Source organism: Mirounga angustirostris, unplaced genomic scaffold, assembly GCF_029215605.1.
Source record: "Mirounga angustirostris isolate CCGP_5_RB_7025 unplaced genomic scaffold, mMirAng1.0.hap1 SCAF_7, whole genome shotgun sequence".
Lineage (NCBI taxonomy): Eukaryota > Metazoa > Chordata > Mammalia > Carnivora > Phocidae > Mirounga > Mirounga angustirostris.
The window spans coordinates 3,989,670-4,133,848 of NW_026991715.1; the positions used below are offsets into that span (position 1 = coordinate 3,989,670).

General features: G+C 37.4%; 1 protein-coding gene and 1 pseudogene across 1 annotated transcript; both read left to right on the forward strand.

The window, feature by feature from the left end:
• The first annotated feature begins 32,986 nt into the window (after nucleotides 1-32,986).
• Nucleotides 32,987-99,791, forward strand: LOC135365290 (butyrophilin subfamily 1 member A1-like). Its single transcript, XM_064595632.1, has 10 exons — nucleotides 32,987-33,386; nucleotides 39,499-39,780; nucleotides 80,325-80,345; nucleotides 87,932-87,952; nucleotides 89,099-89,119; nucleotides 92,002-92,022; nucleotides 95,577-95,642; nucleotides 97,220-97,240; nucleotides 97,486-97,512; nucleotides 99,223-99,791. The coding sequence occupies exons 1-10, from the start codon at nucleotides 32,987-32,989 to the stop codon at nucleotides 99,789-99,791; spliced, it is 1,449 nt and encodes a 482-aa protein (XP_064451702.1).
• A 43,160-nt stretch (nucleotides 99,792-142,951) lies between these two features.
• Nucleotides 142,952-144,179, forward strand: part of LOC135365291 (olfactory receptor 2T8-like) — a 13,755-nt pseudogene continuing 12,527 nt past the window's right edge.

A 144,179-nucleotide genomic window follows, 5' to 3' on the forward strand; every position in this document is an offset into this window, starting at 1 on the left:
GCTCTCTGCTGTTTGCTGATATGGGGGGGGGGGGAGTCATCTACTTCTTTTTCCACAACAAGAAAAGAGAGTGATTAAAAAAAAAAAAATGATATGCTTTCAAAAGCCACAACTGCAAACTATCCTGATGGCCTATGAACCAAGGGAATACTTTTCAAAGAAGATGCAGTGAAAATGCAGAATCCCAAGAATGTGGCATATTGAAGAACCCACTTCTGTAAAGAAGTTGTAGATTTCCTTGAATATCAAGTTGAATATTGCTGTGACTGGTAAATGGTGTGGATATGTCCACATTTTTTTTTAAAGATTTTATTTATTTGACAGAGAGGCACAGTGAGAGAGGGAACACAAGCAGGGGGAGTGGGAGAGGGAGAAGCAGGCTTCCCATGGAGCAGGGAGCCTGATGTGGGGCTCGATCCCAGGACCCTGGGATCATGACCTGAGCCAAAGGCAGACGCTTAACGACTGAGCCACCCAGGCGCCCCTAAATAGAATCTCTTAAAAAAAAAAGATTATATTGTTTATTTTTCTACTCAATATGGTGAACTAAAAAATCACTTTTTTAGATAAAAACATTTAGTTAAAGTCTTAGCTTTCAGTTCAAAAGGTGATTAGAAGGGTATCTGGAGAATTTGGTGGAGTAGGAGCACCCTAAGTTCACCTCATCAAATGACTACAAATAGATAACACTCACATCAGTACAAATAACCCAGAAAGTGACGCAAAGACTGACAAAACAAACTCCACAAGTAAATGTAGGCAAGGTGTCTCATTGAAGAAGGTAGGAAGTATGCAGATGTGGTTGAGACCTAAACAACTGGACCCATGGGACTTTCAGTGGAGGGAGGGATGGCATGGGCAAATAAAGGGGGGTAGACAGATCCTCACATAGCAATGTATGTGGGGGGGGTGAATTCCCATAACATTTGGATTTGAAAACTAGAGTGTGTGCATTTCATGAATTCTTACAATGAATGAGACTTAAATCATTAAGGCTTAAACATCAGTGGGCTTGGCTTTGGGAGAGTGGTGAGGGTGAGAGGAAACTGAGTCCCCAACCTTCAAACAGACCAAAGAGATACAAATTGGAAATAGCAGTTTGGAAAACGCCTGGGGAAAATGGGAGGCAGAATAGTTTACTGATCTCAGAGGTGTCCTGAAGGTGCAAAGATCCTTAGGAGACTTCTCCAGAAACAAAGGGGTGGCAAGCACAATTTCCCTCTCCTGCTCTCAAGCAAAACACACAACCACCTGTAGGAACCAGTGAAGCACTGGCCTTCACTACCTAACTTTTAAGTCTACCACCCCCACCCACCACACCCATTGCAGATCCACCCCTCCAATATGCTCTTGTCCAGACCCCATCCAGCATGATGCCACAGGCTAGGCAGTGTGCAAGTAGCCCCAACAGGGACAAGACAACTCTAACGTGACTCCTGCAACAAGAAGAGGAGAGGATAATCACACACACACAAGTCTGATTACAGATGCAGCAATGGGCTGGGACCAATGGTGGATCTGATTCCAAGGCCCAGCCACAAGAGGAAGCTTCTCAGGTGAAAACACAGGAAAAGTGCCCTGCAGTTTGTTGCTACTGCCTCTCCAGAAAATGCTTCAACTGACTCAGCTCCAGCCCAATGTGACCCCAGATTGGCACACAAACATCACAGGGAGCAAACACTGTACACAAAGGCAAAAAGAGTCACTTCGGATGATGGGACTAAAGGAAAAAGTGTCTCAGCCACAACAGCAGCATGCAAGCAACATGCACAGGGGACACTCCTGAAGCATGGGATTTTGGTGAGATGGGGACACTGCGTTGCAGAGCCCCATAGGACTTCTCCTTAAGGCATGACCGTCAATAGCAGGAAATGTTGCTGAATTTCCTAGCACACAGAAACACACAGGGAGGTTAGACAAGATGAGGAGACAGAAGCATATGTCCCAATTGAACTAAAAGGACAAAATCACAGCAAAAAACCTAAACAGAATGGACATAATTAATATGCCTGATAAAGAAATTAAAGAAATGGTCATAAAGATATTCACTGGACTTGAGAAAATAGTGGAGTACATCAGTGAGACCCTCAACAAAGAGATAAAAAAGAACCAACCAGAGAAGAAATATAAAATGAATAAAATTAAAAGTATGTCAAATGGAATAATGGGCTAAGTAGTAGGATACAGGAACAGAAGAATGTATCAATGACCTGGAGGACAGAATAACATAAAATAATCAAGTTCAGCAGGTGAGAGAAAAAAGAAATGGGAAAAATGACAGTAGATATAGGGAATTCAGTGACACCATCAGGCACCATCAAGCATGATAACATTTACATTTTAGGGATCCTAGAAGCAAAGAGAGAGAAAAGGGGAAGAATTTTTATTAGGAGAAATTATAGTTGAAAACATGTTGAATCTGAGGAAGGAACCAGAAATTCATATCAGGAGGCATGGAGAGTCTTCAACCTAAGGAGATCCACACCAAGACACATAATTCAAATGGCAAAAACCGGTAATAGAGAATTTTAAAAGCAATAAGCGAAAACAGTTACATGAAAGGGAAATCCCATAAGACTACCAGTGAATTTTTGAGCAGAAACTTTGCAGGGAAGAAGGGAGTGTCACGATATATTCAAAATGTTGAAAGGAAAACATCTACAGCCAAGTAGCTACAGAAACATCTGTAGGACCAAGTTAGGTGACTTTTCTACCAGTCTATAAAAAAACATCTCAAATGGCTTACCTTGGTTTGGACTGCATTGGGCGTTTGCAATCCTATCTGTATGCCAATGCTTTTTTGGCACTTTTATCCATGCATGGATGTCAAATTATTGTTACTATGGAGGAATATGGGTGATGGACTTATGTTATCTTGCAGCTATCTCTCTATCATGTTTTCTTTTTTAATTTTGTTAATGTGTTGTAGCACATAAATTGATTTGAATATGTTAAAACTTTTTTAAAAGAATTTATTTATTTATTTGACACAGAGAGAGCACAAGCAGGGAGAGTGGCAGGCAGAGGGAGAAGAGGCTCCTCGCCAAGCAGGGAGCCCGACGTGGGGTTCGATCCCAGGACCCCAGGACCATGACCTGAACCAAAGGCAGATGTTTAATCAACTGAGCCAACCAGGTGCCCCAAATATGTTAAAATTTTCTTGTGTCCTATGAACAGATTCTACTTGGTGATAGTACATGATATTTTCAATGTGTTGTTAAGTCCAGACTGATAGTATTTTGTTAAGGATTTTAAAATCTGTGTTCCTAGGGAAATTGACCTGTATGTTTTTATTTTATTTTTTTCTTGAAATGTCTTTGTCTGGCTTTGGCAGAAGGGTGGTGCTGTCCTTATAAAATTAGTTACTTGATGTTTTCTATTTTTTTTTTTGAAATTAAAAAAAAATAAATCTTTAAATTTTATTACATTATGTTAGTCACCATACACTACATCATTGGTTTTTGATGTAGTGATCCATGATCCATTCTTTTCATATAACACCCAGTGCTCCATGCAATACGTGCCCTCCTTAATACCTATCACTGGGAAAACCAATCCCCCCTCCTCACTCTCCTCTAAAACCCTGTTTGTTTCTCAGTGTCCATAGTCTCTCATGGTTCATCTCTCCCTATGATTTCACCCCCTTCATTTCCCTTCCTTCTCCTAATGTCCTCCATGTTATACCTTATGTTCCACAAATAAGTGAAACCATAGGTAATTGACTTTCTCTGCTTGACTTATTTCACTTAGCATAATCTCCTCCAGTCCCATCCATGGTTGATGTAAAAGTTGGGTATTCATCCTTTCTGATGGCTGAGTAATATTCCATTGTATATATGGACCACATCTACTTTATCCATTCATCTGTTGAAGGGCATCTCAGTTCTTTCCAGAGTTTGGCTATTGCAGACATTGCTGCTATGAACATTGGGGTGCACATGGCCCTTCTTTTACTACATCTGTGTCTTTGGGGTAAATACCCAGGAGTGCAATTGCTGGGTCAATGGGTAGCTCTATTTTTAATTTTTTGAGGAAACTCCACAGTGTTTTCCAAAGTGGCTGTACCACCTTGCATTCCCACCAACAGTGTAAGACCGTTCCCCTTTCTCCACAACCTCTCCAACATTTGTTGTTTCTTTCCCTGTCCATTTTTGCCATTCTGACTAGTGTAAGGTGGTATCTCAATGTGGTTTTGATTGGAATTTCCCTGATGGCTAATGATGATGAACATTTTTCCATGTGTCCGTTAGCCATTTGTATGTCTTCTTCAGAGAAGTGTCTTTTCATGTCTTCCGACCATTTTTTGACTTGATTATTTGTTTTTTGGGTGTTGAGTTTGAGAAGTACTTTATAGATCTTGGATACCAGCCCTTTATCTGTAGTGTCATTTGCAAATATCTTCTCCCATTCTGTGGGTTGCCTCTTTGTTTTGTTGACTGTTTCCTTTGCTATGCAGAAGCTTTTTATCTTGATGAAGTCCCAAAAGTTCATTTTTGCTTTTGTTTCACTAGCTTTTGGAGATGAATCTTGAAAGAAGTTGCTGTGGGCGATGTCAAAGAGGTTACTGCCTATGTTCTCTAGGATTTTGATGGATTCCTGTCTCACATTGAGGTCTTTCATCCACTTTGAGTTTATCTTTGTGTATGGTGTTAGAGAATGGTCGAATTTCATTCTTCTGCATGTGGCTGTCCAATTTTCCCAGCACCATTTATTGAAGAGACTGTCTTTTTTCCATTGCATGATTTTTCCTGCTTTGTCAAAGATTATTTGACCATAGAGTTGAGGGTCCATAGTTGGGCTCTCTATTCTGTTCCATTGGTCTATATGTGTGTTTTTGTGCCAGTATCATGCTGTCTTGGTGATCACAGCTTTGTAATATAGCTTGAAATCAGGCAACGTGATGCCCCCAGCTTTGTTTTTCTTTTTCAACATCTCCTTGTTGATTCAGGTTCTTTTCTAATTCCATACAAATTTTAGGATTGTTTGTTCCAGCACTTTGAAAAATGTCATTGGAATTTTGATCAGGATGGCATTGAAGGCATAGATTGCTCTGGGTAGCACAGACATTTTAACATTGTTTATTCTTCCAATCCATGAGCATGGAATATTTTTCCATCTTTTTGTGTCTTCTTCAATTTCTTTCATGAGTGTTCTGTAGTTCCTAGAGTATAGATCCTTTACCTCTTTGGTTAGGTTTATTCTGAGGTATCTTATGGTTTTTGGTGCTATCGTAAATGGAATCATTTCTCTAATTTCTCTTTCTACAGTTGCATTGTTAGTATATAAGAAAGCAACTGATTTCTGTGCATTGATTTTGTATCCTGCCACATTACTGAATTGCTGTATGAGTTCTAGTAATTTGGGGATGGAGTCTTTTGGATTTTTCACTTAAAGTATCATGTCATCTGCAAAAAGAGAGAGTTTGACTTTTTCTTTGCCAATTTGAATAGATTTTATTTCTTTTTGTTGTCTGATTGCTGGTGCTAGGACTTCTACTACTATGTTGAACCATAGTGGTTAGAGTGGGCATCCTTGACATGTTCCTGATCTTAAGGGAAAGGCTCTCAGCTTTTCCCCATTGAGGATGATATTTGCTGTGGGTTTTTCATAGGTGGATTTTATGACCTTGAGGAATGTTCCCTCTATCCTTATACTCTGAGGAGGTTTAATCAGGAAAGGATGTTGTATTTTGTCAAATGCTTTTTCTGCATCAATTGAGAGGACCATATGGTTCTTCTCCCTTCTCTAATTAATGTGTTCTGATCAATCACTCTGATTGATTTTCGAATGTTGAACCACCCTTGCATCCTGGGGATAAATCCCACTTGGTTGTGGTGGATGATCCTTTTAATGTATTGTTGGATCCTATTAGCTAGGATTTTGTTGAGGATTTTGGAATCCATATTCAGGAGGGATATTTGTCTGAAATTTTCCTTTTTGATGGGGTCTTGCCTGGTTTGGGGATTAAGGTAATGCTGTCCTCATAGAATGAGTTTGGACGTTTTCCTTCTGTGTCTATTTTTTGAAACAGCTTAGGTAGAATATGTATTATTTCTTCTTTGTATATTTGTTAGAATTCCCCAGGGAATCCATCAGGCCCTGGACTCTTGTTTTTTGGGAGGTTTTTGATTACTGTTTCAATCTCGTTACTAGTTATTGGCCTATTCAGGTTGTCAAATTCCTCCTGGTTCAGTCTTGGCAGCTTATAGGTTTCAGGAAGGCATCCATGTCATCCAGATTGCTCAGTATATTGGCATATAGTTGTTGATAATAATTTTTAATAATTGTTTCTATTTCCTTGGTGTTAGTCGTGATCTCTCCCCTTTCATTCATAATTTTCATAATTTGGGTCCTTTCTCTTTTCCTTGGATAAGTCTGGCCAGAGGTTTATCGATCTTATTAATTCTTTCAAAGAACCAACCTCTAGTTTCATTGATCTGATCTACTGTGTTTCTGGTTTCTAATTCATTGATCTCTGTTCTAATCTTAATTATTTCTCTTCTAATGTGTGGCTTAGGCATCGTTTGTTGCTTTTTCTCTAGTTCTTTAAGGTGTAGCATTAGTTGGTGAATTCGAGATATTTCTTTTTTTTTTTTTTTTTTTTTTTTTTTGAGTGAGGCTTGGATGGCTATGTATTTCTTCCTTAGGACCGCCTTTGCAGTATCCCATAGGTTTGGGACGAATGTGTTTTTATTTTCATTGATTTCCATGAATTGCTTAAGTTCTTCTTTGATTTTCTGGTTGACCCAAACATTCCTGAGCAGAGTGGTCTTTAGCTTCCAAGTGTTCGAATTTCTGCCAAAGTTTTTCTTGTGATTGAGTTCCAGTTTGAAAACATTGTGGTCTGAGAATATGCAGGGAATAATCTCAATCTTTAGGTATCAGTTGAGACCTGATTTGTGACTCAGTATGTGGTCTATTCTAGAGAAAGTTCCATGTGTGCTTGAGAAGAATGAGTATTCTGTTGTTTTAGGGTGGAATGTTCTGTATATATCTATGAGGTCCCTCTGGTGCAGTGTATCATTCAAAGGTCTTGTTTCTTTGTGATTTTCTGCTTAGATGATCTGTCCATTGCTGAGAGTGGAATATTGAGGTCTCCTATATTTGACGTATTGTTATCAATATGACTCTTTATTTTGGTTAACAGTTGGCTTATGTAGATGGCTGCTCCCGTGTTCAGGGCATAGATATTTACAATTAGATCTTCTTGTTGGATAGACCCTTTAAGAATGATATAGTGTCCTTCTGTGTCTCTAACTATAGACTTAAGTTTAAAATCTAATTTGTCTGATATAAGAATTGCTACCCCAGCTTTCTTTTGAGGTCCGCTGGCATGGAAGATGGATCTCCATCCCTTCACATTCAGTCTGGATATATCTTTAGGTTCAAAATGAGTCTCTTGTAGACAGCTTATGGATGGGTCCTGTCTTTTTATCCAATCTTCAGCCCTGTGCTGTTTAATGGTAGCATTTAGGCCATTCACATTGAGAGTGATTATTGAAAGATATGAATTGTCATCATGTTGCCTGTGAAAACATTGTTTTATAGGTTGTCCCTGCAAATTTCTGTTGTATATCACTCTTGGGGTCCTTCTCCTTTTATAGAACGCCCCTTAATATTTCTTGCAGGGCCGGCTTACTGGTCACATATTCTTTCAGTTTCTGCCAGTCTTGGAAGCTCTGCATCTCTCCATCCATTCTAAATGACAGCCTTGCTGGATAAAGTAATCTTGGCTGCATGTTCTTCTCATTCAGTATCCTGAATATGTCCTGCCAGGCCTTTCTGGCTTGCCAGGTCTCTGTGGATAGGTCTGACGTTATTCTGATGTTCCTCCCTCTGTCCGTAAGACATCTCGTCCCCCTAACTGCTCTTAAGATGGTTTCCTTGGTTCTAAGATTTGCGAGTTTTACTATTACATGCCAGGGTGTTGGTCTGTTTTCCTTGATCTTGGGAGGGGTCCTCTCTTCCTCTAGTACAAGAATGTTGGTTTCAGGGCGCCTGGGTGGCTCAGTTGGTTAAGCAACTGCCTTCAGCTCAGGTCATGATCCTGGAGTCCCTGGATCGAGTCCCGCATCGGGCTCCCTGCTCGGCAGGGAGCCTGCTTCTCCCTCTGACCCTCCCCCCTCTCATGTGCTCTCTCTCTCTCATTCTCTCTGTCTCAAATACATAAAAAAAAAATCTTAAAAAAAAAAAAGAATGTTGGTTTCATTCCCCAGATTAGGGAAGTTCTCAGCTATGATTTGCTCCAATATATCTTCTAGTCCTCTCTCTCTCTCCACTCCCTCTGGGTTTCCAATAATTCTGATATTGGAACCCTTCATGGTGTCACTTATTTCTCTGATTCTATTTTCATGGATTCTGAGTAGTTTTTCCCTGGCCTCCTCTTTCCCTTTTTATCTATTGAATTGTCTTCCAGGTCATTGATTTGTTCTTCTGCCTCACTTACCTTAGCTGTTAGATAATCTAGATTAGATTGGATCTCACTGATAGCATTTTTAAATTCTGCCAATTCAGCTTTCATTTCTGCCCTTAAAGGTTGCCATTAATAGATTTCTCCATTCTAGCTATTGTCTTTACAATTGCTAGCTTTAATTCCACCTCTGACATCTTGGTTATATCTGCATCCAATTTTAAATCTGAGGCATAAGTCATAATCTCTGAGTCTTTCCTATTTTGCGGGTTCATCCTCCTAGTCATTTTGTTGATGGGTGTTTGAGGGAATGTATAGAGTCGAAATTATTGACCAGAACCCAAGCAAGATACACCTGCTTTCTAGGGACCTTAGGGTTGCTGGCCTCTTGTTCTCCCAGCCTGTCTTCTGGGGGAGGGGCCTGCTGCACTTTTACTCTGGCAACCCTGATTGGGCAGAGTTGCCCTGCCCCCCTGTGGTGGGGGATGGGCTCAGTGGGAACCAGTTTTTTGGGGCTTTTGTTTTCTGGCGGCTTTCCCTGGTGGCTTTCTGCGTCTCTTCCAAGAATCAGAGCAGAGGAGTCCATTTCCAACCCTCTGCCTCAGAGAAGAGAGAGCGCAGTCTGTTCTTCAGTGAGCTCTCCAGGCCACACTTTCTCCATTTCTGTCTATGCTGCTATAAAGTGCAGCATCCTGGGTTGTGCACCCCTCTGCATTGCTCCCAGTCCTGCCTCCAGGTCAGGGCATGTCTCTGCCCTTTGTGCTTCTAAAACCGCCAGCCTCTCCCAGCTGGCACCTGTGACCCCGCTTCTCTGGGTTTCTATCTGGGGGGCTGCCCTAAAGTCCTCTCCCCACCGCTACTGGTCTGGGAGTCTGTGCCCCATCCCCAGCATGGAAAGCTGTCACTCACTGGTGGTGTAGGATCCCCATGGCCAGGGTCCCTCCCGATGCTGTTTATCCTCCAATATCTGCCTGTAGAATCACGGCTCCCCGCTTCATACCTCAAAACCAGCTGCCTGCGATATTCTGTTTGTAGAGATCTATTTTCTTATATCTCAGGCTGATTTCATGGGAGCTCAGAGTGGTCTGGTAGATATCCAGCTGAATTCCAGGGACCAGTTGGAATAGGGTCACTTACTCCTCCACCATCTTTTCTCCCAGCTTTTTTGGGAAAATTTTAAGAATTGGAATTAATTCTTCTTTAAGTGTTGGTAGAATTATTCCATGAAGCCATTTGATCCTGTACTACCTTTTATTATGAGGGTTGTTTGTTTGTTTGTTTGTTTTAATTACTATTTCAATCTCTTTATTTGTTTTTGGCTTTCTATTTCATGATGACTCAGTTTGGGTAAGGTGTATTTTCTAGTGATTTATACATTTCTTCTAGGTTGTCAGTGTTATTAATGCATTAGAAAGTTCCAACGATCAGCTCCAATCTGAGCATGTTCTAGGCTGACACAGAACAACACTAAGAGGGCACTCCTGAGCATATCTTTTTTTCTGGAACCCAAGGTTGAGATCTAAATCTCACAGCATTATAAGTCACTTCCTGGGAGATCCAACACATTCTAGTTTCATGAGGATTAGAGGGTTATGTGGAGCTTGACCACTGAAAATGAAATTGTGCTGGAGATAGGGGATGAATTTACAGCAATCAGCACTTAGATTTTGGTATACTGAGTTCCTAAATCACAACAAACAAGTCTTTCATCTCTAGAGCCAAGATGGTGTTGTAGTCTGACAGGACATCATGTAAAGACACAGGTCTATGTGATGTAGAATCATAACAATAAAACTTACTGGCCTTGGAACCTGTTCTACTATTCTGCCTGGGTAGGCAAGTTAATTTATAGTCTTACTACAAATTGGGGGCATAAATATTTACAATTCTTTTATATTTTGTGGGATAGTCCCCTATATTATGATATAGAACCCTTCTTTACCTGTTGTTACAGGCTTTGGTTTAAAATCTAGTCTATCCATTATAAATTTTGCTAATCTGGCTTTCTTTTGACATTCATTTGCATGATAAATGTTTCTCCATCCCCTCACTTTCAACCTGCAGGTATCTTTAGGTCTAAAATGAGTCCCTTAAATGCAGCATATAGGTGGGTCTTTTTTTTTTTTTTTTTATCCATTCTGACACACTATGTCTTTTGATTGGAGCATTTAATCCATTTATATTCAGAGTCATGGATAGACACATATTTGTTACCATTTTATTACTTGTTTTGTTGATGTTTCTGGAGATTTTCTCTGTTCCTTTCTAGTTTTTGTCACTTTCGGTCTTTCCTTCCCACTGCAAGAGTCCCCTCTAATATTTCTTGCAGAGCTTGTTTAGTGGTCACAAACTCCTTTCATTTTTGTCTGTCTAGGAAACTTTTTATCTCTCCTATTCTGAATGGTAGTCTTGCTGGATAGAGTATTCTTGGCTGCAGATTTCTCCCATTCATCACATGGATTATATCATGCCACTCCTTTTTGGTTTGCCAAGTTTCTATGTAGAGATCTGCAGGCAGCCTTATGGGTCTTCCTTGTAAGTTAAAGACCTCTTTTGTCTTCTGCTTTTAGGATTTTTTCTTCATCTCTATATTTTGCAAATTTATCTAAAATATGTTTTGGTGTTAACCTATTTTTGTTGATTTCAGATGGGAGTTCTCTGTGCCTCCTGGATTTGAAATCTGTTTCCTTCCCTAGAATGTGGAAGTTTTCATCTATTATTTCCTCAAAGAAACATTCTCACCCTTTTATCTCTCTTCTTCTTCTGGTACAACTATGATACAAATGTGTTTAGATTTGATAGAGTCACTGACTTCCCTAAGTCTATTCTTATGATCCAAAATTCTTTCTCTGTTTTATTCAGCTTCCTTATTTTCCATTATTCTATCTTCTATATCACTTATTCATTCCTTTGCTTCTTCCATCCTTGTGATCATTACACCAGTTGGTTTCAAATCTCAATTACTGCATTTTTCATTTCTGTCTGATTTTTTAAAACATTTTAAAATTTTTATTGTTATGTTAATCACCATACATTACATCATTAGTTTTTGATGTAGTGTTCCATGATTCATTGTTTGTGCACAACACCCAGTGCTCCATGCAGAACATACCCTCTTCAATACCCATCACCAGGCTAACCCATCCTCCCACCCCCCTCCCCTCTAGAACCCTGTTTGTTTTTCAGAGTCCATCGTCTCTCATGGTTCGTGTCCCCCTCCAATTCCCCCCTTCATTCTTCCTCTCCTGCTATCTTCTTAAAACATTTTTTGTCTCTGTGGTAAATGTCTCCCTGATGTCTTCCATGCTTTCTCATGCCCAGCGATTATCCTGATGATTGTTGCTTTAAATTCTCCATGACACAAATACTTATATCTGTTTCAATTAGATCTCTCCATGGCATTTTGTTGTTCTTTCTTTTGGGATGAATTGCTTTGTCTTGGCATTTTGTATAGGTCCCTGTTTTCTTCTGTGTTAGAAAAGACTGACATGTTTCTTGCTCTTGAGAGTAATGGCTGTATGATGTTGAGATTATGTAATGTCCAGGTCCTGGTGCTTCAGTGAGTGTCTCTGGTTTGTGCTGTATGCACTCTACTGCTGTGTTTTGGCCTCCCTATCCCCAGATCAGTCATCTGCAGTGGTTCTCTTCACCTGCAGTATGCAGTATTTGGACTTTGGAGAGAGTTTGGTGAGTGAGGTCTTTTTGTTTCTTTGATTGTTTGTTTTTATTTGTTTGTTTTTAGATTTTATTTGAGAGAGAACAAGAGCACAAGCAAGAAGGGAGAGACAAAGCAAGAAGCAGACTCCCCACTGAGCAGGGAGCCCAATGAGGGACTTGATCCCAGGGCCCTGGGATCATGACATGAGCTGAAGGCAGATATTTAACCCACTGAGCCACCCAGACACCCTGAGTGTGGTGAGTTTTAACTAGTTGTGTTCTGGCCTGCTTGTTAAAAGAGACCTGATGTTACTTCTACTAGAAGTGAAGCCCTGCAGAACTCTATGGTCCATAGACATGGTGCATGTGGGGATTTGTGCTGGTCTTTTTGGGATGGTGCCCCCTGTGCTGGTCCTTAGGCACTGTTGCCTGAAAAAAGCAATACCAGCAGAGCACAGTGGGGCTGGACTTGGTGTAAGCTGCTTAGGTAGTCAGCGTTTACTGAATTTGGATTATGCTGATGGGTGGGAGAGGGAAATGGTGCCAGCCAAATCCTTTGTCAATGGAGAGGTTTCTCTGTGCTTGCTGCTCTCAGGGAAGCACCACAAAAGAGGGAGTAATTTCCCCTTGTGTTTCCCAGGTATTTTTCTGATCACTGTCTGTCTTGGTCACTTGCCTGCCTGGAGTAGCACAGTGTACTTCTAAGGATCCAAACTTCAGGGACCTGGTATAGGGGGACCTGTGCTGGTCTTCTGGGGGAGTGCCTCACTGTGAAGGGACTGATGCAGGTTTGACTAAGGACAGTTGTGTCAGTGCACAGGAGCATGGGTTTTGTAGCAAAGTAGGCTAAACAGCAAGTTTCTGGGTTAGGCATCCTCAGCAGGTGTCTCTTGCTTATGCTGGGGATGGGGGAGGGAAAAGTGCCCTCTAGCTCTTTTGTCCCCAGACAGGTGATTCTGAGAATGCCTCTTCTCATAGGTCCACTCCAAGAAAAGTGAAAAGTCTCACTCCATGTGCCTTAGATGGTCCTCAGATCATGCCATCTGCCCTGGGTTTGCTTCCATGCCTTCTCTCCAGGATTAGGGCAGTTTTCTCAGGTCTTTCCATTAGTCAAGTCTGCCTAACTCTAAAATTCTAGTCTTTGAGCCCTGCTAATTGCAAAAACTCACAAAAATCAGCCCTTCTTGTTTTCCTATCCAATGGCTTTGGAAATGTGTTGTTCTTGTGCATCCCCTGTGTACTTCTTTCTCTGTGTCCTCTCTCTGTGACTAGGGCCCCCTCTCATCTTCAGTACACGTGATCTGATTAATTTCTCCCCCAAACCACATCTCCACACTTAGCTTCTTCTCTCCCTCTAGTGGTGCAGTTTGTTCTGTCAGTCTGCCAGTTGATTTCTTGAGTTTAGAATGCTGTGATAGTTTTCTAGCTATGTGTGAGGGATAAGGCAAGTATAGGGCCCTAGTATGCCACCATCTTAGCTCCCCCCTAATAATGGAATATTTTGAAAAACTTTAGGCCCACCAATTTGAAACTGCAAAGAAAAGGACAAAATCTTTGAATGACACTATTAAAAGTTACTCATGGAGAAATAGACAAACATAAAAAAAATCATACATATTTTATTTATTCCCATAACATTATATGTGCTGTATTTTATAAACTAATATAATACATGACATTAATTTAGTATATATTACAAATAATTGAATCACTTAAGGAAGAGATTGTATCAAATCACTAAAATGTCTCCACAAGGGTGCCTGTGTGGCTCAGTCATTAAGCGTCTGCCTTCGGCTCAGGTCATGATCCCAGGGTCCTGGGATCGAGCCCCGCATCGGGCTCCCTGCTCCGTGGGAAGCCTGCTTCTCCCTCTCCCACTCCCTCTGCTTGTGTTCCCTCTCTCACTGTGTCTTTCTCTGTCAAATAAATAAATAAAAATCTTTATAAAATTAAAAAAAAACTGTCTGTACAAAATAGAATCAGAGGGAATCAAAGAACACAGTAAGTATTGAGGTATTCTTTGTACATGGAAAGATCCAGTAGCATAGGTTAATCTATAGATTCAATGCAATCCCAAGAAAAGTACTAGCAAGCTTTTTAAAAACATTTTTATTTATTTTTTGAGAGAGAAACAGAGAACACAAGTGGGAGGATGGGCAGAGGTAGAGGGAGAAGCAGACTCCGCACAGAGCAGGGAGCCTGCCATGGGGCTCAATCCCAGGACCCGAGGTCATGACCCACACCAAAGTCAGACACTTAATCAACTGAGTCCCCTGGGTGTCCCTTAGCATGTTATTTGGTAGCTACTGATATACTGACTCTAAAGTCTATATAAAGAGGCAAAAGATCCAGAATAGGCCATACAATGATGCAGATGAAAAAAGTCAAAGGACTGACACTATGTGACTTCAAGGCTTAGTATAAGACTACTGTAATTAAGATAGTGTGATATTGGAAAAACAAATATACAAATAAATAAGGGAATAGATTGGAGACCCCAGGTAAGAGTCACACAAATAAATGATTGATTAATAATAGACAAAGAAACATGGGCAATATAATGTGGAAAAGATAGTCTTTTCAACAAATGACACCATAAAAATTGTGTTGGATATCCACATGAAAAAAAAAAAGTATTTGAATACAGACTTTGCATTCTTCACAAAAATTGACTCAAAATGAATCTTAGATCTAAATGTAAAGTGCAAAACTATAAAATTCCTGGAAGAAAACGTAGAAAATAAGCTAGATGATATTGGATTTGGTGATAACTTTTAAGATTTAACACCAAGGATATGCAATGAAGGAAACAGTTGGTAAAATCAACTTCATTAAAAGTAAAAGGTTCTGGGGAGCCTTGGTGGCTCAGTTGGTTAAGTGTCTGACTCATGCTCTCATCTTAGGGCTTGAACTCATGACATTCAAGCCCCATGTTAGGGTCCATGCTCACTGTGGAGCCTACTTAAAAAAATAAAGGCTTCTGCTCTGTTCAAGATATTGCCAAATGCATGAGAAGACAAGACACAAACAGAGAGAAAATATTTGGAAAATACATACCTGATAAGGGACTGGCATCCAAAATTTACAGAAAAGTATTAAAATTGAACAATAAGGAAATGAAATATACAATTGAAAAATGAGCAAAGATCTGAACATATAACTCACTAAAAAGATATAAAGATATTAAGTAATTATATGCAAAGATATTGAACATAATATGGCATTAGACAATTCCAAATAAATAACATAATAACACTAACACTTCTTAGAATGGTGAAAATTTAAAACACTGACAACACAAAATACTTCCATAGGTATAGAGGAACAGGAATTCTCATTCATTGCTTGAAGGTATAAAAAACAGTATAGCTACTTTGGAAGATATTTTGGGAGTTTATACAAATTAAACTTCCTCTTATCATACAATCCAACATCACATACTTTGGTATTTACACATATGAATTGAAAACCCTGATTACATAGATATTTAACCTGCACATAGATATTTAAAGAAGCTTTATCCATAATTGCCCAAAGTTGGAAACAACCAAGATGTATTTCAGCAGGCAAATAGGAAAATAAACTCTAATAAACTTATTTAGTATACACTAAATGAAAACTATTTAGTACCAAAAAAAGAAAAAAAAATGAGTTATCAAGCAATGAAAAGATATGGTAAAATCTATAATGGATATTACTAAGTGAAAGTAGTCAATTTGAAAAAGCTACATTCTAAATAAGTCTAACTATAAGACATTCTGGAAAGAAGAAAAAAATATACAGAGTAAAAAGATAAGTTTTTGCCTTGGAATGGGGGTGGGTGGGAGGGATGAGTAGGAAGAACATAGTGGATTTTTAGAGCAATGAGCCTATTCTGTATGATGCTATAATGGTAGATACACGTCATTATACATTTCCCAGTCCCAAAGATGAAACTATGAACTTGGTGACCATGGTGTGTCAAGGTAGGTTTATAGATTATAACAAATGTACCACTCTGGGGTAAGACGCAGACCATGGAGAATTGTGGTGTTTTTTTTTTTTTTTTTAAGATTTTATTTATTTATTTGACAGAGCGAGAGACAGTGAGAGAGGGAACACAAGCAGGGGGAGTGGGAGAGGGAGAAGCAGGTTTCCCGCGGAGCAGGGAGCCCAATGTGGGGCTCGATCCCAGGACCCTGAGATCATGACCTGAGCCGAAGGCAGATGCTTAACGACTGAGCCACCTAGGCACCCCTGGAGAATTGTTATGTATGTGTAGGGGCAGAGTTATATCAGAACTCTGTATTTTCTGTTAGATATTGCTTAAATCAAAGACAACTCTAAAAATTAAAGTCTATTTTTTAAAGTGTATGGTTAAAACATGGCCATGTTATATCACTTGGGGGAAGGGGTTGTGATCAGGATAAGCAAAGGATTGTTTCTAGTTTTTTATGGGGGTCTTACAAGGGTACTTCATTTTGACATTCACTGAACTATGAACTCTGTGTGTCTGTGTGCACGTGTGTTGTCTGTGTGTATTACTTCAGTGAAATATTATTTAACAAAATATTCCAGCAAAGTAAAAATGTGGTTGGATTTGATCTACTTGAAGTTGTCCATAAAGGGAACACATTCAGGAAGTACAAATATGGCTGCTTTGGACTTCTCTGAAGAGTGTTTTTGAGAGGGTATGGCCAGAGAACACCTCCAGAAATATGACTGCTCTGAGCCATGTATCGGAGCCTCTGGGCTCCCTGAAGAGCAACCTATTCTTATCCCCAAATTGATTTCAATTTGATAGAAAGGATTGAACAGGGATCAACCATTCTTGTTGCCCTCCTGCTCTCTTCTCTTTCATCTTCTCTTAGTTTTATTTAGTTGAGAGGACAGGATTCTTTCTGCAGGTGCTAAGATCATGAGTAACTTAATTCCCATGGTGGAGCAGGTTTAATGACAAATAAAGAAATGTGTGTAGCCACTGTATAAAATAAAGAAAAATAAACTATCTGAACATGGAATTAGTTTATCATAGATAATTCAAAGCACAGAAACCTCTCATTTTTAAACAATGGGTAATAGGAAATGACTTAATTCAGACTTACTCCTTTACTATAGACTCTGACCCCTTCGTGGTACCAGACTTCTCCTCCTTCCCTGTATAGACCCACCAGGAAATTTCACGTGTAAACATGGGGGTTGTGAGGAGAGTGTGAGGACAGACAGAACTTTCTTACCACAAGGGGAATCTGTTTCTCACATTGTCTGATGCTCCAGTTATATCACTTGACTGGAAGTTTCCATGACATTGCCTGGGTCACCCATCTTCTGCAGTTAGCATCCACCACATAGAAACTGATGAGTATTATACTAGAAAAGAATTTGAATATAATCTTTTCTATCCAGACAGTGAAAAAAAAAAAAACAGTAAACTAAAAGTCCATATGCTTGTCACAGAATTGTTGAGGAGGAAGAAAAGCCCCTCAACGGGAGAAATCGTATCAATTTTTTACACCAGTAAAAGTTATAGATCATAGAAGGCACTGAATTAATGTTTCACTGAATTACTTATCTGGACCAAATCCTTCACTTTACAGATGAGGAATCTAAGATCTATCCATATTTATAGATCAATGAGCATTATGCTGGCAGAGCAGAGATGGAGACCCTGAACACCTGAGTCCCCTTCTTGCACTCTATTGCTCTGCTAAAGTATCAGACCCAGACAAGCCATTCCTTATTTAAAATACTTTGTTGATAATATTCATGTTGAACAATGACCCACTGAGGAAAATTTCCTTCCATGATCTACATGAATATTTCCTCAAATGCTTTGATATTATCCTAATCTCCCATCCTAGTCATCCAAATACACCTTCTGTGGACTCATGTACTTCAAAGTCCTAATTAGGTTGCCCAGGATGATGTGTAGGAAATGGGTAAATTCATACATGAAACTCAAGCTGGGAGGGTATGGTATATCCTTGGTGATCATTGCCCATCATGAAATATTGAATTTATTTCAATTTACCAGTATGGCTACATAATTCATTAGTAACCAATTTTTTAAATATTATTTTATTATATTATGTTAATCACCATACATTACATCATGGACTACTAACGGGAATAAGGAATGATGATAATTTAATTTAAATTCAATTAGCCAACACGTTGTACATCATTAGTTTCAGATGCAGTGTTCAACAATTCATCAGTTGCTTATAAAACCCAGTGCTCATCACATCAACCTGCCCTCCTTAATGCCCATCACCCAACTACCCCATCCCCCCTACTGACCTCCCCCTTCATTTTGTTTCCAATAGTTAAGAGTCTCTCATGGTTTGTCTCTCTCTCTCTGATTTCTTCCCATTCAGTTTTCCCTCCTTTACCTTGTAGTCCTCTGCACTGTTTCTTATATTCCACATATGAGTGAAACCATATGATAATTGACTTTCTCTGATTGACTTATTTCACTTTAGCATAATCCCCTCCAGTTCCATCCATGTCAATGCTGAGTAATATTCTGTTGTATATATGAAGCACATCTTCTTTATCCATTCAATTGTTGAAGGACATCTCAACTCCTTCCACAGTTAGACTATTGTGGACATTGCTGCTATGAACATTGGAGTGCAGGTGCCCCTTCTTTTCACTACATCTGTATGTTGGGGTAAAGACCCAGTAATGCAATTGCTGGGTCATAAGGTAGCTCTATATTTAACATCCTGAGGAACCTCCATACTGTTTTCCAGAGTGGCTATACCAACTTTCATTCCCACCAACAGTGTAAGAGGGTTCCATTGTCTCCACATCTTGCAACATTTGTTTCCTGTCTTGTTAATTATAGCCATTGTTTTTATTTTATTTTCTTGGCTATTGTAACTTTATTTTTTAAAGATATAAGTGATTTAATTTTAATATTTTTTTATTATGTTATGTTAGTCACCATACAGTACATCTTTAGTTTTTGAGGTAGTGTTCCATGGTTCACTGTTTGTGTATAACACCCAGTGCTCCATGAAATATGTGCTCTCCTTAATACCCATCACTGGGTTGACCCATCTCGCCACCTCCTTCCCTCTACAGCCCTCAGTTTGTTTCTCGGGGTCCATAGTCTCTCATGGTTCATCTGCCCCTCTGATTCCCCCCCCTTCATTTTTCCCTTCCTTCTAATGTCTTCCATGCTATTCCTTATGTTGAACAAATAAGTAAAACCATACAATTGTCTTTCTCTGCTTGACTTATTTCACTTAGCATATTCTCCTCCAGTTCCACCCATGTTAATGAAAATGTTGGGTATTCATCCTTTCTGATGGCTGAGTAATATTCCTTGCATATATGGACTACATCTTCTTTATCCATTGGTTCTTTCCACAGTTTGGCTATTGCGGACATTGCTGCTATGAACATTGAGGTGCATGTGGCCCTTCTTTTCACTATACCTGTATCTTTGGGGTAAATACCCAGTAGTACAATTGCCAGATTACAGGGTAGCTCTATTTTTACCATCTTAAGGAACCTCCATACTGTTTTCCAGAGTGGCTGTGCCAACTTGCATTCCCACCAACAGTGTAAGAGGGTTCCCTTTTCTCCATATCCCAGCCAACATTTGTTGTTTCCTATCTTGTTAATTATAGCCATTCTGATTGGTGCAAGGTAATGTCTCATTTTGGTTTAGAATTGTATCTCTGGGATAACAAATGATGTGGAGCATTTTTTCATGTGTCTGTTTGCCATTTGTATGTTTTCTTATTTTATTGATAACTTCTATTTTGTTCTTACTATTTTAAATCAATTTTAAAAAATAATCCATTATTTCACGCCATACATTACACTCTATCTAATACTGTAACAATTCTTTTCTACATATAAAATCAACCTATGATCAGTTAGTCTCACTGATTTTTCTGACTTCAACTTTCTTAATTTTACACTTTTTTAAGATTTGATTTATTTATTTGAGAGAGAGAGAATAAGTGAGGAAGAGCATGAGTAGGGGGAGAAGGGCAGAGGGAGAAGAAGAAGCAGACTCCCCAATAAGCAGGGAGCATGACCCAGGTCTCAATCCCAGGACCCCAAGATCATGACCTGAGCTGAAGGCAGACACTTAACTGAGCCACCCAAGTGTCCCTATTTTACATTTTCATTTTCATTTTTTGTTTTAGTTTGAAATGATTATAGACTTGTGAAAAGTAGCGAATTTGGTACAGAAAAGTTCCTTTCCCAGTTTTTTTCAGTGGTAATATTTTGTATAGCCCCAGCATAATGTCACAACCGGGAAATTGAATTGAATACAATCAACAGAAATTGTTCAGATGTTACTACTATTAAATGTGCTCATTGAGTGTGTGTTTTTGTGTGTGTGGGTAGTTTATGCAATTGCATTCCATACATAAATGTGGGTAATAACCTCAACCAAGAAATAGGAATGTAAAACCACCACAAAGATCTCTTTCATTACCCCTTTTTAGTCACATTTTCTTTCACCCCTCATCTTGACCCAATTCCCAGTCCCTAACCACTGTGGACCACTTATCTATTGTAATTTTGAACTTTAAAGAACATTTTATTAATAGATTCGTGCAGTATGTAATCTTTGTCATTGCTTTTTTCATGGTGTAATTCCACTGAGATCCATACAAGTTGATTTGTGTACCAACAGTTTCTTTTTTATTGATGAGCAGTATACCATATTACAGATGTGCCAAAGTTTAACTTCTCACCCACTGGAGGACACATGGTTTAACTTCTCACCCACTGGAGGACATCTGGATTACTTCAAAATTTTGACTATTACAACTTAAGGTTTTATGGAGACTTGCGTATATTGTGAATATACACTTTTAATATTGCCAACAATTGTGATTTTACTGTCATGTGCATTTGGATATTTACTTTCATTAGAAAATACAAAACTTTTTTTTTTTTTCAGAGTGTCTGTGCCATTTTCCATTCTCATTAGCAATGTATAATTGATCCAGTTTACCTGTGTCTTTCCCAGTATTGGCATTGTTGCTTAGGAAAAAAAAAATTATACAACAGATGTTTAGTGATATTTCATCATGTTTTTATTTCATATTTTCTTTATGGCTAAGGATGTTGTACATATTTTCATATAAGTATTTATATACCTATGTATACTCTATGACTAACAGAGTAACCATAAATCATGACTGTTTATCCGTTTGGTCCATTTTTATAACTAGTTTATTTTTTTTTTCATTTTTACTATTGATTTGTGATGTTTGTTTATATACTATAGCTAAAATATGAAGCACAGATGTTTACATGTTTGCTCCCTAAATGTAGGATCAAAGAAGGAAAAGACTCCCTCTACTAAAACACATCACTGAAACACTCTCCCTTGGGATTGGAGGTCTAGGCAATCTTTCCAACCTCTACTTCTGCACAGGAGTTTCTGTCTGCATTATGTGACACTATTCATGTTTGCTTTTTACCAAATAAGAAATTTTGATAGTCGCTAATTTCATTTGCCTTGCAAGAGTAAAAGTGTGGTTTTCAATTCTAATTCAGAAAACTAATCTTGATACTAAACTTGATAGGATCAAAGTTTTCTTCATTCTGTAAGGTGCTTGTTTCATCCTGTGATTGATAACCCTGCTTTAACATACTTCCTTATTGGGCCCTTTAATGTATAAAAGCATGGGTCAGTTTGTTCAGAGTCCACTTCCTGCTTTCACTTTCCCATATGTGAGTGGCCTAACAAGCCAGTTTTCTGTTTGGGAATCATGTTCACAGTGTTTTAGAAATTGTGTGAATATAAGTGAACCAGACCTCAGGACTGGGACCCATGATAGCTCATGGGAGGACAGAGGTCTGTCCTTCCAGCCCTGGGACTACCAGCTGGGATGCAGTCTTTATGTGTGAACCTCAGGACCCTTCTCTTGGTTCTGCTTCCCTGGCCAGGTGCAGGTGAGTAAGATGGAGGGACAGCTGGGTCTTTTCTTTACCCTGGAACTTAGCTCAGAAGTCATTTTGTTCCTTAGCGCATTGACAGGGCTCTGCTCTTTACCTATTACCTGGACCTGCGGACCTCAGAATTGTTCTCCTTTCAGTCTTTCTTTTTTTTCCCCCTGTGTCTTCCTGTGTACCTTTCTTTTTCTATGCCATTTAGGATAAAATCATATAATTAACCAAAGGTGATTTGTAAACTGTAAGTAATATAAGAGGAGCATCTCAAAACACTCTGTTATTTATTCAGTCCAGTTGATGGAAACACATTTTCTAACCTGAGCCTAAAAAAGTAAAGTCAATTTGCTTCTCTGGGGAATGCTCTCTGCCCACTGCTGTCAGAACCTAGAGTCAGAAACTTTGAGATCCCATGGCCATATTGCACCCATCCATCTGCATGGCCCTTGGCAGGGTATTTAATAATTTTGGCTTTAATAAATGCCCTTGTGTTCACATGAGTGCATTTGAACTGAGATTGAATATCACTTCAACAAATATAACATGGAAATGTTATATTTCCAAAACAATGTAAAGAAATTGGTCCAACTAAGAAGACATGCACTTGCCAAACAACAGGTTAGTTGAAAGAAGTATGAAATATTCTATTTAATTGCAAAAGTAACGACTGAAATATCAACACATTTTGATACTGAATATTCATATTGATTTTAATGAAAGATTCTATTGAACAGTGAGATAAATATACATAATTTGCCAAGAAAGAAAGGAGATAATATTAAAATCTAAAATTGTATCTCAGTTCCACTTCCTCAGAAACATCATCTATTAAGATACAGGAAAGCAATTAGTACATTAGAAAGTAAATTTTACTAAATAAATAAATAATTTGTGACAAAGTTAAAAAGACATATTATATCTTGAAAGTTTTCTTTTTAAAATTAGGTTTATTGAGGGATATTTGATATACAAAAATGCACATATTTAATATTTACAGTTTTGATTTTGGACACTTGGTGTTTTGTTTTCTTGCATAATATGATCAATGAGGTGCATCCACAACAAGGGGGATACAAGTGTCACTCAGGAAAACAGTTTATTTTTCTCACATGTTCTAGAGAAACTGTCATACAGGTGGTTACAAGGATAAAGGAAGAGGAAGTGCCAAGAGAGGGGGGTCAGCTAAGCAGTTTGGGAGCATAAAGAGGGGGAAGGCTTATGGGCAAGTATGTTTATTGGGTGAAGGTGGGACTCATAAATAAAGGCACAGATAAATTTCTGCATTTAAATATCGCTAGGTCTTCATCTGAGGAGGGCAAGAAGGGAAACTGTGACAAAGTCCAGCCTTATCACTGTGGTGCATGTAGTCACATGGGCAAAGGGCTCCCAAGCCTTTTGTGGACATGTTGAGTTAGCAGGAAAAATTGAAGTATAAAAATATACAATACAAATGAAAGTACCTGTTTAACAATCAACAATCAGCACAATCCAGTTAATCAACATGTCTGTGCCCTCAATAGCTTTCTTCCTGTTATGCTGTTTTAATTTTTTATTGTTTTTTTAATTCTTTATTTAAAATCAGTTTAGCTAACATAGAGTGTATTATTAGTTTCAGGGGTAGAATTTATTGATTCATCAGTTGAATATAACACCCAATGCTCAGGGCGCCTGGATGGCTCAGTCGTTAAGCGGCTGCCTTTGACTCAGGTCATGACCTCAGGGTCCTGGGATCGAGCCCCGCATCAGGCTCCCTGCTCAGTGGGAAGCCTGCTTCTCCCTCTCCCACTACCCCTGCTTGTGTTCCCTCTGTCGCTGTGTCTCTCTGTCAAATAAATAAATAAAATCTTAAAAAAAAAAAAACCCAATGCTCATTATATCAAGTGCCCTCCTTAATGCCCATCATCCATTCACCCCATCCCCCCACCTGCCTCCCCTCTAGCAACGCTCAGTTTGTTCCCTACAGTTAAGAGTCTCTTATGGTTTGCCTCTCTGTTTTTATCTTATTTTATTTTTCCTTCCTTTCCCCTATGTTCATCTGTTTTGTTCCTTAAATTCCACATATGAGAGAAAGCATATGGTATTTGTCTTTTTCTGACTGACTTATTTTGCTTAGTGTACTACCCTCTAGTTCCATCCACACCATTGCAAATGGCAATTTTCATTCTTTTGATGGTTAAGTAATATTCCATTTTGTATATATAACATAACCTTTATCCATTCATCTGTCAATGGACAGCTGGGCTCTTTACATAGTTCGGCTATCATTGACATTGCTGCTATAAACATTGGAGAGCATGTGTCCCTTCAAATCATGGTATTGTATCCTTTTATACATACCTAATAATGCAGTTGCTGGGTTGTAGGGTGACTCTATTTTTAACTTCTTGGGGAAGTTCAATACTATTTTTCCACAGTGGCTGCAACAGTTTGCTTTCCCACCAATAGGGTAAGAGGGTTCTCCTTTCTCCACATCCTCACCAACACTTGTTGTTTCCTGTCTGTTAATTTTTGCCATTCTGACTGGTGTGAGGCAGTATCTCATATTGGTTTTAATTTGTATTTCCCTGATGTGAGCATTTTTCCATGTTTTTGCCCATTTGTCTGTCTTCTTTGGAGAAATGCCAGAAATGTCAGTTCATGTCTTCTGCCCATTTCTTGACTCAAATTTTTGTTTTTGTGTGTGTGTGTTTGTAGTTTATAGTTTGATAAGTTATTTATAGATTTTGGATACTAGCCCTTTATCTGATATGTTATTTGTGAATATCTTCTCCATTTCATAGGTTGCAGTTTAGTTTGTTGACTGTTTCCTTCGCTATGCAGATGCTTTTTATCTTGATGGAGTCCTAAAACTTCATTTTTGCTTGTTTCTCTTGCCTGTATATATCTTGAAAGAATTTGCTCTGGCCGATGTCGAAGAGGTTACTGCCTATGTTCTCCTCTAGGATTTTGATGGATTCCTGTCTCATATTGAGGTCTTTCATCCATTTTGAGTTTATCTTTGTGTATGGTGTTAGGGAATGGTCCAGTTTCATTCTTCTCTATATAGCTGTCCAATTTTCCCAGCACCATTTTTTTTTTCCATTGCATATTTTTTCCTGCTTTGTCAAAGATTATTTGACCATAGAGTTGAGGGTCCATATCTGTGCGCTCTATTCTGTTTCATTGGTCTATATGTCTGTTTTTGTGACAGTACCATGCTGTCTTGGTGATCACAGCTTTGTAATATAGCTTCAAATCAGGCAACATGATGTCCCCAGCTTTGTTTTTCTTTTTCAACATTTCCTTGGCAATTCGGGGTCTTTTCCATACAAATTTTAGGATTGTTTGTTCCAGCACTTTGAAAAATGCTGTTGGTATTTTGATTGGGTTGGTGTTGAAAGTATAGATTGGTCTGAGCTGCATAGACATTTTAACAGCATTTATTCTTCTGAACCGTGAGCATGGAATGTTTTTCCCATCTTTTTGTGTCTTCTTCAATTTCTTTCATGAGTGTTCTATAGTTCCTAGAGTATACATCCTTTACCTTTTTGGTTAGTTTAATTCCAAGGTGTCTTATGATTTTTGGTGCTATTGTAAATGGAATCAATTCCCTAATTTCTCTTCTACAGTTACAGCGTTTGTGTATAGGAAAGCAACTTATTTCTGTGCATTGATTTTGTATCCTGCCACATTACTGAATTGGTGTTTGAGTTCTGGTAATTTGGGGGTGGAGTCTTTTGGATTTTCCACATAAAAAATCATGTCATCTGTGAAGAGAGAGTTTGACATTTTCTTGGCCAATTTGAAAACCTTTTTATTTTTGTTGTTTGTTGTTGTTGTTGTCTAATTTCTGTTGCTAGGACTTCTAGTACTATGTTGAAAAATAGTGGTGAGAATGGGCATCCTTGACATGTTCCTGATCTTAAGGGAAAGGCTCTCAGCTTTTCCCCATTGAAAATGATATTCACTGTGGGCTTTTCATAGATGGGTTTTATGAAATTGAGGAATGTTCCCTCTATTCCTACACTCTGAAGAGTTTTAATCAGGAAAGGATGCTCTATTTTGTCAAATGCCTTTTCTGCATTAATTGAGAGGACAATATGGTTCTTCTCTCTCCTCTTATTAATGTGTTCTATCACATTGATTGATTTGCAAATGTTGAACCACACTTGCATCCCAGAGATAAATCCCACTTGGTTGTGATGGACAATCCTTTAATGTACTGTGGGATCCTATTAGTTAGGATCTTGTTGAGCATTTTGGCATCCATGTTCATTAGGGGTATTGGCCTGAAATTCTCCTTTTTGATGGGGTCTTTGCCTGGTTTGGGGATCAAGATAATGCTGACCTCATGGAATGAGTCTGGAAGGTTTCCTTCTGTTTCTGTTTTTTGAAACAGCTTCAGGAGAATACATATTATTTCTTCTTTGACTATTTGATCGAATTCCCCAGGGAATCAATCAGGTCCTGGACTCTTCTTTTTTGGGGGAGGTTTTTGATCATTGCTTCAATCTCGTTACTGGTTATTTGTCTATTCAGATTGTTAATTTCTTCCTGTTTCTGTCTTGGTAGTTTATAGGTTTCCAGGAATGCATCCGTTTATTCCAGTTTGCTTAATTTATTGGCATACAGTTGTTGATAATAATTTCTGGTAATTGTTTCTATTTCTTTTGTGTTATTAGTAGTGATCTCTCCCATTTCCTTCATAATTTTATTAATTTGGGTCCTTTCTCTTTTGTTATGGATAAGTCTGGCCAGTGGTTTAGTGATCTTACTAATTCTTTCAAAGAACCAGCTTCTAGTTTTGTTAATTTGTTCTACTGTATTTCTGGATTCTAATTCATTGATCTCTGTTCTAATCTTATTTTCCTTGTCATGTGTGGCTTAGGTTTTATTTGTTGTTCTTACTCCATTTCTTTAAGGTATAAAGATAGTTTGTGTATCCGGGATTTTTCTATTTTTTTGAGTGAGGCTTGGATGGCTATGTATTTCCCCCTTAGGACTGCCTTTGCAGTATCCCATAGGTTTTTGACCAATGTTTTCATTTGCATTGGCTTCCATGAATTGTTTAAGTTCTTCTTTGATTTCCCAGTTGACCCAAACATTCTTGAACAGGATGGTCTTTAGCGTCCAAGTCTTTGAAATTTTTCAAACTTTTTCTTGTGATTGAGTTCCAGTTTCAAAGCATTACAGTCTTAGAATATGCAGGGAATCATCTCAGTCTTTTGGTATCAGTTGAGACCTCATTTGTGATCCAGTATGTGGCCTATTCTGTAGAAAGTTCCATGTGTGCTCGAGAGTTATGAGTATCCTTTTGTTTTAGGGTGGAATGTTCTGAATATATCTATGAGATCCGTCTGGTCTAGTGTGTCATTCAAAGCTCTTGTTTCTTTGTTGATTTTCTGCTTAGATGATCTGCCTATTGCTGAGAGTGGAGTGTTGAGTTTTCCTACTATTAGCGTATTACTATCAGTATATCTCTTTATTTTGGTTAACAGTTGGCTTATGTAGTTGGCTGCACCCATGTTGGGGGCATAGATATTTAAAATTTTTTGATCCTCTTGCTGGATACACCCTTTAAGAATGATATAGTGCCCTTCTCTATCTCTAACTACAGTCTTTAGCTTAAAATCTAATTTATCTGATATAAAAATTTCTACCCAGCTTTCTTTTGAGGCCCGCCGGCATGGAAGTTGGATCTCCATCCCTTCACTTTCAGAATGAGTCTCTTGTAGACAGCATATGGATAGGTCCTTTCTTTTTATCTAATCTGCAACCCTGTGACATTTCATGGGAGTATTTAGGCATTCACATTGAGAGTGATTATTGAATGATATGATTTTATTGTCATTATGTTACCTGTGAAGTCCTTGTTTCTATAGATTGTCTCTGTAAATTTCTGTTCTATAGCACTCTTGGGGTCTTTCTCCTTTTATAGAACCCCCCTTAAGATTTCTTGCAGGGCCAGCTTAGGGGTCACATATTCTTTTAGTTTCTGCTGGTCCTGGAAGCTCTTTATCTTTCCATCCATTTTGAATTACAGCCTTGCTGGATAAAGGATTCTTGGCTGCATGTTCTTCTCATTTATTACCCTGAATATATCATGCCAACACTTTCTGGCTGGCCAGGTTTCTGTGGATAGGTCTGATGTTATTCTGATATTCCTCCCTCCATATGTAAGGAACCTCCTCTCCCTAGCTACTCTCAGGATAGTTTTTTTTGTCTCTAAGATTTGCAAGCTTCACTATTATATGTCAGGGTGTGATCTATTTTTTTGTTTGTTTGTTTTGCGAGTGGTCCTCTCTGCCTCTTGGACATGAATGCTTGTTTCCTTCCCCAGATCAGGGAAGTTTTAAGGGGTGATTTGCTCAAATATATCTTCTAGCCCTCTCTCTTTCCACCCTGTCTGGGATCCTGATAATTCAGACATTGGTTCATTTCAAGGCCTCATTAAATTCTCGAAGCCTTTCTTCACAGGCTAGTAGTTGAATTTCTCTCTTTTCCTCAACTTCCTTTCCATCAGCCTGTCTTCTAGGTCACTTATTCTCTCTTCTGCCTCATTGGCCCTAGCTGTTAGAGCATCCAATTTAGATTACATTTCATTCATAACATTTTTAAGATTGGCTTGATTAGATCTCATTTCTGCCCTTAGCAATTCTGTTTTGTCATCTATGCTTTTTTCAAGCCTAGCTATTAACTTTATAATTGCTATCCTGAATTCTATCTCTGACATCTTGCTTATATCCATATCAATTAGCTCTGTGGCTGGGAACATTGTCTCTGGTTCCTTTCTTTGTTGTGAGTTCCTCCTTCCAGTTATTCTGCCCATGGAAGGATGGGTAAGCCAATGAACCCAATCCAAAATATTAACCACGACTCAAGCAAAATACACCCTAGAAAAAATCCAAAGCGTTGGAAGCCATAAAAAATCACACAAAGCCCAAATGCAACAAAACTATACATGAAAAAGAAAAAGTCAGGGGAAGAGAGACTATAAGCTCACAGGGTGGACAAAGCAGGGTGGCCTGCTTGTTCTTGATTGAGTTTTGGTCTTTTTGTTAGAAGACACTACATCCCAAAATTGCAAAGAAAGTAACATTTATATTTATATATAAATAAAATTGAATAGAGAGAAAAAAGGATTAGACTGAATCACACATCTTTAAAATGTAGATGTGAAAAAAATAAAAGTTAAAAAGTGACCTAAAAACATAAGCTGGTAAAATAAAAATCTAATTGAAATGGGAAAAAGATAAAGAAAATAATGGAAAATTTTAAACTGAAGGATAAATGAGTCATGAGGGAACACCTGTAGCTCAATATATTATTTTCTCCTGGTGCTGGAGTGTTATAATCTCCTGGGATCCATAAGCTTGTCATTCACCTGTTCTTCCAGTCTGTCTTCTGGGGTGGGGGTAGGGGGGCTGCTGTGCTGTTTTTCAGGTATCTTTGCCTGGGAGGATTATCTCACCCCTTGTCAGGGAGATAAGCTTAATGTATGCTGGCCCTTTGTGTGGCTTTTGTTCCCTGGTGCCTTTCTGTGCCTCTTCAGAGAGTTAGAACCAAAATGGTCATGACTGGATCTCCAGCCCAGGGCTGCAAGATTGGGGTCTCCCCTCTTCAATAAACTCTATGGGTCAAACTGTCTCCACTTCTGGGTGCACCAAGCTCCCCAGAAACTCATGGGTCAGGCTAACTGCAATTCTCCTGGGGGGATTCCCAGGGACCTACGAATGTCTCTGTGCTTTGTGTCTTCGGGACTGTGAAGGTTTGTGGGCTCACATGCACAACCCACTCTGCAGCTCCCAGGTCATGGCTGGGTGTCACCTTTACTGTCCTTTCCAGGGCCACTGACACCCTGAGAACTTTTGCCCAGTCTTGGGCATAGCCATTTTGTCCCTACGAGGGGATGCTACCTGGCCTGCACATTCTAGTCATTTGCCAGGTTCTCAGGCAAAGAGCAATCTCCCTACCAGCCTCGCTCATGGTTTATGGCAACCCAAGCTGAGAATCCTTCCTGGGATCCCTGACCATAACCAGTTTCCCTGATCCACTGTTTGGGCACTCTATCAGTTCAGGCACCACAGTACTTTCTGTGTCTCCCGGGATCCTGAGACCACAGTGACCCATCTAGAATTCTGCCTTTTCCATCCCCTGTGCCCCTTTCAGAAAGGGATATCTCTCACTGGAGCATATTTCTAAGGGTTCCGATTTTGCTCTCCAGTTGTTATATCACTTTCCAGTAGCCAGCTTATGGAGGCTCCCTCCACTCTCCATTTATCTTCCAATATCTTCCTGCAGATTCATGACTCCCCACCTCCTACATTGCAAAAAGCAGTCATTTTTTTCTGCTTGTAGAGTTCCACATATATTTGTTTACATCTCAGGCTAAACTTGTAGTGTTCAGAATGGTTTGATAGATATCCAGCTAAATTCGAAGGACCAGATGAAGGGTGGTCCCCTAGTCTTCCACCATCCTGCCTCCCTCCCCCCTTGATAGCATTCTTAATCACATTTTTGGATACCTCTACTCAACCTAGAATAACAAAACAAAAATAAATAAATAAATAGCACTGGGTGTTATATGCAACTAATGAATCATTGAACACTACATCAAAAACTAATGCTGTACTATATGTTGACTAAATGAACATAATATAAATCAGTCAATCAATCAATAAATCAATAAGACCACACTATATTAAAAAGGTTTTGCACAGAAAAGGAAACAACCAACACAACAAAGAGGCAGCCTACTGAATTGAAGAAGATATTATTAAATGATATATCCAATAACGGATCCAAATACATACAAATATAAGAAAAACTCATGCTAGTCAAATTCATAGGAAAAAATAAGAATCAAAAATGTGCAGAGGACCTGGATAGACATTTTTCCAAAGAAGACATACAGATGGTCTACAGCATATGAAAAGATTCTAAGTTTCACTATCAAGGAAATGCAAATCAAAACCATCATGACATACTCCCTCACACCTGTCAGAATAGCTAGTATTAAAAAGACAAAGAATAACCAGTGTTGGTGAGGAAGTGGAGTAAAGGAAATCCTTATGCACTGTAGGTAGAAATGCAAATTGCTTCATATACTAAAGAAAATAGTATGGATGTTTCTGAAAAAAAAAAATGAAGTACCATATGATTCAGTGGTCTATTTCTAAGTATTAGAAAAACAAAAACACTAATTTGAAAAGACATATGCTTTCCAAATTAATTGCAGCATTTTTTTTTTACATTTGCCAGGATATGGAAAAAACCTAATTTTTGAATAGGTAAATAGATAAAGAAAGAAGTTACACACACACACACACACACAGGAATAATAGTCATAAGAAAGACTAAAATCTTGTTGTGTGTGAAAACATGAATGGACTTATTGTGTTAAAAGATATAAGTGAGACAGAAAAACACCAATACCATATAATTTCACTTTTATGTGGAATCTAAAAACAAAACAAACGAACAAATGCCCCAGAAACAGAATCATAGATACAGAGAACAAACTGTTTGCCATCAGTCGGAGAATGAGTGTATGGATGAGAAATTAAGGGGATTAAGAGATACCATCTTCCAGTTATAAAATAAAACATGGGGATGTAATATACAACATAGGAAATATAGTCAACAATATTTTAACAACATTGTATGGTGATGGTAACTAGACATTTTGGTGAAAATTTCTTAGTGTATCACTATGGTGTACATCTGAAATTAATACAATATGATATGCCGGTTATTCTTCAATAAAAAAGAAATGAATTGTTTATGAATAATAAGCACCAAACAAGACTGTGATACCCACTGTAAGCAATCTGCTAATGAAACTGATCATGTAACACTCAGTCAGTGAGACTGCAAGAGAGAAAGAAATCTCACCTACTGTTCCAGCCAAACTGGTTCAATCCATTACATGCATGTCTCAAAATATACAGTGGAAAACTTGTCCTTAAGTAAAAGAATTTGACAGTACTTCTTGCTGTATATCATTTTAAATTAATCTAGTACCTGGGGACCTGTTTTAGCTCATTGCTTCTATCCAAAAGAAAAAAATAGAAATTTCCTGAGATGTATGACAAAAGCAGTTAGAACTTGGACCATGTGTGTCTAGGTTAAACATACACAGTGACAGAGACAGGAGTGCTATCATTTTTGATGTTTCCATTTCAAACTGAAAGCCCTAGATCTTTAAGAAAGAAAAATCTGAATGTCAATACTAGAACAAAAGATTATGTAGCCCTTTAAAGGATTTAAACCAGGCAAAATTTGGCTTTTTAAAGATTTGTATTTATACAAATAAATATATGATCATTATGCCTATATTATTGTGATACTCTAGGAAATTTATGTTGTATACAGGATCTTACACGTATTTTCTAAAATGGGAAAATATGTAAATAGTGCTGTATTTTTAACACAAAAACTTCATTTTTGAAAGTTTCAGATTATATTTCATTATAAGTTATATAATATTAGGTAATATATGTTCTAAAGCAAGGAAATACTTGGTTGTTGCCATTAGAATTCTCAGTTCATGCCTTCATCATTAAGTATTTAGAAGGAATTTACCACTCAATTCATTAATCACTGACCCAATAATTAATCATTGACTGACTCAATATCCCCATCTGTTAAATGATAATATTTTATAACAATATATATTATATAAATATTTAATTATATTATAACTAATTATAAAATACTATAACTATATATTATATATCAAATATTTACATAATATATATTGTTATAAAATAATATATGATATATATGCATATAAGGCAAAAAGAATGAGATTTATATAATTTGAATTCCAATCGTAGACAAAGGGAAAACCCAATTAAATTTTTGTTGGGATCATGTGACTGTTGCTCATTGGCATCATGTCCTCTACTATCTCTTACACTAACAGTGTATTTGTGTGTCCTTATTTTAGTTCTGTTCGTTAAATGGCCACAGCTCACTAAGTTAGTTAGCGTGGTCTACTTGTTTACTGATCAGATGGTCACAATCATGCCTGTCACAGTCTCAGTGATGACTCCATTGTTTTCAAAATTACTTCCAGGGCAATTCCATGTGACAGGACCAAGAGCACCAGTCATTGCCTTGGTTGGGGAAGAGGCTGTGTTGTCCTGCCAGCTCAGCCCATCAATGGATGCTCAGAACATGGAAGTGAGATGGTACCGGAATGATCCTTTTGGCCTGGTGCACCGTTATAGTACTTCCCAGAATGATATGGAAGAGCAGAGGCCAGAGTACCAAGGGAGGACAGAGTTCCTGAAGGAGAATATTACCAGAGGGCATGTTGCCCTAAGGATCCATCCCATCCAACCTTCAGATGGAGGGGAGTATGCATGTTTCTTTGAAAGCTCCACATACTACAATGAGGCAACATTCCAAGTGCTGGTCACAGGTGAGTCTCTGCAATGAAAACTCTTACACAAATTTTATTATGTTTACATCAACAGTCTGAAGTATCTGTGTATATGGGTAGAGGTGGCTAAATCTATACAAATACTATGATGTAATGCCTAGAAAGTTAAATATGTAAAACCGATCAATCAATCCATCCCAATATTCTTTGGCTGCAGTAAAAATATATTTTCATGTTTTCTATTGCAACATCATTACTTTGAAGGAAAGAAAGAACAGGGGTTATAGTAGGTACTATCTCAGCAGAGTCCCAGAAATGTATCTTAGTCTCTATTCAGAAACACAGAAGGAACTAAACAGAGGCAGCAAGAATCTCACCAGCCTGCTACCAGGCTACGTTTTCTGCACCTTGCTGCTCCCCACTCTGGCAACGGTCCAGTCAGATGCGATGTTGCTGACTCTCAGTATAACATCCTTGTTTGTTCAGATCCCTGCATAATCTGTCCCCTTAAATCTCACTCCCTCTCAGATATTTTCCACAAACAAAACAAAACAACAAAAACAAACAAAAAAAAAAACTATACTGCCAGAATGAAAGGTTAGGATTCTAATTCAACCATACACTGAGACTTAATCAGCATTTTCTCTATAAACATTGTAAGGCCTTAGACTGAGTTCAGATGATGAGTTTCTGTATCACCTCCTTATAATGTATATTAAGAGAAACTAACCTAATCCATCAGATGGAGCCAATAATATTGACCTTCCTCCCAAAGGCAGGAAAATCTTCTCCTCCAGGACTCCCTAACCTGTTTGCAAATGTTCCTGCCTCCTGTTTAGTGACAATTCTGCATATGCTCTAAGTAATCCTTTATCCACATTTATATAATAAATGGTGGGTACTATATAATTCTTCATAAAATAAAGGGGGCTACTGCGAAGAGACTTGCTTGCAAGATTTAAACACTTTTTTGAGTCAAAGTTTTTGTTGCCAGACACTTTGATCCATACATCACCTAATAGTATTTCTGCTGAGTCAAGGAGAGAATAGTTACCTCTTTCTGAGATTCCTTCCTGGGTTTAGAGAAATCTGCATCTTTCTTTAAATTTTATTTATTTATTTGAGAGAGAGAGACAGAGCTAGTGACAGCACAAATGGGGAGGAGAGGGAGAAGCAGGTTTCTCCCTGAACAGGGAGCCCAAGGCAGGGTTGGATCGTAGGACCCTGGGATCATGACCTGAGCTGAAGGCAGATGCTTATCCAAGTGAACCACCCAGATGTCCCAGAAAATCTGCATCTTTAGGAAAGTATACTGGAGTTCCTCACACAAGCGAATGTCACTCCCACTGGAGGCATTTAACCAGGCACTAACAGGGATGAATGAGAAATTATGTTCATCCATTCACTGAGATTTACCTTTAGAGCAAGGATCATTCACTCTACTGTGGTAACTTCTGAAGCAATCCAAGTGTTGGACATCCACTTCTAGAAGTTCTACAGACATTTCCTAAACCTTGAGTAAGCTCTTATCAAGGGCTTTGAATTTGAGAGTCAGTTGCTACTGTTGCTTCTTCAGTGAACAGCATGTCATTTTTTCAGGGTCATCTCAATTTTATCTCAGACTTACTTGTTCTTTGTACAGTTATCCTATCACTAAATAGAAAACAACTTTCCACTATCCTTCTATTTTACCCCATTCTCCTTAGAAGAATGCATTTCCAATCTTGAAGCTATTGCCACTAAACTCTGACATTGATTTTCTGCATGAGTTTATCAGCTTCAAAAATGGTTCATTGATACACTTCTAGAATCTACTTTATAATCCCTTTATCTTGTAGATAAGGTTATCTGATACATCCTTGATTTTTCCAAATCATAAATTCAAGGGAAGTTGTATTGGTTACCCAAGGACAATTTTTTTAAAAATAAAATGAAGATAAAGCCTATGGTGATCTTCTTAATTTGCACTGTGGACATATATTACATCAATAGCCATGAATTCCACCCACCTCTTTACTACACCCATAAGTTCCCACAATATCCAAAGAAATTTGGTTCATGCTTTCATGTTCCCTGTGGGCAAAAGAAACATCTGGACTTTATATTCCAAGTACAATACTTGCAGATGCAACCATTCACAGTGCACTCATGGGATGCATTCCAAATTAATGAGAAGAGATGTATTTTCAAATTCTTAGGAAATTGTATCTCCCTCTGGCTTAAAAAACATAAACTTGTATATAAATATTGACATAATAAGTGATCACAAATATGTTCTGAATAATCCAGATGGTTTTAAAAAAAAGACTTCTGTGCCCCCTAAATATAGGGGGTTGTACTTTAAATGTTTTCCAAGTGGGCTACTTTTTGCTACAATTTTTTGATTATGTGGGAGCTATCTCATTTTGTACCTACTAATCTTAGTCATTATAAATCAGGAATATAAAGTGCTATGCTGATTTAATGCTCTCACCTCCTCCAGGTGAATTATTTATGACCTTGTGTTGTTCTTCCTGGGTTGGATTCACTTGTGTCCAACACCTATACCCAATGAAAAGTAGTGTCAATGTGTGGCATTACAAGTTTTCATCTCTTCCAGACTCTTCCAGAGTCCTTGATGTTCTCTAGCTGGAAACCTTAGGTTTTCTTCTGATTCCCTTACTGTAATTTCTGGGGTGCCTGGGTGGCTCAGTCAGTTAAGTGTCTGCCTTAGGCTCAGGTTATGATCCCAGGGTCCTGGGATGGAGTCCTGCATCAGAGTCCTTGCTCAGTGGGGAGCCTGCTTCTTCCACTCCTCCCCAGTTGTGCTCTCTGTTGCTATCTCTTCTCTCTTTCTCCAATAAATAAATAAAATCTTAAAAAATTACTGTTATTTCTGGCATGAATTTCTTTAATCCATTTCTCCATTCTGGAAGAGTGATATTTGCCCCAGGATGAGTAACCAGTTTCTGATAAAGATGCAGTCTCTGCAGACAGCTCCACAGTTGCACACTGTCTCCTAAAGAAAAGATTCTTCAATACCTTTAGTCAAAACAAAACCAAGTCTTTCCCTGTGCTATTTAAATATCCAGGAGAGTGTGGGTAATATAATTTCTGTGAAACCCGGAACCTCAGTAAACACCAACATTAAATTCTACTTAAAATCAATTGCCCTCTACTATCTAAGTAATTTGACACTCACAAGATGCAGGTAAGCAAATCCATCAATTAATAGCTATTAGGGCAACCACAAGTATAGCCTGCAAACACACCAAAATATTTTCTAAGAGATAAGACATAAAATTGAAGGCCTGATACTAGGTGGCATAATCAGATAGTCTCATAAGGATGGACACTATAGATTTTCTCTCCCTGCCCTGGCCATAGGACAATGAAAATCCAAGACACTTAAATGGATAAAGAATGTATTCAGGTCAGCCTGTGCTCTGTCAGAAACCAACCAGGCCTCAAGTATGCCAGTTTGAAACCCACAGTAATAGGACAACCATCATGACCTGGTTTCTTCTCCTGCTGGCAATCTTTTCTACACTTTGACCCCTCAGTTTTGACTTGATAATGCAAATTAGGTCATTAATAGCTAACACCACACTTGGAATACATGTTTTAAATCTCTGAAATTATCCATACACCCCACTCCTAATTCCCACTCCTATTATTAATTGATGGTGTATCCAGAGGTTGTGTTTTCCCTTAGCCCACACATTTAATAAGGTAAATAGGATGGCATAATTTGAAGTACAACATCACTCCTCTTCCTCCAGAAAATCAGATACTAATGAAATATTTATCGTGTTTCTACAAAAAGCTGATAAATATAATTTTGTTTTTAGAAAATACCCACCCATAATACCATTTCCCTTCAACTCTTAGAAGGTAGCCTGAATACATAAAATGCAATGGGATAGCCTTTCATATTGAAAGATCCTAGCCAAAAAAACACAAAAACAAAAACATCTTTTCTTTGTATTCTTTATTGATTAACTCTTTAAGATGAATAAAATTTATTTATTTATTTATTTATTTATTTATTTATTTATTTATTTATTATTCATTTATTTCAGCCCAGTAAGCAGTTTATATGAAGCAATCGTTATACCAATCATATGACTTGAGACACTTTTTATCCTTGTTTTACGAAAGAGGGATGAGGCACAGAGTGATTGGGTCATTGGTTACACTGGGTCACTGATGCCAGCTAGTACAAATATAACCTTTGACTCTAGAGCTTATCCTCATAACCATGATGCTCTACTGATTCTCAAAGCTATTGTATTTTGAAAATACCATTTATCAGTACCAGCACTGGGGGGCACCACTGTGCCAACGAGGTCATCACTGGTGCGGCATGCTATTTACTACCTCCTCTCGTGTTTGTCAGGGTCTGGCCATCCATGCAACATCAGATGACATTAGATAATTTTCCTTCGCCAACCTAATAGAAGGACTGCCTTAACAAATTACTACAAATGGGCTGGCCTAAAAACAACAGAAATGTATCTTCTCACAGTTCTGGAGGCCAGAGTCCACAATCAATTTGTCATCAAGATTATGGTCCCAGGGAAACATCTGAGGGGAGTGCTTCCTTGCTTCTTCCAGCTTCTGGTAGCCCCGGCATGCCTTGGCTTGTGCTGAGATCTTTCCATTCTCTGCCTCCATCTTCACAGGGTCACTTTCCTGTGTCTCTGTGTCCAAATTTCTTTCTGTTCATATAGGCCACATTCCCTTTGGATTAGGACCCACCCTAATCCAGTATATTTTCCACTTTACTAATTACATGTACAAAATGGTATCCAAATAAGGGCACAGATATTGAAGGTTAGGACTTGAACATATCTTTTCAGAAGATATAATTCAAACCAAAACAAGGATAATTTGATCCCTGTAATTTGATCTTTTTGTTGTTGTTGTTATAGATTGTATTAGTTACTGTACATAACACTGTGTGGAATGTTGCATACTATTCACTGAACTGCCAAAGACAGTTGCTTAAACCAGAGCTTCTTTTCTCTGAGTTAAAGGCAGAAGGGAGCACAGAACTGAAAGAATGGCTAGACACTGTCAGGTTCACACATTTCTTATCTTGATGTTTTGCTATATCCACATAATCCACTTTTGAAGATGACTCACAGACACTCTGTGTGCTCCAGCCCTTGAGAAGAGAGAAAGAGTGAAGGAAAAGGTGTACCTCCTTCCTTTGAAGGAAATATTCTAGAAGGCATGCACATCATTTTCATTTCAAACACTTCCACCAGCATATCAAAGTCACTCCTAATTGTAAGGGGGATTGGAACGAGCACTCTTAGCCTGGGCTGACATATCCACAGTTAAAACTTATATTGTTCCCCAAAGTTCCCCATTGTACCATCCAAAATGGTAGCTACTAGCCACATGTTACATTGAAATTTAAACTTAGTTGAAATAAATTTAATTGATTAAAATATGAATTTCAGTTCCTAACAATATTCAGGTGCTCAGAAGTCACCCATACCTAGTTCTTTGGAGCACATTGATGTTGGTATCATTCCCCAAATTATAAACGTTCTTACTTAAAATAACATTTTGGGGCACCTGGATGGCTCAGGTGTTTAAGTGTCTGGCTCAAGTCATGATCTCAGTGTCCTGGGAAGGAGCCCTACATCAAGTTCCCAGCTCAGTGGGAAATCTGCTGGTACCACTCCCTCTGCCCCTCCTCCTGCTTGTGTTCTTTGTCTCTCTCTGTCTCAAATAAATAAATAAAATCTTTAAAAAAAAGGACTTCTTTAGAATTAGGGATTAAAGATATTTGGAGAATGACTAACAATTTGTCACAGATAACCACTAACTGATGTGTGCCTTTTACTTTAGAGGCTGCAAATAAATTGATAGAGTGTTCTTCTACCCAAATTTATGAATTATCAGATAAAATAATCAGTTATGTTTCAAAGGCGAGAGAGGAAAAAGAAACCAATACAGACATGCTGGCATATGGATACTTCTTAAATGTTGATACAGCTGATTTGTTTTCTACAAAATTCTTTGTGACTAGTTGTTTTTCTAACCTCCACTTTTATAAATAAGAAAACTGAGTTTCCTAAGAAACTAATTAAAATGTAAAATGGCAACAAAACTCTTGGAGAAGTGTAATTTCTCTGTCTCTCTTTGGCTATTCTAGGCTCAGGTATGGCTCCTCATGTTCACATTGAGCATGGAAATAGGCAGGAAATTAAGTTGACCTGCACATCCACCAGGTGGTATCCAGAGCCTGAGCTGCGATGGAGGGACCATCAAGGACTGCACTTGATGCCAGCCTCTGAGACAAAGACAATAGAAGAAAATGGACTGTTTCGTGTGGAATCATCTCTCACAGTGGACAAAAGTTCAACAGCAAATGTGTCCTGTGTTGTAAGGAACCTAATACTCAATGTGGAGAAGGAAGTGCATGTTTCCGTGGCAGGTCAGTTCCCTCCAAAATCTGTATCTTGAGATATCACTGCTATTTGAGAAGATCTTACTGACAAAGACCTATGACTGACAGACCTAGAAGAATGTTCTAGTTTATCCATTTGTAACTCTTAATGTGGAGAACTTGTAAAAATTCATATTTGGTCTTGTTTTGTATTTCTTTTTGTGATAGAAATGTCATTGTCCTACTTTATAAAAATGAGGAACTGAGGAATTTGAGGAATCTTTCAAAGTTCCTCCTAAACTTCTCCTGATCCACTGCCTGGGGAAAGCCACTTTTCACAACTTGGTGTTTTCTCCCATCTGTCCAATTGAATTTGAATCCTGGTAGGGCCATTTCCCAGCTTCCTGATCTTGGTTAAGTACTGAGCTCCCTGTGCTCAGTTCCCATCTGTTACACATAGGTAATATTAGGGTCTACCTCATGAAATTGTTTATTAGTATTAATGAAAACAATTAATATCACAGGCAGAGAACAGCTCAGACATTCCAGTCTACTCTTTATGCCTACCCAAAGTGATCTTTCAAATAAATAGTTTGCCCAAATGATATCCTCCAGCTTCCCGTCTATGCAACTGTCTTTATTTGAAGTATTACAGCCTTTCAACAACACTCTTTATCCCTTGACCTTTTGTATCTCTCCAGCTTCATCTTTCATCCCTCTCTTCCTTGTTTCCAATGGCTCCTACCCCACATTAATTTTCTGAACATATTTAACCATGCAATACCCCTTGTAGACTGTTACTGACACATTTGTTTCATTTTCCTGTCACTAAGAGTTTCTTACTGGCCCCTCAATACTAACCTAATCCTCCCAGGATGTGGTCTTCAGCCCATTCTGTGTTAAGTGCCCTCTTTATGCATACATTGCTGTGATTATATGTTTCACTATTTCCTCAGATAGAATAATAAACACTGGAGGACACTATATCTTATTTATTTTATGTCCCCATTACTTAGAAAAATGCTGAGCTCTATTTTTCTACAATGGATAAAAATTTGTATGACCTTTTATCAACAAGAAAAGTGTCATCTGTGTAATATTTTAATTTGGGAAGTCACAATGGTTTAAGATAATTAGAAAGAGGAATTGAGGTTGGAAATGTGAATGAAACAAACATGGAAACCAGAATAGAGGATCTTTGTTTGTTTTTTCCAATTATCTTAGTAAAACAAAGTTAGAAAAGGTGAAATGAACAGTCTCTTACTTAGGCTTTTATTGTGAAAAAATAAGTTGAATTATATAAGAGGAAATCATGAGTTGGGGCAATATTACAAGACTCTTGAAAATCTGAATGTATGAGATAAAATATATTAAAGTTTTTTTATACTTATATATTTGAATTCATCAATTAAAAACTACACAGACATCTTGTTGAGATCTTAAATGATGGTAGTCCTTGAATAAGAGTGTCCTTGGTGCCTCTTTTGGAACAACATTAAAATAGAAAAATATCAAAATGATAGTCAATTTTGCTGCTTTAAATTGCTAGCTGACAGATATCTCATAAGAAATTTTGAATTGAAATAAATCTCTGTCTCTAGAATCTAGAACATGAATCCCATTTGGCTTATTATCCAAGATGTCACAATTTCTCCTTTAATCTTTAGAGAAGCCCCACAGGCCTCTCACTCATTGGCATATTGTCAAGCTCATATATATGTTTATGTAGAAAATCACCAGATAGAAAGGATGCATGGAAAAGTCAGTTTGGGGAACTGTAGGAGAAAGAAGAGAAAGGATGAAAATAAATAGTTAATTGTATTTGTAGATTTTTTATTATGAGATAATTATCTGTCACAAATATAGTAGTATTAATGTTTGTTAAATCTTAATTGTGGATACATGGATGTCTGATGCATTATTTGTATGTTTCTTGCATATTAAAACATGTGATGATTTATAAAATAAACCTTCTGAATCTTGATACATTAGGAACAAGAAAGGAAACAGAGCATCTTTAGCATTCCTGAATTCTGTAGAATTGCAAGGAGAGATAGGTGAGAGAATTTGTGCCATTCCTAGCAATGTTTCCTAAAAGAAAACATTTTGGATTTGTTCCCAGCAGCCAAATCATTGATGCCAACCTGGATATTAAGTGAGACAATCTCTATTTTTCAGATGACTTGTTCCCTAAGGACTGTCCTTGGACAGTGGGGTTGGTCATTATCCTGTTTCTCCTGGCCGTTGCTACAATCATCATTGTTCTACTTGTGTGTGCTAGAAAAGCCAAAGGTAAAAAAAAAAAGAATGGGGCATTGGTTTCATTTGTGGAAGAATTAGAGAATAATAGTAACAAAAAATTATAAATGGTGCATAAGAGGTCTTTAGCCTTTTAAGTTGGGGACAAGAAAACCTGAACAGAAAAAATAATTTCATCTACATACTCATGGCTCTGCATGTTTGTCAGATAATTGAGGTTGTCTGGTCAAGGTCAATTATTTCATCAAGAAGAAAAAAAAAATACACTTGTTTCGTTTGTGACCTGACACTTAAATTTGAGGGTTTAGAAACTAGATTACTTGTTTGTTTTGTTATGTTCTTCTTTATTCATCCAGAGATAATCAAATTCTCTGTGACATAATTTATTACCTGAAATCTTAGTTTAGCATTAGGATGGGATTTTTGGTATCAGAATGCAGGTATTCTCTAATTTTTTTTGGGGGGGGGTATGCAATCAAGAGCAGTATCCAGAACATTTCTTCATGGGCCATGACTGCCTATGACTACCTTTCTCCAGTCCCTGGCAGGGGATGGGGGGGACGTCTCTAAGAGAGCCTGTTTCTCTGTGATCTAACTTGATAACTTTCTCTAAGTAGGACTGGCTACCCACAGCCTGTAGCACTTCTGTACTTCATTTTTCAATGTGTCCAATGATAACTTTAAACAAATGTTTTCTTCAGAACTAATGTTGGTGCTATAGATAGCCCTATGTAGCTATTCCGGTAGAACCAAGATGTGTTTCTATTTAGTTTTTCTCCATTGATTGAATTTCCAGTATCTTGAGGGCTACTTTCCTGCCAACATGATTTACCTCAACTAGTGTTGAAAAGAATCAGGAGAGTAATCAAAGGTAATGCTAAAAATACCAAACAACAACAAAAAACATATGGTGAAGAATTGTATTAAAGTTCTACTCTCATCACCTCCCAGTTCATGCAATCAATATACTTCATACCTCTAAATTTATGTACAACATAGAACCCTCAAAATGTCCAATAGTGTCTATTTGGTCAAAATGAAAAAAGATCATTTTTAATTCTCTTTAAGATTTTATTATTTATTTATTTACTTACTTACTTATTTAGAGTGTCTTGAGGGGGGAGGGGCAGAGGGAGAGAGAGACTCTCCAGCAGACTCCATACTGAGTGTGGAGCCGAACTCAGGGCTCAATCTCAGGACCTTGAGATCATGACCTGAGCCAAAATCAAGAGTTGGACACTTAACTGACTAAGCCACTCCTGAAAAAGATAGTTTTTCAAAAATGTAGGAAATATATTTTTCAAGGAAGAAAAGGAGTATTTATCAGCTAAAGCATAGTGTATCAAAACATTAGGACATTATTGGGAATTGTTTGAAAAAATTGACCAAATTGCTAATTATTTGGAAAATTTACCTAAGTTTGCAATTCTAGTGCCATGGCTCATTATCAATCAACCAATTGAATCATTGACTACACTGGAATTAAAATGGAAAACAATAAAAAATGTATAGTTAATAACCAAGATTATGTTAGTTTCAGGTGTACAACATCATGATTCCACAACTCTGCATATTATGCTTTCTTTGTTCACCACAAGTGTAGCTACCATCTCTCACTACACAACTGTTACAATACCAGAGACTATATTCCCTGTGTTGTACCTTTCATCCACAAGATTAATTCATTTCATAACTGGAAGCCTGTACCTCCCACTCCCTTTCATCCCCTTGCCCCCCACTCCTGCAACCACCAGTGTGTTCTCTGTATTTATGGGTCTGGTTCTGCTTTTTTGTTTGTTTGTTTGTTTGTTTTGTTTTGTTTTTAACATTCCACATATAAGTGCAACCATATGGTTTTGTTTTTGCCTGAAATCTCACTTCCCATAATACCCTCTAGGTTCATCCATGTTGCTGCAAATGGCAAGGTCTTTCTTTGGCTGCATTATATTATTCACACATATTATTTATTCATTCATCTGTGCAAGGACACTTAGTTTGCTTTCATATCTTGGATATTATAAATAATACTGAAATAAAAATAGTGGAGCATATATGTTTTTGAATTAGTGATTCCAGTTTTGGGGGAGTAAATATCAGTGGTGGAATTGTTGGATTGTACAGTATTTCTATTTTTAGTTTCCTAAAGAAACTCCATGCTGTTTTCCACAGTGGCTGCACTAATTTAGATTCCCACCAACAGTATGTGAGGGTTCTCTTTCTTCCACATCCTTGCCAACACTTAGTATTTATTATCTTTTTAATTTTTTTAAAGATTTATTTTTATGCATTTCAGAGAGAGAGAGGGGGATGGGGCAGAGGGAGGGGGGAAGGAGAAAAACTCACGCAGACTCCCTGCTGAGCCTGGAGTCCCACTTGGGGCTCAATCGCAGGACACTGAGATCATGACCTGAGCCAAAATGAAGAGTGGGGCACTTAACCAACTAAACTACCCAGGTGCCCCATATTTATTATCTTTTGGATACTAGCCATTGTGACCAGTGTTAGATGACATCTCATGGTTTTGATTTGAATTTCACTGATGATTAGTGATGTTGACCTTTTTTACATGTGTCTATTGGCTATCTATATAACTTTTTTGAAAAATGTCTAATCAGGTCCTCTGCTCATTTTTAAATGAATTACTTCATTTTTTTCTTTATTTTCCTTTTATTTTTGGCATTGAGTTTTATGTATTTTATATATTTTGGGTATTAAGCTCTTATCAGTTGTATCACTTACAAATACCTTCTCACATTCAGTAGGCTGCTGATTACTTTGTTGATAGTTTCCTTCACTGTGCAAAAGCTTTTTATTTTGGTGTAGTTCCAGTAGTTTGGTTTTGCTTTTGTTTCCCTTGCCTCAGCTAACATATACATAAATGTGTTGCTAAGATCAGTGTCAAAGAGATTGTTGCCTATGTTTTCTTCGAGAAGCTTTATGGTTACAGGTCTCAGATTTAGGTCTTTAATCCATTTTTATTTCTGTGTATGGTATAAGAAAATGAGTCAGTTTCATTCTTTTGCACATAGTTATCCAGTTAAACCAGGACCATTTACTGAAGAGGATTTTTTTCTCCCATTCTATATGCTTGCCTCCTTTGTCATAGATTGACCATATAAACAGGACTTTATTTCTGGGCTCTCTATTTAGTTCCATTGAGCTGGTGTCTATTTTTATGCCAGTAACATACTGCTTTAATTATTATACCATTGTGGTATATTATGTAATCTGGGATTTGATATATCCAGCGTTGTTCTTCCTTCTGAACATTACTTTGGATATTCAGGGTCTTTTGTGGTTCCATACATATTTTACAGTTATTTGTCTTAGTTATGGGAAAGCTTTGTTGGTATTTAGATAGGGATTGCATTGAATTTGTAGCATGATTTGGTAGTATGGCTATTTTAACAATATTAATTCTTCCAATCCAGGAGCATGGAATATCTTTCTATTTGTTTTGGTCATCTAAATTCCTTTAATCAATATTTTATAGTTTTCAGAGTATTGGTCGTCTCCCTCCTTGGTGAAGTTTAGTCCTGGTAATTTTTTTTTTCATGCAATTTTAAATGGGATTTTTTAAAGCTTATTTTTCCTGCTGCTCTATTATTAGTGTATAGAGAAGCAAATGATTTCTGTAAAATAATATTGTATCATGCAACTTTACTGAATTGATTTATTCTAATAGTTTCTGGGTGGAGTCCTTAGGGTTTTCTATGCATATAGTATATGTGTAATTTCTTTGCATTGTCTGATAGGTGTGGTTAGGATTTCCAGTACTATTTTCAATGAAAGTGGCAGAGTGGACATCCTTCTCTTGTTCTTGTTACTAGAGGAAAAGCTCTCAATTTTTCACCATTAAATATAATGTTAATTGTGGGTTTGTTGATATGACTTTTATTACATTGAGGTGTGTTCCCTCTAAATCCACTTTGTTAAGAGTTTTAATCATGAAAAAATATCATATTATGTCAACTTTTTTCTGCATCTATGGAGATGATTAAATAATTTTTATCCTTTATTAATGTGGTGTATCGTGTTGATTGATTTGTGAATACTGAACCATCCTTGCATCCACAGAAGAAACCCACATTGACAGAGAAGAATTTTGAATTTTTTAAAGTATTGTTGAATGTGTTGTGCCCATATTTTTTGAGGAAGACCTAGTAGTGCAATTGTTGGGTCATAGAATAGTTCTATTTTAACTTTTTGAGGAACCTCCATACTGTTTTCCACAGTGGATGCATCAGTTTGCATTCCCACATTTTAAGATGGTTCCCCTACTCCACATCCTTATCAACATCTGTTGTTTCCTGAGTTATTAATTTTAGCCAATCTGAATGGTATGAGGTGGCATCTCCTTGTGGCTTTGATTTGTATTTTTTTTTAATTTTTTTATTCTTATATTATCCCCATACATTACATCATTAGTTTTAGATGTAGTGTTCCATGATTCATTGTTTGTGCATAACGCCCAGTGCTCCATGCAGAATGTGCCCTCCTCAATACCCATCACCAGGCTAACCCATCCTCCCACCCCCCTCCCCTCTAGAACCCTCAGTTTGTTCTTCAGAGTCCATCGTCTCTCATGGTTCGTCTACCCCTCCGATTTCCCCCCCTTCATTCTTCCCCTCCTGCTACCTTCTTCTCCTTCTTCTTCTTCTTCTTCTTCTTCTTCTTCTTCTTCTTTTTCTTTTTCTTACATATATTGCATTGTTTCAGAGGTAGAGATCTGAGATTCAACAGTCTTACACAATTCACAGCGCTTACCAGAGCACATACCCTCCCCAGTGTCTATCACCCAGTCACCCCATCCCTCCCACCCCACCCCCCACTCCAGCAACCCTCAGTTTGTTTCCTGTGATTAAGAATTCCTGATATCAGTGAGGTCATATGATATATGTCTTTCTCTGTTTGACTTATTTCGCTCAGCATAACACCCTCCAGTTCCATCCATGTCATTGCAAATGGCAAGATCTCATTCCTTTTGATGGCTGCATAATATTCCATAAGGTATATATACCAGATCTTCTTTATCCATTCATCTGTCAATGGACATCTTGGCTCTTTCCACAGTTTGGCTATTGTGGACATTGCTGCTATAAACATCGGGGTGCATGTACCCCTTCGGATCCCTACTTTTGTATCTTTGGGGTAAATACCCAGTAGTGCAATTGCTGGATCATAGGGTAGCTCTATCTTCAACTTTTTGAGGAACCTCCATACTGTTTTCCAGAGTGGCTGCACCAGCTTGTATTCCCACCAACAGTGTAGGAGGGTTCCCCTTTCTCTGCATCCCCTCAAAAATCTGTGGTTTCCTGACTTGTTAATTTTAGCCATTCTAATTGGTGTGCGCTGGTATCTCATTGAGGTTTTGATTTCCCTGATGCCGAGCAATATTGAGCACTTTTTCATGTGTCTGTTGGCCATTTGGATGTCTTCTTTGGGAAAATGTCTGTTCATGTCTTCTGCCCATTTCTTGATTGGATTCTTTGTTCTTTGGGTGTTGAGTTTGATGAGTTCTATATAGATTTTGGATACCAGTCCATTATCTGATATGTCATTTGCAAATATCTTCTCCCATTCTGTCGGTTGTCTTTTGGTTTTGTGGACTGTTTCCTTTGCTTTGCAAAAGGTTTTTATCTTGATGTAGTCCCAATAGTTCGTTTTTGCCCTTGCTTCCCTTGCCTTTGGTGATGTTTCTAGGAAGAAGTTGCTGTGGCTGAGGTCGAAGAGGTTGCTGCCTGTGTTCTCCTTTAGGATTTTGATGGACTCCTGTCTCACATATAGGTCTTTCAACCATTTGGAGTCTATTTTTCTGTGTGGTGTAAAGAAATGGTCCAGTTTCATTCTTCTGCATGTGGCTATCCAATTTTCCCAACACCATTTGTTGAAGAGACTGTCTTTGTTCCATTGGACATTCTTTTCTCCTTTCTCGAAGATGAGTTGACCATAGATTTGAGGGTCCATTTCTGGGCTCTCTATTCTGTTCCATTGATCTATGTGCCTGTTTTTGTGCCAGTACCATACTGTCTTGATGATGACAGCTTTGTGATAGAGCTGATAGTCTGGAATTGTGATACCACCAGCTTTGCTTTTCTTTTTCAACATTCCTCTGGCTATGCGGGGTCTTTTCTGGTTCCAAACAAATTTTAGGATTATTTGTTCCATTTCTTTGAAAAAAGTGGATGGTATTTTGATGGGGATTGCACTGAATGTGTAGATTGCTCTAGGTAGCATGGACATCTTCACAATATTTGTTCTTCCAATCCATGAGCATGGAACATTTTTCCATTTCTTTGTGTCTTCCTCCATTTCTTTCATGAGTATTTTATAGTTTTCTGAGTACAGATCCTTTGTCTCTTTGGTTAGATTTATTCCTAGGTATCTTACGGTTTTGGGTGCAATTGTAAATGGGATCGACTCCTTAATTTCTCTTTCTTCTCTTTTCTTGCTGGTGTATAGGAATGTCACTGACTTCTGTGCATTGATTTTATATCCTACCACTTGACTGAATTCCTGTATGAATTCTAGCAGCTTTGGGGTGGAGTCTTTGGGGTTTTCCACATAAAGTATCATATCATCTGCAAAGAGTGAGAGTTTGACTTCTTCTTTGCCAGTTTGGATGCCATTTATTTCTTTCTGTTGTCTGATTGCTGTGGCTAGGACTTCCAATACTATGTTGAATAGCAGTGGTGATAGTGGACATCCCTGTCATATTCCCGACTTAGAGGGAAAGCATTCAGTTTTTCCCCATTGAGAATGATATTTGCTATAGTTTTTTAATAAATGGCTTTTATGATATTGAGGTATGTACCCTCTATCCCTATACTCTGAAGAGTTTTGATCAAGGAAGGATGCTGTACTTTGTCAAATCATTTTTCTGCATCTACTGAGAGGATCATATGATTCTTGTTCTTTCTTTTGTTAATGTATTGTATCACGTTGATTGATTTGCAGATGTTGAACCAACTTTGCAGCCCAGGGATAAATCCCACTTGGTCATGGTGAATAATCCTTTTAATGTACTGTTGGATCCTATTGGCTAGTATTTTGGTGACAATTTTTGCATCCATGTTCATCAGGGATATTGGTCTGTCATTTTACTATTTGATGGGGTCTTTGTCTGGTTTTGGGATCAAGGTAATGCTGGCCTCATAAAATGAGTTTGGAAGTTTTCCTTGCATTTCTACTTTTTGGAACAGTTTCAGAAGAATAGATATTAATTCTTCTTGAAATGTTTGGTAGAATTCCCCTGGGAACCCATCTGGCCCTGGGCTTTTATTTTTTGGGAGATTTTTGATGACTGCTTCAATTTCCTTAGTGGTTATAGATCTGTTCTGGTTTTCTATTTCTTCCTGGTTCAGTTTTGGTAGTTGATACATCTCTAGGAATGCATCCACATATTCCAGGTTATCTAATTTGCTGGCATAGAGTTGCTCATAATGTGTTCTTAGAATTGTTTGTATTTCTTTGGTGTTGGTTGTGATCTCTCTCTTTCATTCATGATTTTGTTGATTTGGGTCATTTCTCTTCTCTTTTTGATAAGTCTGGCCAGGGGTTTATCGATCTTGTTAATTCTTTCAAAGAACCAGCTCCTAGTTTCCTTGATCTGTTCTACTGTTCTTTTAGTTTCTATTTCATAGATTTCTGCTCTGATCTTTATTATTTCTCTTCTCCTGCGAGGTTTAGGTTTTATTTGCTGTTCTTTCTCCAGCTCCTTTAGGTGTAGGGTTAGGTTGTGTACTTGAGACCTTTCTTGTTTCTTGAGAAAGGCTTGTATTGCTATATACTTTCCTCTTAGGATATCCTTTGCTGCATCCCAAAGATTTTGAACAGTTGTGTTTTCATTTTCATTGGTTTCCATGTATTTTTTTAATTCTTCTTTAATTTCCTGGTTGACCCATTCATTCTTTAGTTGGATGCTCTTTAGCCTCCATGTATTTGAGTTCTTTCCGACTTTCCTCTTGTGACTGAGTTCTAGTTTCAAAGCATTGTGGTCTGAAAATAGGCAGGGAATGATCCCAATCTTTTGGTACCAGTTGAGACCTGATTTATGACCTAGGATGTGATCTATTCTGGAGAATGTTCCATGGGCACTAGAGAAGAATGTGTATTCCGTTGCTTTGGGATGGAATGTTCTGAATATGTCTGTGAAGTCCATTTGGTCCAGTGTGTCATTTAAAGTCTTTATTTCCTTGTTGATCTTTTGCTTAGACGATCTGTCCATTTCAGTGAGGGGTGTGTTAAAGTCCCCCACTATTATTGTATTGTTATCGATGTGTTTCTTTGCTTTTTTCTTAATTGCCTTATATAATTGGCTGCTCCCATATTAGGGGCATAGATATTTACAATTGTTAGATCTTCTTGTTGGATAGACCCTTTAAGTAGGATATAGTGTCCTTCCTCATCTCTTATTGCAGTCTTTGGTTTTCAGTCTAATTTGTCTGATATAAGGATTGCCACCCCAACTTTCTTTTGGTGTCCATTAGCATGGTAAATGGTTTTCCACCCCCTCACTTTCAATCTGGGGGTGTCTTTGGGTCTAAAATGAGTCTCTTGCAGACAACATATCCATGGGTCTTGTTTTTTAATCCAATCTGATAGCCTGTGTCTTTTGATTGGGGCATTTAGCCTATTTACATTCAGGGTAACTATTGAAAGATAGGAATTTAGTGCCATTGTATTGCCTATAAGATGACTGTTACTGTATATTGTCTGTGTTCCTTTCTGGTCTATGTTGCTTTTAGGCTGTCTTTTAGCTTAGAGGACCCCTTTCAAGATTTCTTGTAGGGCTGGTTTTATATTTGCAAATTCCTTTAGTTTTTGTTTTTCTTGGAAACTTTTAATCTCTCCTTCTATTTTCAGTGACAGCCTAGCTGGATATAGTATTCTTGGCTGCATAGTTTTCTCATTTAGTGCTCTGAATATATCATGTCAGTCCTTTCTGGCCTGCCACGACTCTGTGGATAGGTCTGTTGCCAATCTAATGTTTCTACCCTTGTAGGTTACAGATCTCTTCTCCCGAGCTACTTTCAGGATTTTCTCTTTGTCTCTGAGATTCGTAAGTTTTACTATTAGATGTCAGGGTGTTGACATATTTTTATTGACTTTGAGAGGGGTTCTCTGTGCTTCCTGGATTTTCATGCCTGTTTCCTTCCCCAAATTAGGGAAGTTCTCTGCTATAATTTGCTCCATTATACCTTCTGCCCCTCTCTCTCTTTCTTCTTCTTCTTCTGGGATCCCAATTATCCTAATGTTGTTTCATCTTATGGTATCGTTTATCTCTCAAATTCTGCCCTCATGATCCAACAGTTGTTTATCTCTCTTTTTCTCAGCTTCTTTATTTTCCATCATTTGGTCTTCTATATCACTGATTCTCTCTTCTGCCTCATTTATCCTAGCAGTTAGTGCCCCCATATTTGATTGCACCTCATTAATAGCCTTTTTGATTTCAACTTGGTTAGATTTTAGTTCTTTTACTTCTCCAGAAAGGGTTTCTCTAATAACTTCCATGCTTTTCTCAAGCCCAGCTAGTATCTTTAAAGTGATGATTCTGAACTCTAGATCTGACATCGTACTAATGTCCGTATTGAGTAGGTCCCTGGCAGTCGGTACTACCTTTTGTTCTGTTTGTTGAGGTGATTTTTTTCCATCTTGTCATTTTGTGCAGAGGAGAATAGATTAATGAGAGAACAAAATGCTAGCAGAGTAACAACGTCCCCAGAAAATATACTCTAAACAAATCAGAAAAGATCTGAAGCAGTGGGAAAAGAAAGGGAAAGAGAGAAAAAAGAAAAAGAAAAAAAAAGAGAAAGAAAAAGATAAAGATAAAGATAAAAACAAACAAAACAAAGCAACAGCAAGAAAAAAACCAGAATGTGATCAAATATGATCAGGCTGGTATATAGATCAGTGTCACACACTAGATTTGGGGTGTATTGTGGTCTGTTAGCAGAAAGTGCCTCCCAAAATTTTAAAGAAAGATAAACTTATATATGTACAAAAATAAGGGTTGATATGATGAAGGGATGGAATATGAGTGTAAAGATGCATATTATAAAAATTTTATAAAAAGAATTGATAAGAAGTTGTTTGAAAAAAGAAAGAAGAGGATTTAAAAAAAGAAAAAAAGAAAAAAAAAGTGAGAGAATGTGATCAGGCAGGGGAGTAGAAAAAAACCATATACTAGAGATTTAGGGTATATTTTGATCTGTTAGAAGAAACTATCTCAAAATCTTAAAGAGAGAACAACTTACATACATACGCCAAAAATACGGGTAACTACTATGAAGTGAGAGAATATGACTCTAAAAATGAACAATAAAAATGTTTTTTTAAAAAAGGGATTGATAAGATTTTGGTTGAAAAAGGGAAAATTAAAAATTAAAAAAAAAAAATGACAGTTAAAAAAAAATTAACTTTGAAAGACTAAAGAATCATGGTAAAAAAGCCATGAATTCTATGTGTAGTATTCCCCTAGCGCTGGAGTTCTGCCGTTCTCATTGATTGGTAAACTTGGTCTTGGCTGGCTGTTCTCACTGATCTTCTGGGGAGGCACCTGTTGCCGTGGTTTCCAAATGTCTTTGCTGGAGGCATAATTACCCTGCCCTTGCCCGGTCCGGGCTAAGTAATCTGCTCGGGTTTGCTCTCGGGAGCTTTTGTTCCCTGCAAGCTTTCCCTACAGCTTTGGAGGCGGAGAGTGAAAATGGCAGCCTCCCAATCTCTGCCCTAGAGGAGCTGAGAACTCGGGGCCCTGCTCCTCAGTGAGCCCCCAGAGAAAAGCAGTCAGTCACTCCCGTCTCCCCGGTCTCTAGCCGGACTCCGTCCTCACCAGGCCAGTGACCGCTCATTTCTATCTCTGGCACTTGACCCCTTATGGAGTCTCCAAACCCAGCAGATCCCTGCGGTGTGCTCCTGCGCCACTCCTCCCGGGGAAGGAAGGTGAGTCTCCCCAGATCTGCCGCTTCTTGGGTCCCTGCTGGAGGAGCAGTGGCCCGACTGTGCCGCGGACCACGGTTTATGGCAACCCCGAGCTGAGAGCCCGCGCCTGGGCTCTGACTCTGCATCCGGCTTCCCTGTTCTGATACCTGGGGGCTCTGCCACACTCAGGCACCTCTGGTCTTTCTGTGACTCCGAGGGTCCTGAGACCACACTGTCCCACGAGGGTTCCACCCCCAGCTTAGCCACCGGAGTGACGTCCCTCAGCGGAGCAGACTTTTAAAAGTTCCGATTTTGTGCTCTGTGGCTCTATCACTTGCCAGAAGTGGCCAACGGAGGCCCCTCCCCCGCCACCTATCCTCCCGAATATCGCCTTGGATTCACTTCTCCGTACGTCCTACCTTCCAGAAAGTGGTCGCTTTTCTGTTCAGAGAGTTGTTGCTATTCTTTTCTTCAATCTCCTGTTGAGTTTGTAGGTGTTCAGAATGGTTTGATCCCTATCCAGCTGAATTCCTGAGAGGAGACAAAATCCAGGTCTCCTACTCCTCCGCCATCTTGCTCCGCCCCCTGATTTGTATTTTCCTAATGCTGAGTGATGTTGAACATTTTTTCATGTGTCTGTTAGCCTATGTATGTCTTCTTTGGAGAAATATCTTTTGTCCATTTCTTGACTGGATTTTTTTTTTTTGGTTTTTGGCTGTTGAATTTGATAAGTTCTTTATGGATTTTAGATACTAGCCCTTTATCTGATATGTTGTTTGTGAATATCTGCTCCCAGTCTGTTGGTTGTTTTTTAGTTTTGTCGATTATTACCTGTGATGTGCTTTTTTTTTTTTTATCCAGAAGAAGTCCCAGTAGTTCATCTTTTCTTTTGTTTCCCTTGTCTATGGTGACGTGTCTAACAAGAAGTTGCTGCAGCTGAGATCAAAGAGGTTGCTGCATTTGTTCTCCTGTAGTATTTTGATGGAGTCCTGTCTCACATTTAGGCTTTTCATCCATTTTGAATTTATTTATGTGTATGATGTAAGAATGTAGTCCAGTTTTATTCTTCTCTATGTTGCTGTCCAATTTTCCCAACACCAATTGGATATTCTTTCCTGCTCTGTCAGATATTAGGTGACCATAGAGTTCAGAGTCTGTTTCTATGTTCTCTATTCTGTACAATGATGTATGTGTCTGTCTTTATTCTAGTGCCATAGTGTCTTGATGACTGCAAACTTGTAATAGAACTTGAAGTCCGGAATTCTGGTACTTCCAACTTTGGTTTTCTTTTTCAACATCACTTTGGCTGTTTGGTGTCTTTTGTATTTCCCAAAAATATGGCTGTGTCTCTCTTTGTCAAATCTTTTTAAAGATTGTATTTATTTGTCAGAGAGAGAGCACAGGCAGGGGAAAGAGCAGAGGCAGAAGCAGGCTCCCAACTGAGCAAGGAGCCCGATGTGAGACTCAATCCCAGGACCCCGGGACCATGACCTGAGTCAAAGTCATGTGCTTAACCAACAGAGCCACCCAAGTGTCCCTGGATGTCTTTTATTTATTTTTGTTTTCTGATTGCTGAGGCTAGGACTTCTGATAATATGTTGAACAAAAATGGTGAGAGTGGACATTCCTGCCCTATTCCTGACTATTGAGGATGATATTCATTGTGGGTCTTTTGCAAATGGCCTTTATGATGTTGAGGTATGTTTCATCAATCCCTAAATTGTGGAAGGCTTTTTATCAAGAAGGAAGGATTCTATATTTTGTCAAAATCTTTTTCTGCATCTTTTGAGAGGATCATATGGTTCTTATCCTTTCTTTATTAATGTGGTGTATCAAGTTGATTGATTTGTGCATGTTGAACCACCCCTGTAGCCCAGGAATAAATCCTACTTAGCATGGATAATCCTTTTAATGTACTGTTGGATCTGATTATCTAGTATCTTAGTGAGAATTTTTGCATCCATGTTCATTAGGGATGTTGGTCTGTAATTTTCTTTTTTTTTTTTTTTTTTTTTAAAGATTTTATTTATTTATTTGAGACAGAGAGAATGAGAGAGAGAGAGCACATGAGAGGGGGCAGGGTCAGAGGCAGAAGCAGGCTCCCTGCCGAGCAGGGAGCCCGATGCGGGACTCGATCCAGGGACTCCAGGATCATGACCTGAGCCGAAGGCAGTCGCTTAACCAACTGAGCCACCCAGGCGCCCCTGTAATTTTCTTTTTTAGTGGGGTCTTTGTCTGACTTTGGAATCAAGGTGATGCTGGCCGTATAGAATGCATTTGGAAGTTTTCCTTCTATTTCTATTTTTTTTGAACAGTATCAGAAGAATAGGCATTAATTCTTTTCTAAATGTTTGGTAGAATTCTTCTGGGAGGGCATCCAGGCCTGGACTATTGTTTGTTGGGAGCTTTTGGTTACTGATTCAATTTCTTACCTGGTTATAGGTCACTTCAGATTTTCTATTTCTTTCTGTTTCAATTTTGGTAGTCTATATGTTTCTAGGAATTTATACATTTCTTCCAGATTGCTAATTTGTTGGCATATAATTGCTCATAATATGTTCTTTTTAAAAATTTTTATTATGTTATGTTAATCACCATACAATACATCATTAATTTTTGATGTAGAGATCCATGATTCATTGTTTTCATAGAACACCCAGTGCTCCATGCAGTACATGCCCTCCTTAATACCCACCACAGGCTAACCAATCCCCCCACCCCCTTTAAAACCCTCAGTTTGTTTCTCAAAGTCCATAATCTCTCATGGTTTGTCTCCAAACCTTTCCTTCTCCTAATGTCCTCCATGCTATTCCTTATCTTCCACAAATAAGTGAAAACATATGGTAATTGTCTTTCTTGGCTTGACTTATTTCACTTAGCATGATCTCCTCCAGTCCCATCCATGTTGATGTAAAAGTTGGGAATTCATCCTTTCTGATTGCTGAGTAATATTCCATTGTATATATGGACCACATCTTCTTTATCCGTTCATCTGTTGAAGGGCATCTCAGCTCTTTCCACAGTTTGGCTATTGCGGACATTGCTGCTATGAACATTGGGGTGCATATGGCCCTTCTTTTCACTACATCTGTGTCTTTGGGGTAAATACCTAGTGTGCAATTGCTGGGTCATAGGGTAGCTCTATTTTTAAGTTTTTGAGGAACCACCACACTGTTTTCCAAAGTGGCTGGACCAACTTGTATTCCCACCAACAGTGTAAGAGGGTTCCCCTTTCTCCACAACCTCTCCAACATTTGTTGTTCCTTGCCTTGTCAATTTTTCCCATTCTAACTGATTTAAGGTGATATCTCAATGTGGTTTTGATTTGAATTTCCCTGATGGCTAATCATGATCAACAGTTTTTCATGTGTCTGTTAGCCATTTGTATGTCTTCCTTTAAAAATCCTCTGTTGATGTCTTCTGCCCATTTCTTGACTGGATTCTTTGTTTTTTGGGTGTTGAGTTTGAGAAGTTCTTTATAGATCTTGGATATCAGCCCTTTGTCTGGAGTGTCATTTGCAAATATCTTCTCCCATTCTGTGGGTTGCCTCTTTGTTTTGTTGACTGTTTCCTTTGCTATGCAGAAGCTTTTTATCTTGATGAAGTCCCAAAAGTTCATTTTTGCTTTTGTTTCACTAGCTTTTGGAGATGTTTCTTGAAAGAAGTTGCAGTGGGTGATGTCGAAGAGGTTACTGCCTATGTTCTCCTCTAGGATTTTGATGGATTCCTGTCTCACATTGACGTCTTTCATCCATTTTGAGTTTATCTTTGTGTATGGTGTTAGAGAATGGTTGAGTTTCATTCCTCTGTATATAGCTGTCCAATTTTCCCAGCACCATTTATTGAAGAGACTGTTTTTCCATGGCATATTTTTTCCTGTTTTGTTGAAGATTATTTGACCATAGAGTTGAGGGTCCATATCTGGGCTCTCTATTCTGTTCCATTGGTCTATATGTTTGTTTTTGTGCCAGTACCATGCTGTCTTGGTGATCACTGCTTTGTAATATAGCTTGAAATCAGGCAAATGATGCCCCAGCTTCGTTTTTCTTTTTCAACATTTCCTTGGCGATTCTGGATCTTTTCTGATTCCATACAAATTTTAAGATTGTTTGTTCTAGCACTTTGAAAAATGTCATTGGAATTTTGATTAGGATGGCATTGAAGGTATAGATTGCTCTGGGTAGCATAGACATTTTAATAATGCTTATTTTTCTGATCCATGAGCATGGAATGTTTTTTCATCTTTTTGTGTGTTCTTCAATTTCTTTCATGAGTGTTCTGTAGTTCCTAGAGTATAGATCTTTTACCTCTTTGGTTAGGTTTATTCTGAGGTATCTTATGGTTTTTGGTGCTATTGTAAATGGATTATTGATTCTTTAATTGATTCTTTAATTTCTCTTTCTACAGTTGCATTGTTAATGTATTAGAAAGCAACTGATTTCTGTGCACTGATTTTGTATCCTGCCACATTACTAAATTGCTCATCACATCACATGCCCTCCTTAATATCCATCAACTGATTATCCCATCCCTCACCCCCTCCCTTCTATAACCCTCAGTTTGTTTCTCAGTGTTGAGAGTCTCTCATGGTTTTTATCTCTCTGATTTCTTCCTCCTCAGTTTTCTCTCCCTTCCCCTAAGGTCTGCTGCACTATTTCTTATATTCCACATATGAGTGAAACCATATGATAATTGTATTTCTCTGCTTGACTTATTTCACTTAGCATAATACCCTCAAGTTCCATCCATGTTGATGGAAATGGTAGGTATTCAATCTTGTTAATTATTTTCACAAACCAGCTCCTAGCTTCACTGATGCATTCTAATGTTTTTTTCATTACTATATCATTGATTTCTGTTCCAATCTTTATTATTTTTCTTCTGATGCTGGACTTAGGCTTTACTTGCTGTTCTTTTTCCAGATCCTTTAGGAGTAAGTTTAAGTTGTGTATTTGAGATTTTTCTTGTCTTTTGAAGTAGGCTTGTATTACTATATACTTCATTACAATCTGTTTTAAATTCTATTTTGTATAAGTATTTGTACCACACTTTTTTTTTTCCACTTCCTTTGCATGGTAAATGCTTTTCCATCCCTCACTTTTAATCTTTATGTCTTTAGGTCTAAGGTAAGTCTCCTGTAGGCAGCATATAAATGGGTCTTTTTTTTTTTTTATCCATTCCATCATCCTAAATCTTATGATTGAAGCATTTTGAATATTTACATTTAAAGTAATTATTGATAGGTACTTAAAACCTATCAATTTTGTAATTTTGTTATTTGTTTTTTCATAATTTTGTTATTTGTTTTCTGTTTGTTTTTGATATCCTTCTCAGTTTCTTTTTGTCTTGCTATCTTTCCTCATGATTGGTTACTATCTTTAATATTGTTTTTGGCTTTTTTATTATATTTTTCATGTATCTATTATAGGTTTTTGGTTTATGGTTCCCATGAGGTTCATACATAACATCTTAAGTATATGGCAGTTTACAATAAGTGATGATCGCTTAAGTTCAAGTATATTTTAAAAGAACTTCATTTTTCTTCCCACCTCCACTTTATATGAGTTCTAGGATTGTATCCTTTATACTCTTGTTGCTCCTTTTTTGTTTTGTTTTTGTTTTTAATTCCAGATAGCATACAGTGTTATATTAGTTTCATATGTAGAATATGGTGAGCCAACATTTGCATACATCACCCAGTATTCATCACCACAAGTGCACTCCTTAACTGCCATCACTTAATTAAGAAATTGCTCCACCCTCCCAATCCCCTCTGGTAATTATCAGTTTGTTCTCTATAGCTAAGAGTCTGTTTCTTGATTTGTCTCTCTCTCTTTCTCTCTCTCTCTTTTTGCCCCTGTGACCATGTGTTTTGCTTCCTAAAATCCACATATGAGATAAATCATATTTGTCAATCTCTGACTCACTTATTTCACTTAGCATAATACTATCTAGATCCATCCATGTTGTTGCAAATAGAAAGATTTCATTCTTTTTTATGGCTGAGTAATATTCCATTATAAATATATATGGAAGGTGATAACTTCTCCCTTATCCATTCATCAGTTGATGAACATGGACTATTTATATAATTTCATTATTGTACATAATAATTTTATTTTAATCAATTATTTTTTTGTTTTTTTATATTTTTAGATCAGGATGCAGGGGTGCCTGGGTGGCTCAGTCAGTTAAGTGGCCATCTGTTGATTTCAGCTCAGGTCATGATCTCAGGGTCCTGAGATTGAGCACCATTTTAGGCTCCATGGTCAGTGGAGAGTCTGCGTGAGATTCTCTCCATTGCCCTCTGCCCCTCTTCCCTCTCTCTTTCTCTAAAATCTATCAATCAATCAATCAGTCTTAAAATAAGATAAAGATCAGGGTCCACATATTCCTTAGAATTATTATTATTTTATTTTTTAGGTCAAAACCTAGTAGTGTAATTACTGGATGGTGGGTAGTTCTATTTTTAAGTTTTTGAGGAACCCCCATAGTATTTTTGAGAGTGGCTTCATCAGTTTGCATTCCCACCAACAGTGCAAGAGGGATCCCCTTTCTCTACATGCTCCTGAACACACATTCTCTCCTCTGTTAATTTTAGCCATTCTGACAGTTGTGAGATGATATTTCATTGTAGTTTTGATTTGTATTTCCCTGAAGATGAGTGATGTTGAGCAGGTTAACATGTGTCTGTTGGCCATTTGTATATTTTCTTTGGAATAATGTCTATCATGTCTTTTGCCCATTTCTTAACTGGATATTCATGTTTGGGGTGCTGAGTTTGATAAGTTCTTTATATATTTTGGATACTCACCCTTTATCAGATGTGTCACTTGCAAATCTCTTCTCTCATTCCAAAGATAACCTTTTAGTTTTGTTGATTGTTTCCTTCACTTTGCAGAGGCTTTTTAAAAATTATCATTTATTGGGGCGCCTGGGTGGCTCAATCGTTAAGTGTGTGCCTTCGGCTCAGGTCATGATCCCAGTGTCCTGGGATCGAGCCCCACATCAGGCTCTCTGCTCCACGGGAAGCCTGCTTCTCCCTCTCCCATTCCCCCTGCTTGTGTTCCCTCTCTCGCTCTGTCTCTCTCTGTCAAATAAATAAATAAAATCTTTAAAAAAAATTATCATTTATTTTATTTTATTTTTAAAAAAATTTTATTATGTTATGTTAATCATCATACATTTCATCATTAGTTTTTGATGTAGTGAAATTATTATTTTTGATGAAGCCCCAATAGTTTACTTGTAGTTTTGGTTCCCTTATCTCAGGAGGTATATCAAGAAAGAAGTTGCTATGACCAATGTCAAATAAGTTATTGTTTGTGTTTTACTCTAGGATATTTATGGTTTCATGCCTCACATTTAGATCTTTCATCTAAGTTGATTATATTTTTAAAGATTGTATTTATTTATTTGAGACAGAGAATGAGTGCGGGGAGGGTCAGGGGGATAGTGAGAGAGAGAAGCAGACTCCCTGCTGAGCAGGAAACCCAGTGCCATGGGGGGCTAGATCCCAGGACCAAGAGATCATGATCTGAGCTGAAGGCAGACACTTCACTGACTAAGCACACAGGCTTATATATATTTTTGTGCATGTTGTAAGAAAGCAGTCCAGTTTCATTTTTTGCAGGTAGATGTCCAGTTTTCCCAACACCATTTGTTGAAGAGATTGTCTTTACCATTGGACATTCTTTCCTGCTTTGTTAAAGAGTAATTGATCATATAATTTTGTTTCTGGATTTTCCATTCTGTTCCACTGGTCATTGTCTATTTTTTTCTGACTACCATACTGTCTTAATCACTACAACTCTCTAATATAACATATTGACCCATAGTTCCCTTCTTCAGTCAAGTTTTTATCCAATTTGGTATCAAGTAAAAGCTGGCCTCATAGAATGCTTTGGAAGTTTCCTTTATTTTCTTTTTTTGGGGGGGCAAGGGGTGGGATATAGGTTGGAGTATAGGTAATAATTCTTTTTAAACTATTTGATAGAATTCACTGTGAAGTCCTTGGATACTGGATATTTGTTTGTTAGGAGTTTTTGATTACTGAGTCTATTTCTTTGTGGTTATTTATCTGTTACAGTTTTCTATTTCTTCCAGTTTCAGGTTTGGTTGTGTATATATTTATAGAAATTTATCCATGTCTTCTAGGTTGTCATCAGATTCTCTTATAATTGTTTTATTTCTGTGTAGGTGGTTGTTATTACTCCAGTCATATTTGTAAATTTATTTATTAGGGTCCTTTCTATTTTTTTAAAAATATTTTATTTATTTATTTGACAGAGAGACACAGCGGGAGAGGGAACACAAGCAGGGGGAGTGAGAGAGGGAGAAGCAGGCCTCCCGCCGAGCAGGGAGCCTGATGTGGGGCTCGATCACAGGACCCTGGGACCATGACCTGAGCCGAAGGCAGACGCTTAACAACTGAGCCACCCAGGCGCACCCCTTTCTATTTTTTATTTTGATAACTCTAACCAGAGGATTATCAATTTCATTATTTATTTTTCAAACAACCAGCTCATCATTTCATTGAGCTGTTCTGGGTTTCTCTTTTTTTTCTTTTGTTTCTGTACAATTGCTCCCTCCTCCTCCTCCTCCTCCTTCTTCTTCTCCTTATTACTATTATTATTATTTTCAATTAGTAAACATATACTACTTCATTAGTTTTTCATGTAATGTTCAATGATTCATTAGTTGTGTATTACATCCAGTGCTCACGACAACACATGTCCTCCTTAATACCTATCACCCATTCACCCATCCCCCCACCCCCTCCCTTCTCTAACATTCAGTTTGTTTCCCAGAGTCCAGGGTCTCTCATGGTTTTTCTCCCTCTCAGATGTCTTCCTTTTCAGTTTTATCCCCCTTCTCCTATGATCCTTACACTATTCCTTATGTTCCACATATGAGTGAAACCCTATGATAATTGTCTTTCTCTGCTTGACTTATTTCACTTAGCATAATCTCCTCCATTTCTATCCATGTCAGTGTAAATAGTATGTATTCATCCTTTCTGATGACTGAGTAATATTCCATTGTATATATGGACCACTTCTTCTTTATCCATTCATCTGTTGAAGGGCATCTTGGTTCCACCCAGAGTTTGGCTATTGTGGACATTGTTCCTATGAACATTGGGGTGCACATGCCCCTTCTTTTCACTACATCTGTGCCTCTGAGGTAAATCCTAGTATGCAATTGCTGGGTCGTAGGGTAGCTCTATTTGTAATGTCTTGAGGAACTTCCATACTGTTTCCCAGAGTGGCTGTCCAGCTTGCATTCCCACCAACTGTGTAAGAGGTTTCCCCTTTCTCCACAATCTTGCCAACATCTGTTTTTTCCTGCCTTGTTAATTTTTGTCATTCTAGCTGGTGTAAGTTGGCATCTCATTGCGGTTTTCATTTGTATTTCCCTGATGGCTAGTGATGTTGAACATTTTTTGTGTGTCTGTTAGTCATTTGTATGTCTTCTTTTGAGAAGTGTCTTTTCATGTCTTCTGCCCATTTTTTGACTTGATTATTTGTATTTTGGGTGTTCAGTTTGAGAAGTTCTTTATAGATCTTGGATACCAGCCCTTTATCTGTAATGTCATTTGCAAATATTTTTTCCAATTCTGTGGGTTGCCTCTTAGTTTTGTTGACTGTTTCCTTTGCTATGCAGAAGCTTTTGATCTTGATGCTGTCCCAAAAGTTCATTTTGCTTTTGTTTCCCTTGTCTTTGGAGACATGTCATGAAAGAAGTTGCTGTGGCCAATGTTGAAGAGGTTACTGCCTAAGTTCTCCTCTGGAATTTTGATGGATTCCAGTCTCATATTTAGGTCTTTCATCCATTTTGAGTTTATCTTTGTGTATAGTGTGAGATAAAGGTCCAGTTTCATTCTTCTGCATGTTGATGTCCAATTTTCCCAGCACCATTTATTGAAGAGACTATCTTTTTTTCCACTGGATATTTTTTCCTGCTTTGTTGAAGATTAGTTGACCATAGAGTTGAGGGTCCATTTCTGTGCTCTCTATTCTGTTCCACTGAACTATGTGTCTGTTTTTGTGCCAATACCATGCTGTCTTGATGAATACAACTTTGTAATATAGCTTGAAGTCAGTCATTGTGGTGCCCCCAGCTTTGGTTTTCTTTTTCAACATTCCCCCTGGCAATTCGGGATCTTTTCTGGTTCCACACAAATTTTAGGATTATTTGATCCAGCTCTTTGAAGAATCCCGATGATATTTGGTTATGGATGGCATTGAAAGTGTAGATTTCTGGGCAGCATAGATATTTTAACAGTGTTTATTCTTCCCATCCATGAGGATGGAATGTTTTTCCATCTCTTTGTGTCTTCGATTTCTTTCATAAGTGTTCTGTAATTTCTAGAGTAGAGATCCTATTCCTCTTTGGTTAGGTTTATTCCTAGGTATTTTATGGGTTTTGGAGCTGTTGTAAATGGAATTGATTCCTTAATTTCTCTTTCTTCAGTTACATTGTTAGTGTATAGAAATGCAACTGATTTCTTTGCATTGATTTTGTATCCTGCCACATTGCTGAATTGTTCTATGAGTTCTAGTAATTTGGGGGTGGAGTCTTTTGGGTTCTCCCACATAAAGTATCATGTCACTTGCAAAGAGAGAGAGTTTGACTTCTTCTTTGACAATTTGAATGCCTTTTATTTCTTTTTGTTGTCTGACTGCTGAGGCTAGGATTCCACTACTATGTTCAACAGTAATGATGAGAGTGGCCATCCCTGTTGTGTTCCTAACATTAAGGGAAAAGCTCTTAATTTTCCCCCCACTGAGAATGACTTTTGCGGTGGGCTTTTCATAGATGTCTTTTTTTGAATTTGAGGTATGTCCCTCTCTCCCTATACTTTGAACAGTTTTAATCGAGAAGCATTGCTGTATTTTGTCAAATGCTTTCCCTGCATCAATTGAAAGGATCATACGTTTCTTGTTTTTTCTCTTATTAATGTTCACTATCATGTTGATTGATTTGCGAATATTGAACCACCCTTGTATCCCAGAAATAAATCCCACTTGGTCTTAGTGAATAATTCTTTTAATGTACTGTTGGATCCTATTGGCTAGGACCTTGGTGAATATTTTAGCATCCATGCTCATCAGGTATATTGACCTGTAATTTTCCTTTTAGGTGGGGTCTTTGTCTGGTTTGGGGTCAAGGTTATGCTGGACTCATAAAGGGAGTTTGGAAGTTTTCATTCTATTTCTATTTTTTGAAACAGCTTCAGTAGAATAGGTATGAATTCTTCTTTAATGTTTGGTAGAATTCCCCTGGAAAGCCATCTGGCCATCTGTTTTGGGGAGGTTCTTGATTACTGCTTTGATTTTCTTGCAGTTATTTTTCTGTTCAGATTGGCTATTTCTTCCTGTTTCAGTCTTGGTCATTTATATGTTTCAAGGAATGCATCCATTTCTTCCAGATTGCTTAATTTGTTGTCATATAGCTGCTGCTATTAATTTCTAATATTTTTTTTAAATTTCCTTCTTATTAGTCATCATCTCTCCCCTTTCATTCAGAATTTTATTAATTTGGGTCCTTTCTCTCTCTCTCTCTCTTTTTTTTTGGGGGGGTGGGGTATGTCTGGCCAGAAGTTTATCAATCTTACTAATTCTTTCAAAGAACCAGCAACTAGTTTTGTTGATCTGTTCTACTATTTTTCTGGTCTCTAATTCATTGATTTCTGCCCTAATCTTTATTTTTTCTCTTCCCCTGCTCAGAATAGACTTTATTTGCTGTCCTTTCTCCAGCTCCTTTAGGTGTACGGTTCACTTGTGCATTTGGGATTTTTCTAATTTTTTGAGAGAGGCTTGGATGTCTATGCATTTCCCTCTTAGGACTGCCTTTCCAATATCCTATAGGTTTTGAACTGATGTGTTTTCATTTTCATAGTTTCAAAAATTCTTTAAGTTCTTTTTTTAATTACCTGATTGATCCATTCATTCTTTAGCAAGGTGGTGTTTAACTTTCAAGTGTTTGAATTGCTTCCAAATTTCTTCTTGTGGTTGAGTTCCAGTTTCAAAGAATTGTGGTCTGAAAATATGCAGGTAATAATCTCAGTCTTTTGGAATCATTTGAGACCTGATTTGTGTCCCAATATATGGTCTATTCTGGAGAATTCCATGTGCACTCAAGAAGAATGAGTATTCTGTTGTTTTAGGATGGAATGTTCTGTATATATCTCCAAAGTCCATGTTGTCCAATGTGTCCTTCAAATCTCTTGTTTTTTTGTTGAACATCTGCTAGAAGATGATCTGTCCATGGTTGTGGGTGAAGTGTTGAGGTCTCCTACTATTAATGCAGTATTATCAATATGTTTATTTTGGTTATTAATTGGTTTATATAATTGTCTACTCCCATATTTGGAGCATACATATTTATAATCATTAGATCTTCTTGTTGGATAGATTATTTAAATATGATATAGTGTCCCTTTACATCTCTTACTATGATCTTTGGTTTAAAATCTAATTTTCTTATATAAGATTGCTACCTCAGCTTTCTTTTGTGGTCCATTGTCATGGTAAATGTTTCTGCATCCTCTCCCTTTCAATTTGGAGGTTTTTTTAGATTCGAAATGAGTCTTTTGTAGACAGCATATGGATGGGTCCTGCTTTTTTTATCCAATCTGAAAACCTGTGTCTTTTCATAGGAGCATTCAGCCTATTTACATTTATAGTAAGTATTGAAAGATGTTAATTTAGTGCCATTGTATTCCTTGTAAAGTCCCTGTTTCTGTAGATGTTCTCTGTTTCTTTCTGGTCTATGTGTCTCTTGTGGTCTTTTTTCACTTACGGAATGCCCTCTTAATATTTATTTCAGGGCTGGCTTGGTGTTCACATATTCCTTTAGTTTCTGTCTGTCCTGGAAGCTCTTTATCTCTCCATCTGTTCTGATTGACCACCTTGCTAGATAAAGTATTCTTGGTTGCATGTTCTTCTCATTTAGTACCCTGAATATGTCTTGCCTTTCTGGCTGGACAGGTTTTGTGGACAGGTCTGATGTTAATCTGATGTTCCTCCCTCATATGTAAGGAAACTCCTCTCCCTAGCTACTCTCAGGATTGTTTCTTTGGCTGTAAAATTTGCAAGCTTCACTATTATATGTCAGGGTTTTGACCTTCTTTTTTGGGGGGGGGGTCCTCTCTGCCTCTTGGACACAAATGCTTGTCTTCTTCTCCAGATCAGGGAAATTCTCAGCTATGATTTGTTCAAATATATCTTCTAGTCTTCTCTCTCTCTACACCCCCTCAGGGATTCCAATAATTCTGACATTGGAACATTTCATGGCATCATTAATCTCCCCTAACCTTTTTAAATGTACTACTAGCTGCCTATTTCTGTTTTCCTCAACTTCCTCCCTTTCCATCAGTTTATCTTCTAGATCGGCTCTTCTATCTTCTGCCTCATTTAACCTGGCTCTTAGAGTATCCAGTTTAGACTGTATTTCATTCATAACCTTTTTAAGTTCAGCCTGATTAGATCTCATTTCTGCCCTTAGAGATTCTATATTTTTCAAGCCTAGCTATTGACTTCATGACTGTTATCCTGAATTCTATCTCTGATGGGTTGCTTATATCCATATCCATTAGTTCTGTGGCAGAGGACATTGTCTCTGGTTCTTTTCTTTGTTGGGAGTTCCTCCTCATAGCCATTCTGTCAAGGGATGGTTGAGCGAATGAGCAGAGTCCACAATATCAACCATGACCCAAGCAAGAAGCACCCTAGCAAAATCCGGAGTGGTCGGAAGCCACCACTAAAAAACAAAACCAAAATAAAATACAAGAATAAAATTGAAAATTTTTTAAAAAAATAAAAGAAAAAAGGGGGAGGGGAGAGGGGCTATAATCTCTTAGTGTGGATAAAGCAGAGTGTTCTGGTTGTTCCTGGGTATATTTTGCTCTGTTTTGTAGAAGACACTATATCCTAAAATTGCAATGAAAATAAAACATATATATATATATATATAAAGATAAAATTGAATAGATTGGAAAATGACTAAAATTAAGCACATATCTATAAAAATATTGGTGTGAAAAATACAAGTTAAAAAGCAACTGTGAAATATAAGTTAATATAATAAACATCTAGTTGAAATGAGCAAAGGTAAAAAGAAAAAAAAATTGAGAAAAAGGGGAAAAAAAAGAGAATCTTACCTGAAAGATAAGTCGTGAAGCAACACCTAGAGCTCAATATAGTATTTTCCCCTGGCATTGGGATTTTACAGTCTTATGGGATCCATATGGTTTTTGTCCACCATTTTTGCAGACTGTTTTCTGGAGGAGGTGCCTGTTTTCTGGGGGAGGGGCTGTTTCTCCTGTAACCCTGCCTAGGTGGAGTAGCCCCACCCCCTGTCAGGGGGATGGGCTCAGTGGAAACTTGTCCTCTGTGTTGCTTTTGTTCCCTGGAAGCTTTTTGCACCTCTTCAGAGGATCAGAGCAAGAATAGCCACACCCAAACCTCTGGCCCAGAGCAGAAAATTTGCAGACTTCCCTCTTTAATAAACCCTCCAGGACAAACAGTCTCCACTTCTGTATGTGCCAAAAAGGCAGCCTCCTGCAGTGTATGCCCATTGCAACTCTCTTGGAGGTAGTCCCAGGGACCCAGGAGAGCCACTGACCTTTGTGATTCCATGGGGGGGCCGATGGATCGTGCATGCACCCCAAGCTCCTGGATCATGTCTGGGTGCCACTCTAATGTTCTTTCTGGGCCTCTACTGCCATGCAGGTTTTTGCATGGTCAGGCACAGGTTCCAGACTTTTTCAGGCTGCTGAGGAAAAGAGTGATTTTTGACTGTCCCAGCTAGTGGTTTATGGTGATCTGAGCTGAGAGTCCATTCCTGGGCTCACTGACCCTAACTGCTTCCTGGCTCCACTGCTCAGGCATTCCTCCTACCCTGAGACCACAATGGCATTCATAGAATTCTGCCTTTTCATTTCCTGAGCGCCTGTCAGAGAGGGATGTCTGTCACTAGAGCAGATTTCTAAGGGTTCTGATTTTGTGCTCCAGTGTTTTATCACTTTCCAGGAGCAAGCTTAAGGCGGCTTCCTTCCCCCCCTTCCATTTATCTTTTGATATTTTCCCAAAGATTCATGACTCCACACATCCTACCTTGCAACAGGCAGTGCTTGTCTGCTTGTAGAGATTCAGATAGATATTCTGACATCTCAGGCTGATTTTGTGGGGTGTTCAAAATGATTTGATAGATATCCAGATAAATTTAGGGGTTTCAACGGGCCCCCTACCCCTCTGCCATCTTGCCTCCATTGTATCATTGTTTTCTACTCTAATCTTTATTATTTCCTTTATTCTTCTAGCTTTAGATTTCATTTCTTGTTCTTTTCCTAGCACCATTAGGTGTAAGATTAGTTTACTTATTCAGATTTTTCCTGTTTCTTTAGGTAAGCCTATATTGCTATATACTTTCCTCTTAGGGCTGCTTTTGCTGAATCACAAAGATTTTAGATCATTCTGTCTTCATTTTCATTTGTTTCCATGTATTTTTTTTAAATTTCTTCTTTGATTTCCTGGTTGACCCATTCCTTGTTTAGTAGCATGTTGTTTAACTTCCATTTATTTGTGGTGTTTCCAAAATTTTTCTTGTCGTCGACTGCTAGATTCATAGTGTTTTGGTCAGAATAGATGCATAGTATGATTTTAATCTTTTCATTCTTGTTGAGACTTTTTTTTTAATGTTGTTAGCCACCATATAGTATATCACTAGTTTTTGATGTAGTGTTCAATTATTCATTAGTTGTGTATAATACCCAGTGCTCATCACAACACGAGGCCTGATTCATGACCTAATATGTGATCTATTCTGAAGACTGTGCCATGTGTAATTAAAAAGAATGGGTATTCTATTGTTTTAGAATGGAATGCTTGAATATATCTGTTCAGTCCATCTGATCTAATATGTCATCCAAAGTCATTGTTTTCTTCTTGATTTTCTGTTTAGATCATCTGTCCATTGAAATAATAGGGGTATTAAAATCCCTACTATTATTATATTATTATCAAATAGTTCCTTTATGTTTGCTTTTAATTGTTCATAAAGTTGAGTGTTCCCATGTTGGTTGCATAAATATTCACAATTATTAGATCTTCTTGTTGGATTGTCCCATTTATTATGATGTAGTGGCTTTCTTTATCTCTTGTTACAGTCTTTGTTTTAAAGTATATTTTGTATGATATAAGTATTTTCCTCTGGCTTTCTTTTGATATCTATTTGCATGATAAATATCCCTCTATCCCCTCACTTTCAAACAGAGGGTGTCTTTAGATCTAAAATGTGTTTTATAGGCAGCATGTGTATGCATCTTGTTTTTTTATCCTATGACTTTTGATGGGAACATTTAGTTAATTTACATTCAAAGTAATTTTTGATAGATATGTATTTGTTGCCATTTTATTACTTGATTTTCATTGTTTCTGGTGATTTTCTCTGATCCTTTTTGCTTTTGTCACTTTTGGTCTTTCCTTTCCACTCAAAGAGTCCTCTGTAGTATTTCTCTCAGGGCTGGTTTAGTGCTCATGAACTCCTTTAGTGTTTGTTTGTATGGGAAACTCTATCTCTTTCTATTCCTAATGATACCCTTTCTGGATACAGTCCTCTGGGCTTCAATTTTTTCCCATTCAACCCTTTGAATATATCAACCACACCCTTCTGGCTTGTCAAGTTTCTATGGAAAGATTTGCAGTTAGCATTATGGGTCTTCTCTTGTATGTTAAGGAATTTTCTGTCAGTATATATTGCAAAATTAATTACAATATATCTTGGTGTTGGCCTGATTTTGTTGATTTTGATGGGAGTTCTCTGTGTCTCCTAAATCTGGATGTCTATTTCCTTTCCCAGATTAGGAGGTTTATCAGCTATTATTTCTTCAAAGAATTTTCTGCCCCCTTACCTCTTTCTTCTTCCCTTGGACTCCTATAATATAAATGTTATTACATTATATATAGTCACTTAATTCCCTAAGTCTATTCTTATCTTTCATAATTCTTTCTCTCCCTTTTTCAGCTCCATTATTTTCTATATTTTTGTCTTCTAGGTCACTAATTCATTCCTCTCCTTCTTGCAGCCCCTCTCTTCATTAGATCAAGCCTGTTTCCAATCTCATTTATTGCATTCTTCATTTCTGATTGATTCTTTTTTAACTTTTTTATCTCTGTGGTAAGGTCTCTCTGATGTCTTCTATTCTTTTCTCAAGCTAAGTGAGTATCCTTATGAATGTTGCTTTAAATTCTCCATTGGCCATATTATTATATGTGTTTAGTTTTGATCTTTGACTGTGGCCTTGTCCTTTCATTTGGTATAAATTCTTCCATCTTTGCATTTTGTCTAATTACTGTCTACTTCTCTATGTTAGAAAAGCCAGTCATGTTTCCTTCTACCGGAAGTAATGGCTTTATGAAGAATTGGTCATGTAGTGTCGAGGGCATGGTGCTTCAGTGAATGTCTCTGATGTGTGCTGTGTGTGTTCTGCTATTGAGTTTTAGCTGCTTTATCCTTCAGATCAGTCATCTGAAGAGGCTCTCCTTACCTGATGAGAGCATTGTTTGGTCCTTGGACTGCATATTGTGACTTCTAAATAGATGTAATCTGGTCTCCTTGTGAAAGAAGGTCTGAAACCACTTCTATGAGAACTAAGGACCTGCAAAACTTTCTGGTTGGAAGACATGGTGTGGGGAGGGTTTTGTGCTGGTTTTGGAGGAGTGAGGCTTACTGTACTGGGAATGAGGCAAGCTTGGCTGAGAAGCCTAGTCCCACCAGAATGCAGGGGTGTGGGGCTCTGTGTAAGCAAGTTAGGTAGCCAGTTTTGATGCTGAGCTGCTTCCTATAGGTGGTTCTGTGTTTATGCTGAGGGGTAGGTGAGGAAGTGTCAGCCAGCTCCTTGGTTCCTGGAGAGGGTTTTATGTGACTACTGCTTCTCAGGGTTGCACTCCAAGGAGAGCAAATAATCTTTCTACTGTATGCTCCAGATGTTCTTTAAGTCATGATTCCATGCCATCTACTTCCAGGTTGTTTGCCTGACTCCTCTCCAGGAGCAAGACAGTACCCTTAGGCTTCTATTCCAGCCAAGCCTGCTGGACTTTAAATTCCAGGCTTTAAGCCCCATTTGTTGCAAGAAATCACTAAATTCAGTCTCTCTCATTTTCCAAGCCACTGGCTTTGGGGAAATGTTCTCCTTGTGTGGCCCTCCTGTGTGGTCCTTTCTATCTTGCCTTTCTCCATGACCATAGCTCACTCCCTCTGAAGCACCCATGATGTTTCTTCCCTCAACCATCTCTCTGTAATTCCTTCCTTTTTCCATGTGTTCTTTACGTACCTTTTAGTTGTGGAGTATTTTTTCTGTCAGATTTCAGGTTGGTTTCTTGGGTTAAGATGATTTGAGAATTATTTTGTTGTCTTTGAGGGATGAGCCTAGAGTCCTTGCACTCTAACACTATCTTCCCTCCTCTCCATTGCTAACTCCTCTTTTCAACAAGTAGGTTTTTTTTTTTTTTTTTTTTTTCATTCCAGAGCATTTGGTGCACCTGTATGCTAAAGCCCAGAGGGAGCAGGCAGTCTATGGAACTCAGACCTTGCTCCCATCTGTGCTATCAAGGTGGAGGATAACATAAATCATAGTATTTGCCAGCCCCTCTGACCTAGAGAGAGTCACAGAAGTTCCTGTGTGATTTGGTGAAGTTCTAGGGCTGGGTCTTCTGTATTCTTCTTGGTCTTTTAAACTGTGGCTTTTTTGTATGCCCCAGAATGTCCAGAATTGATATGGGCTAGGGATCTGGGGACCACTGTGGCAGGCCACCTATGTTTCTCATCCCATGTTCCTGTGTGCAGTATTAAGATGGAGGGTGGGGTATAAACAGTGTTGCTCACCAGCCCCTCCAACCTGGAGAGAGTTCCAGTATCTCCCTCATTATTTGGCAGGATTCTAGGGCTCTTTCCACTATATTCTAGTTACTGTTTTTAAACTACAGCAATATTTTGTTCCCCAGAGCAGATAAATCTGCTAATAGCCTCTCAGTATTATCTTTCCCCAATTTTCATTTTATATTATTTTATTTTTATTTAATAAAGATATTAGCCTGAGCTAACTCCAGGGGAAAAATCAATCAAGTGTTTATACAGTTTATTGTTAGCAATGTATATTTAAAATGTGCTCAATTAATCATTTTTCTTAAAACATTACTTTGGGTTTACATAAATATTTCTTAATACTAAAACCAAATTAAACCTCTAACTCTATGCAATAGGTTATAAGACTGTTTTACCAATGAGCCTCTGTACTCATACTAAAAGATACACATTTGTTCATTTATTTGTGATGCATTTATGGGGAAAATACCATGCGTCAGGAAACCCATATGTTAAGAACATGGCAAATGCAATAGAGGTGTGACTTCAGTACCTCTCAGGAAAGAAAATGTGTTTTGTTCATTAAAAAAAAAAAAAGAAAATTACATAGCCTTTAGGTGCTTACTGAATATATACCTCTCAATCAAGGTATTGACACTTAAAGATAATATGAGCCAACCATATTAGAATCACTATGTGTTTGCTGATTATTAATCTTTCTCTCACATTGTATCCTACCCTCTAAAAAAATCAACATCAGTACTTGTGAAAGCAAAAGTGCATTTAAAAGCTATTTTGCAGAGTAACTAGAGCAAAATGACAAAGTCAACAGCTCCGAGTTCTCATTTCTATACAAAAACGTCAAAAGAAAAAAGTAGAAGTGATCAGATCCACTTTGTCAGAACTCTGTACAAGAATAAAATGTTTACAGCACCTAAGCAGACACTGAATCAAGCAAAAGACCTTTCTGAGGGTAGGAAGATTTTGTGGCAATTTTAGTTGCCCTTGACTTACCCTGCCTCTGCTGTTGTAAGTGTCTTGATTTTTTTTTTTTTTATTCATGAGAGACAGAGCGAGAGAGAAAGGCAGAGGGAGAAACAGGCTCCCAAGGAGCAGGGAGCCCGATGCGGGACTCGATCCCAGGACCCTGAGATCATGACCTGAGCCGAAGGCAGATGCCCAACCATTTCAGCCACCCAGGTGCCCCAAGTGTCTTGATTTTGAAGCAGCAGAAGTCTGTATTTGAAGTGTGGAGCCCATTTCCCTGAATTTGGAGGGAGCAGAACAGACATAATTAGTAAATTATTGTGTAGATCTATTCTAGCCTGTGTAGCAGTTACCCAAGAGATTGATGTGAGATGTTTATCTTAGTTTTGTCTAACTGAGAACTGAGAATAAAAGAGCACTTACCATTGCTCAAAAGCACTACAAACTGAACGAGCAACTCTTAGAGGAATGGGAAAAACATGGTAGTCAAAGCAAACAATAGACTTAATAAGGTAAAATCCGGAGACAGTTCTTTTGGGAAACTAGGACATTCCAAAATAGCCATATGTATGTCCAAAGCAAGATTCATTCAGAAAAGACCTAAGAAAATCCTAATGTTTCATATTGAGGTATCCTCTTGGCTCAGTGAAAGACTGCCTAAGTGTTAATAGAGAGCCATGGCACAAAATCAATCAACAAACATTAGGAGAGATGTTCGTCTTTCTTTTTTGTTTGTTTCTTTGCTTGGTTTTTGTTTTTGGTTTTTGTCATGTTTTTACTTCTTGACATTCAAATAAATTTCTGTCTAAACAACTAGCTGGATACAAGTTAAGGAACAGGGACTTCAATGACCATACATGACAAGGAACAATCTTTGTGAAAATAATTTTGGAAAGTTACTAAACAAATAGACTACTATAGCCTTCCATAGTAACTAGAAAAACAATAACAACAAATAGCAAAAAGCAACATCTGGGGAAATGAAAGAAGCTGATTTCCAGAATTACTGCATTATATAATTTAAATGTCCAATTTTCAACCATGAGCAAAACAATTACAAATCCCATAAAGAAATAGAACTATATGACCCACTCAAAGAAATGAAATAAGTTAAAAGAATGTTTCTGAAGAAGAGCTGTCCTTTGATTTACCAAAGACTTTAAAACAAGGTTTTAAATATGTTCGAAAAGCTAAAGGAAATTATAAAAAAAAAAAAAACTAAAGGAAACCAGGAAAATTGTACAAGCAGATCATTTTTTAAAAGATTTATTTATTTATTTTAGAGAGAGTGAGCATATGAGTGGGGGAGGGGCAGAGGGAGAAAGAGAGAGAAAGAATCTTAAGTAGACTCCCCACTGTGTACAGAGCCTGGTGCTGGGCTGTCTCAGAACCCTGAGAAAATGAGTTGAAACCAAGAGTCAGATGCTCAACAAACAGCCACCCAGATGCCCCAACAAAATGAGAATTTTAATAAAAATACAAAAATTGTAAAAATGAAGCAAACAAACCTTGTGGAGCTGTAAAATACAATAACTAAATTTAACAAATTACTAGAGGGATTCAGAAACATTTTGGGTAATGGAAGAAATAGTGAACTTGATGACACATTGCAAATATTAAATCTGAAGAGCAGAAATGTAGAAAAGTGAACACAGTGTAGGGGATTTGTGGAACACTGTAATAGAAAATTTTATGTCTTAATTTGAATAAGCTAAACTATATCCAGAAAACTGGTAAAACATTTCTGCGTTTGTCTGTGAGAGTGTTTCCAAAGGTTATTTACACTTAAATTGATAGTGTAAAAAAAATTAAAAAAAATAAATTGATAGTGTAAGTAAACAAGATAACCCTCATCAATACAGGCAGGCATCATCATCTAATCTGTTGATGCCCTGAGTGGAACCAAAAGGGTGAATAAGAGTAAATTTACTCTCTGTTTGAACTGGATCATCCATCTCCTATTCTTGGATATTTTTTTTTTAAGATTTTATTTATTTTTTGAGAGAGAGAGAATGAGAGACAGAGAGCACGAGAGGGAAGAGGGTCAGAAGGAGAAGCAGACTCCCCGCCGAGCAGGGAGCCCGATGTGGGACTCGATCCCAGGACTCCAGGATCATGACCTGAGCCGAAGGCAGTCGCTCAACCAACTGAGCCACCCAGGCGCCCATCCTATTCTTGGATATTGATGGTGTTGAGTTTCTGGCCTTTGGACTCAGACCAGGATTTACATCATTGGCTCACCCAGCTTTTGGTCCTTCAGACTGAGACTGAGACTATCATGGTTCTTAGGCCTTTAGATTTTGACTGTAACTAGACAGCAGACTTTTCTGGGTCTCCAGCTTTAAAATGGCCAAACTTGGGATCTCTCAGCATCCATAACTATATGAGCCAATCTGTCAAAATTAATTTTCTCTTTCTCTCACTTTCTCTCCCTCTATTCTTGAATTAAAAGAAAAACTTAATAAAAATATATAATCCATCTATCCACTCTCTGCAAAAGAGATACTTTAGATATAAAGACACCAACAGTTTCAAAGGGAGAAAGTGGAAAAAGGTTTTCCATGCAAATATTTTCAAAAAAAAAAGCTCAGGTGGGTATACTAATTTTAGACAAATTAGACTTTAAATCAGAAAGTGTTAAAAGATAAAAAGGAGGGCATTATATAGTGAGAAAAAAGATCAAGTCAACCAGAAAATGTAGAAATTATTAGATTATATATAATCATTAATAATAATATAATATAATATATATACATACATAAATAAACAGTATCCCAAAATATAAAACACATTAACAAAATGAGAGGGAGAAATTAATTTAAAGGGAGAAATAGTCAATTCTGCAATAATAATTGGAGACTTCAGTGTACCAGTTTCAGTAATAGATGAAACACAGAGACAGAATATAAGGAATTAGAGACTTGAACAATATTATAAAATAATTAAACCCGGGCGCCTGGGTGGCTCAGTTGGTTAAGCGACTGCCTTCAGCTCAGGTCATGATCCCAGGGTCCTGGGATCGAGTCCCTCATTGGGCTCCCTGCTCAGCGAGGAGTCTGTTTCTCCCTCTGATCCTCCCCCCTCTCGTGCTCTCTCTTTCTCATTCTCTCTCAAATAAATAAATAAAATCTTTAAAAATAATAATAATAATTAAACCCAACACAAATATATAAAAGACTTCACCACCAATAATAGGATCAGCATTTTTTTAAGTGCATGTGAAAAACGATCCAGGATAATCCATAAGTTAGATCACAAAACAAGTGCTAATCAATTTTAAAATATTGAAGTCAAATAAAGACTTTAAACATCATTTGGAAAATTTAGAAATATGTAAAATTTAAAGAACACCAAGTGAATAAAAATTATGATAGAAATTATAAAATAGTGATTAAAGGAAATAACAAAAAACACAAAGTAAGAAGGTTTGTGGGATACAGTGAAGATAGTAGTCAGAGAGAAATTTAGAGTTGTAAACACCTCGGTTAAAAAAGAAGAAAGACCTCAAATAAATAAATTTATACCTGGGGATTTATAAGAAAATTTTAAAAAAGAGCAAACTAAATGAAAAGCTAAGAGAAGAAAGAAATAATAAAGAGTAGAAAAATTATAGAATTAAAAAAAATGGTACATTACAGAGAGAAAAAAGTGTTTAGAAATATTTGGCTAGAATGAGGAGAAAAAAGAATAAGATACAAATAACTTAAGTCATAAATGAAAAGGGGACAAGACTAGTGACATTAAATAAATCAAAGTTACTATGAGAATATTAAGAAAAATTGCATGCCAACAAATTAATCAAGATACATTGAGCAAATTTCTAAAAACACAAAAATTCTCTAAATAGACTAAAAATGAACTATAAAATCACAATAGACCTATAAAAGGTAAAGAAATTAAATAAGTAAATATAAACCTTCCCCAAAAATGGAATGTTCAGGGCTATGTGGTTTTAGTGGTGAATTCTACCAATGTTTAAAGAATTAATGACATACTTCACAAACTCTTCCAAAAATAGAAGAGGCCAGAACACTTCATAATTAATTTCACGAGGCAATCACTACCCGGATACCAAAGCCTGATAGAAAAGAAGAAGAAGAAGAAAAGATACAGACTAATATCCTTAAGAATATTAAGGTAAGACACTTTTCAGTAGAATCCAAGCAAACTGAATCCAACAGCATATTTAACAGCATATTAAAAGAATTGTGTTCCATGAGCAAATGGGATTTTCCCAGGAATACAAGAGTGTTTCAGCATAAGAAAATCAACCAGTGTAATAGGCTACATTAGTGGAATAAAGGTAGAAACCTACACGATCATCTCAAATGACACAGAAAATGCAGTTTTAAGAAATCAATCACTCTTTCACATTAAAAAACATTAATAAAATAACAATATAAGGAAATTACCTCAATGTAAAAAAAGGGAACTAATGCAAAATCCAAAGCTTACACTTAATGGGGAAAACTGAAAGCTTTGTCCCTAAAGGCAAGAACAAGACAAGGATGCCAATTTTACCACTGCTATTCAATATTGTACTGAAAGTTCTATCCAGAATGATGAGACAAGAAAAAGAAATAAAAGATATCCAAATTGGAAAAGGAAAAGTAAAACAAACTCTACTTATATATGACATGACCCCTATGTAGAAATCAAAAAATATCCATAAGAATTAATAGAAATAATGAATCAAGTCATCAATTCATAGCTAGAAGATCAACACACTAAAATAGTAATATATCTGTACATCTGTAAAGAACAGTCCAAAAAATATATTAAGAAAGTAATTCTGTTTATGATAGTATCTAGAAATTTAACCAGGGAGAAATAACTTTAACCAAAGAGGTAAAGGAATTACACACTAAAATCTACAGAGCATTTTTGAAAGAAATTAAAGACCTAAATAAATGGAAAGAAATCACACATTCTTAGATAAGAAAATTTAGTGTTATGAAGTGCCAATATTATCCAAGTGACCTGCAAACTCAATGCAATGAGTATCAAAATTCCATTTTTTAATGGGGAAGCTGGTGTTAAAATTTATATGAATCACAAGAGGCCCTGATAACAAAAAATGTCTTAAAATTGAAGAACAAATTTGGAGGAGTCATAATTCCCCATTTCAAAATGTATTGCCAAGCTACAGTAATCAAAAAGATCTGGTATTGAATAAGGATTTATTTATCTATTATCTATCTATCATCTATCTATGATGTATATCATTTATATTCTATTTAATTGATATATATATAGAAAGAGAGACAGATGCTTCACTGATATAAATATATAGATATCCATATATATTGATATGTATCTATAGTATCTGTAGATCTATGTATATATATATCATTGTGCATAGATTACCTATCAATGTATATCTGTATCTATAGGTACAGATAGCTAAATTGATATAGATACAGATTGAATAAGGATTTATTTATCTATCATCTATCTATCATCTATGATGTATATCATTTATATTCTATTTAATTGATATATATATAGAAAGACAGATGCTTCACTGATATAAATATATGATATCCATATATATTCATATATATCTATAGTGTCTGTAGATCTATGTATATATATATCACTGTGCATAGATTACCTATCAATGTATATCTGTGTCTATAGGTACAGATAGCTAAATTGATATACAGATATATCAATGATACAGAATGGAGAATCCAGAAGTAACCTATACCTTCATTACAAATAGAATTTTGATGAAAGTTCTAAGTCCATTCCATGGGCAAAGAATATTCTGCTTAACAAATGTTTCCGGAACAACTGGATTTCCAAATGCAGAAGAATGCATTTGGACCCCTGCTTTATACCATATAGAAGAATTAACTCAAAATATATCAGTGAAATAAATGTAAGTGCTAAAAAATAGAAGGAATAATATGGGCAAAATTTCATGACATTTTATTTGGCAATGAATTCCTAAATAGGACACCAAAAGCACAAACAATAAGGACAAATCTCACGTAAATTGAACTACAGTGATTTTTAAAACTTCTTTTTTTTTTTAAAGATTTTTTTTTTTAATTTATTTATTTGAGACAGAGAGAATGAGAGACAGAGAGCCTGAGAGGGAGGAGGGTCAGAGGGAGAAGCAGACTCCCCGCTGAGCAGGGAGCCCAAAGCGGGACTCGATCCGGGGACTCCAGGATCATGACCTGAGCCGAAGGCAGTCGCTTAACCAACTGAGCCACCCAGGCGCCCCGATTTTTAAAACTTCTTTGCACCAAAGGTCATTATCAAGAGAGTTAAAAGACAAACTACATAATGGGAGAAAATATTTGCAAAACGTATACCAAATAAGGGTTTTATATCAAGAACACATATAAAGCTTCAAAAAGTCAACAAAACAAATAACCCAATTTGAAAATGAGTAAAATATTTCGATAGGTATTTTTCTAAAGAAGATATATAAATGGGAAGTGAGTACATGAAAAGATGTTCAATACTATTAGTCATTAGGAAAATGAAACCCAAAGCCACAATGGGATACCACTTGACACCTTTTAGGAGGGCTATAATTAAAAAAATAATAATAATAACAGTGCTGGTGAGAATATGGAGAAATTGGAATCCTTGGACATTGCTGGTGGAAATTTTAAGTGGTGCAGCCATTGTGGAACAGCTTGGTAGTCCTTAAAAATGATGATATAATTACCATATGATCAATCATTTCCATTCCTAGGAATATAACTCAAATAATTAAAAACAGGGACTTGAATAGTTACTTTATGCTATGTTCATTGTAGCATTATTCACAGTAGCCAAAAGGCAGAAACAACACAAATGTTCATCCTCACATGAATGAGTAAACGGACTGTGGTACAGTGGAATACTATTAATTCATAAAAAAGGAAAGATATTTTGATACATGATCCAATATGAATGAACCTGAAAACATTATGCCAAGTTAAAGAAGCTTGACACAGAAAGGGAAAATATTGTATGATTAACTGATATTAAATAGCTAGACTAATCAAATTGTATAGAAACAGAAAATAGATTAAAGATAATGGGAATTGGAGAGTGGGGGCAGTGTGAAATTTCTATTTAATAGTTACAGGTTTTCTATTATGGGTGATAAAAATGTTTTGGAAACAGTGGTGATGTTTGCACAATAGTGGAATATAAATAAAGTCATAGATGACACAATAATGATCAAAAGGACAAATTGTATGTTTATATGTTTATACATATACTATATTATATATTTTATATATTTATATATAAATATTATATAAATGGTATCTATATCTACAACAAAAAGCTATTTTTCTCTATGATGATTGTGTGAAGGCAGAAATACTTAACTCCAGGCAACTGATTTAAAGCCTTTTAAAGTTTTGCATTTTTTCCCCTATATTCTGTTTTCTCAATATATATCATACTTGGATATATATATAAAGAGAGAGATATACACATTTGGGTATATATCTAGAGAGAGAGAGTTCAACCACACCCTAGATGACTTCTACTAATCATTTTTATCTGCTTTTTTTTTTTCTTTTTTTTTTTTTGTTTTTTAGGTTCAGTCAAGAAGAAGCATGGTGAGTTGGTTTACTTGTAACTCAGAGAAACTCACACTTCCCTTTAGAGGTTAAGGCCACAGATTCAAGTTGTGCCTGAACAAACATGGATCAAAAAGAGAAGATTGCAGAAATTGTGCATGCTTACAAAATTCCCATAGAATTAATCATATCCATGTTAAAATAGAGACTTGGGTGAGAATTTAAGTAAAGACGAGTGAATTTTTTTTTTTAATGAGCACTGTTCTAGCCACAATCTTGAAGAGTACCTGTGTCTTGTCAGTTTCAGAGATCTGGAGCAGAAACACTGTACCATTGTGTTCATTAAGTTCTTTCTAAGGACCAGGCAGAGCAAATGTCCTCAAACCCAAGCATGCATCAGAATCACTTGGAGGGCACATATTGCTGCACACACCCCAGAATTTCTGACTCAACAGGTCTGAGTTGGGCTCAATTACTGGCATTTGTAACGAGGTCCCATGTTAGAAATGCTGCTACTGCTGTACCAGGAGCCACACCATGAAGAACGCTGCTCTATCAAAATTTACTTGATTTAGAAAAATATTAAGAAGCATTAAACATTAGAATTTAAATTTTATTTATAATTACTTGATGGATTAAAATAATACAAAGTATTGATGCACAAGAAACAGATCAAATCCAGGAAGAAGACATGCAGCTTCCCAGGCTGCATAGAACTTGATGTCATTTAACCTTTGTTATTACAATTTGAGAATAAGAGGTAAGATATCTGTAGTGGACCAAGACTTCTTTCTAAGGTAAGTAGCAGTCCTTCCACTTTGATTAAGAAATCACAATGTCAATGAAAAAATTTTACTGAGTCCTGAAAAATGTTAAATCATTATGAAAAACCAGGCTACTTTTAAAAACTGAAATTTCACTCCCTTGGTCACTTTGGACCAGGACAAGTGCACATACTTCCCTTTAAGTACAGTCACTGTAAGATGTAGATATTGACCTTTATTCCTAGTCCTATCCCAAGGACATTGTCTAGCTGAATGAGTCTGGGCCCTTGGGGAGACAGGGCACTGGGACGTGAAAAGATAATGCAACTCTCGGGAAGTCAGAATGGAAACAAGTAGTGTCCTATTGCAGGGATTGTGCAGAGTGGATTCTGGGCTCAACCATAGACTCAGGTGTCTTGGGTTGGTAGGAGATTCTAGACACAGTAGAAGTTTAAGTGCCTTATCTGGAGACAGCTTTCCAGTTAGAAAGGAAATTCTTTTTTGTTGTTGCTGTTTTTTGTTTTTTTGTTAGATGAAGCATGGCTAATGTACGCTGTTGAATTTGTTTCAGGTGTACACCATATTTATTTGAAAATTCTAATACATTACTCAATGTTCACCACAATAAGTGTGGTCACCATACATTATTAAAATATTATTATTATTATTATTATTATTATTATTATTATTATTATTTTAAAGATTTTATTTATTTATTTGACAGAGAGAGACACAGCGAGAGAGGGAACACAAGCAGGGGGAGTGGGAGAGGGAGAAGCAGGCTCCCCGCAGAGCAGGGAGCCCGATGCGGGACTCGATCCCAGGACCGTGGGATCATGACCTGAGCTGAAGGCAGTCGCTTAACCAATTGAGCCACCCAGGCGCCCTTTTAAAATATTATTGACTACATTCTCTGTGCTGAACTTTTCATCTTTTTGATTAATTTATTATACAACTAGAAATTTTACCTCTTAATCTCCTTTATTTTGCCCATCCCCCCACCCACATTTGGGCTCTTTCCATATTTTGGCTATTGTAGATAATGCTGCTATGCATCGGGTGTATGTATCCCTTCAAAATCAGTGTTTTTGTATCCTTTCAGTAAATACCTACTAGGGCAATTGCTGGCTGATAGGGTAGATCCATTTTTAAATTTTGAGGAACCTCCATACTGTTTTGCAGAGTGGCTGCACCAGCTTACATCCCCACCAACAGTGTAAGAGGGTTCCCCTTTCTCCACATCCTCACCAACATTTGTTGTTTCTTGTGTTGTTAATTTTAGCCATTCTGACTGCTGTGAAGTGGTATCTAATTGTGGTTTTGATTTGTATTTCCCTGATGATCAGTGATGTTGAGCATCTTTTCATGTCTCTGTTAGTCATCTGTATGTCTTCTTTAGAAAAATGACTGTTCATAGCTTCTGCCCATTTTTAAACTGGATTATTCATTTGGGGGGGTTATTTATTTGAGATTAGTTCTTGCTTCTTGAGGTAGGCCTATGTTGCTATATACTTCCATCTTATGTCCAGCTTTGCCACATCCCAAAGATTTTGGACCATCGTGTTGTCATTTTTGTTTGTTTATATGTATTTTTTTTTATTTCTGGCTGATTTCTTGGCTGATCTATTCATCTATTCATAGCGTTTTGTTGAATTCCACGTGTTTGTGGTCTTTCCAAATTTTTTCTTGAGGTTGACTTTAAGTTTCATAGCTTTGTGGTCAGAAAAGATGCGTGTTATGATCTCAGTATTTTTATACTTGTTGAGGCCTGATTTGTGACCTAGTATGTGGTCTATTTTGGAGAATGTCTCATGTACACTCAAAAAGAATGTGTATTCTGCTCCTTCAGGATGAAATATTCTGAATATATCTGTTAAGTCCATCTGGGCCAATGTGTCATTCAAACCATTGTTTCCTTGTTGATTTTCTCCTGGATGATCTGTCCATTGATGTAAGTGGGGTGTTCAAGTCCCCTACTATTATTTTATTATTATCAATGAGTTCATTCAAGTTTGTTATTAATTGATTTATATATTTGGGTGCTTCCAAGTTGGTGGTATAAGTATTTGCCATTACTAGATGTTCTTGTTGGATAGTCTCCCTTAGTATGATATAGTGCCCTTCTTCATCTCTTGTTATAGTCATTGGTTTAAAATCTACTTTGTCTGTTTTAAATATGGCTACTCCAGCTTTCTTTAAATATCAGTTGCATGATAAATGTCTATCTTTCCTCTCACTTTTAATCTGCAGATTTCTTGACGTCTAAAATGAGTCTCTTACAGGCAGCATATAGATCGTCTTTTTTTTTTTTTAAGATTTTACTTATTTATTTGACACAGAGAGAGACAGTGAGAGAGGGAACACAAGCAGGGAACGTGGGAGAGGGAGAAGCAGGCTTCCCGCCGAGCAGGGAGCCCGATGCGGGGCTCGATCCCAGGACCCTGGGATCATGACCTGATCCGAAGGCAGATGGTCTTTTTTTCTTAATCCTTTCTGATACCTTATGTCTTTTGAATGGAACCTTTAGTCCATTTACATTCATAATAATTATTGATAGATGTGTATTTAGTTTATTACTTGTTTGCATTTATTTTATTACTAGTTTTGTCAGTGTTTCTGGAGATTTTCTCTGCTCCTTTTTGTGTTTGTCACTTTGGTTCTTTCTTTCCCATTCACAGAGTCCCTTTTGATATTTCTTGTGGAGCTGGTTTAGTGGTCATGAATTCCTCTAGTTTTTATTTGTCTGAAAAACTCTCTTTTTTTAATGTTTTATTTTTTTAGATTTTTTTTATTATGTTCAGTTGGCCACCATATAATACATCATTAGTTTTTGATGTAGTGTTCAATGATTCATTAGTTGCATATAACACCCAGTGCTCGTCACAACACATGCCCTCCTTAATACCCCTCACCCAGCTACCCCATTCCCCCACCCTCTCCCCTCTGAAACCCTCAGTTTGTTTCCCAGAGTCCATAGTCTCCCATGGTTTGTCTCCTTCTTTGATCCCCCCCTTCAGTTTTCTCTCCCTTCCCCTTTTATCTTCCATGCTATTCCTTATGTGCCATATATGAGTGAAACCATATGGTAAGTGTCTTTCTCTGATTGATTTATTTGACTTAGCATAATCCCCTCAAGTTCCATTCATGTCGATGCAAATGATGGGTATTCATTCTTTCTGATGGCTGAGACATAGTCCATTGTATATATGTTCCACATCTTCTTTATCTGTTCATCTGCTGAAGGGCATCTCAGCTCTTTCCACAGTTTGGCTATTATGGACATTGTTGCTATGAACATTGAGGGTGCATGTGCCCATTCTTTTCACTACATCTGTATCTTTGGGGTAAATACCTAAGAGTGCAATTTCTGGGTCATAGGGTAGCTCTATTTTTAACTTTTTGAGTAATCTCCATACTGTTTTCCAGAGTGGTTGTATCAGATTGCATTCCCACCAACAGTGTAAGAGGGATCCCATTCAGCACACTGACTATCCCACGCCAATCCCTTCTTTCTTGCTAAATTTTTGTGAAGAGATTTGCCATTAGCCTTACGGGTCTTTCCTTGTGAGTTAGGGAATTCTTTTGGCTTACTCTCCATTGGATTTTTTGTTTATCACTATGTTTTGTAAATTTAACTATAATTTTTTTTGTGTTAACCTGCTTTTGTTGAATTTGTTTGGAGGTCTCTGTGCCTCCTGGATTTAGATGTCTGTTTCCTTCCCCAGATTAGGGAACTTTTCTGTTATTATTTCCTCCAGTAAACCTCCTTTCCCCTTTTTTCCCTCTTCTTCTTCTGGGACTCCTATGATCCAAATGTTATTATGTTTGATGGAGTCACTGACTTCCCTTATCTATTCTCATGATCCGTAATTCTCCTTTCTCTTTGTTCAGCTCCATAGTTTCCCGTTATTCTATCTTCTTTATCACTTATTCATTCCTCTGCTTCTTCCATCCTTGGGTTCATTATACTCAGTGTGCTTCAAAGTTCAGTTATTTTCTTTTCTTTTCTGTTTTTTGAACTCTTCTGTCCAGGGCCTCCTCCCCTCTGCAGCACCCAGGATCCATTTCTTCACCAAACCATGTCTCTCCACTTCTACCTTCCCCATTGTGACCTCTTCTCTCCCTCTAGTTGTGAATTGCACTCTCTTCCTCGGGATGATTTCTTGAATATTCAGAATGATTTGAGAGTTATCTAGTTGTATTTGAGGAATGAGAGGCGCCACCATCTTATTTCTGAAGTAAGCAATATTGATAAGGAAGGAAAAGCTTGAGGTATCACCCTTCTGGATTTGATAGCCACTGCATAATAATTAAGACAGTACTTTACTGGCACAAAAGCAGACACATAAAGAGATCAGTACCACTGAATAGGAAGCCCAAAAACAACTCCACACTTATATTGCCAATTATTCTATGACAAAGGAGGCAAGAATACAAAATGGGAAAAGTGTCCCATCATTAAATGGTGTTGAGAAAACAAAACAAATACTTGGAAAAGAATTAAATTTGACCACTTTCACACATACACAAAAGTAAACCTGTAATGTGCGGAAGACTTAAATGTAAGATCTAAACAATAAAACTGGGGGCGCCTGGGTGGCTCAGTAGTTAAGCGTCTGCCTTCAGCTCAGGTCATGATCCCAGGGTCCTGGAATCCAGCCCAGCATCGGGCTCTGTGCTCAGCAGGGAGCCTGCTTCTCTGTCTCCCTCTGCCTGCTGCTTTGCCTGCTTGTGCTCTCTCTCAATTTCTCTGCTTCTCCCTCCTACTCCCCCTCCTTGTGTTCCCTCTCTCGCTGTGTGTCTCTCTGTCAAATAAATAAAGTCTTTAAAAAAATAAAATAAATAAAAATAAGCCACAAAACTGTAAGAAGAAAACATAGTCAGTAAGATCTTTGACATAAGTTCTAGCAATAATTACTTCAATTGGTTTCCTCAGGCAAGGACAACAAAAGCAAAAATAAACTGTTAGTACTAGCTCAAACTAAAACTTTTGCATAACAAAGGAAACCATAAACAAAATGAAAATGAACATACTGAATGGGAATAGATATTTGCAAATGATATATCTGATAAAGGATGGACATCCAAAATATATAACAAACTCATACAATTCAATATCAAAATTCAAAAAACCTAATTAACAAATGGCAGAAGACCTGACTAGACTTTTCCAAAAAAAGATTTGTGGATGGCCAACACTCACAGAAAAAGAGCTAGACATCACTAATCAGTACGGAAATATATATCAAAACAATGATATGTCATCTCATGCCCGTTACAAAGTTTACTATCAGAAAGACAAGAAATGGGGGCGCCTGGGTGGCTCAGTCGTTGGGCGTCTGCCTTCGGTTCAAGTCATGATCCCAGGGTCCTGGGATCGAGCCCCACATCGGGCTCCCTGCTCAGCAGGAAGCCTGCTTCTCCCTCTCCCTCTGCCTGTTGCTTCCCCTGCTTGTACACTCTCTCTCTGTCAAAAATAAAATAAAATCTTAAAAAAAAAAAAAGAAAGACAAGAAATGTTGGCAAAGTTGTGGAAAGGGAGCACTGTGAACTCTTGGTGGGAATATAAGTTGGTGCAGCCATTATTGAAAAATGTTTGAGGTTCTTCAAAGAAATAAAAATGGAATTACCATATTATGCAGTAAGTCAAGTACTGGGTATTTATAAGAAGAAAATGAAAACACAAATTAAAAAAGGCATACGCTCTCCTATGTTTATCAGAGCATTATTTACATAGCCAAAATAGGAAAGTAACATAAATGTCCAAAGATAGATAATGGATAATGTGTGTGTATACACACACACACACACACACACATATGTAGTTTGTAAATACACACAAGATATATATCTATATATATCTGGCCATTTGAGACAATGTGGGTGTAACTAGATGGTACCATGCTAAGTGAAATACATCAGATGAAGAAAACCAAATACCATGTGATTTCACTTACATATGGAATCTAAAAATCCAAACAAACTAACAAACAAAACAAAACAGAAACTCTTGATAGATGTAGAGAACAAAATGATGGCTGTTATAGAGTATGTGGCTGGGGGAATAGATGAAATAGGTAAAGGGGATTAAAAAGTACAATCTTCCAGTTACAGAATAAGTAAGACATGTGTATGTAATGTAGAGCCTAGGGAATATAATCAATAGTACTCTGTCAACTTTGTATGATGATATGTAATAACTAGACTCATTTTGCTGATCATTTCATAAAATATATAAGTATCGAATCACTGTGTTTTATACCTGAACCTAATAAAATATATCATGTCAATTATTCTTCAATGAAAAAAATAAAATTCTTGCTGGGTGAATGAGGGTTTAAAATATTAACAATTTGCACTCTCCTGAGCATAGATGTATGATTTCGGAGATATATACTTCACTCTGATTTTCTTTGAATGATCTCCTCCAATTATCATACCTGTAATTAATAATGTCAGAGAGGTTATTATTCAAGCTGTTTGAAATCATTTAATAGAATATGGCTAATACTTGTTACAGTATTGTCCTTTGGGGATACTTTAATGTAGGGCAGACCAGAACTACTAAATACTCACCCAACAAGTCACACTGTGCTACAGAGCATGAATATCTCCCTGGACAGTGTTGGAGGGTCATGGCTTGGAGCTCTACGAATCATGGTATAGATTCTCAAAAGTCTGTCAAGAACCTCCATATGGGTGAAAATTCTAATTTTTGTTATCCAGATGCACAACATTTGGCTCACACACACAAATATATAATTTCCAACTCATATGTATTATAAGCTCCCTTCACAGAGCAATGGACCATCAGAATTTTTAGTTTCACTCCCTAACTTACTTGTGTATTTCTTTTTAAAGGTAAACTTCATGAAGAATATGGTAAGTCATCCATTACTTCCCTGTGTTTAATGGACTGATCACAATATAAGGCCTTTTTTGAAGAAAAGATTTAAGAGAAAAAAGCCTGTAAAGATATAAGGGAATAAATACCAACTTGGAATTTAGGATTGTGCATTTCCTTCCCTTTTATCTTAATTAGGTTGTTCAAGTATCCATGAGAGCTGTTGGATCATTATGTCTATAATTCCTTGAAGTTTGCAAATATTGCTTTGACTCTACAGAGAGGAGAAGCTGGTTAATACCTGGGCAAAGTACCAGTGAAGGTCTGCAGTAAATCCACCAGAAATCCTGAAAAGGCAGATGGTGCTACATTTCAATGCAGAGCACAGTCTGGTCCACCTTCAAATCTCTACTTATGTTAGCTATTCTCACTTTTCCTTTGTTAGTTTGCATGTATGTTTTACTTGCTAACCCACGTCCTTCAGAATTGAGAAAGGGAAGCCTGTGTAAAATGTACTTGGATAACCTTTTTTTCTCTTCTGCATTTTGAAACCCTTATGCCTGGAGGATTTTTTCTCACCGACTCTGACCCCCTCAATTTTTAAAATCTTTAATCACATGCTGCATAACATTTTCCAAGGTATGAATTAACATTTGAATTATCATCAGATTATGCCCCTTAAAAAAATGTCTGGAGAAAAATTATGGCCTGCAATGCCCAGAATTTCTTCTTGGGATGACCAATGAAGCCTAACTGGCTGTTTTAGGTTATTCCTGACTCTGGATATTTCCTCCTACCAAAGGCACACTGATCCTGTCCCAGTCCCCTGTATCTCAGACCCCATGTGTAATCTGGGTGAAGTTTTCTGGCGGAATATCCTAGGAGGAGCTCCATGCAATCACCAGATGAATCTGCATGGACTGACTTAGTTCATGAAGAAAAGAGACTGTAGAGGATGGAGTTATGGGCATTCTTCATGATAATCTGGAATCTCTTGGAAATCATCGATTTGAGATGATGTACACAATGTCTGCTTCCTCATCTCTCTTCTCTCTTATTTTCACCTATGTGGTTAATATTTTACCAAGTCAGAGCTTGAAGTATTTGAGTGAAGTCTGTTTCTCTAGAAATTCTTCCATACATATTTTGTTGAATTCTTTATTATATCTTTTGTTTTTACACAGAACTCTTAATGACAGCGAAAGGTGAGTAGTTTCGCTTATATTTTAGTGGCAAAATTATCATAGAAAATTATATTTGATCTACTAAAATTATATTAGCAATTATTTCCATTTCATACGCTATCAGTTCTTTTAAATGAACTCCCTAGGGGCACCTGGGTGGCTCAGCTGTTAAGCATCTGTCTTCAGCTCAGGTCATGATCCCAGGGTCCTGGGATCGAGCCCCACATCGGGCTCTCTGCTCAGTGGGAAACCTGCTTCTCCCTCTCCCGATCCCCCTCCTCGCGTTCCCTCTCTTGCTGTGTCTCTGTCAAATGAATAAATAAAATCTTTTAAAAATAAATGAATAAATGAACTCCCTATATATGATTATCTATCAGTTGAAATGAAGTTGTACTTTTCTAACATTTTAATTATGAGATTGTATAACCAGTTTACATTTTAAAATAGTCACTCCATGAAATCTTTTTAAAAATATTTCCTTTGTTTATTAGATGTTTTAATTTTTAAAGGCCAAATAAAGTAATCATATATTCCTTTATGATTTTATCTGCTGTTACTTCTAATATACAAATCAATATGTGAATTTTGATCTTCACCTAGGTTTTCTTTCTAATTCCGGAATTTTTTATTATTAAGTAATAATTAATGTGAATTTATATTTTATATGCCAACCATATATACAAACACCAATATTTGGCTTTTTTAAGCCCTTACATTTGTATATATTATATGTTAAACTGTTAAAATATAATTTGCATATGCTTGAATTATTGTATCCATATATTTTGTTTTGTTTTGAATTTGTTTTTAACTCTTGGTCTTATTATTTAGGAGAATATTTTTATAGTAATTTGATCTCTATGCATTTGCAATTGTTTTTTCCCTATTCCTGAAATATTTTATTTCTGTGGTCATTTCCTGATTAATGCTGCTTTCCTTGTGGAACCTGGTGAACCCTCACTAGTTCAGAGAGGTATCTGAGTACTCTGTGGGACCCCACAGTCATGCACCCCCTCATTATTGCTTTGCATGGTGCTCTGTTCATGGGACTGGTCAGGGCTATGTGTCTTTTACTGAGATAGTCAGTAGCCTGATCAGTGCAGAGCTAAGTGTGGCCAGTCCACCAATACCTGTTGGATGGAAAAACTGAATTTATTTATGATTTTTTCTTTGTCTGTTTGTTTTGCTTCTTATTTTTCTAGATTATGTAGGAAAAGAGAACATGAGCTCTGTTTTCTTCCCTGGTCTAGCTTTTAAAGATCACATAACACTTAATTTTCACAGAAACACTTATGTCATAATTAATCTCTTATGTTGACTATCTTATATTATTCTGAATCTCATGTCTTTGGACATATTCCTCTGAGACAAAAGTAAGGCATGGTGAAGAATCTTGGTCTGGAGCTGCCTAGAAATGGACTCACCCAAGACTTTGGGCTAGGCTCTATGAGACCTCAGGGGAATCATAGGGAGGGAGGAGTTCCTAAGTGAGTTACTAAGTACTCATACCCCATGAAAGGATAAAAATAGGTTGGGAATTAGGAGGGAGGACCTTGAGGAACATACCAAAATCCTCCCCCAAAGAAAGAGTGTGCATTATAGCATCTAAACACACAGATGACCCTCATTGAGAAAAGTTTTTCTCCTTCCTTTCCACAAACCCACACTCTCCTCCACTTTCAGCTCTTTTCCTTTGAGGAACTGGAAGCTTCATGGGAGGTGAGAGGAGAGACAAGGGGCATCGTATGAACTGGACAACTTAATACTCCAAAGCTATATGGAAAAAAATAGTTCTGGGAAGTTTATTTGAAAGGCTAATGGTGAGATTGAATGAGGTTGCTTCTTGCATAAACTTAATGATTTCCAAGTTATTCTATAAACCATTTATGAAAGCACATACAACTGTGTGTCCTACAGTTACATTTGGTCAAGTGTTTTAATAAATAGCCATTTTGAAAATGTAATTATTTAAATTAATTTGGTCCTGTCCATGAAACATACTATATTATCTACTTCAAGTTCTCAAAAGAAAGGCCTTTGTCGACATTTGCTGACTCTTATCTAAAATACTCAACACAGTAAGTTATTATGATGTGCTTGAGGGTAGAAAACATGGAAATTCTAATTGACTCTAAGTCTGCAGCCATGTAAAATTTGCTCTGGAGGACAAATCTGCAATAGTTTCAGAGTATGTGGAAGGTTTCCAAGACTGTAGGACTAAACAACCTATGGTTTGGAGCATTTTAAAGTGTAGATCAGGAAACTACTTCTCTATTTCTAAAACTCCAATAGACATGTCTTAAGATTTTATGGTCATTCAAATAAAGGACCTGTTGTTGAGGTGAATATGCTAAAGACACCACCTCATTAAAACAAGGTGAGCAAAAGCAAACCCCGCCTCTGAGGAAATCCTTAGAAATCTTTAGAAAGTATTTTTTGTTTGTTTGTTTGTTTGTTTGTTTTCAGTTTCTTTTTGTCAGCTTCCAGGTATTGTGAATGATCTTGTGATAAAATAAGGATCTGAAGACAAGTTTCAGACTACCTCCAATTCTGGGAAGAATGGGTAGAATTTGTAGGTCCTTGGCATCTATTTTCTCAACTTTCAGACCTCATCCCTTTTAAATATTCTGTTTTATTTCCATATAAACACATTTACAAGCCTAATAGTATTTTTTAGATTGAGTTATGTATTATTATTATTATTGTTGTTGTTATTATTATTATTATTATTCTTCAGAAAATAAGTTTCTCTATCTGTGTCAGAGATATATCCTGGACCATCAAATCTATGGTCTCAGGATCTCTGTTGTCAAATGAGACCAAGTTATAGGACAGATTTGCCATGAATAGGGATAAGAGGACACATTCTAACATACTGTTGTTTTGTTTCTTTCTTTCTATAGAGACTATAGAAAAAGAGAATGGTAAGTGATATTTATTTTTGACTGAAGCATTCCACACTTGATGTTCTTTCATTGTTATAAAAATGCCCAAATACAATATCCCACTTATGACCTAAAAATGTTTAGAAACAACTAAAATATCTTTCTGCTACTTTTTAAAATGTAAATATAAATATTCCTAATACAGGGAAAGTTTTAGCTGTAAATGAACCAGAAGCATCAGCTAGTCCTGGTGAGGGCTAGAACTCAGGTCTTACATTTGCTCCATGTAGTGAGGGCAGTCATTCTTTGTGCATATGATAATTAACTGCCTATTCCATAGTCAGTGCTTAGGAAACAATGAGAAAAAAAAGAAAACTCCCTTTGGAAGTTGTATCTCAGGACAGATGCACATTCCACATTTAAATGATAAATGTAAACAAAAGTTCTCATAAGTGTTATGGAAGAGGGTTCATGATGCCATGAACACATACAATAGTGAGATTGGACTCAGTGCTGGGTTGTGGATTTGCCTAAGAAGCAGCAACAGAGATGAGACTAGTGGTATTGAAGAGAACAGGTAGATCAAAGAGAGGACTAGCATGGGGAAAGCAGGAACTAAACTCGGGAGAGGTGAGCCCATGATTCTGTTAGAGGAGACATATTAGCCAGCTGACTCTGGTTCAGAAAACCTACATTGGGTTATAGGGTAGGCAAAGGCTGGGAAATGGAGCATCTTGTTAACATTCTAAGAATTTTGAATGTAACCCAGGAAACAGAATTTTGAATATTATCCAAGGAATTCAGGGGATCACACAAATATTAAACAAAAAATGGTACAGTGATAACGTTTTCATTTCAACAATGTTATTTTCTTGACGACAGAGAACAGATTATATGGTTAGTAGTAAAAAATGAAAAACCAGGGGAAATCTGCTCTGAGCTATACACTTAGTCATATAAAGCCATCTAAGAAATCTATACCTGCTTCCTTATTTACTATTTCATGGTTAGTCTTAAATGCCACTGTATATTATTTAGTTACTATATAAGTCTACTGGTCTCCTTAGTGTGAAAGAAAAATCCTGTGTAAAATCAGTAGTTTAATGAAAGAGAGAAATCCTATGTAAAATCTGTGGTTTCTTTTTGACTCTGTGATTCTTGGCCTGGAGACCTATGTGATGGTGTTTGCAGAATTGTCCCTGCTTTATCTGATTTTGGAATCATATTCGGATTTAGATTTTCTGTGTGACAAACATTCTCATTTAATGAAAACTGTTGGTCAAATGTAAAAGTACTCTGAGTGGTTCTATATAACATAAACCCATTCTGATTGAAATCAGATTAACTTCAGATTAATCCAAATCTGAAAACCATTGCACATAAATTTATTACATTTCCAATAATTCTTCTCATTTTCCCAGAATTGAATTAATACTCCTTTGGGGTAAAGAAATACTTGAATTCATTTGACAAAGAATGCCAACAAACAACTTCTACTAAAATTAAATAAATACATAAATACATAAAACTAGTTATCCCTGGAGGAAGGAAAGCATTGATCTACAGTTTAAGGGAGGTAAATTAGTAATGTGGGACATATCCTGATCATCATTATCATGATCATCAATAACCTACATTTATTTATCAAAGTATTTTATATCAAACAAATTGTGTTTTAAAATGACAAGGTATAAGTAAATACAAAACACATATTCTTTCCCTCATGCACCTAACATTAAAACAAGAATAACAAAAATTAAAAAAAAAAAAAAAACACGATGTAGAGAATTAGAAGAGGGGTGCTTGGGTAGCAGTCAGTTAAGCATCTGCCTTTGGTCAGGTCAGGATCCCAGAGTCCTGTGATTGAAGCAGGGAGTCTGCTTCTCCCTCTCTGGCTCATGTTTGCTCTCTCTCTTTCTTGCTTACTTTCTCTCTCTCTCTCTGTCAAACAAATAAAATCTTAAAAAAAAAAAGAACTAGGAGAAAATATGACTGGGGATGTAGACAGAAGGCAGATCATAAACAACCTGTCACTTGTAGAATTTAATCAGTCCTATGAGTGGTTCAAGGAACTGAAGAATTTTGAGTGAGGATGGATTTAACCTAGTAAGATTATAAGATTAGTGTTTAAAAACGTTTTCATTAGAGAATCCAATGATATGTGCAAGAGTGAGCATTGGGAGACCAGAATAGGGACTTGCACAGTAGTTGAGAAAGACTCAGGAGGGTGAGGAGATGGTGGGAACCTATGATGGAGCGAGAATCGAGAAGTCTCAATGAAGAACTCAAGGTGGAGGATGAAGTGGGAGGTAATGGAGAAGGAAGTACAAACAAAATGGCCCTCTTTCTTGTCTGTGTAACTGGATACATTGATTTTGTTCACTGAGATGGTACTAAAACTCAATACTCTAGTACTAGTAATTCCTCAACTCTTTTACCGTTATTGATCTCTTCAATTGCCTAAATTTCCAATAATTAGTACCAGACCCTCAGTGACACTTGGCCAAATAAAAATAGGTTTAAACTTTATTCTCTGTTTTAATTTATTGTTTTGTCTTTGGTCTTTAAGTAACAAACTGTATTTTTACTTTATATGTTTTTTATTCAGCCGTTTTTCTGTGTGTAATTTCTCTTTTATTCTTGTTCTCAGATACTCAGGATCAATAGTTTTGTTTACTTTCATCAGGATAAGGGAAAATCAGCAGTTCAATGCACAAAAAAGAGCTAGTTTATTGAATGTTATTTACATAAAAGGAAACCAATCACTCGATTATGCTTTAGAAGAGTGTTTATTTTCATGGAAAATATTAAATTTAATTAATTTTGAATAGAATAGAACACATTATGAAAACTAAGTCTTGTGTTATTCCTTTTGTTATTGTAGTGTAAGAATAATCTGGATATTTAGATAATGAGAATATAGCTAATTATTTTAAAGGGATTGTAGCTAGGCAATGGAAACCCGATGGGATGTTTTTTCCTCTCTTTTATTTTCCAAAATGAATTAACACATATTATTTTTGTAACAAATGATGTTTGTAATTGGACACACAAAAATAATCCTTGTCAAAGTCAGCAGCAATGCCTCTGGTGACCTTTCTTGTTCTCTTAAAACACCTTGGTTTTAGAAGTGTATTTCAATTGGCAGGCTGCTTGTCAACGACTGTGAGTGGACAGACTGTGTCCTACTCATTAAAATGAAAGTAGATCTTGGTGTGAAGAAGACCCTCAATAAAAATGTGCTAGATAAGTAGGAAAATTTTGCAATTAAAGTAGAAATGTCATGAATAAAATGTAATAAATGTTGCTTGTGGATGGATATATATATATATATTCTTTTGGGCATTTATATGTCTTCTATGGAAAAATGTGTACTCATTTCCTCTGCCCGATTTTTAATCAGATTGTTTGCTTTTTGCTATTGAGTTGTATATATTTTTTTTATATATTTTGGATATGAATTCTATTACCATGACTAGCAAATATTTTATATCATTTGGATATATTTTGGGTATTAATTCTTTTATCATGACTCGCAAATATTTTCTCCCATTCTGTATGTTGTCATAAAATTTTGTTAATTTTTCTCACAGTTCTGGAAACTGGGAAATCCAAGGTCAAGGCACCAGCAGATCTGGTGTCTGAGAGTCCACATCATGGTTTGCAAATGACCTGTTCTCACTGTGTTCTCAGATGGCAGAAAGCTGAGAACAAGAATCAGTGCCCATGACTCTTCTTTTAAGGGCACTAATTCTATTCATGAGGGCTCCACTGTCATGACCAAATTACTTTCCAAAGTCCCCATTTCCTAATATGATTACATTGGGGGCTAGGATTTTAACATAAGACTTTTCTAGAAGGAAAATCAGTCCATAACATGACATAACAGGCAAGGTAGTCAAAATCTCTGTTGGTGACATGTTTTAAAAAAAATAAAACCTAGGGGCACCTGGGTGGCTCAGTAGTTAAGCATCTGCTTTTGGCTCAGGTCATGATCCCGGGGTCCTGCTCAGTGGGAAGCCTGCTTCTCCCTCTCCCACTCCCCTTGCTTGTGTTTCTTCTCTTGCTGTGTCTCTCTCTGTCAAATAAATAAATAAAATCTTTTTAAAAAATCTAGCAAAATGGTTACAGAATTTTATACTTGATAAATTGTTAGGAAATATCTACACACTACAATAATATGACATTTTACCATGAAAGAGACCTGAAGTTTAATGTAGGTCCATGTACCTTACCTACCTCCACCTCCATCCCCAGCAACTTGTGCAAATGAAGAGAATAAAATAAATAAACAATAATGAGAGAAATTAGAAACAAAGAGAGAAAAAGAGCAAAAAGAAATAAGGATAAAAACCAAAGAATGGAAGGGCACGGATCTGTGCACCACTGGGGAGGATGGCGGCTTGTAGTCCCTGTGAAGTGGCAGTGAGAAAAATTGTAATAGCAGTTGTGGATGGGTGTATGTCATGTCCTTCTGAGCTGTGTGCCGACATGTGTGTATTTGTGTGTGTGTTTATATACTGTATGTATTTCTACACCTCTAGATTCAATGGGGTACAGATTCCCATACCACAAAATCACATATAAAAAACGCAAAATTCACAATGTACTCAAATTCTTTCTTAATATGTTAATCATATTAGGACAAATTTGCATTTGTTAACAGAAATAACTGCATTTAGTTTTTAATACTTCAGGCACAGAGAAACAGAAATTATAGCCAAACCTCACTGGTGCTTTCAGTTCTGAGTTCTTAAATTTCTGCCTTCGTTGTGGGCAGTCTGCAAGAGTCCATGTGCTTAATGTAAACACCTGGGAGAGTCTATTTCTGGACAAAAATTTCCATTATAATCCTTTGAATTATGGTAAATCAAAGCCAACCAAAAGGCTTTAAACCATTATTTTGCAGGACACCTGAGTGGCTCAGTTAAGCATCTACCTTCAGCTCAGGTCATGATCCCAGGGTCCTGGGATTGAGTCCCACATCATGCTTCCTGCTCCGGGCAGAACCTGTTTCTCCCTTTGCCTCTGCCCCTCTCTCTCCCTTGGTCTCTCATGAATAAATAAAGAAAATCTTTAAAAAAATAAACCATTATTTTCCAAATATGTAACTTAAATCCAACCATTGTCTTTTTTTTTTTTTACACAAACGATTTACATGTGTAAACATTAGAAATTCTACTTAACAACTCCTAACCAACTTCTCATAAGGATTTGTCGCTGTTTTGCTTTTCAGGAAAGCTTCATGAAGAACTTGGTAAGTAATATTTCTCTGTCAGAATAGAAATCTAAATATATGTCCAAGCAAACTCTCACTACATCCTATTCTTTCAGAAAGGATAAAACTCCTGGGAGAAGAAGGTGAGTAATGAAAATGGCCACCTCAAGCCCTGACTCATCCACCTGCATTTTGACCACTCATCACTTTCCTGCTTTACTCACTGCTAAATCTTGATTTTGAAACTATGATTTTCTTTTCCTTTTTTTTTTTTTTTATTTTAGGGTTGAAATTGGCTCGAAGATATGCAGGTAACTAGAGACTGAAATATTTGGATACTGATTCTTATTTTTATCCAGCACACTGGGCCACCAGAGAAGGGAACCTGTAACACACTCACAAACTCACACAGAATACACACACACTTTTATTTTTTCTCCAAAACTTCCATTTTATCCTGCTTATTGTTGAGTAGTTTATAGCTGTAGCTCCCTATATATCACAAAGGGTGCCGCTCTCTGAGATTCATTGATGCAGGGAAGCAGAATATTATAACCCAAAAGGATACCACCAACATGCTTTTCAGAACCAGAAATGAGTTGAGGGATGGTTATAGGGGGTAGCTGACAGGGAATGGGGTAAAGGTAGGCTGCCACTTACCTGTATTAGGTTGGGGGCTAGTGACACAATGACACTAATTGCCTATGGACCACAATCAGTGGTCCTCCATTTGATTTGTCAAATTGAAAACCACTCTCTCCTTCAGGATATCCTTTGACTTCTAACAATTGTCAAATTTATGACTTCTACTTAATATTAGGAACAATAGCAATTTGTGTTACAAGTTACAAGTTCCTGTTAATTAGTTCAAATAAAGTATCTTCATTTAATTCCCACACATATGCTATGAGGAAGAAAAGTCAGATAATCCACTGTTTTATAAAGAAATATACAATGAGTACTGATAGGAGATTTCTCCAGTTTATATACTAATTGACATAATATTCACATTCATTAGACAACTTTACAAGCACATTTACTAGTTGAAAAAAATACAGTCCATATATCAGATATTACTTTGAAAAAATACCCATGAGCAAGTGACTTGAAGTGGCTTTAAGGGAACATAATCCTCTATTTACAATGTTAACCTATAGGAGTTTTTAGTTGTTTTTATATCACTTTAATGCTAGGGGAATTTCCTTTGGGGTTATACTAACACAAGTAAAATTTAGTTTTACCTACAACTATTACTTCATAAGAGAAATACTTATAGCCTATATTAACAGAATCTTGTGTAATTAGGTAGATATCCATATTATTTTTATCTCACACTTGTGTGTTTATATGCTTCCAACGCCTTAAAAATTATATTTTGGTTCATATATCTATGAAAACTTGTACCTATATAAAGTCTTTGGGAAAAAATAATTCAGTAAATCTAGTTAAATTTCATTAGATAATGAATAGTTCATTAGAACAGAGTTTAAATTGTCAGAACATTCAGATTTAAAGTAAATATATAAAAATATTTTTCATTAATTCAAAATTGAATTAGATTGGTATGGACTTGAATCCAAATATTGATGGCTATTAGTAATAATATTTGGACAAAATTCTCTAAATCTTTGTTGTCTCAGCTACAAAATAAAAACACTTCTCCATTTTCTTGCTGTGTTATGAAAATTGAATATTTATGAATGTGCTTCAAATAGCACTAGACACATAATAAGCGTTCAAGGTAATATTGGCATTTGAAAAAAATATTTTGACTAGAAAAAAATCTGTCTGTTTAAATATTCATTTTTTCCCCATTCTGAACAAATGCTCATTATCAAGTTCTCAAGTGTGTGAGTTGATAAATAGAGGTGATATAAAAGAGATGACTTGAGTGAAAGGAGCAACTTCATTTGAGGAAAGCTAGAGAAAGATCCTAGACAGAAGAAGGGCACTTGTACATTGTGTTTATTATTGTGATTATTATTGCTCATAGCCAAGACTGACAACATATTCTTCCACAGAAAATGTTATCCTGGATCCAGAGACAGCTCACCCATATCTCCAAGTTGCTGAGGACAATAAAAGTGTGAAAGGAGGTGATACCTTGCAGGAACTGCCCAAAAGTAGGCAGCGGTTTGATAACCTAGTCTGTGTATTAGGTCAGCAAATTTTTTCCAAAGGTAGACACTACTGGGAAGTAAGTGTGAAAAATAAAATAAAATGGACTCTGGGCATTTGTAAAGATTCTGTCTGCAGACAGGGAGAAATCATTGTGTCCCCAGAGGCTGGGTTCTGGACACTGTGTTTGAACAGAAGTAATGACTACCAAGCTCTTGCAAATCCACGGATAACACTCCACCTTGAGGAACCTCCTGAGATTATTGGAATCTTCCTGGACTATAAGGATGGGAGGGTCTCCTTTTATAATGTGACCAACCTGTCTCACATCTACACCTACAGAAAGTGCTTCACTGAGGCCTTGAGACCATACTTTTATCCTGGCCCCCCCTACAATGGTCAAAATGAACACCCTCTGACCATCCTGTCATTAAGGCACATAAACAAGCCAGGAAGAAGATATTCTGTGTGACTGAGGAAGAAATGCCTTATTCTGAATCTGCTGAAACTTGGAAGAGATATAGATAGATATAGTTGATATAGATATGGATATGGATATAGATATAATATCTATCTATATAGATCTAATATATATATGTATATATATAGAACATCTATATATATTAGATATAATCTATATATAGATTAGATTCTAGATATAGATTAGAACATCTATATATATAGAATATCTAATATCTATAAATAAACATATAATATTGATATATAAATCTATATATATTAGAAAGATTAGAATGCTGGATTTCTTCCTTCAAATAAATCTAAAACATCATTTTGATGTTATAAATTATATCTTTTTATCATTTCAGTCCCAAGTATGTACTTTTGTTAATGGACAAGAATAATTTGATTTGAATTGCATGCTGTAGAATTTACTTGATGATGTTAAAACTTACAGAACATAAATAAAATATCCAAAAGATGTATCTACTTATGCAAGTGGTGAAGTAAAATTAAATCAATTCAAGATAACATGGAGTGCAGTAAGAGTGGGCCTGGGTGAGAAAGTAGAAGACACATGGGGCACAGATGAAGTTGGGACAGAATGGTTTTAAATGAGGTTGCAGAGGTAAGTAGCTGAAGCAACATGACAGGCTGAGCTGAAATGGATTTTCTTTGTGCCACTAACAGACCATTGGGCATATTATAATAAAATATTTCATATATAAGTAAAAATGGTAAAATGAAATCCTTGAACAAAATAATAATAATAAGTGAACTATTCCAAATGAATACCAAATCCATCATCATAGGCTATTTTAAAGGAGGGCCTCAATCTGGTTACAAGAATCTACCTGTTCATTGGCATGGGATATTTAATAAAGTCAAGAGAGTACATGGAGGTTTTAAGAAAGATCTGTAGGTGTGTTCTGAGTTATTGTCCCAGAAAATTGGAAGATGTTATGCTTGCCTGTCCCTCACTTAAAACATATGGGAAAAAAATTAAGAGGTTAGTTAGTCCGTTTTATGAAATCTAAAGAACACAGTGGACTTATGTTTGCCTTCTCCCTGGGATGTTGAGAGTAAGAGAAGGGCCACTGGCTACTCTGTAGTGTAATGGAGGAGTGCTGTATTGCATGACCTGTGCACTGAGAGCTTTTCCGGGTGAAGATCTCATGTTTCCTGAAGGTTAGAATATGGCCCATGAGAAAGAACTCCTCTGGGATGCTGTCTGCTTAAGAGAATACATATTAGTGAAAATTAGATTATGTACTATAGGATGCCTAGTGGCTGAGAAAGGAATCTTTTTTTTTTTTTTTTTTTTAAAGATTTTATTTATTTATTTGACAGAGAGAGAGACAGCGAGAGCAGGAACACAAGCAGGGGGAGTGGGAGAGGGAGAAGCAGGCTTCCCGCCGAGCGGGGAGCCCGATGCGGGGCTCGATCCCAGAACGCTGGGATCATGACCTGAGCCGAAGGCAGACGCTCAACGACTGAGCCACCCAGGTGCCCCGAGAAAGGAATCTTGACAAGCCAAAATACAGACATATTTTACCCTCCTCAAGTTAACAGTAGGAAAAAGGTCCCCAGCTATTTCAGGGCCTTCGAAAAACTAATGAGGGAAAAATGAGCTTGAAATGCCTTCTAAACATAGCTCATTACAATGATCAAGTAAAAACTCTCACTCCTTTACCAAAAAAAAAAATAATAATAAAATAAATAGTAATAATGATAAATATATGTTGCTCATTACAACAATAATTAAGTGAAAATGTTCTAATTCCTGTTACCTCTAATATCCCTTCACTCAGACACTCCACAGTTCCCAACAATGTATATTTTCCCTTACTGCAGTGAGAAATATACCCGACTCATTCAATTATGGGTGTTTTATGGGTAGCCTTTAGCTAGAGGGCATAGATAAATTCTAAAGAGAAGTGGCTTCTAACATATTGAAGTGTCTTTCCTCTAATATTAAACTGTCTTGTAGAATACAATTTAGAAAATGTGGAAAAATTAGGGCAAGGGGGAAATTCATGACAAAAATAATTTGCCAAAATTAATTATTCCAGTTACATAAGACACAACACAAGCTAATTTTGCTGAAATGCCTGAAACTCTGCTTTAATTAAAACTAAGAAAATCAAGAAGAGTTAAGATGGCAGAGGAGTAGGAGAATCCTAAGCTTGCCTCATCCCTCAAACACAGCTAGATAAATACCAAATCATTCTAAATAACCATTAAATTGATCTGAGGACTGAGAGAACAAACCACATATCTAGAGGGAGAAAAATATCCACCTCATGAAAAGTAGGAGCTGAGGAGAGTTGATTTGAGGGAGACAAGAATTGTGGGTGCCACAGAAGGGAGGAAGCCCTGATCACAGAGAGGAGTGAGAGAGGGAGAGAAAGAGTGAAAGCAGCAGGCAGGGGATTATGCAAGAAAAATTCATGTCCAAAACCACTGACTGGGAAAAGGAGAGGGGCTGACTACTGTGAGTTATTATAACAATGGAGTGCAAAGTTTGGTTTTAAAGGTCTGTGCCATCACCAGAGTCATGCTGGCAGGCTTAGCAGTGCTCCTGTGGGGAAGGAGGGTGGAGACCCAGGAGTGGGCAGCTTGGTCTGAGGATCCCCTAGGTCACACAGGGACAAACAGTTCCCCTTCTTGGAGTGCATTTGGGAGTGGTGGCGTGGCCTCTCCAGGGGCAAAATAACTGGTGGGGCATAGCTTATGCTCTAGGGGAAATAGGTTTGTTTGTTTGTTTGTTTTAATCTAGCTTCCTTTAACAAGCAGACCAAAACACAGCTAGTTAAAATTTGACACACAGTGGAAGAAGGGGTCCAAACAACTCCAACTGCAGGGAATGAGGAATTGCAGAAAACTCACCTGATGGTAGGAACAGATAAAACACAACAGCAGACTGCATAAAGGAACCCCCCCCACACCTTTTTTTGATCTCTTCTTAATATAACCATTACTCTTAGGAGTGGGAATATAACTGGCTTTCATAACAATCACACACACACACACACACACACACACACACACACAACAGTGACCCAGACAAAATGACAAGATGGAGGAATTCACCCTCATAGAAAAAACAGGAAGAAGTAACTGTCAGGGATTTTATCAATACAGATATAAGTAAGATGTCTGAAACAGAATTTTAGACAAGAATTATAAGGATATGAGCTGGGCTTGAAAAAAGCATAGAAGACAACAGAGAATTGTTTATTACAGAGAAAAAGAATTAAAAATCTGTCAAACCAAAAATAAAAAAGCCGTAACTGAAATGCAAACCTGAATGGTTTCCATGTAAATGAGGATGGATGAAGCAGAGGAACAAATCACTGATACAATAAACTAAGGGAAATAATAAAGATTAGAGCAGAAATAAATGACACAGAAACAAAGAAAGTAGAAACAGAACAATGAAACTGAAGAGCTATTTCTTTGACAGAATTGATAAAATTTATAAGCCCGTAGCCAGACCTCTCAAAAAGTAAAGAGAAAGGACCCAAGTAAATAAAATCAGAAATGTAAGAGGAGAGATCACAACCAACACCACAAAAGTACAAAAAACTATAAGAATATTATGACAATTTATATGCCAACAAACTGGGCAATCTGGAAGAAATGGACAAATTCCAAGAAAGATATAAACTACCAAAACTGAAACAAGAAGAAATACAAAATTTGAACAGACCCATAACCAGCAAAGAAATTGAGTCAGTAATCAAAAATCTCCCCGAAACAAAAGCCCAGGGCCAGATAGCTTCCTGGGGAATTCTTCCAGACATTTAAAGAGTAAGTACCTCTTCTTCTCATATTAAAAAAAGAAAAAAGAAATAGAAGGAAAACATCCAAGTTCATTTTACAAAGTCAGCATTACCTTGTTTCCAAAACCAAACAAAACCCCATTAAAAAAGATAATTGTAGTCTAATATGCCTGATACACATGAAGGCAAAAATTCCTAACAACATACTAGCAAATCAAATCCAACAGCACTTTAAAAGAATTATTCACCACAATTATGTGGGATTTATTCCTGAGTTACAGGGGTGTTTCAATACTCACAAATCAATCATCATGATGCACAGCATTGATAAAAGAAAGGATAAGAACCATATGATCCTCTCAATAGATGCAGATAAAGCATTTGAAAAAATACAGTATCCATTATTAATAAAAAAAAAAGTAGGTATAAATGGAACATAGTCAACACCATAAAGGCCATGTACAAAAGACCCAGAGATAATAACATCCTCAATGGGGAAAAACTGAGAGAGTCAGGAACAAGACTATTTAATATCATACTAGATGTCAGCCTCAGCAATGAGACAACAAAAGAAATAAAAGGGATCCTATGGGATGCCTGGGTGGCTCAATCAGTTAAGCAACTGCCTTTGGTTCAGGTCATGATCCCAGGGTCATGGGATCGAGTCCCACATTGGGCTCCCTGCTGAGCAGGGAGCCTGCTTCTCCCTCTGCCTGCTCTGCCTGCTGCTCCCCCTGTTTATGCTCTCTCTCTCTGACAAATAAATAAATAAAACTTTAAAACGAAAGAAAAAAGAAATAAAGGGTGCTAATCGGCAAGGAAAAAGTGAAACTCACTATTTGCAGGAATGATACTTCATGTAGAAAACCTTAAAGTCTCCAAATATCACTACATCTAATACATGAATTCAGCAATGTCACAAGATATAAAATCAATAGACAGAAAACTGTTACATTTGTATACACCAAAAATGAAGCAGCAGAAAAGAAATCAGTGAATAGATACCACTTACAATTGCACCAAAAAAACATAAGATACTTAGGAATAAACCTAACCAGAGAAGTAAAAGATTTGTACTCTCCAAATTATAGAATGTATAAGAAAGAAATTGAAAACGACACAAAGAAATTGAAAAACATGCCATGCTCATGGATTAGAAGAAAAATATTGGTAAAGTGTCTAAACTACCTAAAGCAATCTACACATTTAATGAAATCACTATCAAAATGCCACCAACAGTTTTCATAGAGCTAGAACAAACATTCCTAAAATTGTATGGAACCAGAAAGGTCTAAAACCCATAGCAATCTTGCAAAATAAAAGCAAATCTGGGGGTATGATTGCAGACTTTAAGCTTTATTTCAAAGCTGTAGTCATCAAGACAATATGGTCCTGGCACAAAAATAGACACATTGTTCAATGGAACAGAATGAACAACCTAGAAATGGACCCACCATTATACAGTCAACTAATCTTGGACAAAGCAGGAAGAATATCCAATGGTGGAAAAAAGACAGGTTCTTCTACAAATGGTATAGGGAAAACTGACAGCTATATGCAGAAAAATGAAACTGGACCACTTTTTACACCATAGACAAAATAAACTCAAAATGCATTAAAAATCAAAAGGAGAGAGATGGAACCATCAAATCACAGAGAAGAACAGAGGCAGCAACCTATTTGACCTCAGGCATAGCATCTTCTCACTAGACACATTGCCAGAGGCAATGGAAACAAAGGTAAAGAAATGAACTATTGGGACTTCTTCAGGATAAAAACGTCTACACAGTGAAGGAAACAATAAAACTAAAGTCGTCCTTTGGAATGGGAGAAGATATTTGAGAATGATATATGTGATAAAGGAATAGTACCTAAAATCTGTAAATAACTTATCAACTCAACACCCCAAAACCAAATAATCCAGTTAAGAAATGGGCAGAAAACATGAATATACTTTTTTTTTTTTCCAAAAAGACACACGTATATATGGTTAACAGGTATATGAAAAAATGTGCAACATCACTCATCTGCAGGGGAATACAAATCAAAATCAAGATGAAATACCAAAGTAGGGGCAAGATGGCAGAGGAGTGGGGGACCCCATTTTAACCGGTCCCCTGAATTTAGTTGGATATCTTTTTTTTTTTTTTTTTTGTAATACTATTCCCTCCCTTTACCTAGAACAAGGCTCTCTGAGCCTTTTCTGTCTCTGCCCCCCACCATCCCAATCTCTCTCAACACTCAGAACTCACCCATCCTGCCCCTCTTGTGGAGTTTTTTTGGGTCCACAAACTGGATGTGACTCTGAGTCTTCATTGGACTTTTGACCACTTGCTTGGAATACGTTTTTTTTTTCTTTTTCTTTTTTTTTTATTATGTTGGTGGGATATCTATCAAACCATTCTGAACACCCATGAAATCAGCCTGAAATGTAAGAATATATATCTGGATCTCTACAAGCAGAAAAGCATTGCTTTTTGCAAAGGTAAGAAGTGCAAAGTGGTAAATCTGTGGGGAGATATCTGAAGATAAACATAAGGGGGAGGGAGCCTCCATAAGCAGGCTCCTGGAAAGTGATATAACACTGGAGCACAAAATCAGAACCCTTACAAATCTGCTCTAGGAAGTGACACCCCTCTCCGAAAGGGGCTCTGGAAATGAAAAGGAAGAATTCTAGGTAGAGCATTATGGTCATAGGATATGAGAGGCTTTAGAGCTAAAGGGGCTTCCTGGACCAGCAGAGTACTTGAGTAGTGGAGCCAGGAAGCAGGTTATGGTCAGTGAGCCCAGGAAGGGACTCTCAGCTTGGATCACAATAAACTGCAAGCCGGCCGGTTGAGAATCACTCTTTGGCAGTCTGAAAAAATCAGGAGCCTCTGCCCACAACCAGGCAAAAATTTGCAGAGTGGTAGCAGCCAGGAAAGGGCTTTAGAGCAGGGCCCAGACAGGATCCAGGAACTGCGGGTGTACAGTGAGCCCATGGCAGCAGCTCCCCATTTTAGAAGCACAGAGGGCAGGGGCACACTGGGGCCCCTGGGCCAACGTCTGAGAGAGTCTCTGTGGGTGCGTACTGCAGGAGGCTGCTGTTCTCAGTGGCACATACAGAAATGGAGACTGTTTTAGAGGGTTTAGTGAAGAGAGGACACTGCAATTTTTCTATTCTGGGCCAGAGGTTTCAGTGCAGCCATTTTTGCTCTGACCCTGGGAAGGCACGGAAAGCTGCCAGAGAACAAAAGGTCAATAAACCTGTTTCCACTGAGCCCAGTCCCCCCACAGGGGGCAGGACAATTCTGCCCAAGCAGCGTTACCTGAGAAACAGCACAGCAGGTCCCTCCCCCAGAAGACAGGCTGAAAAAACAGCTGGATGACAACCATATGGGCCCCACAAGACTGTAAAATCCCAATGCCAGGGATAAATAATATATTGAGCTCCAGGCATTGCCTCATGGCTTGTTTATTTTTCAGATAAAAGTCTCTCTTTTTAAAATTTTATTTCTCTTATGCTTTTTATGATTTTTTTTACCTTTTTTTACCTAGATGTTTTTATGTCAACTTATATTTCATAGTAGCTTTTTAACTTGTACTTTTTCACACCTATATTTTTTTAAGATATATGTTTTATTGTAGTCCTTTTTTCACTATTCAATTTTACCTTTATATATATACATTTTTACTTTACTTGTAATTTTGGAGAGTAATGTCCCTAACACACAGACCAAAATACACCCAGGAACAAGTAATAAACCTTGCTTTGTCCACACTGAGAGATTATAGTCCCGCTTCTCCTCACCCCCCTTTAGAAATATTTTTTTTTAATTTACAAATTTTATTCTTGTCTTTTATTTTCACTTTGTTTTTCGGTGGTGGCTTCTGACCACTCCGGATTTTGCTAGGGTGCATTGTGCTTGGGTCATGGTTGATATTTTGGACTCTGATCATTTGCTCAACCATTCCTCAACAGAATGTCAAGGAGGAAGAACTCTCAGCAAAGATCCAAAGATAATGTCCTCTGCCACAGAACTAATGCTATGGATATAGGCAAGATGTCAGAGATAGAATTCAGGATAGCAATCATGAAGTCAAAAACCAGGCTTGGAAACAGCATTGGTGACAATATAGAATCTCTAAGAGCAGAAATGAGATCTAATTAGGCTGAAATAAAAAATGCTATAAGTCAGATGCAGTCTGGATACTCTAAGAGCCAGGGTAAATGAAGCAGAAGAGAGAATTAGTGATCTAGAAGACAAGCTGATGGAAAAGGAGAGAGTGGAGGAAAACAGAAATAGGCTGCTGGTAGCACATGAGAAAAGGAGTGCAGAGATTAATGACACCATGAAACATTTCTAATGTCAGAATTATTGGGATAATCAAGGGGGTGGAGAGAGAGAGATAGAAAATATATTTGAGCAAATCATAGCTGAGAACTTCCATAATCTGGGGAAGGAAACAAGCATTTGACTCCAAGAGGCAGAGAGAACCACTCTCAAAATAAATAAAAATAGATCAACACCCCAACATATAATAGTGAAGCTTGCAAATTACACAGGCAAGGAAACAATCCTGAGAATGGTCCGGCAGAGCAGGTTCCTTACATATGGAGGGAGGAACATCAGAATAACATCAGAACTATCCACAGAAACATGGCAAGCCAGAAAGGGCTGGCAAGACATATTCAGGGTACTAAATGAGAAGAACATGCAGCCAAGAATGCTTTATCTGGCAAGGCTGTCATTCAAAATGGATGGAGAGATAAAGAGCTTTCAGGACCAGCAGAAACTGAAAGAATATGTGACCACCAAGACAGCCCTGCAAGAAATATTAAGGGGGATTCTGTAAAAGAAAAGAGACCACATGAGTCACATAGACCAGAAAGAAACCAAAAATCTATAGAAACAGGGACTTTACAAGCAATACAATGGCACTAAATTCAAATCTTTCAGTAGTTACTATAAATGTAAATGGGCTGAATGCTCCCATCAAAAGAAACAAGGTTGTAGATTAGATAAAAAAGCAGGACCCATTCATTTGCTGTCTGCAAGAGACACATTTTGAACCTAAAGACCCCTCCAGACTAAGAGTGAGGGCATGGAGAACAATCTACCATGCTAATGGACCTCAAAAGAAAGCTGGGGTAGCAATTCTCATATCAGAAAAATTATATTTTAAACCAAAGATCATAATAAGAGACCTATATGGGCATTATATTATACTTAAATGTCTGTGCAACAAGAAGATCTAACAATTGTAAATATCTATGCCCCCAACATGGGAGCAGCCAATTATTTAAACCAATTAATAACCAAAATAAAGAATCATATTGATAACAATACATTAATAGTAGGAGACCTCAACTTTCCACTCACAGCAATGGACAGATTGTCTAAGCAGAAAATCAACAAACAATCAAGATCTTTGAATGACAGATTGGACCAGATGGATTTTGGAGATATGTACAGAACATTCCATCCTAAAACAGCAGAATACTCATTGTTTTCAAGTGCACATGGATTTTTCTCCAGAATAGACCACACACTGGGTCACAAATCAGGTCTCAGCCAATACCAAATGATGGAGATTATTCCCTGAATATTATCAGACTGTAATGCTTTGAAACTGGAACTCAAAAACAAGAAAAATTTTGGAAGGAATTCAAACACTAGGAAGTTAAAGACCATCCTGCTAAAGAATGAATGGGTCAACCAGGAAATTAATGAAGAACATAAACAATTCATGGAAGCTAATGAGAATGAAAACACATTGGTCCAAAACCTATGGGATACTGCAAAGGCGGTCCTAAGGGGGAAATACATAGTCATCCAAGCTTCACTCAAAAAATTAGAAAAATCCCAAATGCACAAGCTAACCTTAAACCTAAAGGACTTGGAGAAAGAATAGGAAAAAAAAAAAAAAAAGCCTAAACCAAGCAGGAGAAGAGAAATAATAAAGATGGGAGCAAAGATCAATGAAATAGAAACCAGAAACACAGTAGATCAGATCAATGAAACTAGAAGCTGGTTCTTTGAAAGAATTAATAAGATAGATAAATCACTGGGCAGACTTATCCAAAAGGAAAGGAAAGGACTCAAATCAATAAAATCATGTATGAAAAGAAAGAGAGAAAGGAAATAGAAACAATTATTAGAAATTATTGCCAGCAACATTATGCCAACAAATTAAGTGATCTGGAAGAAATGGATGTCTTCCTGGAAACTTACACTCTACCAAAACTGAAACAGGAAGAAATAGACAATTCGAATAGACCAATAACCAATAACAAAATGGAAGCAGTAATCAAAAACCTCCCAAAAAACAAGAGTCCAGGGCCAGATGGCTTCCCAGGGGAATTCTACCAAATATTAAAGAAGAATTCATACCTATTCTGATGAAGCTGTTTCAAAAAATCGAAATAGAATGACAACTTCCAATCTCATTCTGCTAGGCCAGAAGTACCCTAACCCCAAAACCATTCTTAAAAAAGGAAAATTACAGACATATATCCCTGATGAACATGGATGCCAAAACACTCAACAAGTTCCTAGCCAATAGGATCCAACAGTGCATTAAAGGGATTATCATTCACCACCAAGTGGGATTTATTCCTGTGATGCAAGGGTGTTTCACCATTCACAAATCAATCAATGTGAGAGAGAACATTAATAAAAGAAAGGACAAGAGCCATATGAAACTACCAATTGATGCAGAAAAAGCATTTGTCAAAATACAGCATCTTTTCTTGATTAAAACTCTTTAAAGCATACGGATAGAGGGAACATACCTTAACATCATAAAAGCCATCTATGAAAAGCCCACAGCGAATATCATTCTCAATGGGGAAGAACTGAGAGCTTTTCCCTTAAGGTCAGGAACACGACAGTGATGTCCACGATCACCATTAATGTTCAACATAGTACTAGAAGTCTTAGCCTCAGCTATCAGACAACAAAAAGAAATAAAAGGCATTCAAATTGGCAATGAAGGAGTCAAACTCTCTCTCTTCACAGATGACATGATACTTTATGTGGAAAACACAAAAGACTCTACACCAAAATTGCTAGAACTCATACACAAAGTCAGCAACATGACAGGATACAAAATCAATGCACAGAAATCAGGTGCATTTCTATATTCTAATGATATAACTGAAGAAAGAGAAATTAAGGGATTGATTCCATTTACATTAGAACCAATTATCATAAGAGACCTAGGAATAAACCTAACCAAAGAGGTAAAGTATCTCTACTCTAGAAAGTACAGAACACGTATGAAAGAAATTGAGGAAGACACAAAGAGATAAAAAAAATATTCCATGCTCATGGACTGGAAGAATAAACATTGTTAAAATGTATTTGCTGCCCAGAGCAATCTGCAATTTCAATCCAATCCCTGTGAAAATACCATTAACATTTTTCACAGAGCTAGAACAAACAAACCTAAAATTTGTATGGAACCAGAAAAGACCCTGAGTCACCAGGGGAAGGCTGAGAAAGAAAATCAACTGGGGGCATCATGATGCCAGATTTCAAGCTATATTACAAAACTGTGATCATCAAGACAGTATAATAATGGCACAAAAGCAGACACATAGATCAATGGACCAGAATAAAGACTCCAGAAGTGGACCCAAAATTCTATGTTCAACTAATCTTCAACAAATCAGGAAAAAAATATCCAATGGAAAAAAAGACCGTCTCTTCAGTAAATGCTGCTGGGATATTTGGACAGCCACATATAGAAGAATGGGATTGGACCATTCTCTCACACCATACACAAAGATAAACTCAAAACGGATGAAAGATCTCAATGTGAGACAAGAATCCGTCAAAACCCTAGAGGAGAACATAGGCAGTAACCACTTCGACATTGGCCACAGCAACTTCCTTTCAAGACATGTCTCCAAAGGCAAGGGAAACAAAAGCAAAAAATGAACTTTGGGGCCTTCATCAAGATAAAAAGCTTTTGCACAGCAAAGGAAACAGTTAACAGAACTAAGAGTCAACCCACACAATGGGAGAAGATATTTGCAAATGACAAAACAGATGAAGGGCTTGTATCCAAGCTCTATAAAGATCTTCTCAAACTCAACAACCAAAAACCAAATAATCAATTCAAAAAATGGGCAGAAGACATAAACAGACACTTCTCCAAAGGAGACATACAAATGGCCAACAGACACATGAAAAAAGTGTTCAACATCACTAGCCATCAGGGAAATAAAAATCAAAACCACAATGAGATCCCACCTTAAACCAGTTAGAATGGCAAACATTAACAAGACAGGAAACAACAAATGTTGGCAAGGATGTGGAGAAAGGGGAATCCTCTTTCACTGTTAGTGGAAAGGCAAGCTGGTACAACCACTCTGGAAATCAGTATAGAGGTTTCTCAAGATGTTAAAAATAGAGCTACCCTATAACCCAACAATTGCACTACTAGGTATTTACCCCAAAGATACAGATGTAGTAAAGAAGGGGCACATACACCACAGTGTTTATAGCAGCAATGTCTGCAATAGCCAAACTCTGGAAGGAGCCAGGATGACCTTCAACAGATGAATGGATAAAGAAGATGTGGTTCATATATACAAGGGAATATTATATTCATCCACCATTTACATTGACATGGATGGAACTGGAGGGGATTATGCTAAGTGAAGTAAATCAAGCAGAGAAAGACAATTATCATATGGATTTACTCATATGTGGAACATAAGGAATAGCATGGAAGACCATAGTGGAATGGAAGGAAAACTGAAAGGGATGAAATGAGAGAGGGAGACAAACCATGAGAGACTCTGGACTCCAGGAACCAAACTGAGGGTTATGGAAGGGAGGTGGGTGGGGGATGTGGTAGCTGGGTGATGGGTGTCAAGGAGGGCATGTGTTGTGATGAGCACTGGGTGTTATATGTAAGTAATGAATCATGGAACACTACATCAAAAACTAATGATGTACTATGTGTTGGTTAACTGAACATAATAAAAAAATAAGTTACCAACTCACACTAGTCAGAATAGCTAAAACTAACAAAATGTAAGCAACAAATGTTGTTGAGGGTGTGGAAAAAGGGGAACCCTCTTACACCGTTGGGCATTCAACCTGCTGCAGCCACTCTTGAGTATAGCATGGGGCTTCTTTCAAAAGTTAAAAATAAAACTATTCTCCTATCCAGCAATTGCACTAGTAGGTATTTACCCAAAGAACAGAAAAATACACATTTGAATGGGTGCATGTACCCCAATATTTATAGCACCATTATCAACAATAGCCAAACTATAAAAGAGCCCAAATATCCATTGACTCATGAATGGATAAAGAAGATGTGGCATATATATACAATGGAATATTACTCAGCTTTCGAAAAGAATGAAATTTTGCCATTTCCAAAGACATGGAAAGAGCTGGAGTGTATTACGCTAAGTGGAATAAGTCAGTCAGAGAACAACAAACACCATATGATTTCACTCATATGTGGAATTTAAGAAACAAAACAGATGAACTAATGGGAATGAGGAACAAAAAGAGAGAGAGGGAAAGAAACCATAAGAGACTCTTAAATATAACAAACAAACTGAAGGTTTCTGGAGCGGAGGTGGGTATGGGAGGGGTTAATAGGTGATGTATATTAGGAAGCCACTTGTGGCCACTAACACCAGGAGCACTGGATGTTATATGTAAATGTTGAGTCACTAAATACTACTCATGAAACCAATTAATATTGGTTAATAATAATAGTTAAACAATATTTACTATCGATAACACCACATGTTAACTAACTGGAATATAAATAAAAATTTGAAAAAGAAAAACATAAGAAAGTCATAGGGACTCCTAGTTAGTCAGAAGGTGAAGCTATAGACTTTCATACTCAGGGGAAATGTGATAAAGATATTTCTAGGGAATTCTGCAGAGATTAAGAAGGCACTGAAAAGGGAAATGAATAAACATTTCAGATCTCAGATATGACTAATGTCTACATTTCTGTTGCTACAATGGTTAGAGGAAATGTGGAGTAGAGTTCTGCTTCCTGGAAGCAGTTTTAGCAGGTGTGATGCAGAAACTTATTTTGACCATATCATTAACCTAGATTGTAAAAATGGCACAATAATTCCTGAAAAACAGATATTGCCCTAAAGTAAATATGACTTGTTTTTGCCTTAACATGGGGATAAAGTGAAAATTAGAGAAGCAAGACTAAAATAAGGGGCAAGAATAAAGATGTGGATTTTGTTGAGTAGAAGTCCTGATGTCATCAGTGTAAAGTCTTGGGCTTGGCCAATAGCTGTACTTTTATAGCACAATGAGAACTCTGGAAAGCAGCTCTGTATCCTGCAGTGGGTTCCTGAACTATGAGCCAGCTGAAGGTCCTTATCAGAGAAATATATGAGTTGTAGGCTCTGGGAAAAATTCCTTGGATTTTTTTTTTTTTTTAAGAAATATGGTAGAGGCCATTTTTCATGCTCTTGTTACAGCCAAATAGCACAGAACATTTCATTGGAGCTGAAAGCCGTAAAGAAAGTCAGTGGTTGAGCATCAGTCACTTAGGCTGACTCCTGATACTAAACTCTGAAAGGAATGTACCAGTATCTAGTTCTTTAGGAAGTAAAGAACGTTCCAGATATTGAGGGCAGCTCCATCTGCTGGGCAGATGGATGGATGAAGGAAGCTGATGGGCTGGAACATATATACATGTTGGGTTTCAGAATACAGCCTGAGAAAGATGTTACAATATGAAGAAATGGGGAAAAAAATAATGAGAGAAAAGCTATAAACAATTGTCGAGAACTGAGAGTCATCAATAGAAGAAACGAGGAGGAAAGGAAATGTCAGATGGTTGTCATGTGGAGAGACCTTGGAGAAGGGGCTGCCACCCCTTTTAAAGGTCTTGATGGCTCATCCTGTCAGTCTGCCCAACAAGTCTGCTAAAGGGCAGTAAATCTGTCACTTCCCAATGGAAAGGAGCTTTACACAGTTCTGTCAATCTCTTACTAGAGGGTCCCTCTACCCTTCTGTGGACCCATTCCCCCTCCTCTCCCATAGAAGTTACTACAATGGAAAGTTGTGGAGCACAAACATTTTGAGACTTCAGTGCATTGGGACGTAGGCAGCTCTACATCTGGTTTACTTGCCTGAGCAAAAAATGCAGCTTTTTGGAATATAGCATAAAATGCAGCCCACACTAAGAGGGCTTAGTCAGTGAGACTCCTGCTAATGGCTTTCATGAGGATATATAATGTTCACTACAAGACTGATGCTGCCTGGAGCTCAATGAGGATGAAGTGCTGGCTTTCATCCCTTCTGCCATAGCAAGACCTACAGACATGCAGGGACCAAGGGAGGGGTGCAAAGCAGCAAGTGAAATAGAACATATTTAATAAATGATCAGGGAAGTAGGTATTCATATGGAACAATTATTAATGCATTCTTACTTCATATCTGAGATAAGTGTCAAATTTAAGTGGATTTCAGTTCTAAATATAAGCCAAAGAATATACAGCTTTTAGAAAATCATGTAGGTCACTGTCTTTATACTCTAAGGGAAATATTTCAAATAAGACACAAAATCTACAGACACTAAAACAAGTGGATGATACTGACTATATTAAAATAAGCAAGTTCTATTAATAAAAAGAAATCATAGGGGTGCCTGGGTGGCTCAGTTGTTAAGTGTCTGCCCTCGACTCAGGTCATTATCCCATGGTCCTGGGATTGAGCCCCGCATCGGGCTCCCTGCCCCCTCTCCCTCTGCCTGCCACTCTGTCTACTTGTGCTCTCTATCTCTCTGTCAAATAAATAAATAACATCTTAAAAAAAAAAAAAAGAAATCATAAAGGGGATCAAAGAAGCCCCCAAATGAAAAAGAGTATTTTCAACATGTCTGATGAAGAAATATAAAAAAAATAGGCAAAGCCAAAAAACACTTCAAGAAAAAGTTAATCCAAATATCTAATAAACACATGAACAAATATTCAACCCACTGTCAATTAGGAAAATGCATATTAAAACCACAGTGAGATATCTTCCTATAACTAACATATTTCCACACATTAAATATTCATAGGATACAAAATATTGGTGAGGAAATAAAACAAATGAAAATTTCATAAAGTACTGATGTGACTATAACTTCCTATAGTAATTGTGGAAAATATTTTGTCATTATTCAAATTAGGAAGCACTCTATGGCCCAAAAATTGCAGTCTTAAATATAGAAAGTAAATATTTTTTTTTCCTAAGGCAATGAGAAACATTTATACAAATTTCCATAAGGAAACTTTCTTAACCTCACCACTATTATCATTTGGGGTCAGTTGATTCTTTGTTGTGCGGCCTATTCTGTGGACTGTAGAACGTTTAGTCATATCCTTCTCCATTCCCCACTGAATGCAAGTAGCAACCCTAACCCTTGCCCTGTAGTGACAACTAAAACTGACTCCATATTCTGCCAAATGTCCCCTTGAGGGGGAGAGATTTTGCCCCTTTGAGAATTTCTAGTTTGAAGGAAGAGAATGTGATAAAAAAGGAGAATTAATAGATTAATGCGTCCTGAAAAAATTCTATTTTTTACCTGATTACTATTTACAGGAGTTTGTACTTTTCTCATAGATTTTACATGGTTGTTTTCAAACATGTTTATCTGTTCATTGTATAATTCACAACACAAAAAACATACACCAACTCTCATTTTTAAAATAAAATTACATATTTTGACTGATATTCTCAATCTGTCCTTTTTCCCATAGCACTGATCTTGTTCTAATTCCTGGAATAACTCCATACAACCAGGCCACAGAAAAGTTCCTCAGGATCATTGTCAGCTATTATCTCCTCCGCCTTCTTCTCCTTCTCCACCTGCCACTGAAGGATGGAGTTTAGCTGCTTCTTGGATGCAGATATTTTAAACAAGCTGTTAATGGGGGCACCTGGGTGTCTCAGTCAGTTAAGTGTCTACCTTCAGCTCAGGTCATGATCCCAGGGTCCTGGGATGAAGCCCTACATCAGGCTCTCTGCTCAGAGGAGAGCCTGTTTCTTCCTGTCCCTCTGCCTGCCACTCCCCCTGCTTGTTCTCTATCTATCTATCATCTATCAATCTATCTATCTATCTATCTATCTATCTATCTATCTATCTATCTATCTATCATCTATCATCATCTATCATCTATCTATCTATCTATCCTCTATCACTGTCAAATAAATAAATAAAATCTTTAAAAAATAAAAATAAACAAGCTGTTAATGGTAAAATCATACTTAAAATCTACTGAAGATACTGCAATTGTAAATACCAACATTAATCGTACCCTTTCATATATAAATGTAAAATATTCCTGGGTCTAAGAGAGTGGCATTATTTTTTAAAGTAAGTGTCCATCTAGACTCCAAGGAAGGATGCATCTTGAACATTATACATGTCTAACATGTTCTGAATCCTGCTTCAAGTTGCCATCAAGTACTGTAGATCTAGGACTTCAAAAGCTTCTGAGGGGTGGACACAGTTTTGTCCATAACAGACCTTTTCTCCCCTTTGTTTATTCTCCTTCTTTATAACAATAGGATTCAATGAGAAGAATATGATATCAGGGTCTTTTCTCATGTTTTATCATGGCTGAATACATATCATCCCATGCTCAGTCCAAACATCGCCTACTACATGATGCATGCCTAAGCCATGCCATTTAAATTAGTGATTTATCTATACCTTTTGCCTATCTGAATTTATATTATCATTGTATTAACTATGAGTTTAATATTTGTCTTCAACTAAATCTAAGTTCCTATTATGCTGCCTCTTTTCTGTATTGTTCAATGCTGCATTTCCAGTGCCTCTAGCTAAACCCATAATAGAGACCCTGTTTTCTGGTTGACTGATCAACCTGTGCATTCCTTATGATTGCATAAATATGTAAAAATGTATGTCATAAGTAAATAATAAATAAAAGTTTATATGATATACATTAAGTATATGATGCCAACAGCCTTTGACAAAAAAGAAAGAAGAAAAAAATGATAACAGGCCAAAACAACATGCAAAAGACATTTTAAAAATCATGTAACACAAAATTCTTGCATCTGTCAGTTCTGTGTAGTAAGTATGTAGAACCTCATAAACTTGTCTTTGTCACACTATGTACTATTGTATATGTAAATAAAATTTTAAAAGGATCAATCTCACTAACAACAAAAGAAAATGATATATAAAGGTTTAGGCTCTCCAGGTCAGGAAGTCTGGGAAGATACCAGAGTAGGAGCATCCTAAGCTTACCGCATTCCACGGACACACTGAGATAACAGACACATCACCTCAACTAACTCAGTAATGACCCAAAGACTGGCAGATCAGATATTCCACAGTTAATCATAGAGAAGCCACACTGAAAAGAATAGGAGGTGTGGAGTTACGGCTGGGAACCAAGCTCTCGGCTAGACTAACCATGAATGGGAGAGACCCCACAAGCATAGGGAATTGAGAGGATCAGACCCCACCCCAGGCACCCCAGGCATGCGGGACGCACACTGGGAAGATGAGTCATCTTCATACTTGGCTTTGAAAACCAGTGGAACTTAACTTTGTGGGTTTTTACAATCAGCAGAGCTTAACTCTGGGTACTTTAAAAATCAGTAGGTTCAGTTCTGGGTGAGCTGGAAGGCAATAGGAAACTGAGTCGCTGCCCTTAAGGAGACAGTATAACAAATAACCTCACCAAAATATAGCACAGAAGCAGTAGTTGGATAAAAGCCTGGGGTATCCATAAAGGAGATTTATTTACTAATCTCCGAATGTGTGCTAGAGGTGCAGGGATTTTTAGATTTCTCCAAGAACAAAAGACCGGACAAGCTCCTTTTCTCTCCCTCTTCCCCCAGCTTAAATAGCCAGACACTTGTGGGAACCAGCATGAACACTCTCCACGTATCTTGCTAACAACACATGCCCCACCCCCTTGATCTTCTGTGGTTGGACGCTTATCCAACCTGCCCTACTCAATAGGCCTCCCTGCAAAGCAACTCCTGCCCTGACACACCATGCAAGCAACACAGGCAGGGACTGGTGCCTCTCCAAAGTGACTCCTGCACGTGAGAGAATGAAAATAACCTCCCACACCAGTGTGCTTGCAGGCCCAGTAGCCAAACCTTATAGGTTGCAGCGCAGAGAATGTGCAGCCAATCAGCCAGCTGGAGCCCCAGAGACAGATGAGGGGCAGGCATAGAGTCAGGCTGCTGGTTCTGCTCAACAACAAAACATCTCAGAGGGCAGCCTTGGGGGAGAGCCCTGAATTTCAGTGTGACTGGTGGTTCAACAGACAGACGAGGGTAGACATCTGTCTGCTGGCAGGCCCAGCCCAACAGTGAACATTTCCCGGGGAGGGGGAGCACAAGGAGAGAGGCCTGCAGGCCAGTGTTACTGCAGAGCTGGCAGATGGATTGAGGACATTCATCCTATCTGACTGCTGACACCACCCCACTACACGCCTGCAGCAGCCCCAGACGGTCTCCTTAATAGAGCAGGGATCAAACCTGGCCTGGTGCACCATATGAGACAAAGTGGGCTATTGCAGCAAATGGACTGGAAACACAGGCGGCCCAGATACAACAGTAAGGTGCACAAAACACATAAGATACCCCCCTGAAACACCCGACTCTGATACTCTAAAGGGCACCAAGAGACCGCTTCATCACAAGGCCACAATTTGCAAGATCATGAGACATGCCTGACTTTCCGATATGTGCAAAGAAGCACAAGGTTAGACAAAATGAGGAGACAGAGTAACAAGTCCCAGATGAAAGAACAGGGCAAAAACACATCAAACGAGCTACGTAAAACAGAGATAAACAATATGCTTGATAAGGAATCAAAAGTAATAATCATAAAGATATCATTAGACTTCAGAAAAGAGTGGAGGATCTCAGTGAGACATTCAGAAAGACATCTGAATATATATATCAGATATATATATATCTCCAATTATATATATATATGAGATATATAATATATATATAATCTCCAATTATATATATATATAAGATATATATATATCTCCAATTATAAATGAAACTCAAGAACTGAGTTAACAACAACAACAACAAAAAGTATACCAGAGGGAATCGATAGCAGTTTAGAGAAGTTTAGAGGAGAGAGAAAAATGGTCAACAACATGGAAGACATGGTAATGAAAAGCAACCAAGCTGAACAGCAGAAAGAATAAAAGGATAATAAAAATGAGAACAAGTTAAGGGAAGTCAGTGACATCTTCACGTGTAATAATATCCACATCATAGGGATCCCAGAGGGAGAAGAGAGAGAGAGAAGCAGAGAGAAAAATGTATTTGAAGAAATACTAGCTGAAAATTTTCTAATCTGAAAAAGGAAGCAGACACCTGGATACAGGAGGCACAGAGATACCAAAAAACAAACAAACAAACAAACAAAAAAAAAAAAAACAAGGAGGTCCACACTAAAAGACATAGTAATTAAAATGGCAAAAAAGTAGTGATAAGAGAGAATTATAAAAGGAGCATGATCAAAGAAAATAGTTACATAAAAAAGAAACCCCATAAGTTTATCAGCTACTTTTTTGGCAGAAGCTTTGCAAGCCATAGGAAATGGCATGACAAGTTTAAAGTACTGAAAGGGAAAACAAACAAAAACCCTGCAACCAAGAACACTTGATCCAGCAATGTTATCATTCAGTATAGAAGGAGAGATAAAGAGTTTCCCAAACAAAAGTTAAAGGAGTTTATCACCAGTAAGCCATCCTTATAAGAAACATTACTAGGAATTCTTTGAGTGGAAGTAAAGGCTGTAATCAGGAGTAAGAAAAAAAATATGAAAGAACAAAATTTCACTGGTAAATGCAAACATAATATAAAAGCATTAAAATCAATTATATTTATAAAAATTGGTGAAAAGATGGGGCACCTGGGTGGATCAATCAGCCAAGCATCTGCCTTTGGCTCAGGTCATGATCCTGGGGTCCTGGGATTGAAGCCTGCATCAGGCTCCCTGCTCTGTGGAGAGTCTCCTTCTCCCTCTCTCTCTGCCCCTCCAGGAGTAAAAATTTAGTGCTTTTAGAATAGTTTCCATTTTTAAAAAAGATTGTATTTATTTATTTGAGAGAGAGAGCATGAGTGGGAGAGGTGCAAAAGGAGAGAGGCAAAGGGAGAGGGGGAGAGGGAGAGGGAGAAGCAGACTCTCCACTGAACAGGGAGCCTGATACTGGGCCTGATCCCAAGACCCCAGGATCACAACCTGAGCCAAAAGCAGATGCTTAACTGAATGAGCCACCCACTTGACCTTGAATAGTTTCAAAACTAAGTGACCATCAACTTAATATAAACTGTTGTATGCATAACAATTTATATATAAGCTAAATGGTAACCACAAATCAAAATCCTGTATCAATGCACACACAAAAACAAAGGGAATCCAAGCATATTATTAGAGAAGCCATTACACCATAAGGGAATAGAACAAGAAAAGAACATAGAAGAACTACAAAAGAATCATAAAACAACTGACAAAATGGCAATAAGTACATACCTACCAATAATTAGTTTAAATGGAAATGGATTAAGTCCTGCATTTAAGAGACATAGGATAAAAAATAAGACCCATTTATGTGCTATCTAAAAAAGGCTCATTTCAGGCCTATAGACATGTGGAGATTGAACATGAAGGAATGAAAAACGGGTACCATGCAAATGGAAGCAAGCAGAAAGCTAGGTAACACTACATATATCAGACAAAATGGACCTTAAAGCAAAGACTGTAACAAGAGACAAATAAGACGCTACATAACAATAAAGGGAACAATCCAACAAGGGGACACAATAATTGTAAAGATTTATGCACTCAACATTGGAGTAACTAAATACATGACAACTATTAACAGATATAAAGGGAGAAATTGACAGTAATGCAATAATAAGAAGTGACTTTAACGTCCACTTACATCAATGGATAGATTATCCAAAAAGAAAAGCAGCAAGGAAACAGTGTCTTTGATGACACATCTGAACATTTAGGGTTCAGATGGCCCTAGAAGCTGTATTCAGAACATTCCACCCAGAAGCAGAATACATATTCTGTTCAAATGCATGTGTAATATTCTTGAAAATAGATCATATTTGAGGCCACAAACAAGTCTCAACCAATTATAAAAGACTGAAATGACATCATGCATCTTTTCCAACCACAACAATATGAAACTGGAAACCAACTTAAAGAAAATCAGGAAAGAACACACACATGCAGGCTAAGTAACATGCTATCAAATAATGAATGGGTCAGCCAATAAATCAAAGAGGAAGTAAACATAAATTACAGGAGAAAAATTAAATGAAAATACAACTGTTCAAAATCTTTGAAAGAAAAGCTGTTGTAAGAGGGAAGATAATAGCAATACAGTCGTACCTCAGGGACCAAAAAAAACCTCAAATAAACAATAACTTTACAACTAAAGGAGCTAGAAAAGGAAGGACAAACAAATATCCAAACCAGCACAAAAAGGAAATAATGAAGATTAGAGTAGAAAAAAAATGAAATCGAGAATAAAGTAAAATTAAATTAAGCAAAACAAAACGAAACAGAATAAAATAAACAGATCAATGAAACCTGGACTGGCTATCTGAAAAGATAAACAAAATTGATACACCTGTAGTCATATTTATTGAGAGAGAAAGAGGAAAGAGACAGAAAGGACTCAAGTAAATCAAAACAGAAATAAAGGAAGAGCTATAATGACCACCACAGAAATACAGAAGATTATATGAGAATACCATAAAAAAGTATATGCCAAAAAATTGGGATAACACAGAAGAAATGTAATATACCTAGAAGCATACAACCTTCCAAAACTGAATTAGAAAGAAATAGAACATTTGAATACACTGATTAGTATCAATGAATCAGTTGAATTTAATAAATTGATTATTGAATCAATAATAAAAAAAATACACAATAAATGAATGTCGAGGACCAAATGGCTTTACAGGTGCATTCTACCGAAAATTTCAAGAGATAGTAGTATTCTTCTCAAACTATTCCAAAAAAAAAAAAAAGACGGGGAAGAAAAGTTTCCAAACTCGTTCTACAAGGCCAGCATTATCCTGACTTCAAAACCAGATAAAAAACCCTACAGAAAAAGAAAAGTATGGGCCAATATCTCTGATGAACATAGTTGTAAAAATCTTCAGGTATTAGCAAAACCGAGTCTAACAATATGTTTTAAAAATTGTTCACTATGATCAACTGAGATTTATTCTGGATATGAAAGGGCCATTCAATATTTGCAAATCAATCAATATGATACACCACCGTAACAAACAAAAAAAAAGAATGAAAATATAGGATTACCTCAACAGATAGAGGGAATTTTTCTTTAAAGTTGTCTCCAACCCCACATGGAACCCAACACAGGGATCCAACTCATAACCCTGGGATCAAGACCTGAATTGAGATCAAGAGTGGGACATTTAACTGACTGAGCCGCCCAGGTGCCACTGAAGAAGCTTTTAACAATGTACAATATTGATTCATGATAAAAACTCAAAGTAGGTTTAGAAGATACATACTTCAACATAGTAAAGGATATATGTTGAAACCCAAGAGCTAACATGAACACAATGGTGAAAAATCTAGAGCTTTTACTCTAAGAAAAGCAACAAAGCAAGGATGTTCATTCTCACCACTTTTTTCAGTATAATACTAGAACTCCAGCCACAGCAGTCAGACAAGATAGAGAAATAAAAGGCATCCAAATTCAGAAGAAGGAAAGCTGTCACTATTGACAGATAACATAATGCTACATATCGAAAGCCCTTAAGACTTCACCGAAAAAACTACTGGAACTGATAAATAAATTTAGTAAATTCCCTGGATACCAAATTAATAGACAGAAATCTGTTGCATTTCTCTGCACTAATAATTAGCAGAAAGATAAATTAAGAAATTTGTATTTGCCCATGCATCAACAAGAATTTACCTAAAAATAAACTTAACCAAGGAGATGAAAGTGTACTCTGAAAACTATAAAACATTGATTACAAAAACTAAAGACATAAATGGAAAGATATTCCATGTTCATGGATTGAGAGAATCCATATTGTTAAAATGTCCATACTACCTAAAACAATCTACAGATTTATTTCAATCCCTTTAAAAATACAAAAAAAGAAGAAGAAGAAGAAGAAGAAGAAGGAGAAGAAGAAGATGGCAGCAGGGGAAGAATGAAGGGGGGGAAATCGGAGGGGGAGATGAACCATGAGAGACTATGGATTCTGAGAAACAAACTGAGGGTTCTAGAGGGGTGGGGGTGGGGGCATGGGTTAGCCTGGTGATGGGTATTTAATAGGGCGCGTTCTGCATGGAGCACTGGGTTTTATATGCAAACAATGAATCATGGAACACTACATCAAAAACTAATGATGTAATGTATGGTGATTAACATAACATAATAATAAAAAAATAAAAGAAATGTCAACATTCACAAGTTTAAAAAAAAACAGGAGGGGGCAGAGCAAGATGGCGGAGGAGTAGGAGACCTGGATTTCGTCTCCTCTCAGGAATTCAGCTGGGTAGGGATCAAACCATTCTGAACACCTACAAACTCAACAGGAGATCGAAGAAAAGAAGAGCAACAACTCTCTCATCAGAAAAGCGACCACTTTCTGGAAGGTAGGACATGCGGAGAAGTGAATCCGAGGCGATATTCGGGAGGATAGACGGCGGGGGAGGGGCCTCCGTCGGCCGCTTCTGGCAAGTGATAGAGCCGCGGAGCACAAAATCAGAACTTTTAAAAGTCTGCTCCGCTGAGGGACGTCACTCTGGTGGCTAAGCGGGGGGGTCGAACCCTCCGGGACAGTGTGGTCTCAGGACCCTCGGGGTCACAGAAAGACCGGGGGTGCCTGAGAGTGGCGGAGCTCCCAGGGATCGGAGCGGGGAAGCCGACTGCAGAGGTAGAGCCCAGGCGCGGGCTCTCAGCTCGGGGTGGCCATAAACCGTGATCCGCGGCACAGTCAGGCCCCTGCTCCTCCAGCAGGGACCCAACAAGCGGCAGATCCGGGGAGACTCACCTTCCTCCCCCGGGAGGAGCCGCGGGGGAGCGCACCGCAGGGATCTGCTGGGTTTGGAGACTCCACCCAGGGTCGGGTGCCAGAGATAGAAACGCTGGGTCACAGGCCGGGTGAGCACAGAGTGCGGCCGGAGACCAGGGAGATGGGAGTGACTGACGGCTTTTCTCTGGGGGCTCACTGAGGAGCTGGACCCCGAGTTCTCGGCTCCTCCGGGGTGGAGATTGGGAGGCTGCCATTTTCACTCTCCACCTCCAAAGCTGTACGGAAAGCTCGCAGGGAACAAAAGCCCCGGAGAGCAAACCCGAGCAGATTACTTAGCCGGGAGGGGGCAAGGGCGGGGCAATTCTGCCTCCGGCAAAGACATTTGGAAACCACGGCAACAGGCCCCTCCCCAGAAGATCAGCGAGAACAGCCAGCCAAGACCAAGTTTACCGATCAATGAGAATGGCAGAACTCCAGCACTAGGGGAATACTGCACATAGAATTCATGGCTTTTTTACCACGATTCTTTAGTCTTTCAAAGTTAATTTTTTTAACTGTCTTTTTTTCATTTTGAATTTTTCTTTTTCCCTTTTTCAACCAATATCTTATCAATCCCTTTTTAAAAAAAAAATATTTTTCATTTTTAGAGTCATATTCTATCCCTTCATAGTAGTTACCCATTTTTTTGGGTTATATATATAAGTTGTTCTCTCTTTAAAATTTTGAGATAGTTTCTTCTAACAGATTAAAATATACCCTAAATCTCTAGTATATGGTGTTTTCTATTCCCCTGCCTGATCACATCCTCTCCCTTTTTTTTCTTTTTTTTCTTTTTTTACATCCTCTTCTTTCTTTTTTCAAACAACTTCTTATCAATTCCTTTTATAAATTTTTTTATACTTTCCATCTTTACAGTCATATTCCATCCCTTCATCATATCAACCCTTATTTTTGTACATATATAAGTTTTTCTTTCTTTAAAATTTTGGGAGGCACTTTCTTCTAAAAGACCAAAATACACCCCAAATCTAGTGTGTGGCACTGATCTATATACCAGCCTGATCATATTTGATCACATTCTGGTTTTTTGTTTTTGTTGTTGTTTTGTTTTGTTTGTTTTTGTTTTTATCTTTCTCTTTCTCTTTTTCTTTTTTTTTCTTTTTCTTTTTTCTCTCTTTCCCTTTCTTTTCCCACTGCTTCAGGTCTTTTCTGATTAGAGTATATTTTCTGGGGATGTTGTTACTCTGCTAGCATTCTGTTCTCTCATTAATCTATTCTCCTCTGCACAAAATGACAAGATGGAAAAAATCACCTCAACAAAAAGAACAAGATGTAGTACTGACTGCCAGGGACCTACTCAATACGGACATTAGTACAATGTCAGATCTAGAGTTCAGAATCATCACTATAAAGATACTAGCTGGGCTTGAGAAAAGCATGGAAATTTTTAGAGAAACCCTTTCTGGAGAAGTAAAAGAACTAAAACCCAACCAAGTCGAAATCAAAAAGGCTATTAATGAGGTGCAATAAAAAATGGGTGCGCTAATGGCTAGGATTAATGAGGCAGAAGAGAGAATCAGTATATAGAAGATGAAATGATGGAAAATAAAGAAGCTGAGAAAAAGAGAGATAAACAACTACTGGATCACGAGGGCAGAATTCGAGAGATAAGCGATACCATAAGACGAAACAACATTAGACTAATTGGGATCCCAGAAGAAGAAGAAAGAGAGAGAGGGGCAGAAGGTATAATGGAGCAAATTATAGCAGAGAACTTCCCTAATTTGGCGAAGGAAACAGGCATGAAAATCCAGGAACCACAGAGAACCCCTCTCAAAATCAATAAAAATAGGTCAACACCCCGACATCTAATAGTAAAACCTACGAGTCTCATAGACAAAGAGAAAATCCTGAAAGCAGCTCGGGAGAAGAGATATGTAACCTACAAGGGTAGAAACATTAGATTGGCAACAGACCTATCCACAGAGACCTGGCAGGCCAGAAAGGACTGGCAGGATATATTCAGAGCACTAAATGAGAAAAATATGCAGCCAAGAATACTCTATCCAGCTAGGCTGTCATTGAAAATTGAAGGAGAGATAAAAAGCTTCCAGGACAAACAAAAACTGAAGGAATTTGCAAACAGAAAACCAGTCCTACAGGAAATCTTGAAAGGGGTCCTCTAAGCAAAGAGAGAGCCTAAAAGCAACATAGACGAAAAAGGAACACAGACAATATACAGTAACTGTCACCTTACAGGCAATACAATGGCACTAAATTCCTATCTTTCAATAGTTACCCTGAATGTAAATGGGCTAAATGCCCCAATCAAAAGACAAAGGGTATCAGACTGGATTAAAAAACAAGACCCACCGATATGCTGTCTGCAAGAGACTCATTTTAGAACCAAAGACACCCCAGATTGAAAGTGAGGGGGTGGAAAACCATTTACCATGCTAATGGACACCAAAAGAAAGCTGGGATGGCAATCTTTATATCAGACAAATTAGATTTTACACCAAAGACTGTAATAAGAGATGAGGAAGGACATTATATCCTACTTAAATAATCTATCCAACAAGAAGATCTAACAGTTGTAAATATCTATGCCCCTAACATGGGAGAAGCCAATTATATAAGGCAATTAATAACAAAAGCAAAGAAACACATCGACAACAATACAATAATAGTGGGGGACTTTAACACCCCCCTCACTGAAATGGACAGATCGTCTAAGCAAAAGATCAACAAGGAAATAAAGACTTTAAATGACACACTGGACCAAATGGACTTCACAGACATATTCAGAACATTCCACCCCAAAGCAACGGAATACACATTCTTCTCTAGTGCCCATGGAACATTCTCCAGAATAGATCACATCCTAGGTCATAAATCAGGTCTCAACCGGTACCAAAAGATTGGGATCATTCCCTGCCTATTTTCAGACCACAATGCTTTGAAACTAGAACTCAATCACAAGAGGAAAGTCGGAAAGAACTCAAATACATGGAGGCTAAAGAGCATCCTACTGAAGAATGAATGGGTCAACCAGGAAATTAAAGAAGAATTAAAAAAAATACATGGAAACAAATGAAAATGAAAACACAACTATTCAAAATCTTTGGGATGCAGCAAAGGCAGTCCTAAGAGGAAAGTATATAGCAATACAAGCCTTTCTCAAGAAACAAGAAAAGTCTCAAGTACACAACCTAACCCTACACCTAGAGGAGCTGGAGAAAGAACAGCAAAGAAAGCCTAAACCCAGCAGGAGAAGAGAAATCATAAAGATCAGAGCAGAAATCAATGAAATAGAAACTAAAAGAACAGTAGAACAGATCAACGAAACTAGGAGCTGGTTCTTTGAAAGAATTAACAAGATCGATAAACCCCTGGCCAGACTTATCAAAAAGAGAAGAGAAATGACCCAAATCAACAAAATCATGAATGAAAGAGGAGAGATCACAACCAACACCAAAGAAATACAAACAATTCTAAGAACATATTATGAGCAACTCTATGCCAGCAAATTAGATAACCTGGAAGAAATGGATGCATTCCTAGAGATGTATCAACCACCCAAACTGAACCAGGATGAAATAGAAAACCTGAACAGACCTATAACCACTGAGGAAATTGAAGCAGTCATCAAAAATCTCCCAAAAAACAAAAGCCCAGGGCCAGATGGCTTCCCAGGGGAATTCTACGAAACATTTCAAGAAGAATTAATACCTATTCTTCTGAAACTGTTCCAAAAAATAGAAATGGAAGGAAAACTTCCAAACTCATTTTATGAGGCCAGCATTACCTTGATCCCAAAACCAGAGAAAGACCCCATCAAATAAGAGAATGACAGACCAATATCCCTGATGAACATGGATGCAAAAATTCTCACCAAAATACTAGCCAATAGGATCCAACAGTACATTAAAAGGATTATTCACCATGACCAAGTGGGATTTATCCCTGGGCTGCAAGGTTGGTTCAACATCTGCAAATCAATCAACGTGATACAATACATTAACAAAAGAAAGAACAAAAATCATAAGATCCTCTCAATAGATGCAGAAAAAGCTTTTGACAAAGTACAGCATCCGTTCTTGGTCAAAACTCTTCAGAGTATAGGGATCGAGGGTACATACCTCAATATCATAAAAGCCATCTATGAAAAACCTACAGCAAATATCATTCTCAATGGGGAAAAACTGGGAGCTTTCCCCCTAAGGTCAGGAACGCGGCAGGGATGTCCACTATCACCACTGCTATTCAACATAGTATTGGAAGTCCTAGCCACAGCAATCAGACAACAAAAAGAAATCAAAGGCATCCAAATTGGCAAAGAAGAAGTCAAACTCTCACTCTTTACAGATGATATGACACTTTATGTGGAAAACCCCAAAGACTCCACCCCAAAGCTGCTAGAACTCATACAGGAATTCAGTCAAGTGGCAGGATATAAAATCAATGCACAGAAGTCAGTGGCATTCCTATACACCAACAACAAGACAGAAGAAAGAGAAATTAAGGAGTCGATCCCATTTACAATTGCACCCCAAACCATAAGATACCTAGGAATAAGTCTAACCAAAGAGACAAAGAAGCTGTACTCAGAAAACTATAAAATACTCATGAAAGAAATTGAGGAAGACACAAAGAAATGGAAAAATGTTCCATGCTCATGGATTGGAAGAATAAATATTGTGAAGATGTCAATGCTCCTAGAGCAATCTACACATTCAATGCAATCCCCATCAAAATACCATCCACTTTTTTCAAAGAAATGGAACAAATCATCCTAAAATTTGTATGGAACCAGAAAAGACCCCACATAGCCAGAGGAATGTTGAAAAAGAAAAGCAAAGCCGGCGGCATCACAATTCCGAACTTCCAGCTCTATTACATAGCTGTCATCATCAAGACAGCATGGTACTGGCACAAAAACAGACACATAGATCAATGGAACAGAATAGAGAGCCCAGAAATGGACCCTCAACTCTATGGTCAACTCATCTTTGACAAAGCAGGAAAGAATGTTCAATGGAACAAAGACAGTCTTTTCAACAAATGGTGTTGATAAAATTGGATAGCCACATGCAGAAGAATGAAACTGGACCATTTCCTTACACCACACACAAAAATAGACTCCAAATGGTTGAAAGACCTCAATGTGAGACAGGAGTCCATCCAAATCCTAAAGGAGAACACAGGCAGCAACCTCTTTGACCTCAGTCGCAGCAACTTCTTCTTAGAAACATCGCCAAAGGCAAGGGACACAAGGGCAAAAATGAACTATTGGGATTTCATCAAGATAAAATCTTTTGCAAAGCAAAGGAAACAGTGAACAAAACCAAAAGACAACCGACAGAATGGGAGAAGATATTTGCAAATGACATATCAGATAAAGGGCTAGTATCCAAAATCTATAAAGAACTTATCAAACTCAACACCCAAAGAACAAAGAATCCAATCAAGAAATGGGCAGAAGACATGAACAGACATTTTTCCAAAGAAGACATCCAAATGACCAACAGACACATGAAAAAGTGCTCAATATTGCTCGGCATCAGGGAAATCCAAATCAAAACCTCAATGAGATACCACCTCACACCAGTCAGAATGGCTAAAATTAACAAGTCAGGAAACGACAGATGTTGGCGGGGATGCGGAGAAAGGGGAACCCTCCTACACTGTTGGTGGGAATGCAAGCTGGTGCAGCCACTCTGGAAAACTGTATGGAGGGTCCTCAAAAAGTTGAAAATAGAGCTACCCTATGATCCAGCAATTTCACTACTGGGTGTTTACCCCAAAGATACAGAAGTAGGGATCCAAAGGGGTACGTGCACCCCAATGTTTATAGCAGCAATGTCCACAATAGCCAAACTGCGGAAAGAGCCAAGATGTCCATCGACAGATGAATGAATAAAGAAGAGGTGGTATATATATACAATGGAATATTATGCAGCCATCAAAAGGAATGTGATCTTGCCATTTGCAACGGCGTGGATGGAACTGGAGGGTATTATGTTGAGTGAAATAAGTCAAACAGAGAAAGACATGTATTATATGATCTCACTGATATGAGGAATTCTTAATTGCAGGAAACAAACTGAGGGTTGCTGGAGTGGGGGGTGGGGTGGGAGGGATGGGGTGACTGGGTGATAGACACTGGGGAGGGTATGTGCTCTGGTAAGCGCTGTGAATTGTGCAAGACTGTTGAATCTCAGATCTGCACCTCTGAAACAAATAATGCAATACATGTTAAGAAAAAAAAGAAGAAGGTAGTAGGAGGGGAAGAATGAAGCGGGGGAAATCGGAGGTGTAGATGACTCATGAGAGACGATGGACTCTGAAAAACAAACTGAGGGTTCTAGAGGGGAGGGAGGTGGGAGGATGGTTTAGCCTGGTGGTGGGTATTGAGGAGGGCACATTCTGCAAGGAGCACTGGGTGTTATGCACAAACAATGAATCATGGAACACTTCATCTAAAAAATGAGGCCAGCATTACCTTGATCCCCAAACCAGAGAATGATGTAATGTATGGGGATTAACATAAGAATAAAAAAAAAAAGATATCCAGTTTCCAAAAAAAAAAAAAAATTCATAAAACTATAACAAATAATACTAACATTTTTATGAAACCATAAAAAATCTTGAATAGCCAAAGCCATCTTGAGAAAGAAGAACAAAGCTGAAAGTATCACAATTAAAGATTTCAAAATATACTAAAATGCTATAATAATCAAAACAGTATGGCATTGGCACAAATATGGATGCATAGATCAACAGAACAAAATAGAGAGCCCAGAAATGAACCTGTCTTGATATGGTCAATTAATCTATGATAAAAAAGGCAATAATATACAATGGGGAACAGACACTCTCTTCAATGAATGGTGCTGGGAAAGTTTGACAGCACCACCCAAAAAAGCTGGACCACTTTCTTACACCATACAGAAAAAATAAACTCAAAATTGATTAAAGATCGGGTGCCTGGGTGGCTGAGATGGTTAAGCATCTGCCTTTGGCTCAGGTCATGATCCCGGGGTCCTGGGATCGAGTCCCGCATCAGGCTCCCTGCTAGTCGGGGAGCCTGCTTCTCCCTCTGCCTCTGCCTCTCTCTGTCTCTCTCTGACTCTCATGAATAAATAAATAAACATTAAAAAAATAGATTGAAGATCTTCATGTGATACTGGAAACCACAAAACTTGTAGAAGAAACATATGCAGTAATTTCTTTGGTATTGGGAGTAGAAACATTTTTTCTAGATATGTGTCCTCAGGCAAGATAAACAAAAACAAAATTAAACAATTGGAACTATAGCAAAATAAAAAGCTTTTGCAAAGCAAAGAAAGCCATCAACAAAACAAAACAGCAACCTAGTAATAGAAGAAGATATTTGCAAATATATATCTGATAAGGAGTTAATATTCAAAATAAAGAACTTATACAACCCAAAAACTCCAATAAAATATGGGAAGAGGTCCTGAATAGACATATTTACAAAGAAAACATTCAGATGGCCAATAGACACATGAAAAGATGCTCAACATACCTAATCATAAGGGAAATGCAAATTAAAATCACAATGAGATATAACATTACACCTGCTAGAATGGCTAAAAAAACAAAACAAAACAAAACAAAAAACAAACAAAACACAAAGACACACAGAAATAAGTGTGGAGAAAAGGGAACCCTTTTACTAGTAATGGGAATGCAAATGGGTATAGTCACTGACAGAAAAGTATGGAGGTTCCTCAAGAAATTAAAAATAGAATTACCATATGATCCAGTGATTCCATTACTGTGTGTTTACACAGAAAATAAAAACACAAATTCAAAAACATGTAAGCACCCCTATATTTATTACAGCATTATTACAATAGCTTAGGTCTGGAAACAACCCAAGGGTCCAGTCCATCAATAAATGTTTGGCTAAAGGAGATGTGGGATCTACAGATACAGATATATAGATTATAGATACAGATATAGATAGATAGATAGATAGATAGATAGATAGATAGATAGATAGATAGATGTGATATATATATAGTACTTAATTCTTTTCTTGTATTTGGAAAGTATGTGTATGGCTGTTCTCTGGGGTTGATTAAAGTCTCTTACCTATGACAGAATTCCTGGACCTTGGATACCCAATCTACGTTCACTATCCAAGTATTGTAAACACTGACAGAAGGTCACTGTTATTAGGAAATTTAAAAACTCTGCAAGCTGAAATTCCAGGAACAGGTGGGAAAGACCAGGAATTGTAGATTAAACATGCTATTTAAATGTTTCAAATATGTCACTTTTATGAGAGGAAAAATGAAGGCAACTAATGGACTGTAACCAGAGTCTCGAAGCCAAGCTACTTTTAACCACTTCTCACACTCCCTGCCCCCACTTCCCCCAGTACTATGTGAGTCCACCTTCGCCAGCCAGACTTGGATGAGTCTCAGCACTGCAGGTCCACTCTCACAGAGGACCTCAGCACAGACCTTTTTAACACTGTGTGCCCTACCCCCATGAAAGTTGTGGATATGTTCCCTCCAATAATCTCTTGGCCAGAGCCCTTCCAAATTGGAATCACAGGCCTGGCAGTGTGTATGAAACACTGACAGGGGCCATACCACTCCAAAGTGACTCTTGTCCTAGGGAAAGGGAATGGTAAGCAAACACATCACTCAGACCGCTGTCACAGCAGTGGGCTGGGGGTAGACAGCTAGTCTGATTGCAGGTCCCACATGTCAATGAAAGTGTCTTGGGGAACAACATAAGAAAATACCATGCAGGTTGGTGCTACTAAATCTGAAAAAGGCTGTCTGACTCAACTCCACCCTAAGGCAGACACAGACATGTTCACTAACACCACAGGACCGAACACTGCCAACAACAGGCAAAGAGAGGCACTGCAGATGACTGGACAAAAAACAGAGTGACTTAACCAAAACAGCAGATGTGCATATCACACACAGGAGGCACATCTCAAGTGTCAGGTTCCTCTGTGCTTCCACTCTGCCATGGTGGATACTACACTGTAGGGCCTATAAGACCCCTTCTTAATAAGGCCACTACTTTCAAGAAGAGGACATGGAGCTGACTTTATTAACATAGAAGAAAACACACACACACACACACACAAATAGACAAAATGAGGAGACAGAAGAATATGTCCCATATGAAAGAACAGGACACATGACAGCAAGAGACCTTAGTGAGATGGAGATAAGTAATATATATCAGAGAGAATAAAGTAATGGTTATAAAGATACTCACTGGACATGAGAAAAGAGTGGAAGACATCAGTGCGACCCTCAACAAAGGGATAAAAAAGAACCAATTAGAAATGAACAAAACAATAAATGAAATTAAAAATACACTAAATGGAATAAATACTGCAGTACAGGAAATAGAAGAGTGAATCAGCTACCCAGAGGATAGAGTAAAGGAAGGTAATCGAGCTCAGCCGATGAGAGGGAAAAAGTATTATGTAAAATCATAGTGGACTTTGGGAACTCAGTGACACCATCAAGCATAATATTTGCATTATAGGGATCCCAGAAAGAGAAGAGAGAGGATGGGAAAATTCATTTGAAGAAGTAATAGCTGAAAACTACATGAACCTGGGAGAGGAAACAGAAATTCAGATCCAGGAGGAACAGAGAGCCCCCAACAAAATCAACCCAAGGAGGTCCATGCAAAGACACATAGTAATTAGAACAGCAAAACGTAGTAATAAAGAGAGAATTTTAAAAGCAGCAAGAGAAAAGAAAATAGTTACATACAAGGGTAACCCCATAAGGCTATTGGCAGATTTTTTAGCGGAAATTTTGCAAGACAGAAGAAAATGAAATGATATATTCAAAGGGCTGAAAGGAAAACATCTGCAGCCTAGAATACTCTATGCATCAAAGCTATATTTCAGATTAGAAGAGATAGTGTCCCAGACAAACAAAAGTTAAAGGAATTCATGACCATTAAACTAGCTGTGTAAGAATGGTTAAAGAGGACTCTCTGAGGGGAAAGGAAAGACCATAGGTAAGAGTAAGAAATGTAGGAAGCAAAAAAAGCAGTAAAAATAAGGACATCGGTAAAAATATAACACCATATACCTAAAATGTGGAGGGTGAAGAGTAAAGAATGGACTCAAATGTAAGTGACTATCAGCTTCATATGGACTGTGATATGCAGAAGATGTTATACACAAATGTAGTGGTAACCACAAATCAAAGCTGGTAATAGACAGGCAGAAGATAAAAAGAAAGGAATCCAAGTATATCACTAAAGAAAACCAACCAATCAGGAGAGAAAAGAGAAAGGGAAGAAAGTAATAGAGAACTACAGAAACAACCAACATAAGTAACAAAATGGCAATAAACACATACATATATATATAGATATTTTTTTTTCTTTCTGGAAAACTTTTTTTTTTTTTTTTTTTTACCATTTCTTGCAAGAAACTCAATTTTTGTTTGTCTGAGAAAGTCTTTTGAGGACAAGCCGTTTAAGAACAGGATGTTCTGGGAGTCTTTTAAAATGGCCACTTTTCTCCTCTTTCTGCTGCTTACTTGAGGAGATTTTTCTCCAACCTTCATTACGGGAATCTAGAAGAGCTCCTGGAGGTAAAGTTCAGGAAAGTGGGTGTGTCCCCCTGAGAAAGACTCCCTTTTAAGCTTTTTAAGATTTTAACTCTCAAGATCATGCCTCCCAAGCGTGCAGCACTCATCTATCACAGCTTAAGTTTCCTCCTTAGTTCCGGGGGTGATTCCTACTGTGGGGTCCACGGTGACTCTCTGTAGCTGCCTGTTGGTCGCTCTGATTTGAGGACAGCTGTTTTCCCTGTGAAATCAACTTTCTCATGGACCTAAGAAGAGTTGTTCATTTTCAGTCTCTTCATTGCTTTTTCTGTTTTCTTTCATTCTGAGAATGGGAGTGAGGACTTCCAAGCTCCTTACATGCCAGACTGGAAACCAGACTCTCTGTAGGTTTATTTATTTTAAGTATCAGTGTAGCTTAAGGATTTAGAAATGAGTGAACATCAACTAAAATGTTGAATTAATAAATCAGGTGTGTCTTCTAATTTCCAAAAAGACTTCAACAGCAAAGGGTTTCTGGAAATTAGAAAACACTTTTTTAAAAATCATGTTTATATATTTTTTTAAGATTTTATATATTTATTTGATAGGAAGAGAGAATATAAGCAGGGGGAACACCAGAGAGGGGGAGAAGCAGGTTCCCCACCAAGCAGGGAGCCCAATGGAGGGCACCACACCAGGACCCTGAGATCATGACCTGAGCTGAAGGCAGATGTTTAACCATCTGAGCCACCCAGGTGCCCTAGCATGTTTAAATTAATGCTTAGTAGATTTATAACTGCTCACATTAATGTGTGATTTTTCTTTGAAATCTAATATTATGCCTTCCAGTTCTCTATCCTAAACATTTATGTTTTATTTTCAGGGCTTTCATTTTTTTTTCTTTATTTAAATTCAATTAGCCAACATATAGTACATCATTAGTTTCAGATGCAGTGTTCAGTGATTCATTAGTTGTGTATAATACCCAGTGCTCATCACATCACGTGCCCTCCTTAATGCCCATCACCCAGTTATCCCATCCCCCACCCACCTCCCTTTCTGCTACCCTCAGTTTGTTTCCCAGAGTCAAGAGTGTCTCATGGTTTGTCTCCCTCTCCGATTTCTTCCCATTTAGTTTTCCCTCCTTTCCTCTATGATCCTCTACACTATTCCTTATATTCCACATATGAGTGAAACCATATGATAATTGTCTTTCTCTGATTGACTTATTTCATTTAGCATATTCTCCTCCAGCCCCATCCATGTTGATGTAAAAGTTGGGTATACATCCTTTCTGATGGCTAATAATCCATTGTATGTATGGACGACATCTTCTTTATCCATTCATCTCTTGAAGGACATCTTGGCTCTTTCCACAGTTTGGCTATTGTGGACATTGCTGCTATGAACATTGGGGTGCAAGTGCCCCTCCTTTTCACTACATCTGTATCTTTGGGATAAATATCTAGTAGTGCAATTGCTGGTTCATAGGGTAGCTCTATTTTTAGTTTCTTGAGGAAACTCCATACAGTTCGCACAAACAGTGTAAGAGGATTCCCCTTTTTCCACATCCTCACCATTTGTTTTTCCCTGTCATTAATTTTAGCCATTCTGACTGGTGTGAGGTGGTATCTCATTCTGGTTTTGATTTGTATTTCTCTGATGGTAAATAATGCGGAGCATTTTTTTCTTGTATCTGTTGGCCATTTGTATGTCTTCTTATTTTATTGATAACTTCTATTTTGTTCTTATTTAAAATAATTTAAATTTTATTAAAAATTAATTTATTTCACACCATACATTACACTGTATCTAACCCTGTAACATTTCTTTTCTACATATAAAACCAACCTATTATCATTTAGTATCACTGATTTTTCTCCCACTTTGACTTTTTACACTTTACATTTTTTTAAAGATTTGATTTGTTTACTTGACAGAGAGAGGGAGAGCTTGAGCAGGGGGAGAAAAACAGAGGGAGAGGGAGAAGCAGAATCCCCACTGAGCAGGGAGCCTGACACAGGGCTCAATCCCAGGACCCTAAGATCATGACCTGAGTTGAAGGCAGACACTTAACTGACTGAGCCACCCAGACATCCCTATTTTACATTTTTGATTTTTTTTATTTAGTATGAAATGATTATAGACATGTGAAAAGTAGCAAATTTGGTACATAGAAGTCCCTTCCCCCATATCTTTCAGTGGTAATATTTTGTATAATCCCAGCATAATGTCACAACTGAGAAATTGAATGGACTACAGTCCACAGAAACTGTTCATATGTTACTACTTTTAAATGTGCTCATTGAGTGTGTGTTTGTGTGTGGGGGGGTAGTTTATGTAATTTTAACCCATGCATAAATGTGGGTAACAACCTCAACCAAGAATTAGAAAGGTAAAATCATCACAAAGATTTCTTGTGTTAAGCCTTTTTAGTCATATCGGAATCTATCACTCACCTCGACCCAATTCCCAGTCCCTAACCCCTGCAAACCACTAATCTATTGTCCATTTATGTAAGTTTGTACTTTAATATTTTATGAATAGACTCAAGCAGTATCTAATCCTTGTCATTTCTTTTCACATTTGGATTATTTCAAAATTTCAAAATTTTGACTATTACAACTTAAGGTTTTATGAACACTTGTGTACATATGAATGAAGAAAACTCTGACCTTGTCTTCAGTTTAGTATTGAGACTGGTTCTCTGAACTAAATATATTTTATACAACAGATGGTTAGTGATATTTCATCATGTTTTATTTCATATTTTCTTTATGGCTAAGAAAGTTCTACATATTTTCATATAAGTATATACCTATTTATACTCTATGGCTAACTTAGAGTAACCATAAACCATGTTTATTTATGTTGTTTGGCCCATTTTTATAATTAGTTATTTTTTTCATTTTTTAAAGATTTGATTTGTTTACTTGAGAGAGAGAGGGAGAGCTTGAGCAGGGGGAGAAAAACAGAGGGAGAGGGAGAAGCAGAATCCCCACTGAGCAGGGAGCCTGACACAGGGCTCAATCCCAGGACCCTAAGATCATGACCTGAGCTGAAGGCAGACACTTAACTGACTGAGCCACCCAGACATCCCTATTTTACATTTTTAGTTTGATAAGTTCTTTATAGATTTTGGATACTAGCCCTTTATCTGATATGTCATTTGCGAATATCTTCTCCCATCCCATAGGTTACATTTTAGTTTTTTTACTCTTTCCTTTGCTGTGCAAAAGCTTTTTATCTTGATGAAGTCCCAACAGTTCATTTTTGCTTTTGTTTCCCTTGCCTGTGGAGACATGTCTAGCAAGAAGTTGCTGCAGCTGAAGTCAAAGAAGTTGCTGCCTCTAGGATTTTATGGATTCTTGTCTCATATTTAGGTGGTTCTTCCATTTTGAGTTTATTTGTGTGAATGTTATAAGGAAGTGTTCCAGTTTCATTTTCCTGCATGAAGCTGTTCAATTTTCCCAAAACCTTTTGTTGAAGAGACTGTATTTTTTTTTCCTTTTGATATTCTTTCCTGATTTGTCAAAGATTAGTTGACCATAGAGCTGACGGTCCATTTCTGGGTTCTTTATTCTGTTCCATTATTTTATGTGTCTGTTTTTGTGACAGTACTATACCCTTTTGATGATGACAGCTTTGTAATACAGCTTGAAGTCTGGAACTGTGATGCCTCCAGCTTTGATTTTATTATTCACATTACTTTGTCTACTTGGGGTCTTTTCTGTCCATACAAATTTTAGGATTGTTTGCTCCAGCTCTGTGAAAAAATGCTGATGGTATATTGATAGAGATTGCATTGGATATTTAGATAGTTTTGGTAGCATAGACATTCATTCTTCTAATCCATGTGCATGGAATTTTTTTCTATTTTTTGTTTCTTCCTCAATTTATTTCATAAGTGTTCTATAGTTTTCAGAGTACAGATCCTTTCAGCAAGATGCTAGCAAATAAGATACAACCGTACATTAAAAGGATTATTCACTTTACTTTTATTTTTAATATGTGTGTGTGTTAAAAATATTGAAGGTGAGTTATAACCTCTTAAATTTGTTTGTAAGTGCACAAAACAATATTGTTAAGTGTAGGTCCAGTGTTATATCAGATCTCTAGAACTTATTAATCTTGCCAACTATGAAGTTCTCTTTACTTGAAAATAAAGGTGAAATGGGATGCAATTTTGGTTAATGGACTTGATAAAAGAATCTTATGTTAAGAATGTTGAATGATCATTGAGCATGACAGTCAAGAAAGAATTCATTGGATGCCTGGTTGGCTCAGTTGATTGAGCTTCTGACTCTTGGCTTCAGCAAGAGTCATGGGTTGTGAGATCAAGCACTGTGTTGGGCTCTGTGTTCAGTGGGGAGTCTGCTTGAGGAGTCTCTTCCTCTGCCCCAGCCCCACATTCTCTCTCTCCTTTTATCTCTAAATTAATGAGTAAATCTTTAAAACAATAGAACTCCTGAGATGTTTAATGGTGCAACTTAGTAAGTTTATTTAAGGAGGATGAGAATAGGACCTACGGGCAGAAAGAGCTGCACTTTTGTTGTATGATTGCTAAATGCTTAGTGTTCAAAGGGGGAGATGTGCAGGGTGCATTAGAGCATAAGTGTTTTCTTCAAATTTCTACTCATAAAAATGCTTTTCAAGATTTCTCTGGTGCTTACATCATTCATCTTGATATTAACTATTGTGAGATGTATGGGAAGTCTCTAGACCCTTTAAGAATGTAGTAAGTATCACATATTTGATCCTTATTGAAATTATGAAAACTTGAGGTGCCTGGGTGGCTCAGTCAGTTAAGCATCTGCCTACAGCCCACATAGTAATCCTGGAATCCCAGGATCGAGGCCCAAGTTGGGTTCCCGGATTGGTGAGGAGTCTGCTTCACCCTCTGACCCTCCACCTTTCATATTCTCTTTCTCACTCTCTCTCCCAAATAAATAATATAAAAATAAAATAAAATAAAATAAAATAATGCAAGCTATAGGAGAGAGTTCTGGGCTAAAAGCGAACATTTTTCTACTTCTATCTGTCATCATTTCCCTCCTGAACAATTTTTGGTCCTTAAATATTTAAGGTTGCTGAAGGGCAAAGGGCTCATATTCCATGACTTGTTCAACCCAGTAGGGACTGTAGAGATGTCCCTACATATGGACTGAAATTGGTCACTATCTGTCTCTGCAAGTGACTATTACAGAAGGCCATTGCTGTAGAGTCCACAGTGGACATCAGGATGAATTTGTTTCAAGTAGTAAGGACCATCTTTCTACTGGGTGAAGAAGTTAGGAACTACTTGAATGTATCTCAACAATAGAAGAGAACAAAGTGATACAACATATTAGGATTAATATTATAACAAAAATAAGAAGTGTGATAAGCAGGGGCACCTAAGTGGCTCAGTTGATTAAGTAGTGACTCTTGATTTCGGGTCAGGTGATGATCTCAGTGTCCTGGGATCTAGCCCTGTGTCAGGCTCTCTGCTCAGTAGGGAGACTACTTGAGGATTCACTCTCTCCCTCTCATGCTCAATATCTCTGTCTCTCTAAAATAAGTGAATGAATCTTTTTTTAAAAGTGCGATTGGGGACTTTTTAGTAGGGACCATAGTCCACCTCCCAAACAAGAACTTAACCAATTATTAAATGACAATGTAGGGTGTTTAAGAGCAGTGATTTGGTTATTTATATAAGTAAGTAATCCTGATAGAGCTTTGTTATAATCTGGAATGTAGATGCAACATTCTGCTTTAATAATGGCACATGTTCCTCCTTGTGCTGCTGTTAAGACATCTAATGCCATTCTACCTTGTAGAATTGGTTTATGCATTTGAGTTACATTAGTGTTTAATAATGTAATGCTGTTTTGAGAGTCATTTAACACTTTAAAAGTGTATTTACCAAGGGCCTCCATGAAGTATATGGCATCTTCTAAACCTACTGATGAAAAAAAAAATAGGTGTCAGATGGTCATACTAATGAAACATGGATCTTGTCCCACATTGTTTAGATATGGAAATTAGCTGGACTTGTGATAGTCTTAGTGCTACAACATTGCATCCAAGCATAACCAGTAGTACATATTCCAGTCCAGCCTTATGGAAGCCAGGGACACAAATTTGCCCCACATAATCATTGTGTCCCAGTGGACGCTAGCTCTCTGATGTGTGATGGGCTAGCCCAGTCATAGCAAGCCAATAAGTTTCCTGTTAATTAATTTTATGGTCACAGGTTTTTGGGGTGAGCCATCACATTTGGTGAGTAATATTGGGTCATGAATCAAGTATATGGTGTTTCTGTTTTCCACATAAAAGGACCTTTGGCTTAATTATCCTATTGTGGGAGTAAGCCACATATTTTCACTCCATATTTGATATCATCCTTCTGAGTGTATTGATAGGAAGGACTATGCAGTTGGTAAATTTGTTGACAGAGCCTGTCTATCGGTTAGCATATTCAGTTAAAATTTTGAAAATTTGAGGATAAGAGAAAGGCTTCTCCTATGGCCTAGAGAGTCCCATGTAACATTTAACATAGGACAACAAGAAACATTTTTACTAATAGAAATTTCCATATATGTGCTAGTATTGGGGTGACTTTGTATTGGGCTTAGTTAAAGGTGGCTACTGCGTGCTTGGCTAAAGCCTCTACTTGTAATTTATATCAATAGAGATGCCTCCCAAGACAAATATGTTTAAGAGATAAAACCATTATAAAACCTGATGTCTAGCCTTGACAATATTCTAATTATGAGGAATCACTGGAAAGTAGGAAATGACTTGTCCCAGGAGATAAGGACATCCCCAAGTGCATTCTCCAGTCCTATTATAAGGAAAGGGGTTCTATCCATTATCTCCACAAGTCTATAGTTAACCTCATGGAATGGGGTACACTCTGACTTTTAAGGAGCAATTTTGTTACCCAGCCACATAGAATTGATTAAGGTGACAGCTGAGTTACACAAATTGTTTTGGAGTCCATCCCATTGTCCAGATGTTTAAATAATCATATGCCCTAAAGGTCTCTTTTATTATCCCCACAGAGTAACAAGCAAGAAGATTGTCTATATCTGAACTGTTATGGCAATCCCTCTGAAGTTAACCTCAAGTTGTCTAGCTTAGGCAAATAACAAACATTTAAAGCCAATCTAAACTCGAATCTAACATCTAAACAGATACTTTATTGAAACACATTTTTCTCTCTAAACTTACACTCATTTCCAGAGATAGCCAAATCAGGACTCTTTGTTTGAAAAACAAGTCCATTTTTAACAAAATTAGCCGAATTGTTTACATAAGCTCAGCAAGAACACTGATTGATTATATGGATCCTTTAAAATCTGCTTTGCTGGAACTTTTGATAAGGAATCTCTAGACTGAACTTTTAATAGCCTTTTGAGGCCAGAGTCAAGCCAAACATTTGTCATCAGACTTGCCTGCAATACCTGTAGAAGCTGTATTCCTCCTCTAGAGGTCACCAATATACCCTGCACCTTCCAGGAAGTGACTTCTTTACTCACCTGGTCAGGCTGCTGGGAAATCCGTAACAAGATATCAGGCCAAATTCTCAAGGGGCTTTATTGGCTTCAAAAACTCAACCTTAATTCCTTAAAGCTGTCTAATCCTATCCAGGTCTATGCAGTTCTATTTTAAACATGACATTCCAGTCAAAGCCTTAGTAATATCACCCGTGTTTCCAATGGTGTCCTGTTGCCGGGAGAACAGATTCTCATGGAACTGACACAAATTATTATAATTGCCATGGAAGAAAGAATACTCACTGAGTTTCGAATTCTGGAGGGTTCAGGTAGGGAGAAAAGATAAATGCTGAAATTTTTTCAGAAAGGAATATTTTGTCATTTTCTTTAATTCATTCAGTCCTATGTTTTTAATATTTATTTAGTTTAAACACAGCTTTCCCATTAGTTCTGGAAATTCTTACCCAGGTCAGTTTAAGATTTTAAATATATCAAACACATGTATTTGTCAAAAATCCTGTCAGCTCAGGTCATGATCCTGGGATCCTGGGATCAAGTCCCACATCCAGCTCCTTGCTCAATGGGAAGCCTGCTTCTCCCTCTGCCTGCCACTCCCCCTTCTTGTGTGCTCTCTCCCTGACAAATAAATAAAATCTTAAAAAAAATATTTTTTCTATGAATCTTCTTGAAGGCAAAATACATTTGGCAAAAGCATCAGAACAGTAACAATACATGACAAAAAAATCAGAAATGGACATGGTTAAAGATCTGTTCTCTAAAATAGCTGTAGCATTTACCCATACAATACAACCTAAGGTTTATCACTACTGTTTTGACAATGCTGTCCAAGTAATTTTACATGCCAATAAATAAGCCAAATTAGTAAAAAAGTCTTCATCTACAATGTAAATCTTGTAAATTTGTTGAAAATCTCAGAAAGTTTAAAGCACATGCCTAAAACATATTACAGAACATTATAAATCTCATATTTATATTTAACCAAAGTGACAATAAGAGATTCTAGAGGAAATCATATATTTGGTAGCAATAGATAGAGCCTTCAACATTGAGAATGTTGTTTGTTTATTTGTTTATTTGTTTATTTATTTATTTATTTATTTATTTAAAAGTAGGCTCCATACCCAATGTGATGCTTAAACTCAAAACCCTAAGATCAAGAGTTGCATGCTCTACAACTGATCCAGACTGGTGCTCTGAGAAGTTTTAACTTCCTTAAGTAATAAAAGACCTGGTAAAAACAAAACATAGATGGACTGGTTTTTTTAGGTAGTTGAAGAAAAAAAAAAACTGGTTTTCTGGGCAGAAAAATGAGAAGAAAAAGCTTTCTGTAAATTTTATTATCAGGAGCAGACTAGCAATCCAAATAAACTTTATCTTTTTAACAAATAGAAAAGCAGATTTTCAAACTTATACCAATGTACTTTAAAATCCATTCATTTTCAACCGTACTCCTGATCCCTTATAACAAAATTTCTAAAGATTTCCCTTCA

Excerpts from the sequence above, each read along its gene's own strand:
- LOC135365290 (XM_064595632.1), top strand. The coding sequence starts at position 32,987 with ATGCCTGTCACAGTCTCAGTGATGACTCCATTGTTTTCAAAATTACTT. Across the intron at positions 80,346-87,931 it reads TTCAGTCAAGAAGAAGCATG|GTAAACTTCATGAAGAATAT; the intron begins GTGAGTTGGTTT and ends TTCTTTTTAAAG. Across the intron at positions 97,241-97,485 it reads AAAGCTTCATGAAGAACTTG|GGTTGAAATTGGCTCGAAGA; the intron begins GTAAGTAATATT and ends TTTTTATTTTAG.